General features: G+C 37.2%; 7 protein-coding genes across 8 annotated transcripts; 2 read left to right on the plus strand and 5 right to left on the minus strand.

Moving 5' to 3' along the window:
- Nucleotides 1–407: 407 nt before the first annotated feature.
- On the plus strand, nucleotides 408–4,927 carry LOC128543435 (zinc finger protein 319). The gene is made up of 2 exons (XM_053513859.1): nucleotides 408–760; nucleotides 1,548–4,927. Exon 2 carries the CDS (start codon nucleotides 1,676–1,678, stop codon nucleotides 3,446–3,448), a length of 1,773 nt encoding a protein of 590 aa, XP_053369834.1. The 5' UTR covers nucleotides 408–760; nucleotides 1,548–1,675; the 3' UTR covers nucleotides 3,449–4,927.
- Nucleotides 4,928–5,697: 770 nt separating this feature from the next.
- Nucleotides 5,698–15,195, plus strand: csnk2a2a (casein kinase 2, alpha prime polypeptide a). Its single transcript, XM_053513169.1, has 12 exons — nucleotides 5,698–6,906; nucleotides 7,476–7,587; nucleotides 8,475–8,576; nucleotides 8,675–8,725; nucleotides 8,881–8,940; nucleotides 9,026–9,109; nucleotides 10,417–10,527; nucleotides 10,648–10,749; nucleotides 10,862–10,962; nucleotides 14,404–14,552; nucleotides 14,700–14,790; nucleotides 14,910–15,195. Exons 1-11 carry the CDS (start codon nucleotides 6,797–6,799, stop codon nucleotides 14,771–14,773), a joined length of 1,056 nt encoding a protein of 351 aa, XP_053369144.1. The 5' UTR covers nucleotides 5,698–6,796; the 3' UTR covers nucleotides 14,774–14,790; nucleotides 14,910–15,195.
- A 4,238-nt stretch (nucleotides 15,196–19,433) lies between these two features.
- kiaa0895l lies at nucleotides 19,434–28,782 on the minus strand. Its single transcript, XM_053512421.1, has 7 exons — nucleotides 28,625–28,782; nucleotides 25,568–26,327; nucleotides 23,124–23,267; nucleotides 22,889–23,021; nucleotides 22,393–22,698; nucleotides 21,759–21,856; nucleotides 19,434–21,673 (listed from the first exon to the last, which is right to left on the minus strand). The coding sequence occupies exons 2-7, from the start codon at nucleotides 26,288–26,290 to the stop codon at nucleotides 21,512–21,514; spliced, it is 1,566 nt and encodes a 521-aa protein (XP_053368396.1). The 5' UTR covers nucleotides 26,291–26,327; nucleotides 28,625–28,782; the 3' UTR covers nucleotides 19,434–21,511.
- A 1,548-nt stretch (nucleotides 28,783–30,330) lies between these two features.
- Nucleotides 30,331–38,764, minus strand: nqo1 (NAD(P)H dehydrogenase, quinone 1). Its single transcript, XM_053512698.1, has 6 exons — nucleotides 38,761–38,764; nucleotides 34,316–34,483; nucleotides 31,764–31,894; nucleotides 31,472–31,585; nucleotides 30,768–30,869; nucleotides 30,331–30,685 (listed from the first exon to the last, which is right to left on the minus strand). The coding sequence occupies exons 1-6, from the start codon at nucleotides 38,762–38,764 to the stop codon at nucleotides 30,383–30,385; spliced, it is 822 nt and encodes a 273-aa protein (XP_053368673.1). The 3' UTR covers nucleotides 30,331–30,382.
- Nucleotides 38,765–43,818: 5,054 nt separating this feature from the next.
- Nucleotides 43,819–49,845, minus strand: LOC128542661 (NAD(P)H dehydrogenase [quinone] 1-like). 2 transcript variants are annotated; one of them, XM_053512613.1, is made up of 7 exons: nucleotides 49,609–49,845; nucleotides 48,073–48,165; nucleotides 46,191–46,358; nucleotides 44,942–45,072; nucleotides 44,712–44,825; nucleotides 44,235–44,336; nucleotides 43,819–44,133 (listed from the first exon to the last, which is right to left on the minus strand). In XM_053512613.1, the coding sequence occupies exons 1-7, from the start codon at nucleotides 49,610–49,612 to the stop codon at nucleotides 43,831–43,833; spliced, it is 915 nt and encodes a 304-aa protein (XP_053368588.1). In that variant the 5' UTR covers nucleotides 49,613–49,845; the 3' UTR covers nucleotides 43,819–43,830. The 2 variants fall into 2 exon arrangements, with proteins under 2 accessions (XP_053368588.1, XP_053368589.1); XM_053512614.1 differs by lacking the exon at nucleotides 48,073–48,165 and having other exon boundaries at nucleotides 49,609–49,843.
- Nucleotides 49,846–70,474: 20,629 nt separating this feature from the next.
- On the minus strand, nucleotides 70,475–72,697 carry LOC128543238 (beta-1,3-galactosyltransferase 1-like). The gene is made up of 2 exons (XM_053513604.1): nucleotides 72,449–72,697; nucleotides 70,475–72,165 (listed from the first exon to the last, which is right to left on the minus strand). The coding sequence occupies exons 1-2, from the start codon at nucleotides 72,481–72,483 to the stop codon at nucleotides 71,043–71,045; spliced, it is 1,158 nt and encodes a 385-aa protein (XP_053369579.1). The 5' UTR covers nucleotides 72,484–72,697; the 3' UTR covers nucleotides 70,475–71,042.
- Nucleotides 72,698–74,412: 1,715 nt separating this feature from the next.
- On the minus strand, nucleotides 74,413–82,918 carry kcng4b (potassium voltage-gated channel, subfamily G, member 4b). The gene is made up of 3 exons (XM_053513539.1): nucleotides 82,765–82,918; nucleotides 80,489–81,300; nucleotides 74,413–75,438 (listed from the first exon to the last, which is right to left on the minus strand). Exons 2-3 carry the CDS (start codon nucleotides 81,239–81,241, stop codon nucleotides 74,623–74,625), a joined length of 1,569 nt encoding a protein of 522 aa, XP_053369514.1. The 5' UTR covers nucleotides 81,242–81,300; nucleotides 82,765–82,918; the 3' UTR covers nucleotides 74,413–74,622.
- Nucleotides 82,919–114,961: the final 32,043 nt, after the last annotated feature.

Raw genomic sequence — 114,961 nt, forward strand, 5'->3', positions numbered from 1 at the left:
ATTCATACACATTTACATTTCATATAAACTTTAATAATTCTTTTGATTGTGTAAAGCTGCTTTGCGACAATGACAACTGTTAAAAGCGCTATACAAATGAAATTTAATTAAAAGTTTAGAGCGTGATTTTTTTAAATCTTTTGCCCAAAATGTCATTATATATATATATATATATATATATATATATATATATATAGTAATTATTAGTGTTAGTCTACATTAGTATTAGTATACAAACAAAAGTTTGCATTTTCCCCCAATTTAATACACATTTCTATTCCCATGATTAGAAAGAATCCCAGCACTTGGCACATGACGGTCTACCATCTGGACCATCATGGCCTGTGTTTTAGCAGCTGGATAAGTTGGATAAGCTAGATTTTTTTTTCAGCAAGGTTTGCTAGCCGTCGTGTACAGAAGTGCTACGGCGCTGTACGGTTGTTCTACCACGAAAGAAGAAAAAAAAAAATCCGATATGGAAAGATTAGCGTGTAGTATTTCCGCCGGTTCAGCTGAGATTTTTCCCCCCTGCTTGTTCTTTGAATCCGCCCATATTATTTGGGTGTCAGCCTTGTTCTGGTTGGAGGGAGGGGGGGACTGGTCATAGAGGTCCGATGCGTCACGTTTATCTGGGCCTTGTGGAGCCCCGCCGGCTGCGCGTCGTCCGAATGTGTTTGTTTTGGGTTTTTTCGCAGGACCGGAACCTTTATTTTCCCGCTTCCCTCTCGCGCATTTTGGATCCAGCCGGAAAATAAATAAGGTATCGAATCGGCGCGCGAGGAGAGAGAGAGAGAGAGAGAGAAAAAAGCCGCAGCTTACTCTAAGAACGACATGTTAGGACGGCGTGCCTGGTGTCGGTTTTCCCCTAGCAGCAGCAGCCGCCGCCGCGGTGTAGCCAGCCAGCCTACTGAAGTGCACAGAGCTAGGGATGGGTCTAAGCGCTATGCTGCTCGGATGCCATTGTGCTGAGAGATTTGTTTTTCCCTCCCGTTTATTTCACGCATTTCTAATTTCGTTCCTTTTTTTGTTGTTGCATGCACTATTTATTGTTTGTTAGCCATGCCAGACGGTTAAAGCAAGGACATTAGCCAAGCTGGTGTATAAAAAAAACGAGCTGCTTGCTCCTGGTGTCTAATGCTATCAGCAGCTAGCTAAAGTTGCTAAAAAAAAAAGAAGAAGGAAGAAAAACTAAAAGGCTTCTTTGCATGAAATGCAATTTGTTCGTCTTGTTTGCATTGTTGCTTTATTGCATTTCCTTTTATGTAGTAGCTAAGGATCTTGTGAACACATTTAGGGATTTTTTTTTCCTTCCCCCCTCTAGCTGTTCTAGCAGGCTAGCTATACCAATCAGGGCAGCGTTTAACCCTGCATTTACATGAACTGAACAGTGTGCATTTGGTTTGTGATGTGCATTTTAAAAAAGGACACAGTTTTGTTTATTGAACTCTTTATGCATTTCTATAAAGGCACTTAAATCCTAAAAAGCATCCTTGGAGAATTAAACTGATTTCAAGTAAGCTGATGTTGTTGTTTTTTTTCTCTTGCAGGTATGCTGCTTGGTAATTTCACATGTGGTGTTCATATAATGTGACAAGACTTTTCCTTGGAGTCATAGACAACCTGCCATATTGGAAAATTTTAAATAACCAAGGTCCTGTAACAGCTGAAGCCATACATGTACAGTGGAAGGATGACCGAGGCATGGCAGCAGCAGCATGCAGTGGCCCCTCCTCCTGTTGCACATCCTCTTCTCCAAGGGAGCGAAAACCCCCTCGGTAGTGCCGTGTATGGGATTGTCCTTCCGGCAGACCCCGCTTTACAGCAGTCGCAGCACGGTCAGCACAGCCAACAGCATCCGGTGCCTGCTCAACAGCCGTCCTTGCAAGTCGGGAGCGAGGGCGGGCACAAATGTGGAGCGTGCGGCCATGATATATCTCACCTGGCAAATCCACACGAGCACCAGTGCATGGTGAGCCAGGACCGCTCGTTTCAGTGCACCCAGTGCATGAAGATCTTTAGCCAGGCCACTGATTTGCTGGAGCATCAGTGTGTTCAGGTAGAGCAGAAACCGTTTGTCTGTGGTGTGTGCAAAATGGGATTCTCACTTCTTACGTCTTTGGCGCAACATCACAATGAGCATTCGAATGGCAACAACCCTATGAAGTGCTCTATCTGTGAGAAAACATACAGGCCAGATTCTGCCTCCTCAACCCCCCAGCAGCCATCTACAGGTGAAACCTCCAGCAGTGGAGCAGCAATGGGCTCTTCTTCATCCACTGCTTTTCAAAACTCCGACAGGCCCTACAAGTGTTCGGTGTGCTCGAAAGCTTTCCGACATCTATCTGAGCTCTCTCGGCATGAGAGAGTGCACACGGGCGAGAAACCTTACAAATGCAACACATGTGAAAAGAGCTTTAGCCAGGCGTCTCATCTGGCGCATCACCAGCGCACTCATAGTGCTGACCGCCCTTACAAATGCGCGGTCTGCGATAAGACCTTCAAGCATCGGCAGCACCTTGTGCGCCACATGTATGCCCACTCTGGCGAACACCTGTTCAAGTGTAACTTGTGTGAACTCCACTTCAAGGAATCGTCTGAGCTCCTGCACCACCAGTGCCAGCCCGCAGGGGAACGGCCGTTCCGTTGCACGACGTGTGGAAAGACCTTTAAACGGCCGTCTGACCTCCGGCAGCACGAGCGCACCCACTCCGAAGAAAGACCTTTCCAATGTGAAGAGTGCCAGATGAGTTTTAAGCAGCAGTACGCTCTTGTGCGACACCGCCGCACTCACAAAAACCCAGCAGAGCGTCCTTTCAAGTGCAACCAGTGCGACAAGGGCTTCCTGCAACCGTCCCATCTTCTCTACCACCAGCATGTCCACGGAATCGAGAACCTTTTCAAATGTGCTGCTTGCCAGAAGGGCTTCAGACAGTCTGGGGAGCTGCTCAGGCACAAATGTGGAGAATCCGCCTCAGGCTCCAATGCACCTGAGAAACCGTACAAATGTGATGTATGCGGCAAGGGTTATAAAAAGTCATCCACCCTTCAGCGACACCAGAACTCCCACTGCACAGAAAAACCGCTCAAATGCTCCTTGTGTGGTCGCCGCTTTCAATCGTCATCTGATTTTGTCCAGCATCACTGTGATCCTGCCCGTGAGAAACCAATGAAGTGCTCGGACTGCGAGAGGCGGTTTAAATATTCCTCGGAGCTCCAAAGACATCGCCGTGTCCATACAGGCGAAAAACCTTTTAAGTGCCCAACCTGCGACAAGGGATTCAAGCAGCGAGAGCATCTGGCCAAACATGGCATCGTCCATTCGCGGGAAGCCCAGTTTAAGTGTGTGTGGTGTGGAGAATGCTTTGGGGAGCTGGGGGCGCTTCAGGAGCACACAGTCCAACACACAGCAGAAGGAGGCGGATATCCAGTAGCCCCGTGCATACAGTAGTGGTGCTCCAACAATGTTAGCCTCCCATCTTGTTTAACAAAGCCACGAATATATAGTGCTTATAGGAAAAACTTGCCGGTGTTCTAAATGTGCTATAATTTATTGAGGTTCATTTTAAGACTCACAGCCTGTGATGTAGTTTTCAACTCTCAGTTCCAGTACTTTCCAGCAAGGTCTTTAAGCTGCTTGGGTTTAAAGTACAGGGAAAAAAATGTCCAAAAAGTTTGTAGGATATACGTTCTAGATTTTTTAGATCTTTCTCCAATATTTGAAATTTAAAATACTCTAAAATTCAAATGCAGTGCTGTTGTAAGTGTTTGTGACCAATTGCATTCTTATTATTTTAATATCAACAAGCTTAATTCAGTAAAAACTTTTTTAGGAGTGGTTCCTAACCTGAGAAGTTTGCTGCGGCATGTGACAGACAGTGTTACTTTTTTCCCTCCATCCTGTACAGTATATGTACAACCTCATGCTTTTTACCTGTCATAGTACTTGTATATATTAAGGCAGACTGCTCCGTATAGTTACCCGACTGTATAAACTTCAATGCCTAACCCATGATGTAACAGGGTATGTGTATGCATGAATAATCTTAAATCTCTATGTTAGCATTTTATGTTGTAAACTGTAACTGGTGCTTATTTGTATGTTGTCTTTTAGGCAAAAGAACAAAGTTAGTTCCTTTTGAAGTGATGCAAATGTATGTGACGAGTGTACGTGGTTAATTCAGTTCATCCCTGCAGTATCATGGCTATCCAGACAATTATGAGTAACACTAATACATTTATACAGTTTATAGTTCGGATTAAGTTTCAACAGCCCAGTAACAGCATGTCTGTCACAGCAATTAAAAAAAAAAAACCCACAAACATAAATAAGCTGGTGTTACTCCTCATGGACGCTCTTCAGTACTTTTCAGAAATTTATGTTTTGTAATGATTTAGTACAATTTAGTGTCTATCTCCACCATACTGTAAACTATATGTCAATGATCATTCCTTTTTAAGGACAGTTATTAGTTTCTGACTGTGGATGTAGTAGGATCATTATTATTATTTTTTACCTTTATGAGACTTTTTCTTTTTTTTTCTTTTTATAGATGCCTTTGAAAAGTGTTAGTGATCTCCCACCAACATTAGTTTTCTAATTATCCTAATATTATAAATATATATATTAAAAAAACCTAGGAATTAAAAGCACCTTGGTTATATTAAGCAATGCCACAAATTTTGTTAGATCCAGTTAGACAAAAATTTGCACTCTAATCAGCGTATCAATCAACTGTCCTATGGTGATCATGATTATTGGGACGATGCCGGGGCAGTCGAGCATCCTGTAGAAACATCCTAGGAAACAACACTAATCTATTAAAGGTTTGTTAACGCTAACAAAGTAGTCGTGTTTAATTTTCAGGAACAAACCTATCAAAATTCTTGATTTCAATGTCCATTTCTTGTTACAGTTATAATAGGTTATTAATAAGAAATAGGGATGTAAACGGTTATCCTCAGGTCTAGTACCTGTAAACCATTCTCTAGGTTTTTTTTGCGCATGTCAACATTTTAACATTTTTAAGTGTTTTTAAAGATGATGGAGCGACTGAAATATGTAAATATCTCTCTATATGTAATAATTTGTCCTATCTTTGCACTTGTATGTATTGTGATCTTAGGCTACATGGCATTAACCAATAAATGTTTGCAAATATGTTTATATGTATGTTTTCACTCACTCACTCTTACTCATTGTCTATAAAGCTTTATCCTGGGGCCTGAAGCCTATCCCTAGAGACTTAGGGCACAAGGCAGGGCACACCCTGGAAGAGGTGCCAATCCATCGCAAGGCAAACACTGGCACACATTAGGGGCAGTTTGGGAACGCCTGCATGAAAGGACTGTGGGAGAAAACTGGAGTGCCCGGACGAAACCCACCAAGCATGGTGCAAGACGACAGTGCTGTCTATATGTTTTTTTTTCTTCTAAGTCAGAATTTTCAGTTAGTCCAGCTGTTGCAAAAATTTATTTGTGGTTTTAATATATATTTTTTTCATTTTGAAAAAAGAAATTTTATAATATATATATATATATGTATGTGTGTGTGTACACTGTATATAAAAGTGTATGTATGTAATGTGTATATACGCGCGCGCACGGTCGCCTGGAAGCTTATTGAGCGCTTCCGGTTCTCCAGTCAAATCAGCAGCGTTGGTTAAATACGCAATGGCTCGTTGTCTCCTACGTAAGTACACTAAATATGGTGAGGAATCCAGGGCTTGTGCCCCCTACGCAGTGCACTACGTATCTCCCAGGAAGGTGGATTGGGATTCGGCGTTTGATTCTGCGGTTTGAAACAGAAGGGGTGTGAGTGAGAGCTAGCTAAGCAGTGCAGGGGATCCCTCCACCCCCTTGGCGGAACATTTGGGAAAAAGCTCAAGACGAATATTACTGATATTATTATAAATATACATAAAATTATTTTCCGAAGCCGTGTATTTGATACGTACCTGGCAACCTTCTTGCGTTTTGAAATAACTGATATTTTGGATAAAACCGGTTTGAACTGATATTAGGAGGGTCGCGAGACGTTGTCGTTGACGAATCGAGCTAGCTTGTTAGCTAGCTATCCATCCGTGTGTGTGTGTGTTAGCTTACAGTGGTTATAAACCATGATGTGGACTAAAACCTGTTTAGTTATTTAAAGAAATATCAGTCTAACTGGTGTGTATATTAACGTAAAAAAAATTGTCTTAGCTAGCAATAATAGCTAAGTGCTAGCCAGACTTAACGTTAATTCTACGTTATAGTGACTGAGTAAGGAGCGCAACGCACAGTATAAATGAATACATTGTAATTAACTTATCATCATAGTCAGATAAAAATAATAAGCTATAACCGTTTGTAATTGTTTACATAAAGACAAGTTAGTAACGTTAAATGCGTAGCGAGCCGTGCGCTGAGCTGACTAGCAGGCTTCGCAGTTGACATGTTTGTGCATGTGCGTGTCGTTTAGCGATCCAGCTGTTCATCACGCATCACTAAATCGTAACGTGTTTACGCATCCAGCTATGCGATCTCGGCGAAATGTTTCCTAGCAAGCGTTCTTAAGCTGGCGCTGTGTCAGAAAGTGTGCAGGCTGCTTTCCGGCACACTCGGACACTCCTTATCAGGACCGAACAGGAGGTCATGGTCCCAGCTGCATTGCGGCCCTGTTTCACCGGAGATACCAGGCACACATTGCTACAGTGAACCAGGCTGTACACAGAGCTGCGAGAAGACAAGACCAGCTTTGCGGAGTCGTGTAGGGAGTGCTGTGGTCGGTGGGGTAAAGGCAGACCCGTCATCGCCCATGCCCGCCATGCCTGGTCCGGCGGCCAGCAAAGCGCGGGTGTACGCTGATGTGAACACTCTGAAGAGCAAGGATTACTGGGACTATGAAGCACACGTGCCTAGCTGGAGGTATTTATATAAACTGTTGCTATAAAGGTTTCCCACTCTGTCCTGCATATTCTTGTCTTTCTTACTCCACAGAAACCTCATCAAACAAATCAGCGTAATATTTGCTAAAAAGTAAACATTCAAAACAGGTGTCACTGATCTAAACACAACATAAGGGTTCAGAGTCTTTCTGGAGTTGAATAAATGTATAGGGAAAATCTTTAAATTATGCATGCCAGAGTGTTCTTCAAGAACTGAGGGGTTCTTTAGTTCTGGTCATGCTTTGGTTCACAAAGTAATAGGAACAGGTAGATATGTCAAGCTCTATTTTTTGGATTGTTTTGGAAGCCATAATCATTCTTCAAGTTATTCTGCTTGTAAATAATAACAACTGCAAATAATAATTCATACAAATATATTGGTTCTATGGTTGGAAAGTTCATAATTAATCTAGCTATTATATTTAGCTTTAGTCAATGCTGTGCCTATTTTAGGTTGTAAAAAATGTACCTTCACATTTAGAGGTCTCTGAACATATACAGTATCCAGTATTTATATTCTTATTTTCTTGTATCTCATTTCCATGTCAGCAACCAAGATGATTACCAGTTGGTTCGGAAGCTTGGAAGAGGCAAATATAGCGAAGTGTTCGAAGCCATCAACATCAACAGCAATGACAGGGTGGTGGTGAAAATACTCAAGGTGAGATGTAAAGCTGTGTTTCTTAAAATGGGCTCGAGATTTTCCTTAATCATGTGATGAGATTTCTGTCAACTCTGAGAAATAAAACACTTGCCCTGGGATGTGCTGTTATTACACAACAAGGTTGTGATATGCAGCCCCAAAGCGTGGTCACTGTTACCGCTCATATGTTGATTATTTTCTCATAACAGCATACACTGAAGTTGCTTAATTCTTTTACCCCTCAAGAAGTTGCCAATGCAAAGTTAATTTATTAACAAACAGCATAAATCTATTAGGGTTGCTGAACCTTTGCGAGATGATGGCCTTTTTTATGTAGATCATCCACCCAATGAATCCCAGTGGATGTGTTGTTACTATGGAATCGCTAAGGTGTTAGAATAAGTGCATTAATATTGACATGTGATATTAAGTTAACTCCCAGCCCACACTTTCATAGCTGACCAATTAGAATAGAGTTTTTAACGCTGTTGTGGGATAATTGTTATTGTATAGATATTGAAGGCAGTCTCAGACCCCTGAGATAGCTGCTATTATTAATTATATACTTATTAAAGCTCTAAACACTTCTGGTAGCTTTAATGTTGTTAACAGTTAGTTGTTTGTCTCCTAATTTAAAGCCAAACAACATAAAACAATTTACAGCATTAAGAATGTCAGTTTGATGTAATTGCATGCTCAATTCCAGTTAATGTGAGGACCAAATATTTAAAATAAAAATTCAATAATCCTTTGAAGTATAAAATAAAAAATATTTAAATACTAAATATTTGAGTACCTGTATTTTCTTAAAAAAATTTCAAGGGCTGCTTTAAAAGTAAATAGTAACATGTGCAAGGGATTTCGCTCTTGGCTTTTTTCTCATGCTGGTGCCATCACTTTTGCAGCCTGTCAAGAAGAAGAAGATCAAGCGAGAGATCAAAATCCTGGAAAACTTAAGAGGAGGAACCAACATCATTCGCCTTGTAGACACAGTCAAGGATCCTGTGGTAGGTTTCTGTCACAACGTCTCTTAAGCTTGCTGAGTGTAGTATAGATACATAAAGGTGAATGATTGACTAAATAAAGTTATTTGTACTTATTTCAGTCTAGAACACCAGCTCTTGTCTTTGAGTGCATCAACAACACAGATTTTAAGGTATGATATTTTTTTTAATGTATGTAATGGCTTTTAAAATGTGTAAACTGTGAGCTTCATAAAAGTTTCAATTTAACTCAGTACTAAAAGGAAGTATTTAAAATATACTTCACTGTTTGGTAGACGTAGCTTACATAAAAAATTTTTTTTTACAGGATCTCTACCAGAGATTAACAGATTTTGATATTCGTTTCTACTTGTATGAACTTCTTAAGGTAAGAGTGGCACAATACCTTTAACTTTCCCTATTGCTAGCTCTATACATAATCTTGCTGAATGTAATTTTTGGTTTATTTGCAGGCTCTAGATTACTCTCACAGCATGGGGATCATGCATCGGGATGTAAAGCCTCATAACGTGATGATAGATCACCAAATGAGAAAGGTAACTTGTGCAGTGTATTTTCAATCTTGAAAGTAAATGGCAGTTAGAATGCAGCTTAGTTTACAGAATAGATAATTTTGTATCACAGCCAAGAGGGGAAAAAACATTTTGTAACATGGGATTTGCTGCACTGGTCTTCACTATGCACAGAAAGTTAGTACAGTGAAACCTCAGATTGTGAGTAACACGATTTTTCTCTCTCTCGTGCTGCGGAATTGTGGGAAATTGTCTCCCCTGCCGGCTCTGCGTCTTCTTACTTTAGCTACACACACACACATACACAGCGCCTGCGCGCACAAATGGAAACACTTAACTGTCGGGATTTATTTTTACTTTTTTTTTTAAGGTAAAGTGCAGGTTCATTTGTTTTATTTTTACTTTATATTTAAGTTATTTTATGTATTTATTTTTTGGGGCTGTAGAATGAATAATGTGAGTTTCCATTATTTCTTATAGGAAAATTTGATTTGGTTTATGAGTGTTTTGAAAGACGTACCCACTTCCGGAATGAATTATGCTCATAATCCAAGGTTTCACTGTATTTGGTTTAGGACATAGTCCATGTGTTTGATACCAGCAATTGCTTATTATTACATAACAATAATAATAATAACAATAACATATATTGTGCATGTCTGTCGTATTAGCTAATTAATGTTATTTTGTTTTCCAGCTTGTCAAATGTGATTCTCATTAGTGAAAAGCCAGGCAATAAGGATAAAAAGAGAAAGATCAGACAGACAAACAGAAGCACTTCCTCTTGAATAATATAACCAAATTTTAAAAGAAACCCCTTTTGTTACATTACTAACCAGTTATCCTTGATTCTCCAGCTAAATTAACTACAGAAATATATATAGTATTTCCACAACGAGGACAAATCATCTAATTGCCATTTACTGATCTACTAAATTTCTGACTTAGTTGTTCAGCAAGAGAAAAGCTAAACCTCCACCAGTCCTGAAAGTTTTTTCCCCCTTGTACTTTAATATCAATTGATCTCTTTCATCCTTTTACTTCTCTGTCTCCCTTGATTGGCTGCTAGCTTTTGTCTGTCATTGATACTTATTTCAGCCTTAAAGGTGTGGAGTGATGAAATGAGATGTATTTGAGCCTGATTCAGTGCTGTCTGTTACAGAATTGTCAGGGTGACTCACAACAACCCACGAACAGCAGATTATACAGTATTTTTAGTATTTTATCATCCCTTGACCCAGGAACCTTATTTTTTTTTAGCCCCTCCATTTTAGCAGATGAATCCTACACAGAGTGTAATGTAATGCTCTGTATGTCTGTGTGCGATTTAGTTGCGCCTGATAGACTGGGGCCTTGCCGAGTTCTATCATCCAGCACAGGAATATAATGTAAGGGTGGCATCGAGATCATATAAGGGGCCAGAGCTGCTGGTTGATTATCAGGTATAGAGTAAACACATTACTGAAATTTTTATTTATTGGTATTTATATTATAGAAAATTTTTATTTTTTATTTATAGGTATTATTTATATAAAAATACTTGGTTATTACCTTCTTTGCAGATGTATGATTACAGTTTAGACATGTGGAGCCTGGGCTGCATGCTGGCAAGTATGATTTTTCAAAAAGAGCCCTTTTTCCATGGCCAGGACAATTATGATCAGGTAGGTATAAGAAGGCAAAGCTTACACATAATAGTATCTAAAGCTTCTCAATAGAGATAAGTTATTTAACTGTGTGTGCTTTTAAAAAAATATATTATTATTGCCCCCACAGCTTGTTCGTATTGCGAAGGTCCTCGGGACCGAAGAGCTTTACAGCTACCTTAATAAGTATCACATTGAACTGGACACACGTTTCAAAGACCTGCTTGGACAGTGAGTTCAAGTCCACATTTTTAATGTTGTGTAGGTTTGTATTTAACTTGTATGTACAGTACCAGTCAAAATGCACCTTTTAATTCAGTGTTTTGTGACTTATTTTCTACATTCTACAACAATACTGGATTTTTTTTTTTCAAAACTATGTAATAAAACATATGACATTAGGTAATTAAGTAACAACAACAGTCAGTATTTATTTTACGGTTAGCTGTTCTAGAACAGTTTTTGCAAGACCAGTGTTGTTAAATGCATTTGCAAAACCCATCAAGCACCATGGAGACCATCCCAGGAAAGCACGATCAAAACTTACCTCTGCCGCAGAGTTACCAGTTTAAAAATCACCAATTAACAGCATCTCAAATTATAGCCGTTATGAAGGCTTTTCAGAGCATAAGTAGCAGACACATCTTAATATCAACTGTCTAAAGGAGATTATTGCATATTTTGGATGTCTTCAGCATTTTTCTACAATGTAGTAAAAAGCAGGTAAGATCATTGAACTAGAAGGTGTATCCAAACTATTGACTGGTAGTTTGTCATAATAGCAGAAATTAGTTTTTTATACAAATAGCATATAACTTCACAAAAACGTAACATTTGACCAAAGATAAATGCACAGAATTTTTTTAAATTCTGATTAATGATGAATTTAGATTTTCGTTTGTTTATGCATTTTTTCCAATACTTTTAATAGCAATGCATATATTACAAGGTAATAAACAATAAAAGCAGTTAGTTTATTTCTGAACATTGCTTTTAATTTGGAAATTTTCCCCATTGTTGCTGTCTTATTACATTGTACAGCAACAATGGGGAAAATTTCCAAATTAAAAGCAATGTTCAGAAATAAACTAACTGCTTTTATTGTGTATTACCTTGTAATATATGGTAATACTTTTAATCAATTTTAATTGATTATCACAGTGTAATATTATAATTGTAGCAAACCTCCAAATGCTCAAGGGATTATGTAGAAGGGCTGTAGCATCCATTAAAATTCAATGATTATTAGGGCTGGGCGATTAATCGAAAAGTTACAGAAATTCAGAACCTATAATCGATCAAATTTTCCCAGGTCGATTATTTTGATTACTTTTCCATTAAAAACACTACCGCGTGTGTTGGGTGACCCCGCTCCGTTACGTTATTCCGCCGACATGTCGAGCATGGAAAGCTTAAACACTGAGACAACTGAGCAACAAGAGCAGCTCGTACCAAAGAAAAACACAGTCTCCGTTATTTGGACACATTTTGGCTTCAGTAAGGATAACATTGAACAAAATGAAGTCAGATGTAGACACTGTAGAAAAACAGTTTTGACGCCCAAATGTAACACCACCAATTTGTTTTAACACTGTGACTGTTCGTTTTAGGCAATGTGTGCTTTAATTTCAGTTGTTCAACATTGATCTTCAATAAATAATCATAGTAGATAGTGTGCATTTCCTTTAATTATTTAAAAATCAAGGAAGGCACCCTTCATTCAAAAATCTCTCACTTGTAATATGTGAGCATATTTACTGTACAAAAGTTGTCTGTGAACTATGAGGGCAAAAAAAAGAAAAATCATTCATTAATCGCAATCAAGTTAAAATGTTCAATTAATCGAGATTTTGATTTGAGGCCAAATCACCCAGCCCTAATTATTATACAATTTTCTGGATGTTCGCTGCATTTAAAATGACGAGAAGGTACTTTGGCTGTACTTTGCAATGAGATGAGAAAGCAAGATGAGTATTTACCGGTTTTAAATATAGAGATATAACATCGCATTTCCTGCCTAGTTATTGCTTCACTAATAGTTTTTTTTTTTCCGTTATTACAGGTTTATTGCACCCTACTGTCAGAATAGGCTTGTTTTTTTATGGAGTATTTTGTGTATTTAAAACTATACTGTCAAATAATTTACTATGTTGTATTATTAAAATTTAACCTTGTGCTAGTAGGGAAGCATTAATACTTATCTTGGTAATCATGGTACCAGGCTTATTTAATTTTGCTTGTGAAGGAAGGCTCTGATGCTATGTATGCGACTTCATCCTAATATATATTGTCACACTAATGACAGTATTACAGGATTGAGGATGGCAATCAAGACTTCAAACTGCTTTGTGGAATAGCACACTAAATAGCACACAGGCTCTGTGGGGGGAAAAAACAAAGGGAGGATTTACAGCATTTCCTCTTACACAAGGAATCTGAGAAAACACCTTAAACCTAAAACTCAAAACCAGATCTAACCTCAATCACTAGCAACGAAACCGATTTCTACAGGAAGTGCTAGGTGATTGAACGTCCCAGAGCTTTTTTTGTTCTTAAGAATTTGTCATGACCCCAATTGCTCCCATTCCAAGCTCAACAAATGCCGAAGGTAAGAGCTTTCCTTCCCATTGACGTCACTTCCACTAAAGCTTCAGCTTAATTTCCTTGCCTTCCATATTGAATGGTCATTTCCTACCAAAATTACAAATTGTCTTGCTGAATGTTATGTAACATGGTAACAATCCTACCAAGCCAGTGCAATGATGAGAACTGCTTGGACCAGTTGAATCTGGATATTGCAATGAACACACACAAAAAAACCCACTTTATTAATAGCTATAGAAACATGCTTTTTCGAAGTGAAATAAAACCATCTTTTCATATTCAATAAGTAATGTAGGTTCTGACGTGTTATTAAATGTTCCCCAATTTTGTAACAATTTGAAACTCATTAAAAAAGTTTTATAAGTAATTAAGTATAGCCTATTCTTTATAACTTTTCTCACTTAATAACCAAGCGCACCATTTAAACAATACATTATAAATTAAAATGCAAGAGTTTTACATTTAACTTTAATTTAATTATATATTTTTTATGAGTAACTCTGTTATCCATGATTATTATTTATAAACAGACTCTTATAAATAATTCCCTTTTATCACATGGGATGAAGATGATATTTAATTAGTTTAGAGTGCACCACCCGTAGGATTATAAAAAAATGGCGATGCTTTGCTTCCTCAAATGCCTTGACAGTGAGTGTGCAGGTTGAGTGGCTGGAACAATGTGACTGCGTGCAGATTCTAACGCAGGCTTGCTGGGTTTCTAACATGCACAAGTTTTGACTAATTTGCACTCACTCTGTTTTAAGACGTGCGTAATGAATAGGTTTGAAATTTGAATCGAGATTCATAACTCAATTAATCTTCCTAAATAATTAATACTAAGTTGGTTACTCGTTTTGGTATCACTGAGCACTGTGTGTATGTACTCCTACTACGGCTGAGCAGTGAATATGTACTCATACCTGGTCTGAAAACAAGAAATAGTATTGACGCATCTCTCCTCTTGGATGTTTAATCGCTATAACATTTCATTGATTAATGACACCATTTCTGTATGTGCACTGCATATAGGTAAGGATATTTTGCCCATTTTTCATTTCACTCTAGGCAAACGCGAAAGCGCTGGGAGCACTTTGTGCAGCCAGAGAATCAGCACTTGGTGAGCCCTGAAGCCCTGGATTTGCTAGATAAGCTGCTGCGTTATGACCATCAACAGAGATTGACTGCTCAGGAGGCCATGGAGCACCCCTACTTCTGTGAGTCCAAAAGTACTGTACTACTTGCTTTTTTTTTAAGCATCAGAGCATTCACACCAATGTGAATCTTTTCCTTCACATTTTAATAAAGGCGCTCTTTCATTGCAAGTCTGTGTCTCAGACGCAGTGCCATGTTTATGTGTGCAGATCCTGTGCTGAAAGGACAGCCTCTCTCAAACTCAGATGGCACCCTGGCAATAAGCAGTTCAACTGCGACATGATGAGCTAAAAGTAAAAGGTACAGTTATTTTCAGTCAGCGGTTAAAATCTTGAAGCATGTATATGAATAAATAAATAAACATTTATTTATTTATTTATGTATTAAGTAAATCTTTAATCCTTTTTTTTCTCCTTTAGGAAAACCTTTTTACCTCAGTGTTTGGCAGAGACCCTGCGTTTCAGGTGTAAGCTTCACTCTACTGAAGCAAGAAGTAATTTAGTATCACAAGACATGTACAGAAAACTGAAACACACCGGGCTGGCCGACTCCCTCTCGTTTATTCACTTTGTATTAGTGCTGCTTGCCACAGTTACTTAGATACCAAAAACAGTGGTATTCTGTATGTCCCCTTCTTTCCTCTTTTAAGTTAAAGATCTCTCTTTAAAAACAAAAACAAACAAACAAACAAAAAAAAAAACAAAAGCTAACAAAATACATTACAGAATTATAAGTGATTATATATTGTGGTTGGGAAAGAATGCCTGCTCTTTCCCTGTGACTCTCAGGCTCTACATGACTGCTGTGGGCTCAGGATCCAGGTTGCGTTATGTGCTGGAAAGATTGTCATGGTCAGTTAATTTGCCCTGCTGAAATGAGTGCAAATTCTAAATTATTATTATTATTATTATTATTATTGAGTATGAAGGCTTTTCTGCAATCTGTTGAAAATATGATATATTAAATAAGAGATACTTCTTTTTAACCAGTCTGACATGTGGGTTTCTATTTTTAATATATAACTGCGGGTAAATAATGACAGCTGTGCTTCTATTATGAGACTGGATGGCTTCTGGGACCTAATTTAAGACTAGTCATGTGCTCGATGTAGGCCCTCGATCTAAATTAAGCCCAATTAATCTAAATACACATAGGATCTATTTTAGCCAGATGTTCGACAACTGCAGATGTTTTTTCTTCATCTAAAATTCACCAGAAAACCAACTCCTAATACAAATCAATGCTAATGTTTGCATCCCCCTGATTACAGGTTTTCAACTATGGTTCTGAAATTTTTAATGTTTTCTTGATGTCATTAACAAATCAGCTAATAAAAAGCCTTTTTTTTTTTATTGAAATGAGTGTAAAAGCAAGGAAAACACTAAAATGTCGAGGTCAGGTATCCTTCAGGTTCAGATCAGAAGGAAGAAGATGAAAAAAAAAAAGTCAATTTACAGTATAGAAGGAACAAAAGGTCTTCATTACTTCAATTAATATTTATTGTAATTATGTTTGTCATAGATGGATTATAAAATTAGTTGCAGTTTGCAGACTAGAAGTTATGCCATAATATTTGTGGTTCAGTACCGCCCAAAGCAACAATTTTTAACTACACCATGCCAAATCTATGACATGCTCAAACAGCCCTGATCAAGTGGAAACTAGTTTTTGGAGCATTTAACCATAATTATCATGCTATTTTTAGTAAGGCATAGTAATCAAGCAAACTAAAGAGTTAACTCATTTTGCATTATAATTTTCACTTTATAAAATATTCTTTCCAGGGTTTACAAAGAATGGTGTAAAAAGGGAAAAACATCCAGTATGATGATGATTTCTGATGATGTTGTATGATTATGACTGATTCAAGCTGATAGAAGAGCAACTTTGACTGAAATAACCACTCGTTACAACGCATAACCTTGAGGCGGATGGGCTACAACAGCAGAAGACCCGACCGGGTACCACTCATCTCCACTACAAATAGGAAAAAGAGGCTACAATTTGCACAAGCTCACCAAAATTGGACAATTGAAGACTGGAAATATGTTGCCTGGTCTGATGAGTCTCGACTTCTGTTGAGACATTCAAATGGTGAAGTCAGAATTTGGTGTAAACAGAATGAGAACATGGATCCATCATGCCTTGTTACCACTGTGCAGGCTGGTGGTGGTGGTGTAATGGTGTGGGGGATGTTTTCTTGGCACACTTTAGGCCCCTTAGTGCCAATTGGGCATTGTTTAAATGCCACGGGCTACCTGAGCATTGTTTCTGACCATGTCCATCCCTTTATGACTACCATGTACCCATCCTCTGATGGCTACTTCCAGCAGGATAATGCACCATGTCACAAAGCTCGAATCATTTCGAATTGGTTTCTTGAACATGACAATGAGTTCACTGTACTAAAATGGCTCCCACAGGCACCAGATCTCAACTCAATAGAGCATCTTTGGGATGTGGTGGATCGGGAGCATACCACAAATCTCCATCAGCTGCAAGATGCTATCCTATTAATATGGGCCAACATTTCTAAAGAATGCTTTCAGCATCTCGTTGAATCAATGCCACGTTGAATTAAGGCAGTTCTGAAGGCGAAAGGGGGTCAAACACCGTATTAGTATGGTGTTCCTAATAATCCTTTAGGTGAGTGTATATACTGTATATACACACACTGATATACCTATAATATACATGTCAAGTGGCTTTTATTGTTGGTTCAACCTTATGCAGCTGGTACAGTACTCACGAAAACAAAACACCATTCCCCCCTGGGAACATAAACGCCTAAAACAACATTGAATTACACGAGACAACACAAACTAAAATAGACTACAAGACCAGACTACATAAATGACAGTACAATTATAACCAAAACCAAAGCAGTCAGTGCAGAAAAAAGGCAAAGACAAAGTTTCTATAGCAAATAAAGTGCAAAAAGGTATTGTAGTATGATAAATTAGGTAAATTATAAATGTAACATATTGAATAGCAGAAATAATTCAAATGGTCAATGTTTGGTTTATAATGGTTTATTTATGGTCCGGTAGCAAAACCAAGAATTTTTTTTTGTGTGTGTGTGGGTGATGTCACTAGTACTACATGTCAGACTATATAGGAGTCTAATGGCTTTGGGGGAAAAAAACAGTTACATAGTGTGACCGTTTGGGTACGAGTGCTTTGGTACTTTTTTGGTAGACCTTTGCATTAATGATGCAAACCAGGCAATTTTTTAGCTGTTTGAGTTTGTTTCTGAAGTCCCTCTGTAGAACATGTTGAGAATGGCAGGTGGGACACGGGCTTTTGTCAGCATTTGTAATAAGTAAAGATGCTCCTGAGCTTTCCTAGATCCAGGTAATCACTGAGGAATTTTGGTGCTCTTGATGATCCCCACAGAGAAGCTGTCGTTGTTCAGTGTTGGGAGGTTGTTCTTTTCTCTCCTGAAGTCAACATCCATGTCTTTATTTTTGTCTATGTTCAGAGGAAGTTTGTTGGCCCTGCACCAATCTGTTATGCTGTATGCTGACTCATCGGCCTCATCGTGTGGTGATGAGATCCACCATGTTTGCGTCATAGGCAAACCTGATGTGATTCTACCCGTGCATTGCTGCACAGTTAGGAATCAGCAGAGCGGGCAGCAGCAGAGTGAACACACAGACTGGGGTCCCTGGAGTTTAATATGGTTGAGTCAGGACGTCAAGGATCCAGTTGCAGAGGGAGGTGTTTAGGCTTAGCTTTGCAATTGGTTGCCTGTCCTTTTGTATAGCAGAACTTCCTGCCTAACTTAATATAAAGAAAAAAATTTTGTAAGGTTAGGTATGTTGTTGTTGGTCTTTCGGCTGCTCCCAGCAAGGGGTCGCCACAGCGAAATATCCAGTCCGCACTACAACTTGGCACAGGTTTTACGCCAGATGCCCTTCCTGATGCAATCCTCCCATTTTATCCGGGCTTGGTACTGGCACTGCATCCAGTGGCTGGGGTTTGGGCACTGGCTGGAAATCGAACCCAGGCCTTCCGCATGGCAGTCAAAACACCTACCACTGAGCCACCCTTTGTAGGGTTAAGTATATTAGGCCTTATTTCCGCTAAGTTGTACTTCTTTTATCATCAGCCAAATACACTCCCTGTTTTGGTAATTGGAGTTTATCACAGAAAAGAAATTTTAAATGTTTAAATGTTAAAAATTAGATCTGATAAGTATTACATTTTGTCCTAAAACGTCTCCAGCGCGTTAAAATTCATTTATACCATTTAGCGCTGTTATTTAGGTGATCCCAGTAAAATGTTTAGTTTAGCTTTTCTGATCAATATCTATTGGTGCAGGTGTTTAAGTAAGTAGCTTATTCATAGCTTATTTTAAAGCATTATTAAATCTGCCACATAACTTCATAACGTCGCATTTTCTTATCATTTTGATTTCACTTATGGTGCAGGGCGAATTGTGCCAGGGGCATTTTAACGTATATCACTGGACTCGCAGGTTGGGTGTTTTACACGCTCACCTCGGACTGCTGTGGATGTTTTCTCTAATGACCTGTTTTCTCTCATAGTGACGCTTCACATTACTGCTTTTTATTAGCAGCATTGTTTTATACCTCCCACAGTAAGAATAAGCATACATTAATCTGTCGATTCATCTGTTGATTGACCTTTGTTAAGTGGCGGGTATAGCCACGCCCACCACAAGGAGAAAAAGGCTAAATTGGGGGGGGAAGCGCTAGATGCTGTGACATAATCTGGCACATACCTGCTCATAACGTCGCTTATGCTCAACATTTTGCAACTTTAGGCAAATAATTGAAGTTTCATTGCCAAAGTTTCATTAAATTCTTTTTAGGCAGTTTTGGCGTGATGCTGTGACAAAATCTGGCCAGACAGAGAAAATTTTTTGAGACTGGTTTCAGGTCCTTCACTGTATGAAATGTAAAGATATCATGGAAAGATTGAGTTCTTACCTTTCTTTTATTTATATAGATAACCCTTAAATTAAGTTTTCATTGCTGCCAGTTTAAAGCAATCATAGAATGGGGGTTTGCAAAGTTTTGCACTCAACTGTACAATGCAATAAGCATGAGAACTTGTGCTGTCTTAATATACTTCACTTTCTCCATATTTATTACCATAAAACAGAAACAGCCATGAGTTTAGCGCAGCATTTTAATAAATAATATGAAAATTGCTGATTATTTAAAGACATGAAATGTGCAATATTCATGCAATACAGAAGATGAGTACTACGGATTAAACATGTAATTTTAAGCAATTTACAAACAGATGACCACTACAGATGAGTTCCGAACCCATCTAAGGCACATCCAAATCACTTTGTTGCATCTCATCCTGAGTCCATTACAGGCCCTGTGTGAACATGTGACAGCGGAGGAGCTGCAGGTAGCTGACGTTTGAACAGGATTAAGACACAAATGTCGCATCGGCAACAGACTACACATGCACTCTAAATACAGTCAGGACGTATTCAACCGTAATGAATGCCAGTTTCCTGTCTTGTTATACAATACTAATCAAGTCAATTGCACTTATTTTAAAGCATGTATCTGATGCTGTTTGACGTTTTCCAGTGGTCATGGGTACCCTTTTTAAAACACTAAGGCGTATAATGTCTAGGGATGCATCGACACCGATACTAAAACGAGTACTGGTCAATACCGTGCTCGCTTGCTGGTACTCTTAAAAAAGAAAGAAATGCCAACATCCAATACTGCATAAGACAATGTAATGTAAAGCCTAGCGTAGTCTATTTGTCATACTAAGGAACAGATGTCAGAATGTGACAGCAATCTGGATGTGTTCCATGATGTATGATGGCAATCACAAAAAGGCAGACTGCAAACTGTTCTCTGAAAACATCAAGAGGAGGAACTATATTGTCCTCCGGCAATACAAGTAGCCTGATAAAACATCATATGGCATATAAACAGAATTGTAAATGAGAGCAGGGAAAGTGTGAATCCATTGAGCAAGCGTGCAGAAAAAGTTCTGCAGATGAGACTTCATTTCTGCGAACGCTGAGCATGGAGGCGTGATCAGTTCTGTAAGCAGTGATATGATGCTCTGGGATATACATGCTTCCTTTCATCAGTGTGCACAGGGTCTGGGCACAATTCATGGCACATGACCAGCTTATTTACTGACCAGGCTTGCTGATGCTGCTCTGTGTTTGCACATGGTCCCTATTAAACATACCTTGTAAACACTAACATTTAAAAAATCTAACGCGCACATGATGGCAACCAAGGCAAGCATAGCTATCGTTCATGATGCCTCTAATGTAATTGTGTAACATTAAGTAGCTTACTTGTTTTTGGTATCTGTCTCAGTATGATAAAAAAAATTATTTTATAATAAAAATAAAAGATATCGATGCATCCCTAATGATAACAAATTGAGTTATTTAGAGCAAACAACACAAACATTCAGTTTCCATTATGAATACATGAGGTAAAAATAAAAGAATAAATACTTGCATAAATACAGACAGTGGTTTAAAAAGCTCTAGCGGTGACTAAAACGGCATCACATGAACAACACTAAGATGCAGTGCTTATCATAGAGGTAAAAGAAGTGTGTATACAAATCGGCGAATTGCTACTTGAGTGCTTATCTACATCAAGTCATTGAAATATTATGGAAACTTAACTATAAAAAGTAATGAAGAAACCCTAGATCGTCCACTGACCTCCAATAATTAGGCTACAATATTTAGATCATATTGCAGAGGTTGATATATTATTGGTTTAGAGAAATTGGTAATCTCTGTAACTGTAAACTCTTAGGAAATGTTGGCACTTAAAAGAAAAAAATGTTCAAACTGTAACAATATGAATATGATTAAGTAAATCACTTGAGGTTGTCCTATGTGAATTTTCCCAGAGGCTGATACCATCCAGCCTTAACCTTTTTTTTTTTTTTTTTTTTTCCGCACCTGGGAATGACCGAATGACCAAATGTAACTTGGACACAGAAAAAAAACGTTCCTGTTTAACCGAACTCAAACTCATCCTCACGGAATGAGCTCTTGTAGCTCAGCATCGTTCAGTTCGTTAGTCACGATGATGTGGTCAAGCTGCTGCAGGTAACGTTCTTGGTCTTGCATGAAGTGAGGGATCCTGGTTCTCCGCAGGACAGCAAGATGACGAAGCCTTTCCACGTCTTCGTAGGACACCTACAGGCGAGTTTTTTTTTCAAGTGTTAGTGTTAGACTGATATGAACCGTACAGACAGTATACTGAATTCAAAATCCAGCTGACCTTGCCCAGACAGGCTAGCATCTTGAAATCGATGTTTCTCCTGTGGCGCAAGATCCTAAGAATTCCATCCAGGTAGACTTGATCTTTACTGAAACAGCCTGTAAAACAGCAACACATTACAACTGTAGATTTGAAACGTGTTTTACCACATAGTACATGTTGTCTGGGTTTGTTTTAATTACATGTGGAAATTTCTACAAACGTTAACAGTAAATAGCCACAGAGCAACACCAGCTATTGTTTACATGGACAACATTTTATGGTCAACAGTCTGATTGAAATCATTTTGATTACAGATTCCGACTTACGGTACATGCAATATGCCAAATTAAATGCTAAAAAAAAGATTTGTTTTTTTTAACAACTGAAATAGAAGTTGCTTTTGTATAAGAGGAATAAAACACTTCTGCATGTTCTGTTATTGTAAAAAAAAAAAATCACCTCATATTAAAAAAGGCTAAATGAGCTGCAGTGCAGACGTAATACTGTTTCACTTACAGTAATATCGAATAAAATTAGAGAATTGAATGCCTCTGAATCTGTGAATATTCTTTAAAAAAAACTCGTAATGATTTAACACATTATTTATAATTAGAAAATCCTTTCAGGAAGTCAGCAATCTGTTATACTCTACCTGGTTTCGAGGTGTCCGTTTGTCCCCGTTTGGCACGGAGGCAGTACTCCCAGCGTACAGCAGGGTCCTGCACGAAGCGAGCGATATAGCTGAACAGTTGGCTGAAACTCATGTTGGCCGCATGATACACGGTGTAGTAGAGGAGAGCAGCTCGCCACAAGAAGGGCTGCTTCCGCAACAGCACGCTGTGAATGCTGGCCAGTCCCTCCTCTGTCGGATTGGCTGGCTTCAGTCCAAACTGTTTCCTTCCGACGGCAGTGGCCCACGGCTGCATGCTGTTATTCACGCCGCGTAAGTAATGTGTACCTGAGAGGTGGAATTATAGCAGAACGTCAAGAACATTCTAAAGGTCATCGGAAATTAGACATAAACTAAAGGACGCAAATGACCTACAGTGGCCAGTTAGTGCTGGAATTAATATTTAGGTGCAATATAAATCTATAATTAAAAGTGTGACCTTACACAATTTACTCCGAGTTTACACAATTCATCATACCGATCTCGTGTCTTAGCATTCCTTCCAGCCAGTGCTGCCGTGCTCCAGACAGGTTTATGGTTAGGGTCGGCCTGCAGCTCTCTACCATCATCACAGCCTGAGACAGGAGCTCATCAGACAGAGACACCACCACCTGCAAATATCATACACGGTGACGTCTACTGAGCTGTGCATATAAAAAAAAAAAAAAGTCACGCAGGTATGCGCAGGGACTGTGGAAGACAAAAACACACACCTCGCCCACACAGCCCTCTTTCTGTAAGTACTTGCGCACCGTCGCCCACACTCGACTCTTGGGCAACACGCTTCCTCCGGTGACTTCTTCGAAGTTCTCGTAGGTGCCGAACTTCCTCAGGACACACTCCATGATATTAACTGCCTGGGAAAAAGTAGAAGTTAGACTCAGGGATGGAATGATTTATTTTTATATCAAGGTAAAAGTACAGTATAAAAGTATTAACTAAGTATGACCTGCCTTAATCTTTCTCGAAGGATGCACTGCATAAATATTTACCCCCACTGAACTTAAAAATTAAGTTTTAGTTTATAACACTACCCACTGTCTAAAAGTTTAAGGGCACTGTACTAAAACTATTGTAGGTGGGAATTGCTTGAGTAGAGGTCAGTCAATGTCAAATTATTTAAAAGTTCAAACAATATATCCCATATTAATAAGGGCAGTAAAGGTTTTTATTCCATAACCTTCCCCTCACATATTCATAGTACTATTGGATTTAAAATAAATTGAATTGAGTTCTTAAGCCATAGGCTTAATTTTGAAAATTAGGCTCTAAATCTAATTCATTATATTGAAAGTTGGAGCTACTTTTTGCAGGAAGAATTTTAAGTAGCTTTACAAAGACAGCGTTTTTGTACATAAAGGAATTATGTAGTTCTTGTCTCTAACTGCATTGATACTACAGATGTAGAATACACTTGACCATGAAGATAGCCTTAGACTTGGACGATGCAGACAGATGTTCTCTGATGACCTGTGACTGCAGTCGCTCAAGAATTAAGGACTGGAATTCCCTGAGCCTCCAATAATGAAATTGTATTTCATATTAACATAAACCCCCCTCCTGTTATACTGAACTTCCTGCCTCCTAATACAGTATGCAGATCAATCCATGCTACCTGATATCACCCCAATGACGATAGGTTCGCTGTTGAGTCAGATTCCTTCCTTTAACCATCTCAGTGTGTTTTTCCTCACCACCGTCATATTTGGCTTGCTAACAATCTGATAAGTATAATTTATACATATTTCCATATAGAATAAAGCCTGAATCTTTTAAAAGTACAGTATTTAGACCCTTTTATATATATATATATATATATAGATATACACACTCACCTAAAGAATTATTAGGAACACCATACTAATACAGTGTTTGACTCCCTTTCGCCTTCAGAACTGCCTTAATTCAACATGGCATTGATTCAACAAGGTGCTGAAAGCATTCTCTAGAAATGTTGGCCCATATTGATAGGATAGCATCTTGCAGTTGATGGAGATTTGTGGGATGCACATCCAGGGCTCTTTTGGGTTGAGATCTGGTGACTGTGGGAGCCATTTTAGTACAGTGAACTCATTGTCATGTTCAAGAAAAAGTGTGAGGAAATATGTGTAAATCATAATTATGAGATTGTCAGCAAGCCAACAATGACTGGCGAGGAAAAAACACCCAAAGATGCTTTACACACAGACTAATATTCCAAGGAGTGGAATACTGCGCCAGTGGAGTCAGTAGTGTTGGGCGATATGGAAAAATCATATACTGTATCACGATAACGATATATATCACGATGTACCACCCACAATAAAGTACGTTTTCAGTTATTCTCTTATATCATTGCATAATTTTTTTTGCAACTTTATTTTGAAGTGACATTTAACTGAACAGTCACAAATTAGAAAAATACATTTTAGTTTAGCAATATAAAAGTATCAACTGACAGATGTGGTGGAGGTAGAGCTACAGTAGCCTTCACATTTTTTTATTCACATCATAGTTATTTAAATAGTATTATCAAAATAAACTTTATTAAAAAAAATAAAATTAAAGTGCACAACCATTTCAAGTTTCACGTTTTCACGATAGAAACGATAGAAGAGAAATAGGACGATAGACACTTTTTTATCGTCCCCACGATATATATCCACTATATATCTAGGAGTCAGTGCTTCAAGAGCCACCATGCACAGACAAAAAGGACTGGACTGTTACTCAGTGGGCCAAAGTCCTCTTTTTAGATGACATTAAATTGTGCATTTCATTTGGAAATCAAGATCCCAGAATCAGGAGGAAGAGAGGAGAGGCAAATTGCTTGAGGACCACTGTGTTCTATCAGGTCCAAGGTCCAAACCAGATTCAGATTCCGAACCACAGTCTTTGGTCCCTGATTTCATAAATGAGACTTGGGTGCCCATGATCCTGTCACAAGTTTACTGGTATATAATTAATGTGATAATGTTATATGGTATTAATGTAAACATTATAACAACACAACAAATACTGAATAGGTCCCCCTTTTGCGGTGAAAATTTCTTCATGTTTCTTATGTAGAGAATAGCTAAAGCTTAGTGTGCTAAAATTTGTGTTAATTACATAGCATTACATGGTATTGTTGTCATAATGCTGTCCTATCATTATGATAATTTATATCTTGACATACCTGGGATAGAAAGAGTCCAGATCCTTCTTTATACTTCTCCAAGACACTAACAGGCTCGGGAGCCGCATACTCAAACTGGGGCTCGTACTTATAGTCAGACTGAAAAAAGGTCTGACGCTCTTGTTCGAGATTTATAGGCCTCAGAGCCACGAGTAAGCATGGCCCACGTGGTGCAGAAGGTGTGGGTACTGGTGCAAGCCCCCGGGCAATATGTGGCAGGGATGTAGCTGGCCGCATTCGCCCTCTGGTGGCTTTAGGCTGGACTGTAGAGTTCACAGTACAAGTACTTTCACTCCGACGCATCCAGGCTCCAGGTCCCAAACTGGGGCTTGTGAGGCTTCGTGTAGGGGGAGAGGGTGCACCGTAACGCCATGGAGGCTGCACTACTTTCCTTTCACACTGATTATTTGCTCTAACGCGCTGTGGTTTGATCTCCAGACTAGCTGGCCTTCGAGGTTCTGTCCTCTTCATGGGGAAGTCTGATTTCTCATTTTTTCCACAATTTTCTCCTTCCGCTCCCTGCAACTTCTGTTCCACTGGTGTGCTACAGGGCCCATTGTGGTGCAGCCCGTCTGTCTGGGTAATATGGCTAAAATTTGCTTGGATCGGGACAGGTTTAGGTTTTTCTGTATTGGGCTTAGGTTCTTGAAAATCTTCCTGAGTGGCATCCATGTCCTCCCCATCAGCCCTCTCCACACAGTTCTCACTCAGATCTAGCACCATTGCAACAAGCAATCCTCAATCAGGACACGCTGCACACCTGGACACAAAAGGATCAGGTTGGACTGTTTATTCTATTGACTGTGTCTTGCTTATTTGATAATAATATTAATTTGATATTGATAACAACAACTTTGCACATTTGCAAGCCATTAAAATGAAAGTAAACAGGCCTAGGAAACTGCACCTCCCCCCAGCCTCCCAGCCCCGCCCCCGGTTAATATTGAGGTGTGTGAGGGTGGGTGGGACTTGAATTCCCTGTAGCATTATAAGTATAAGAATGTTATCTTATACTACATTATAGTCCTATAAGTATGTTTTTTTCCTCTCTAGGACCTAATCTAGACCAGAGTGTAGTTAAGTCTAGGCATTGAATAATAGAACAATTTGCTTTTACATTATGATGACATAATTCAATAAATACTTCTTTCATCTGTCTTAATAGGCATTATTACATAAAAATACTTAATCAGTACAGAACTAGCCACTTACACTTTCTGTAAAAAAATAAAGAAATAAATCCAGAAACCCCAATGAATGCAGATTTGTTGTTCAGTAGGAACAAGCTGGTGTTATTCAGCGGCAATCAGCTAAACAAAAAAAAACTATAAAAACTATAGAATTGAATATTTATCTAAATTATTATACAGGAGTTAGTTCCGACTGAGCAGTCTGATTGGATGAGAGGCGTTTGACTAATAGTGATGATGGACGTTAAAACCATTGGGATGTCAAACTGTCACAGAGGACTATCACTTCGTGCTCCAGTCTCAGAAGTACTTTCAGCAAGAAATCACATCTGATAACATATTGTCATCTTAAGACAAAAACACTGACTTCATAACAATTCATTCTATAATGTTCCGAATCGCATCTGAACTGTCCATGTTCTATATTTACAGCTACAAAACTAACAAACTTTTAACACAAGACTGAATTCTAAATCTCTCTTCAACCCCTGATCAAGGGCACTACTTGTTGTGTGGAACAACCTATTGTATACCTTAGTGCCCTATCTTTACATGTAACTCTATATTCGGTTGTTAACCCCAGAACCTGTGAGTTAATGTTGTTGATATTCCAAAGCGGAAAGTGGCAACATAGAGAAAGGGAAACGTATAAATTCTTAAGGACCCTTGGAGTCCCTAAAGCCCATTTTTTTACATTATGGAGGCCCCGTGTGGTCTGCTTGGGATGCGGGTGTTGATAAAAGACGGTTCCACTTGACCATGAAATGGTCCTGGTCTCGGCTGATGCAGACAGCTGTTCCCTGATGACTGCAGACGCTTAATAGTTCAGGACTAAAATTCCAACAAACAGTTTTGTACCTGAGCCTTCAAAAAAAAAAAAAAACATGGACTATGTATTAAGATAGGCATTGGTGGCTTAGTGGTAGGTTTCCTGTTCAGATTCAGTGCCATTACCAAGCCTGGATAAAATGTGAGGGTTGCATCAGGTAGGGTAATAAGTATAAAAACCTGAGCTAAGTTGTGTGCAAATCGGGTAGACCTTTGTGGCGACCCCTCGACGGGTACAGCCGAAAGACTAACAACGACATAAACAACTTAAACACCTTTCCTGTTACACTAAACTTCCAGGCTTCTAACACAAAATATGACTCCAATCAATCCCTTGAGGGTGGGTTCCCTGTTCAGTCTGGCTTCTCTAAGATTCTTCCTTGCCACCATCGCCCTCAGCTTGCTTATCAGGGACAATCTGATTATTTCTGATTTATATTTTTCTGATTCCGTAATTTTCTTTTGATTCTGTAACACTGCTTAAATGATTAACAATGACATTTGTTAAAAGTAAAATAGAATCTTACTGTACTGTAGCAGATAGGGTAAATTAATGAGTGAATCTTGACCAAAGTGTAGGACTGTGGTTTAAAGTTCTGTTATTTCACAATGCTCAAAATCTGTCTCAAAGGAAGTGATGGAATGCATTCAAAGGGACACAAAGTAAAAGATGGAGATGCACAAGCACTGGTGCACAAAAGGCATGCTTTATCAGTAAATGCAGCACACACACACACACACACACACACACAATTAGAAAAATGGGGGGAAAAGAAAATTAAGTACTAAATTTGATTTCAAAGCAGGTAAAAAAAAATTTATAAACCCAATAACCACAAAAGAAATATATATATATACACGGGATAATATCTTAAAATGCATATTAAGTGGTTTGGAGTTAAATAAAAAAAAATCTAATTATAAAGGATAGAGCCAAGAATAAAGACACAGATAAGCCAATATTCCACCATGCAAGCCATGCATGACATAAAACAGGAAAATTCTCTACACACGCATTATTGTGTTGTTTGTGACATACCGCGCAGCGTTTTCTCGATAGGGCCAGTGAATAAAGCTCGGTTAATTCATAGTTTCTAGCCATTGAACAGATATCAACAGCGGCGGCGTAGTTAGACTTCCGGTATGGAGGAAAGAATAACGGGACGGACAGCAGCGCGAGAGCTGTGCTTTAGCGAGCGACAGTGATTGCGTTGGAACAAATGACGCGGTGCGGGCGCAGCTCGGGCACGCGCACGGCGATACGACGTCATGACGCGCTCCTCTCTGCGTGGCGTCGTCAAAGCCACGCCCTCTTTTGTTCCCGTAAAGACGAGATTTGTAGGAGTATCGATTAAAACCGAATGTAGTATCCATTCATTTATTTATATGCTTATTTAAAGATAATACTAAATAAACAGATAATACTAAATAATTAAATTTAATCAAATAATATGATAAAAAATATGAATTATAGCAAATACAGAATGCATATTTTTTATTTTCAGTGTAAAAATTATTAAAGATAATAGATAAAACAATACTACTACTACTACTAATAATAATAAGAAGAGGCAAAAGATAAGAAATATAGTTCCAAGCAACCATGAACGGGCCCAAGAACCTCCACCATCCAAAAGTTTGCCTTTTGAGCACGTTATGACCTCTAAAAAGCCCCGGGATGCTGATGCTTCTCAATTAAGACCTTCAAAAGGGCCCGGATGATATAATAATAATAATCATCATAAGAAGAACAACAGGGAATTCACACATTATGACATCAGCACCATTAAAACATTAGCATCATTAGAGCGATGGCGATGATAATAATAATGATTATTTTTATTTAAGATTCCTTACGATTTAAGGAACAGCCAATACAAAGTGTGTTTTACATAGATTTGTATCCTGTGTATAAAAAACAATTCTGTTCATCAAGTTTAATATTACTATTGCTATATCTTCCACTATACAATTTAAGAAAAATAATCAAATATTAAAATTTAATTGCAAAATAACAAACCATTATAGTGATTTTAAAAATTCGTCAATTATACCTTATGTTACTTTAAGGTTTAAAAAAAATTAGGACACATTTATATAATTGTAATAAGCATTTTTTTCTTTATTTGTACTTGCTTGCGGCATCCTATTGAATAAATTGTATGTTATTGGTTTATATGTTACGCTGCCCATGACACCATTTATACAAATACATTTTTATTCAAAAAAGTTTTTTTTCTAAGTATTTTTGTAGTTTCAAAGTCAAAACTACAGCTTCGCAACTGTGTAGCAATCCGAAAAAGCAATTCTTCATAAAGCCGCTAGGGGGCGACTGAGAGCATAAGTGTACAGTATATATAACTGAAAGGATATGCCTAATATGTATATATAGTCTTAATTGAGTATTTCTTTAATAAAAATAATAAAAGTTGTTTCCTTTTTATGTAGACTTAAATCACCTTAATTATTATACATATTAACACTTAATAAATAGAATTATGCATTTTTGGTCAAAAATTAGTAGTCAAAATTCAGCTCATAGATCATTTATACAGATTAAAACTATGCTAGTGTTTAAGTGTTACAGCAGTATAGATGTAGTCCATACTATTTATAAAAATTAGTGTCGATATATTTGCCAGACAGAAGGTTAGACCAATAATAATTAAATATTTCAAAATTATATCTTCATATTTTAGGGTAATTGTGCACATTATTCATGTCTGTTAATTTAGGACTCAGCTACAAACTACATATCTTAATGGGGTTTGTTTGATCAGTTGGCTCAGGTCGCTCCTTATTTAGACTTGGTCTGGTTGTTTGGAGGAAGCGGTTTTCCCAGATGGTGAGCTGTGGTCAGGCCGTATGGTTTAGAGGCATACTCCTCCTTCACATCCTGCCGGAGTCTGAACCCTGCCTTAAAGTCGAGGTCAAAGAGCTCAGTGGGAGTGAAGGACAGTGGCTTTTCGTCCAGGATTCCTTGCAACCTGCTCTTCCACCCCTCCAACAAGGTCGCTCTTACATCAGCAGGAGTGTGTGCAGGACTCCAGAAGATCTGAGGGGCCAGAACCTGAAAACCGCAGAAGCGCAGAATTCCATTCTGCAAAAAAAAAAAAAAGTTTCTTATTTAGTGGTTCGGAATTTAGGCCTAGTCTAGTGTCAAATTAAAAAACCTACTACACCTGTAGGGGCCACAATAAAACATTGATGTCTCCATTGAGACCGTCTGGCATGTACATGGTCTCCATTCCTCCGGTAGTGAAAGACAACATGGCCTTTTTATTCTATAATGTGAATCAAATATAATTATAAAAGATTTTGCACTAAATATATATAACAAGTTAACAAGTTATATAAACAAGTTAACCTAACTTGACCTAAACATTCACTTTTTAATACATTGATACATACATACAGATATACACTGATTAGCCATGACATTAACACCACCATCAGGTGAACTAAATGACATTTTTTTGAATTGCCTGATGATGTGTCCAAACTTTTGACTGGTATAAATATAATAAAGGTATATTACATAAAAGAAAAACCTAATTGGGCGAAGAAAAAAAATCACAACTAAATCAAACTGGTGAATTTATAGTTTTAATTTTTCTTCTTAAGTAAAAAGGGCAAGATGAAGCAACTGCTTAACTTACTTCACAGTAGTGATATTAAAAAAGTTTAAAACGTTTTTCCCCAGTCCAAGAATGTTATACTATGTTACTATATATAATATTGTTTTTTTCCCCTCACAAGTAATAGCAGTCTGTTAATCTAACCAATCAATTTAACATTGAATATAAAATTTTTAATAATTTAAAGTCATACAAAACTAAAAATAATATTTTATTACAACTTTTGTTTGAGTGTTTGCATTTCAGACCTTAAACATGCCGTAGTCATAGAGGTTCTGGAGCGTGAAGGCAAATCCCTGAGTCAGCACTCGGTCTATCCAGCCTTTCATTATAGCTGGGACGCTGAACCAGTAAAGTGGAAACTGCAGAGACAATTTAAAAACAGTACTCCATTTGTTTCTCTCTCTCTCTCTCTCTTGCTTAAAAAATAAATAAATAAATAAATAAGTAAGTGTGTGTGTGTGTGTGTGTGTGTGTGTGTGAGTGTGTGTGAATAGGACAAATCTATGAGCTTTTAAAAAATGAGATGTATGAAGAGACCTGGAAGATGATGAGGTCGGCCTGTTCGACTTTACGTTGCTCCTCTTTGATGTCATCACTTAGGATGCCTTCATTCCAGGCATGCATGCACTCCTCATTGTAGATAAAGTGTTCAGGGTTCTTCAGCTGACCTGCGATCAAGAAAAGAAAATGGATACAAAGCAGGCTGTAGAGATGCTTCTATTCTAAGAACACTTACAGTAAATGGTAAGGGACAATATTAAAATAAATTTTATTTGTATAGCGCTTTTAACAATTGTCATTGTCACAAAGCAGCTTTACACAATCATAAGAATTATGGAAGATTCTATGAAATGTGAATGTGTATGAATCAGATGAGTAAGCCGAGGACGTGGCAAGGAAAAACTCCCTGAGATGGCAATAGGAAGAAACCTGGAGAGGAACCGGACTCAACAGGGAACCCATCCTCATTTGGGTGATAACGGAAAGAATATAAAAATAAATAAAGAATATCCCACCACCCTTTCCCTTTAATGTACTGTACATCTGTCTAGGACAAGAAAAAGACACCAAGCCATTTTATAAGTAATATTAAACAGATACTATATTAAACTGTCACCAGTGATATCAGTGATGTTGCATCTTGTCTTAATTTTCATTTAGTATGCTCAGGGTAAAAACAAACAAACAAACAAACAAACAAACAAGTAAACAAAACATTACATTTACATTTACATTTACATTTAGGCATTTGGCAGACGCTCTTATCCAGAGCGACTTACAAAAAGTGCTTTAATGTTTACAACATTGGATACATACTTACACTGGGTTAACTAGGTTAATAACTAAGTACCATTAGTCCAACACATCTGAGTTTTTTTTTTTTTTTTTTTTTTTTTTTTTTTGGGGGGGGAGGGGGGTTAGTCCAAGTACTGGAGAAACAGATGCGTCTTGAGTCGTCGTTTAAAGATAGTCAAAGTCTCTGATGTACGGACATCTAGAGGAAGTTCATTCCACCATCTAGGTGCCAGAACAGAAAAGAGCCTGGATGAATGCCGCCCTCGATCCCTGAGAGATGGTGGGATGAGGCGAGCAGTGCTGGAGGATCGGAGGCAACGTGGTGCAGTGCGTGGTGTAATTAGCGCAGAGAGGTAAGTGGGTGCTGGGCCATTTTTGGCTTTGTAGGCAAGCATCAGTGTTTTGAATTTGATGCGGGCAGCTACAGGAAGCCAGTGCAGGGAGCGGAGGAGTGGGGTGGTGTGGGAGAACTTGGGAAGGTTAAAAACGAGTCGTGCTGCTGCATTCTGGATCAGTTGCAGAGGACGAATCGTGGACAGTGGCAGGCCTGCCAGGAGTGAGTTGCAGTAGTCCAGTCTTGAAATAACAAGGGACTGAACAAGCACCTGAGTAGCCTGTGAAGAAAGAAATGGGCGAATTCTTCTGATATTGTAAAGAAGAAATCGACAAGAGCGAGTAAGGTTAGTGATGTGTGGGGAAAATGACAGATGATTGTCCACGGTTACCCCAAGATTGCGGGCGGTGGTTGAGGGAGTGATTTGGTTGTTGTCCATGGATATCACAAGGTCTTGACCTGGAGATGAGTCACAAGGGATAAACAACAGTTCGGTTTTACTGAGATTGAGCTTCAGCTGATGAGCAGCCATCCAAAATGAGATGTCTGCCAGACATGCTGAGATCCGGGTGGAAACCTGAGTGTCAGAGGGAGGAAAGGAGAGGACAAGTTGGGTGTCATCTGCATAACAGTGGTATGAGAATCCATGCGATGATATGACCTTACCAAGAGACCGGGTATAGAGGGAGAACAGAAGAGGACCAAGTACTGAGCCCTGCGGGACACCAGTAGAGAGTCTACGTGGGGCAGATGTAGATCCCCTCCATGTTACCTCATATGACCTATCTTTAAGGTAAGAAGCAAACCATTGCCACGCTGTTCCACAAATTCCAAGGCTTGTAAGAATAGATAATAGAATCTTGTGGTTCACGGTGTCAAATGCAACAAATTACAGAACATCATCATTATTCCCCATATACAGTGTTGGCCATAAGTATTGAGACAATGGTTACATTTAATCTTCTAATGACAATTTCAATAAAAAAAAAGAGATGATTTGTCATTTTCTGCAATAAAATTGCTCTATAACAATCAATATTTATAATAAAGTCCTTCATTCTTTAAAACCTGCTAAATTCAGCTGCTAGAGTCAAAAAGATGTCCGCAGGACTCCTGTGTCACTGGCTCAATGCTTTATTGCTGCCTGAAGATCATGTGCAGGAGATGGTCCCTTAGCTGCTACTGCCTTCTTCACTATTGACCAACAGGGTTTAGGTCTGGAGACGACCCAGGCCATGAAGCTCCAGGAGCTGAACACCATTGTCACATAGCAAGTTTTTCAGTTCATAAGTACAACTCTTCAACCACATTAGACTAGAACTAATGAGTGAAATCAGCCGTTTTGTGCACAGGGAGAACTATAAATCACTGCCTATGTTGTCTTAATACTTTTGGCCCCCACTGTGAGTAAGTTTGATCATTTCTTTAAAACTTTTATTCAAATGAAACGTTTGCTGACCTTTGATATCATCCTCAGTTGCTGCAGCTTTGAATTTCATGGCATAGAGATCCGACACAAGGACCTTACAGCCCTGATCTGTGAAAGCCTTTACAGCTGCATCCTTCACCGCACAGTTGAAAGACTTCGGACTCTGATGTGCGTAAACAATCAGCACCGTCTTATCCGCTACAACAGAAAGAACAGAGAGAGAGAGAGAGACAAGAAATATTAAAAAAATTAAAACATGAACATGAAATATGACGTCTGCTCGTCCATCCAGCTAGCTAGCTGTTGGAGCCATCAGGGCTTCATAAAACTCTGGCAAAGGAATTAAAACGTTTTAATTTAATTTCTTCTCATTAAGGCTTGAGTCAGTCAATTTACAGGGATTTACAGTCAATTAGCTCTAACTAATTTATCATTTATTCATTAATTACAACACTAATTCACAGTGCATCCAAAGTGCATCCAGTGTGTGCCTTTCCAAATCCTCCGATTAACTGAATTTACCAGGTCTCCAATTAAGCTGCAGAAACATCTCAAGGGTGATCAGGGGAAACAGGATGCGCCTGAGCTTAATTTTGAGCTTCATGGCAAAGGCTGTGAATACTTATGTACATGTGCTTTCTTGATTTTTTTTTATTTTTAATAAATTTGCAAAAATCTCAAGTCAACTTTTTTTATGTTGCTTTATGGGATGTTGTGTGTAGAATTCTGCGGGAAAAAAATAATTTAATCCATTTTAGAAGAAGGCTGTGACATAACAAAATGTGGAAAAACTGATGTGCTGTGAATACTTTCCGGATGCACTGTACTGTAAATAGTAGTTAAAATTTGGTGATGTCCTGATACATGAAATTCTGCACTTTGACCTGATTTGGTGACGTCTTCATAGGACAAAAATAAAACAAACAAACTAGCTAAATACATATAGCTTTAAATATGTGCCTTAAGGTTTAAAATTTCAATTGATTAAAACGTTCAACCTCATAAAACTACAATAACTGACATGTGACAATGGTGCAGTGTTTATGTGATACATTCACACTTTGTAGCATTAAAGGTAAAGAGAATCTGTTCATTTCACTCAAACAAATTAACATGCCTAGCTAAACATTAACTCTATGGCCAACTCTGTTGTGGCTCTCAATCAGAATCAGAGTTTTATTCTCTTTTATTACGCTCAAGCAGACAGGCCCAAAGCATGGGACTTGGCATACTGCAATCCAGCTTTGTCCACCATTTAACAGACTCAGGCCAGATGCACGGATATGTCTGTGGTAAGCATTGTAACTAACCAAAACCCGAAAGTATTAAAAAATTATCCACATTTTGGACCTTGGGTTTTAAAAAATAAACATACAAATAAAAAAATTCATTAAAAGTGTCCACAAAGCTCATAAATTAATTACTGTATGTTCTGACTTTAATCAAGGAGTTTGGCACATAAAAATCATCCAGAAGGTACCTGAATTGTTTATAGATTATGAAATATACAATATGTAATAATACACAAAAAGTGCAACATCATGGCTCTCCGGCTGGAGGCTCTCCATGTATAAGGTCATACTGAAAGGACACACTTGTCCATGTTAGACCAAGCAAACGCCCGGTTCTCATTTGCAAAGGGAAATCTAGTGGTGTCTGAATAGCTTCCCTAGACAGTGACCACAACATTTTTTTTTTAGTAAAATCTCACACATAGGTGTGCTTTGAAATTATACTCGATCTTATGTTTTTAGCTATCCTGTATGCATTATAGTAAATAAATGTCACCTTTAACAGCTGAGAATACGGAAACAACCTCATCAATCATTTACTTGGATAATTACTTCAAACTGATTCACCCATAGATTCATAATCAGAATATATTCCGATATAGAGCTCATTCTTTTAGCAAACTGCTGAAATATTCAGTAGATGAAGTACTAAGGAGTGAAGAAGGGTTTTCAAATATGGCACCTGGGCCTCCCATGGGACTATAAATCAGAGGTAGAGATTCGAGCTCTTATAGTTATTTGCCTTATTTGTCGGGTCCCTTAAATTAAAAGCAAACTAACTTAAAAACAAGTGCACATTTAAATAGTACTAACTTGGATCTAATGTGTCCTGTCAGTGTTATGTCAAAGTTAACTTCATTATTAAGGTTATATTATGTAGAAATGTGACCGCTAATCCCAATGAAGTCCTGTTTAGATCCAGAGGACTGAGTGAACACTACACCAGCAGTAAGCGCACTGAACATCTGATTAGTGCCGCATGACCAAACTAACCTTCTTTAGACTCCAAGTCATGTGCTTTCTAAAATTTTATCTGGCAAAAAAAAATAAAAAATGTGGCCCCATTTCTGCAAAATCCCAACATTTCTTATGCATTCCTCCAGTCTGACAGTTGTTTATAAAATTGCTTTCCCAGCATCCTGAGCAGACAATAGCTCAGGATTTAAAGCAAAACATAGGTTTATATTAATGTATCGTTCGTTTATATCATTGATGTGTCTATGACAACCGGGACTTGTATTGTTGATGACACAGGTCATTTATAGGAATCTCAAGTTTTAGCATTTTGAGAAAACCCTGGAGAATTTCAGTTGAGAAAAAAAAAAACGCGCTGCCTACATACTTTTAAAGGTTTACTGCAATCTACAATGCATTTTTTTAAAAAAGCTCTGCAGACCAGCACATTAAATGGACATACACATCTGAATGCAGAGCACAGACTGAATAAAACTGAGAATTAGAACACAAACCGATCCCTAACGTAAGCCACTATCAGTCCTCAACCATTGTTGCTGATCTTGGGTTGAAGTTATGAGCAACATTTCTATCCAGTTGTAGCACTACATTGAAAATGATTATAATCAAGATCTAGAGCAGGATTTGCATGGTTGAGATGTTGTGTTTGCAAAGTATTTTCTTGCTCCATGTGGGTTACAAGGTATTCAAAAACAGATCTCAGTTCTGGCATGCCCGTTTCCCACAAAAGTATCCACATATAAATGTTTTGGCCCTAAAAGTTGCTCAAAAGTTGCTCAGATAAGTCTACTTAAATGTGCCATGACTTAAGGCATGACTCTCTGGTACCCAAAGGCTAAAGGTGACTGGACTGGAACTAGTAAGATAATGATCTTATGACACCAGAGCTTCTGTTGAACTCAGTCCTATTAAAGAAATGTATCTTAGGGCTTTTGAAGTTCACAGTGCAAGTGGACTCAAAATAAGGAGCTCACTTCTCAGTTTTCTTTCTAAATATTTAATAAAACCACCTGTTGCTCATGTCACAACTCCAGCTGATACAGACTGTGTCATTTAAAATAGTTGATCTATGTGCTCCCGGGCTATGTCTGCATCAAAAACATGGGCAGGATGCCATCTTGCTATTGTGTTTAACTAGTACAACACGTTTTTAACATCCAGAAAGTATGTTGCGAAACAGGAATCGCCACCTCTTGGAGTGAAGCAGAATAATATCGGAAAGAAAGAAAAAAAGGGTTTTAGGTTTAAAAATGCGAGTAAACATTTCTGCTGTGCTGCTGTTTAAAATGTTTGTAATTATCATATGCAAAAATGTCAGCATTTACATACAAATCTGTATTTGATTTTTAAATATATCATCACAAACATAGATTAGATGAGGAGCTTGCAGTGCTATGTACAAAAAGCTGTTCTAACCATGCACAAGCCACACCAGATGCTGTCCATTGCTAGAGGGCTACATTCAATTATTATTTTAACTCACACTAGTATGTTCAAAGTCAATCATTTAACTAGACACATCTTTTTTTTTTTGAGACACTCAGGGTTACAATTGTCCCATGTTACAATCATCACAAGTGTCACAAATTTTGGCAAGTACATTCCTCAAACTTCCCTGCCGGGTTTTGGTACATGTCTGTATTATGGGATCACTATATCCTATTTGAATATGCAGATGTTTTACACAATAATGTAAAATCTTATATCTTATATTTGCGTATTGCTTATACCATTCTTTATTTTTATGCATATCTTATTGCAAAGGGAGGTGGATATGTGCCAAGCAACAAGCTCATGTTAATTCTATAAATGGCATTTTGTCTATAATTATTATGCAAATTTTTGCTTAAACAAAAAACAGGCAAGAAGAAAAAAAAATTCATGGAATCTGTGTTACAGACAGAACTTTATTAAAAGACTAAATCAAGCCAAATGCAACAATGTGCTGTATAACCAGGAGTGAGTCCAAAACCAGAAAGCAAATAATAGCATGCAAACAGTCTACTAGAACTGTTTAAAAATTAAAACATTGGACAAGTATAATTGCAAATGCAATGTTTTTAGTGTCATTTTAGATATGTTGCCATTGCAACATAATTAGAAAACTTTTTAAATTACTTGTTTGTGCTTTCCTTAAATAAATCCCCAGTATGTGCATTAATATTGATAATAATAATAATAATAATAATTGTTAGTAATCCTGCTCACCCATTGTTGATGCTGTTGGTTAGGAGGTGTGCACTGTAGAGCAGACCTAGTCGGTTAGAGGATTGTCCTGAAATGATGTGGGAAGATTATATAAGCTTAAATTTGAGCAGGACTTGCGTGAGAAGCGCTGTTGCGCAATCAGCGTACAGCAACTCTGGAGAGGTGGAGCGCGCGACTTTCGCCACGTGAACTGACACCACGCACGCGAGTCAAACCAGTAAGTGCAGATTGATATAGCTGTAGATTAAATCATTCGGGAAACAAATCCGATGTTTCTTAATGTTCTGACTTTAGACGTTGCTCACAAGCATTGAACTCTACTTAAACAAACGTGACTGGACTCTCATTGGTCAGTAGATGATCACGCGACATCAGATTTCCCGTTTGTATTCACATCACATTGCGTTCTCAGTGCAAGTGGACCTAAAAAATGAAGTGAGCTCACTTTCTCAGTTCTGTCTCTGGATGTTTTAGGAGACTATCTGACATAAAAAATTTGATGTTTTATATCTTTTTAAGCTCTCCGTACATGCATGGAAAAGCAAATATGGAATTTTTGTAACCCAAATTGATGTATACCATAGGTCCAGGTGCGACTCTAATAAGTTTTTAAAGACATGAATGCATGCATTATAAAGGTGCTATGCATTGAAACAACATATACAGTGGGAAATAGAAATATATATAAATAATCACCCCCTTTAAAATAGTTTTTGTTTTATCTGTCTTTACCCAATGCAACTTTTATCATACAAGTGAAATATATAACACAAACAAAATGATTAAAAATAAAAAACAATTGAAAAGGGATTACCCGCTTGTGTCAGTATTATGTTGAAACACCTTTTGATTTAATTACGTTCCTTTGATCTATTGGGATATGCCTCTACTACATCTAGACTTTGCTATATTTGCCCACCTCTTCTTTACAGAACTGCTCAAGTTGAGTTTAATGTGATGGTGACTGTTTCTGGAATGCAATCCTCAAATCATTCCACAGATTTTTATTTTTATTTTTTCAGGTGTGGTCTCTGACTAGGCCATGAAAGGGCACCTTTTTCTCCTGTAACCACTAACTTTACAAAGTTGGAGGCATCAGTTTGTCTTTTCATACTGTATAATTATAATTATAGCTTAAAACTAATTCGGCAAGTTTTGCCAAGGAGTGTCCTGCACAGGGCCCTGACCTCAACCCCCACTAATTATGCCAAGCAACACACCAAAAGCAAATGAATAGACTTTCCTGAAGACATTATAACAGCAAGAAGACAAAATATTTAATTAACTAAAATATTTAATTAAATGTTCAACAAGTGCATGTGATTGGGCAAGTGTCCACATACTTTTGGCCATCTAGCGTACCTTTTTGGCACTCCAAATATTCATATTGGTATTCTGAGTTAATTAGCTGTAGTAACCCCAGTGACTCGACACAAAATATGCTGAGTCATTGTACTAGACCAAGCGGAATGCTAAACCCCAGAAATGGGACAATGTGCTGAAGGTAAATATCTCATATCACATAAGGCTTTGAACAGAGACAGACCAAAATGCAGATTGTTGGCACCGTGAAAAAACAAGAAGTAAATATCTTGCATAATTATAGTATAGCAACAACAACGAAAAACTTAATAATCATTTGCCTTTTCTTTTTTAGTCATAAAGCTTCTATCAGTAAGTGTGTGTGTGTGTGTGTGTTCAACGGAAGTTGATGCACTAATTGTTTTGTGGCTGCAGAGAGTCAGGTGTCTGAGCTAGGGCAGTTACACACATGTGCAAGGTGTTGGGATTTAATTTCCTGATGCACTGATAGAATTACAAGCCCAATGTGAACAGTAACATGTGCAATATACTACACCATCCTGGACTGTCTATATAGTTCACATTGACTTAAAAAAAAATAATAAATAAATAAAAAATTTTAAACATTTGTGATAATTTTTGCCAGCATAATATTTTATGTTTTTAGGTATTAAATAAAGGTTATTACACACTCACACACCACACTTTACCACCATAGTCATTAATGAAACAATAGCTATTTGTTGTGTATTTAATATTTGCTCTTGTATCTCTATGGTGTACAGATTTCACCTTAATGCAGAAGATCTTAACAATACCTGAACTCAAACATATACAAACTAAATTCTGGAGTTTTCTACTTATACAAATTGTTCCCCCCTTAACCATTGCATGAAAACCTCAGAGCCATGCAGAAGCCATATGCTTTTTTTTTATATTCTGCATACTTAGGATCCTTTCATGACACACCACTGCTAGTAGCTGATGAACTTAAATGTTCAGCTGATTAAAACTTAACCTTGTTTTCCAGGCTGTTGCATAACAGACACATTTTTTTTTTTTTAGTAGAGCATTCATTTACCTGGGACATATCCTACAACAATTGGTGCATGGTAGATTATACCCTGACTGGTCTTATGCACATTCTGCAGTAACACACTATAATTCACCTACAGTATGGGCTGTTTTTTTGTTCCTACTGGAGAGGAATCCAGAGCATCAAAATAAAATGCCAATTTTCGGAGGTGTTCAAAACTCCATATAGAGGGTAACCAGAGCTCAGGATTGATGTTGCAGGAGGTAATGTCAAGCGCTTCAGCATTTCATTGTCCAGGGTTCAGTCCTGAGCTCTGGTTACCATACAGATGGGAAATAGAGCTCAGGGTTGAACTTAGGACAATTAAAGGGTAACTGACAAACTCCAAGCATTGATTATGCAAGAATGGGCTTCCATCAGTTAGACATTGATTGACAGCATGCCAGGGTGAATTGCAGAGGTCTTAAAAAAGAAGGGTCAACACTGCAAATATTTACTCCCTGCCCAAACTTCATGTAATTGTCAGTAAAAGCCTTTGACACTTACAGTGTGAAATGCTTTTAATTTTATATATATTTAGTATACGGTAGTACAATCCAACAAAAAGATCTAAAAACGCTTGTCAAACTTTTGGCCTTGGCTGTACATACACAGCCACATGTATTTATGTACAGTATGTATGTGCACATGTACTGTACATGTGTAGGTATGTGTCAGGGTACACACATGTATCCAGGGTACACACTGAAAAGTGTGTAAGAAATTAAAAGTCATCAGTAAAAATTCTGCCTGTGTTTTACTCTTCATTTTAGAAATCCCACTGTGCATTACAAAATGTTGTCAAAAATGTTTTTTCAACTTAGAACATGTTTTAGGAACATTAAGCAATGACATTTATGCTACATTTACATTTAAGCATTTGGCTGACTTACAAAATGCTTTGTGGATTCATCATTAGATGGATCATTACATTGGGTTACTAAGTACTGTCAGTTAAACACTGTTGGGAAGTTATTTATTTTTATTTTTTTAATTAGCCCTGGTACTGAAGAAACAGATATGTCTTAATAAGTCATTTAAAGACTCAGCTGTACGGACATCTAGAGGAAGTTCATTCCACCACTTGAGTGCCAAAGCAGAAAAGAGTCTAGAACGATGGACAGCAAGACAGACCTGCCAGGAGTGAGTGCAGTAGTCCAGTCTTGAACCAGTTGCAATGTTGCACAAAATGCTTAGAAGCTGCAGGGCCAGGGAATGTGCCTAAGTACACCTTTTCATACCCTTCATACTAAACACACTTTCAATACATTCCACTGCTAATTGCTCTTGAACATTTGACCTGATACTAAAATTGGGTTGTGTAATCAGAGATGGAAGGTTGCTGAGTACAGCACATTACTTTGTTACTGCACTTACAGTAAGTCCAGTTTTTTGTATATATGTCCTGTACTTGAGTAGTTGTATTAGTGGCTAATTTTAATTTGACTCAACTGCACCCTACAACAAATATATGTACTTTCTAACTTCAATACATTTCTGCATGGCATTGCATTTCATAACAGCAATGGTCAACAGCATTTGAAGCAGTAATATCGCCACCTGCTGACTGTTACAGGGAACTACTCAGCCACTTACTGTAGCAGGTGTTTGAAATCAGAAGCAGAGATGATTTCAAACAGCACTTTTACAGTCTGGCAGTGAGGGAACTATACAAGCTCAGAACTTCCATACTTTTCCTGAAGTAGAAATGCAATTGGAGGTTTTTAATTTTTACATGAATAATATTTCACCTTAAGTATGGTTACTTTACTTTTACTCACTGTAGAATTTGTGCATGTCGCCCACCACTGTGTATAACAGTTAACTTTTATATTGTGACATTAATTTAGCTGAAGCTTATCTGGGAACACAAGGCACATGACCCTGGATAGGACGCCAACTAAACACCTACAGTCAAGTTTTAAAAGGTGAAAGAAAACCAGAGCATCATGTGCAATTTCGGGGGTCGTGCAAAACATATGGTAACTATGAAGCGCTGACATTACCCACTTCAACACTAAATTGCCTGGATTACATAGTTTAAATGTGCATATCTTTACCTTCACTAACCTTACACACAGAGGTTTATTCATTCAGAGCTGTCAAACCTTATCTGCATAAACCAAACCTGTTTTATTCCACCTGTTTAAACACATAATATTTGCCTTCTATAGCTATCAGGAATAGATTCTCTATGGGTTAGTGTGCAATCTTGAACTGTGGATTATTTAGTGAAGCCAAGCAGAAGCCAAATCTGATAGGGTTTGTTTGTCAGTTAACTGTTAAAAAGTCTGTTTGTATGTGGTTTGTAGATGTTAATGGGGTTTAAAAAGTGGACACATATTGAGAAAAAGATGCTTTAAAAAAAAAAAAAAAAAAAAAAAACTGGTTCATTTTAATGTTAAATAAACACAAATGTGGGTATTTCAAATATTTTTTTTACTATACATAATGCTAATATGCAGAACATCTGCGAAGTGTTACGTTACAGAAGCATAGTTGTAGTCCATACTATTTGTAGAAACGTATTGATATATTTGCATTAGACATATAAGGTTGAACTTTGATTAGTTCCCAATAAACAGGAAAATCAAAATGATATTTTGGGTTAATTGTGTGTATCCTTTAAATTTGCTGATTTATGACATGGCTACAAACTACACATCTTCATACACGTTTGATCAGGTGGCTCTTCATTCAGACTTGGTCTGGTTGTTTGGTGGAAGTGGTTTTCCCAGATGGTGAGCTGTGGTCAGGCCGTATGGTTTAGAGGCATACTCTTCCTTCACATCCTTCCGGAGTCTGAACCCTGCCTGGAAGCTGAGATCAAAAAGCTCAGTGGGTGCGAAGGATAGCGGCTTTTCGTTCATGATCCCTTGCAACCTGCTCTTCCACCCCTCCAACAAGGTCGCTCTCACATCAGCAGGAGTGTGTGCAGGACTCCAGAAGATCTGAGGGGCCAGAACCTGAAAACCGCAGAAGCGTAGAATTCCATTCTGCAAAAAAAATATATGATGTTTCTTATTTAGTGGTTATGTTACAAAAAAAATTCAGAATTTAGGCCTACTCTAGTGTCAAATTAAAAAACCTACTACACCTGTAGGGGCCACAGTAAAACATTGATGTCTCCATTAAGACCGTCTGGCAGGTACATTGTGTCAGTTCCTCCAGTAGTGAATGACAACATGGCCTTTTTATTCTAAAATATAAGTCAAACATGACAAAAAATAATTTTGAGCGGAATATGCAAAATACATGAAGCGCAACAATAGTTTTATACTATAGTTTCTAGTGTCATATATAAATTATAATTAATACCTAGAGCAAAAAATAAAACAAAAAGGGAAAAAAAAAATTCACACTAATATTTCATTGGACCACTTTTTACTTTAATTACAGCCATGGCATAGTTCTGATAAACTTATGCAATGTCACATTTATTTCATTCCACAGTCACAGTAATTTCCCTCTGGTTATCTTGTATGATAAGACCGCTGCATAATACTTTCTCCAGCACATCCCAAATTCAATAGGGAGCAGGTCAGGACTCCGTGTGATTGTATGCAATTCAGACCTTGAACATGCCATTGTCGTACAGGTTCTCTATAGTGTAGGCAAATCCGGAAGTAAGCACCCTGTCCATCCAGCCTTTCATTATAGCGGGGATGCTGAACCAGTAAACTGGAAACTGAAATAACAATTCAAAAACAATATTTTTTTGTCTCACATTCCTTATATATCAAGGTAAATGCCATGAGCATGCCATGAAGAGGACAAAACTATGAGAGAGGCATAAGAAGAGACCTGGAAGATGATGAGATCAGCCTGCTCCACTTTACGCTGCTCCTCTTTGATATCATCAGTCAGTCTTCCCTCCTTCCAGGCAAGCGTAGTCTCCCTATTGTAGGAGAAGTGTTCAGGGTTCTCCAGCTTACCTTCAACCAAGTCAATGAAACATTTATCACATCAGTGATCAACTACTGTATAGTAAAGTATAACAAAGACTATTTTTGTCCAGTTTGTGTTTTGACCTACATCCAGAGTTACTTTTAATTAATTCGCAAAGACAAAACTGCATAGGAAAGTTAATCATAGTTACTTATCTGAAATGAGCTCATCATCTGATGATGATCATCATCCTCTTTTACAACATATGCATTAATCAACCAAATGTATTCATATAAATTATATGGCTTTCAGCTAAATGGTAATTTTAATTATTTTCATGGCCAGACTGCATGTATAAGATATTATAATATCCTCACACTAGTGTTGGCAAAATGGAATTATCATATCCTATGTTTGGCCAAAAGTGAGTTTAGTCATTTCTCTTAGACATTTATGAAGGTATTTAAGTCAAACCAGGACTTTTGTGCATAATCACAAGACTTGTGGATACTTATAAGAGTAAAAACTGCCTTTACTTCTCTATCGAATCCCCTGCTACAATAATGCATTATACATTTATTTCACTAGTGCTTAGATACCATCAACGTAGAAAGTTTTCTCAGTACCCAGTGAGAAAACTCGGGGTCTTCACATCAGCTTGGCTGCTTCATATCTGAAACGCTGGCTTCCCAGGAACTCCTTTAAATGGTCCAAGTATGTAAAAATGGCTTGGAACAAGGTCAGGGCTGTACGGGGGAAGTGGCAATAACTCTCAGCCGAGTTCCTGTGCAAGTGGTGTTGGTGAATAATTGTATATACATTTCTAACACACAGATGCATCTCATTCGCAAGTTGGTAACAAGTTATTCATCGATTTTCAAGGCTCAGGCATTCTACTCATGAAATTTACACTGGAACGAATGCAGTGGGCTTCTAACCACTTAAAGGGATCATCATTCATGGATGTACGGCCTAACGTTTGTACCATTTAGATGTTTTACTGTGGCTAAGAATCTCATCACTGTACTGTGCTTAAAGTCATCTGTAAATTTTCATCAGTTTAAAACCTTCATTCATAAGAAATTTCATCACAAGGCCCGGTTTGACTTGAATGCCCCTCGCACAAACACTAAAGAACCTTTATTAAAGTTGAATGTTTGCTCACCTTTGATATCATCCGCAGTTGCTACAGCTTTAAATTTCATGCTATAGAGATCAGACACAGTGACCTTACAGCCCTGATCGGTCAGAGCCTTCACAGCTGTATCCTTCACCGCACAGTTAAATGACTTCGGACTTTGATGTGCGTAAACAATCAGCACCCTCTTATTGGCTACAACACAAAGAACACACACACAGAAAGAGAGACCAGAAAATATTTTCAGCAAAACACGAATCAGGTTTTCTGGGGCTCTGTGTGTTTGCAGCTATACATGAAAAAGCACCACATTCATTCTCTCCACACCTGTGTTTACAGTCTTTGCCGTTTTTCTTTAGTAAAGATTAATCAGATGAACATCTAAGTGTTGAAAATATGCACACTATCAAACTACAAAATGCATACTGTACAGTTCTGCCATATTTTGTCATTTCAGTCATCAATGATTTTCTCATTGAAACTAAGGTACAGTAGAATAATAATGATCATAAACCAAACTTGGTAGTATACATTATACTGTAAATTATAAACTAATTTGTAAAAAAATAAATAAATTTAATTAGTTAAAAAAAATTTTTAATGTATTTTTCTTTAAAATATTGCTCTATGAAAACTAACTCTCGGAATACGCATTTTTTCTATTCTTGCACATACATTGTGCATGTTTACTGCATATACATTATCGAATATCATTACTGCATCATTAATCAGCATTTATTTTGGGTGTGTACCACTTGTGCTGCCAAGCTGTCAATATTGCTTTTGCACTTGACCATGTGATCATGTGGGTATCGTTTGTAATTACTGTACATGTGTGGCAGCTGCACTCATAGCTCATTTTAGGATTCCTCAAAACATCAAAACACTAACAAAAGGAACATGTGCATTAAGGAAACCCAATTTGCAGGTTTATTTACTTTATATATATTTTTTTAAACAAAATGTTCAAAACAAAATCAGTGTATGGGTTATTTATTCTTCTTTATGGTATTGAAAGCTATGTTTTTAAATTAATAGCAGTACATACACTCAATGTACATCTAGCAAACTGGGTGAACCGGTGTAGCAGGAAATGTCTTTGTGGAGTGTCACTTTATTTGTGGCATGTTCTTTATTAGGGTAAAACTGAAATGACAGGGAATTGGTCGGTATGTGATGAGGATGTGAACTTGATACAGAGTTAAAGTTCAGCTAAATCAAAAGCACAGGGTAAATGGTTAGTACGTGATGAAGATGTAACTGCAATAAAGGAGGAAAAAGTTAATCAGTAGCATATTGGTTGAGTAAGGGGAGTGTGATAAAGGGGCTGTTGGGTTAATGGGGAGGCATTGACACTACACTTTCTCCTTAAGGTTCTATATCACTTCTAACTATACCTAGGCAACCTGAAAAATAGTCAGCAGTTATTTATATAAATATAATAAAGAGTACAAATTGTGTTTACTATACTGTAGTTTGAAGCAATATAAAGAGACATGCAAAAATAGCCACCCATGGCCTGTGTCTCAAACATATGCACCAAAATGTGTGGCTATTACTATGACTTAAATTTTTTTTTTCTCATTTTCAGATTGGAACAAACCCCATCTTTAAGCATGCCTGGAAGGAAAAATTTCTGATTTTCAAACAAACTGATTGTTGGTCCATCTGGAGTTGGACTGTCCCAGAGACAAACAACTAAGAATCTTGAAATAGCCATGTCTACCATTAATATAATTCTATTAAACCCACCATGCATGGGGGAAAACATGCAAATGTCATGCACACAAACCACAAAGGTGATTTGAACCCCAAACCCTGGAGGAAAGGGGTGACAAAACTAAGCCTTTGTGCCGCCTGACAGAATTATTAAACAAAAGAAAGGGTAAAACATCAACAGAGTCACGACCTGATCGACCTGGGCCTTCTGAAAGATGTCTTCTTGCTGTTCGAACACCTGTCAGGTATAACCCTCGTAGCTGTGTTGCTGCTCTTAAAGTGGCTAAAGGAGAGTTAACAAATTATAAATTATGTATTAATAGCTAAACCATCTTTGTCTTTAAAAGCCATGTAAATAAACGCAGCCACACTCTTCCTTCCATGTACTGTAGATAACCGCGGCCACACTTTTCCTTCTTTTACCATACGTAAATAAACTCTCCCTCCAAAATTAAAACAATGCAATAAAACTCACAGAAGAATAAATATTACATGAATTAATATTCTGGCAATGCTTTCTTAATTGTCATGTTAAATAATGATTAAAATACAAAATGTTAAACTAGTGGGCATCACTGTAATAAACAAAAAAACTAAAGTGTACAGTTTTTATCAAATCTTTGCCCTTTTTGTGTAAACATAAAATAAGACACGTAAGGACTGTGAAGGTATAATACTGTATACAGTACAGTTTATGATGTAGGTATATAAAAACGTTACATTTTGGTTTGAAATTTCAAGAAAAATAAATGGTAGAAAGGTAATGCTGAATCTTATTCAAATTTATGAAGTTTGTAAAAATCATGTGATCTTTCCAACTCTTTCAAATCTGCTGTCATGTGTGAACTTGACATTGATTCTAAAATGTACCGTATTCTGTCTCTTTTTTGCAGAATCAGTTACTGTTTGCTTTCTTTTTAGCTTTGTGTCAGCCATGTTTTTTCTACAAACAAATTTTAACTAAATAAATGTTTTATTCAAAGTTTCAGCCATTAAGGTGATCATAATTTATTGTGATTTGTTAATATAAAACATATTAAATGCATATTTGCATTAAATAATTGGATGGAACTGAGTGGACATAAAGAAACATGTACTGTATAGTGCTTTAAATTTCTTTTTGTGATTGTCTAATTCCTATGCCAGTTCCCCTAGTCTACTTTCCCTCTCAAATTTCTCCCTTTCATTGTGTTAATCTTTCCTTTCTTTCTTTGTTGTCCCTTCTCCTGCTCATTCCTTATCTGGAAATACTTCTCATGGTTCATTACCCTCTAGATTCCAAAGATTTCCATAAAACATGTAAACGGCTCATGCAACAAACATGTAGAACTTAAAAAGCATTTTCTGTGAATAAACGAAAGAACCCTAAACACTCCATTGAGTGTGTAAGTGCTTCTCTGCCCTGGTTGGCAAGTAAGCGTATATGGAGACTGGGAGGACAAACCAAGCCATTCTTTCCTTAGGGTTAAAATAAACAAATTTCTCCACTGGACAAAAAGTTTTGGAGAGCTCAGAGGCTCAGGCTCTCTCTCTCCCTCTCTCTCTCTCACACACACACACACACAACAAAAAATTTAAATTTACCTCTAAACATGACTAAAAATACTTTAAGCAAAATTGATCAGCATGCAAAATGTTTAAAAAAACAACAACAACAATCAAGTAATAGAAACAAAGTCAGAAAAAAAAAACACTGTAATCTGAAAAAGTTGCGAACAGATCTCACCCATTGTTGTTACTGGTTACTGAAACGTCCTAGGAGGTTAGAGAACTGCACTGAGAAATGATCTGGGAAAAGTAGTAGAGTAGAGTAGCTCGTGCGAGGAATGCTGTGTTTAAAGAGTCGACGTGTATTAACAATGGATGGGTGGATCAGTCGCGTGCGTTTCCATACGTTCTGATCGCCATAGGAGGTTAAGCACTGCACTACGGCTTTTTACTGTGTTTATATTAACCCGGAGAGCCGGAAACGCAACATTGATTAATGACTGTTAAAAAAAAAAAACCAGCCCGTATATGGATATCGTGTCGGTGTGTGTCGGCGGGGGAAGGGCTCAGGCAGATTTCTGATGTGTCATGTAGCACAAACGTTTTATTATTTTAACCACTTTTATTCAAATGTGTACCGCTACCGTAATATGCAAATTACGTCACAACAACTCACAAAAACGTCTATAATATAATTTTTTCATAGTCATAGAAGCATCTGAAAACCAACATATAAACACGAAAATAAACATTTGGATAAACATTTCACCGAGCAATGATCCCGCTCATAAAAACCACACAATGTACAGTGAGAAAGTGAAAAAGCAACTTGTAATAGGTGGATTAAAATGAGAAAATAATATTTTACCATCATTTTTCATTGTTCCATATGATTATTTTGTGAGGTGAGAAGAGAAGAATTTGCTGGTAAAATTTGGATAAAATTATTGGTAATTTAGAATAATTACTTTTTAAATCATAGGGGAGGATGCTTTTCATGTTAATATTTTGAATGAATAACTATAATGAATTACACTGCAAGACAGCTTTAAATCCAGTTAACTCCAAAAGTATTGATAGTGTTAGAGAAGTCTAAAAAAGCCTGAGAGCACATCCTTTTTTTTTTTTTTTTTTAAAGTTTGTTGTCTGTTTTATCAAACAAATTTCAACCTTATTGAAAGCCTTATTGATTTCTTCAACAAATTTGTCATTAACAAATAAAGGAGATGGAGGTGTAAACAAAGTGTGAAAGTCAATCCGCTTTATATATATATGAGGCCTTTGCCAACCATCCTCAGATCCCTTTGAAGCCAGGAGTTGTCAATAATTTTGGAAGTATTGATCTTTCCTAGGAAAATAAAGTTTTGTTTAGTTACAACATTTTTTGGTTATGGGGATAGCCAAATATTTAACTATAAAATCATGGGGTGGCAATAAGTAACATTTCAGATCATTCAATTTAAGACAAGAAGCATTAAAAAAAGAAACGATTAGAGACCTTTAGAGACCACGAGCCAACTAAGTTTTGTCATGTAAAAATAAGACAGTATCATCTGCTAGCTGAGCAATCTTAATGACTCTTTTAAAAATAAATATGCCTTTTAGTTCTGGGTCATGTGCGATACTAAATGCTAAAACTTCAGTAACCAGCAAATATAAAAACAGCAAGAATGTACAGCATTGGAGGAAGCACAAAGTAGTAAATACAATAAATAGCAGGAATTTCACCCTTGATAAGAATACTGAAAAGACATATTAAAAATTTTCCCGAACCATAGTCAGGCCGGAGAAGAATAAAACTGTACCAAATGCAGGGTAAGGTGTAATTAACTACAAAATGTGAACAAGAGATTATTATTGGCAGTCAGGTTTTATTTGATATCTGAAAAACTAAGTTATTTCCCCATCAATTAAGACAAAAGAGCTTAGAAATGAAGGATACTTTCTCGTCCTAATATCTTCCTTTCTTAATTAAAGACCACAGTTATTTTTTTAGGAGATAAGGGCTCCATGATGCACAGGTTATTTTCAAGTAAGAACCTAAATTTCCTGGCAGCGATCAAAACTGCATTGCAGTTGCATCCTAGAGCAAAGAGAATGATGATGGCTCCATTCTTTCAAGTTTCTTTGGTTCTGAGATGATTTGTCTTGTCAGCTCCAGTATGTACTGTAGGGTGGTATTAGAGTTTGTAATTGTATTTTTTAAATAATATTTATATTATAAGTGTTTATATAATTTTAATCTGTAAATAAATTTTAATCCGTGTTTGTTTTTGACAAAAATTTAATTTTAAAAGGTCTGTCAATTTAATACCTTTTTTTGATAGTTTTTGCTCAGTCATGTTTATATAGTTGGTTAAAATAAAATGAAAGTTATTTTAACATATTGCTGAGGTTTATATTTATATTATTTATAAAAATGTTTATTTTTAATATTTTTATTATATTTCAATTCTGACCGTACCATCTGAATGCATCTTTATACATACATGGACACTATGGACAACTCCACGCACATCTACACTACATGTTTACGTTTACATTCTGGACCATTGCACAAAGACACTTTAATAACCTTGGCACAAAGTCACTTTTTCTATGCATATTTGCACACCATTATATTTCTATTTGTACAGTACATTTCTATTTTCAGTTTCTATTTTTAGTTCTATTTTTCCTTTTTTTATTTTATTTATTTAATTTTTTTATTAAAATTTTCTATCGTATTTCTTTTATTCCTATTTATTACTATTATAAGCTTTAATTCTCTTTTTAAGGTCACTGGCGGTCATATAAGCATTTCACTACATTTCGTACTGTGTATGACTGTGTATGTGACAAATAAAATTTGAATTTTTGAATTTGAATGTTGCAGCAGAAATTGAGACTTAACGGACACATTATTTCCCCAATGTTTTATTGTCCAATTTAGGTGATCCCATGCAAATTGTAGTCTCAGTTTCCTGTTCTTCTGCAGCTGTAACTTATCTGCTTTAAGGTTCTGCATGCTGTGTGTTCAAAGATGCTCTTGGGCATATCTGGGGCTGTAACAGGATGTTAACTGAGTTGCTGTTGTTTTTCTGTCAGCTCAAAACAGTTTGGTCATTCTCATCTGACTTCTGGCATCGACAAGACATTTTTACCAAGTGATCTGCAGATCACATACTGAATGTTTTCTTTTTTTTTTTTTTTTCAAACCATTCTCTGTAAACCCTGTAAATGCTTGTTGGTAAAAATCCCAGTAGATCAGCAGATCGTCTTAATGATGTCTACATGCCTAAATACATTGGGTTGTTGCCATGTGATTGGCTGATTAGATAGTTTGGTGGGGTTTTTTCTCCGGTTTTCTCCCACAGTCAAAAAACATGCAGATTAGGCCAATTGGCGTTCCCAAATTGCCTGTAGTGTGTGAGTGAGTGCATGTGTGTGTGCCTTGCGATGGATTGGCACCCTGTCCAGGGTGTACCTCGTCTTGTGCCCTAAGCCTCCTGGGATAGACTCCAGACCTCCCGCAACCCTGAATACAGGATAGAGTGGTGTAGACGGTGAGTGAGTGTATTTTCGCAAAGGTGGTACAGTGGTGTAGTGGTTAGCACTGTCACAGGCCCAAATTGCCCGTAGTGAGTGAATGAGCATATGAGCATACGCCTATGTGTTTGGCCTGCCGTGGATTGCCACCCCATCCAGAATGTACCCTGCTTTGTGCCCCAAGCCTCCTTGGATAGGTTCCTGGCCTCCTGCAAACCTGCAGGATAAAGTGGTATCTCACAGATAAGTGAGTGAGAGAGTTCTGCAATTCCAAGATTCCAATTTGAAAGATTGAAGGGTTCTAAATATTTCTGTGAAGATTCTCAGTCTCCCCAGTGAGGTTATCTGGAAGTTGAGTCATGTCAGCTGGACTTCTTCCTAGTTCAGTTAAAATGTTTCACCACTCATTCAAATAGCTTCTTCGGTCAAAGGTTAATTGGAAAGTTCCTCATATTTAAGTCCTCCAAAGTCAAAGGTTGTGTCGAAGACCCCCACCTCTTTTGAGGGAATGATTTTCTACTTGCACATAGATAGCTTTATTTGTGTGATAAAATCAAAGTGAAAAGAAATCTTAAAGAGGTAAAATAAAAAGAGTAATAAATGAAGAAAAGCATTAAACTGAAAGGGTTTTCCTTCCTACAAGATTCACTAATTACCTCTAGGTTAAAAAGCAAACACATTGCCACACTCGAAGGACTGAAATCAAAAGGCGAGGCAGGCATAAGTTAAGAGACACACACCCTATGGCAAACCAAAACAAACAAATCCAGATAAGCAAATGAGGACAAACTAAAGGCGTAAATCCTCTGACTACTAGCTACAAACAAGTAACAATATTATTAAAAGGGCTGGATCTGTCCTGGGCATTAAGCTGGACTCTGTTGATGTTGTGGCAAGGAGGAGTATTCTGTCCAAAAAATACACACAATCTTGAACAATCCTTCTCACCCGCTACACAGTGTTCTCTCCGACCAAAGGAGCAATTTCAGCCAGAGACTGATCATGACCAGGTGTTCTACAGAGCGCCACGGGAGATCTTTTCTCCCAATGGCCATTAAACTATATAACTCATCTCTGTAACGCTTTCACTAAGGGATAGGGACTGTCAGTAGTTAATGCTCAATAATACTTTCGGTCACTACTGTTCCCACAACTCAGGATAAGTTCCAAGTCCAAGTGCAATATCTTATCAGTACATTTGTGCCATATTATTTTCTATTCACTTATACAACATTTTAAGTGCAATATCAGTATACAAATTATATTTTTAGTGCAATATGTAAAAAGTGTGCTATATTTAATTCTATTTTTTATTTTTATTTTAATCAATGCAACTGTATGACCAAGACAAAGCAATTTTTCTCTGGGATTAATAAAGTTCTTTAAATCTTTGAATGTGAGTGCAGTTCCCACTAATTGCTGTGAGGCAGCTCTCTGTCTCCCTCTTGTGGCGGCCTGTTCCTTAAACTGGTAATACACTTGCTGTTATTTCTGTCAAGGAGATTCTGTCAAATCTTCAATTAAGGAGACCTTAATTCAGTCAATAGACAGAGATTAATTAAACATGGAAGATAATGTGACTGGATAGTGCATATCCAAGCTGCCTTTTACCATAGAGCTCTTTTAGGACTCACAAAGGTAATACAGGCATGGAATGTACAGTATATAGATTCCAATGAGAAGGAGTCAAATTGTTGTATAATTTTAGTACTGTGATAAAACCTACTTTAAGAAAAACTTATTATTAAATTGTATTACAAAAATACTATTTCAGTAAAATAAATACCTATTGTGTCAATCAAGTTTAAATACCGAACAAAATGTCCAGTAAAGCCCTGTTTTGCATTTGTTTGCCTTGGTTAAAGAATTTTAACAAAAATAATAATAATAATTTTGTTACTTGTTTAAATTTAATTTTTTTTTTACTTTTAGTATAGTAAGCTCTACACATCCCATGTGTCTTTGTGGTTTTGGCTTGACCATCAGTAATATACTGAATTATTTTAGTATTGCTGATTAGTTCTGCATGAACTAATCAGGATCTTAAGATCTTGTGATGGCCACCTCTATGATCTCAGCTTTGTTCACTGCACACAAACTGAAGGTAACCAATCAGCTGGACAATCAGTCATCCTTTTACTCTCACATGGCTAAACTGAAATGCTTATTCAGGTTCTCCTTTAAAAATCAGAAGGATACGGTTTCTACCCATTTAGGCCCCTCAGATGATTGTTTAAGCTATTGTCAGTCCGAGACTGTACAGTACTACTGCAACTCACTTCTGTTCACAATTCAACCTCTAAAACAGATTCAGAATTGAGCTGCACAACTTGTTTTTAATCTTCCAAATTTTTTAGATGACTGCTAGACTTGCAGAGACCTGTGCAGAAACATGTCTGAGGGAGGAAAGGAGAGAATGAGTTCAGTGTTATGTTTGAGCATAACAGTGGTATGAAAACTCATGTGACGATATCCACATGAAAAAAAAAAAGTATGGTAAATATATTAAACCCTAGGACTAGTCTACTTGAAGTAGTACTTATAGTACTTATTTTGTACTATGTTTATTTAGGTTGTACTGTAATTAAATTATACAAAAAGTGACTTTTATGTGCTAAAGTGGAACATTTTCAAGTATACTTGGTACAATTAAAGTATATGTCTGTTTATGTACTAACTAAAATACCAGACAGAATGACTAATAAAATTAAATCATTAATCAACTAATGCATCATGTTAGTATACTTTTTATATCTGACTGTACAATTTTTTTTTGTTTATTTGCAATGTACTATAGTAGATTTTAATATATTTGTAATAAAATAAAATGTATTTTTTTTGTCTTCATCAACTGGGGATGACCTCACGTGCGTAGCCCCAGAGAAAGAAAATCACATGGAGTGAGATCTCTTGCTGTGCAAAATGCGGTAGTACACCATGGGGTGGTGCTCCAGTTAAACTACAAGTCCTATAGACATTAAATATTGCCTAGTTAATTTTCACCCGCTCTGTATTTATTTAGTGTTTACAGTAAATGCCACAGTTTGCTACAGCATGTAGTAAATGACCTCATTAAATACCAACATTTACTACAGATTACTACAGTAAACTACAGTATAGACTAATAATTGCTATAGGAATCCATATTCTTTTTTCCTTTGAAACACTAAATGATATACTGCGACTCATATCGGGAGGAATCTGCTCTTATTCTGGTTGCCTCACAAACTTGCTAATATGTTGCCCTCATACGTGTAACCCAGATTTCTTGATGTGTAAGGTTACATACTGTACACTAACAGATTTCTGTGCCAACTTGCCATGCCAGCTGGCTGCAAATTGTGCTGACAGGTGCAGACTCGGCACGATTTTGAAACCTATACAATATTGTGTCAATACAACATAAATGTAGTGTGGCCTCAGCCTAAGGCTGAAGTTAAGGTCATTGTTTTAGGACGCCATAAATACTCAATACGCCACTGATACCAGCACATGATTCGTGCATGCTACACATAAATATTGTATAGATGAATATTGTTTTTGTTTTCTGTGTGATTTCCAGGCAGCAACATAATGACATTTATCTATCTATCCATATTCTGCTTATTTCATGTACACAAAATTATATGACACTATATAGGGATGAGGCGGCATGGTGGGGTAATGGCTAGCACTGTGGCCTCACACTTCCAGGGTCGAGGGTTTGATTCCTCCCTCTGTATGTATAAAGTTCTTTTTGTGCTTGCTGAATTTGGCAAAAAGTCAGGCTAATTGGCATTCCCAAATTGCTTGTTGTGTGTGCCCTATGTAATTCAAGTCAGCTCGTCTGGTAGGCACACATTACATTACTGTACATTTACAATATGGCATTTCGTAGACACCTTTATCCAGAGTGACTTACATTTTTATCTCATTATACATCTGAGCAGTTCAGGGTTAAGGGCTTTACTCAAAGGCTCAACAGTAATAACTTTGTGGTTGTTGGGTTCGAACCTGTGCCCTTCCGAACGATTGGCCTTAACCACTGAGCAAACAAATTTTCAATATACTATATTTTGCCATGGAATACAATTATTCTGTGGTCTCTGTACGATTATTTCGGTTTTGACTACCTGGCAACACTGGTGTTAACATAAAATTCAGCAGTGAACCTGGAAAACTGAGAAACGAAACTGAACATCTCAGCAGCGACACTGAAAACATTTTATTTCGTACTTAATATCATTCATTTTTTTGCAATTATCTTTATTTATTTCTTAGTTTATTTATTTTTTTGTTTAATTTGCACTTTCTGCTAGATTTTGAAGTGTGGCTGTTGGGATTTGTGATTATTCAGCACCAGGAGCATTGTAGCCTTAGCCAGGTGCAAAGGACTGACTCTTTCACCACTAGGTGGCAGACAAAATCCACATTCTGCATGACAAAAGCTACATTCCATATTACTAGCCTATATAATACAAAGGAGTCTTAATTAAATTAAATTACTGTGTCTTATTAATTTGATGTTGTCCTTGATAATTATAATAAATAATGTATAAGTCCTTTTTTAAGCTCTATTTTTTCAATTTCTGATTTCTTTTTGTCATTTCATTTTCTAGTGAAGTGAAGAACCCAGCTCCGTTCCATTCCAAAGTACCTTCACAGGGTGCTCCCTCCTCCCTCCTCCAAATGTTAGAGGCAACTTCCCTCGACATAATACCATTCGGAACACAATTCTATAATACATCCGACATTGTTATAACAATATCTCACAAGCTAAGGATAAACCAACCTTTAAAAAATTACGGACGCAATATATTGTCCCCATCAGAGGGACAATCCATGTTAGATGTTTTGGAGATTAAAGTCAGAGAGGCCAGATTGAGGTGGTTTGGACATGTTTAGAGGAGAGATTGTGAATATATCGGTAGAAGGTGCTGAGGTTGGAACTGCCAGGCAGGAGGTCTAGAGGAAGACCAAAGAGGAGATTTATGGATGCAGTGAGAGAGGACATAAAGTTAGTTGGTGTGAGAGAAGGGGATGCAGAGGATAGGGTTAGATGGAGGCAGATGATTCGCTGTGGCGACCCCTGAAAGGAAACAGCCGAAAGACAGAGAAGAGACAATATATTGCTTTTCTAGTGGCTCCTAAAGCAAGGGAAACCCACTGCAAAATATTTAATAATAATATTATAATAACTAATGTGTGCCTTGTTTTGATTCATATTTACAAAAACTTATTAATTGCTTTTATAAATGCATTTTGTTTTAATTTAGTTTAATTAAAAAATTCACTTCCTCCGTGTATTACCATGGTAAATTAAGCACCTCAGATATCTGTCTCTGCTGCTGTGGAAATTTCACACTACGGACATTAAATACTGAATATTTATTGAAACAAAAACTGATACTATTATAAAACATTTGCTAGTGAAACGTGTATAACTTGTAAATAAATTAGCGATTATTAATACTAAATGATTAAAGATGTACAGGGATTTATTTATTTGTTTTTAAAGATTACTAGCCTATGTAATACTAAGGACTTTTTGATTCAATTACAATTTAAATAGGTGTGTCCTTTTAATATGATGTCGTCCTTGGTAATAATGATAATAAATATAACATTTTTAAAATTCAAGCTCCATTTTTTTTTCACACTCCAGCGAGACGCAATGACTTATGGGAAAATTTTCATTCCCTTTTCCGTGGAAGTGAAGACCCCGTGTTCCCTTTGAACTGAACATTTTCGCTCCCTGCGGTTTGGAGTCACACTCAACATGGCTAAACGCCTTGTGCAGTTTACTTCACAGGGTACTTCAGGCCTATCGGGACGCACCTTTAAAAAGACATTTGACCTGCAGGTGTCATTTTACTTGCGGAACAAAAGGCATTAAAGTGGTTAGACCGTGTTGATCTAAAAGGTCCAGAACTAAGGCAAACACACATTTATTCACTGCCTTCCATCTATAATGCAATGTGCTGTGCTTAATGTTTGTTTAAATACTGCTGTGACTATACTGATGTTTGTACTTCTGAATATAGCTGTTTGTTGGTAAACGTAGCTACTATGGAAACTATAAAATATTATGAGAAACAATTTTTTTTTTTTGTGGGGAAGAGTGACACTAAATTTGACCTTACTGTACACAAAACTCTTTTATTTGATCTCTTACCGTCAAGATTATATGGTTGTGGCTTAAAGCCATGCTTTCTTTGTGGAAACAAAGTAAAAAGTAAATGAAGTGGGTATCAACGTCACTGCTTAAATATTTAAACACATTAATCCTTCACCCAGCCGTGGCCTTGTTTTTGATTAACTAGTTTATTTGGTCATCATAAATAGTTAAGGCAACAAGACACAGACATCCTCATAAAATTTGTTGACTAATTTTATTGTTTCATGGAAGCTTAATCTTTACACACACTCGTGTATACAGTATATGTATAATCCCAGGAAGTCCTTCTCCTAAAGAGGATAGTTTAACTATTCCACTAAAATTAACCAACCATACCATAAAACCCACCGACAAGAGAAGTGAATAAAATGTATTATGTTGTTATAGTGGCACCTGCCATGGCGTAGGTATTATAAGGCAGAATGTGAACAGTCTGTTCTGTTTGGTCATGTGTTGGAAGTAGAACAAATTGAGAAAGCATAAGGATCTGAGAATCTTTGATAATGAACCAGTTGTAATGGCTAGATGACTAGGTCAGAGTATCCCTAAACTTGGTCTTGCCTAAAACTTTTAACTTTTAATTATTGTATTCTTATTTCATATTCTTATTTAGAATACTTTGTTTTTCTTTATTTTTTTTAGGTCATGAGCATTTGTTAAAACATTTGACTGAATATCCCACTGTGTATGATGACAAATAGAAATTTAAATTTAAATAGGGTATTGTCTGACCCATGCAGGCCCAAACCTTGCAACATAAAAGACTTTCAGGATCAGCTGCTAATGCTTTCATGCTAGGTGCCAAAGTATGCCTTTAGATGTTTTATGGAGTCCATGGCTAAACAGGTCAAAGCTGTTTTTCAGCACAAGTGTGACATAAACAACCTTAGGCATGTGGCTTTAATGTTATGGCCAATTGGAGTAAATATCCTGCAGCTCATGGGTTTGATTCCCGCATGGTCTGTGTGTTCTCCCACGCTTGGTTGGTTTCCTCTGGGTTCTCTGATTTCCTCCCACAGTCCAAAGACATGCAGATTACGCTAGTTAGCAGTCCCAAATTGCTCGTAGTGTGTGAATATGTGTGTAAATGTGTGTTTGTTAATATGCATGTGAATGTTGACCAGAGATCCTACCATGGTCATACAAACTTGAAATAAATAAAATGGTCACCATTGGCCTCCACATTTGGACTACAGAAGTTCTTGGATAGATGGATGGTCTAAATATATCTTGATAGAATGCTCTTAAAACACATTCCAAATAGGTTAAAACAACTAAAACACCAAGAATAAGCAGGAATTCTTCCAGTCAAGGTCTCTATTTTCATTTCAAAAGAAAAGCTCCATCCTGTGTAGTCCAGGATTATACTTAATCCACAGAGTGGAAACTATTTAAAGATGATTCGGTTAAAAATAAAGTTGTTCCCACAGAAACTATGATTGAATTCCCTTGTAGTCAATAATAACTGAACATCCCTTCCGTGCACTGACAATTTTCCCCTTTCCCAGTATCCTATACAAGTACCTGTCAGTGTAGCTCCTACTAATTACTGAGAGTCAGCTCTCTGTCTCCCTCTGGTGGCGGCCTGTTGCTTAGACTGGTTATATGTATGCTGTAATCTCTTTAGATTTTAAATTGCACCCCTCCCCCCACCCCCCCAAAAAACATGCAAGTTACAATTTATAATGTTTTTTATGTATAGGATCTCAAATTATTATTATTATCTAAGATATTGATTTATAAAAAGCATCTTTACGGAATCAAACAAATGATGCAGTTATGACTTTGAAAAGTGTGAGAAAAAATTTATAAATCATAATTTTCCATTTGCCCCTAATGAGGAAGCTGAGGGCAATTGTGGCAAAAAGAGATGAGAATAGGAAGAAACATTGAAAGGAACCAGACTTAAAGGCAACCCCTCCTCATTTTGGTGATATTGGATAGCAGGAATTGATTTGCACTCATGTTGTGTTGAGGAGGCTGGAAAATCAGTATAACGGCAAGGGTGTTTAAGTTAATCAGAAGTCCACTTTCGTTATTGGAGGCTCAGGTACAAAACTGTTTGTGGGAATTTCAGTCCTGAACTATCGAGCGAATGCAGTCACATCAGGTCAAGATCAGGTTTCTTAATTAGTGGTTTAATAGCTGATAATGTAAAAGATTTAGGAACCCAGCCATTGCTGAATGAAGCTGCTTCTACAAGATCTAGTACACTATTTGATGATTTTGCCGAAGAGATAAGTGAAATTAGTCCAATCTTTTGAAGGATAGAAAAATGTTGATCTGATGCAGTTAGATTATTACCGGAATCAGTGTTTATTAACACTGCTTATTTTTTCATTTAAAAGATACATTCCTCACTGCTACATGTTATGAATAAGTAGGTTTCTGTGATGGTCTTATTAGTAGTTAATTTTGCCACAGTATTAAAGAAAGAAGCTAGTATAATTTTTGTTATCTTTTATAAGAGTGGTAAGAAACACTAAGTGCTTTTTCTCTTCTTCTAAGTTCTTTTCTTCCAAGCTGTTTGAAATACTACCAATTTATTACGACGCCATTTATGCTTCAAGTGGTCTGTTTTAAGTGGTCTTGTTCAATTTAATCCATTTTTCTGTTGGACACAGTATATTAAACTCAATAGGTCTCAATTCAGTTAATACATAAATTAATTGAACATGAAAGATAATGTGGCTAGATAGTGCATATTCAAGCTGTCTTACAATGCAACCCATCTTGGACCAAGGTAATCCAGGAATAAAATGCACAGTGGAACCATATATTGTGAGTAACTTGGTCTGTGAGCATTTTGCAAGATGAGCAAATGTTTTAAATACATTTTTTACTTAATAAACAAGCGAGAAATTTGATATACAAGTAGTATGGAGGCACTTCGTCTGTCGAGCGTCACGTGATGTGATGTAATCATAAATGAGCCAATGGTTCTTCTCTCACACATTGCTGCAAGATCATGGGTAATCGTCTCCCATGCTCAGTCTAAGTGCGGGTGCGTCACTCATATAGTCAACATCCGTGCGTTGTGTACCGTTTATTTTAACATTGTGACCAAATGTGCGCGTAAAGCAAAAGCAAGTGTCATTACAGAGGTTGCTTTTTAAAGATCCTGAGTCTCTCTTTGTCAGAAAGAAGTGATGCCGTTACTGTGTGTGTGCGTGCTGTGTAAGATGGGAGGGGGAAGGGGGACAGGAGTTGTCCTATACACCAGTGGCGGCTGCTAGCTTTTGAAACAGGGGAAGCTCATATTAGGCCTTCATCAAAAAAATTCATTATGTTATTTGTACGTAAATTCTGCCCTCCATTCCTTTTGCAAAAAATGGTCTTTGACCCTGTCATACCAATTGGCCATCTTTTCCAGGGACTTAACCAGTTTCCTCTCCATGGTGCACTGATGTAGCACCAATTATTGCCACTAACGACAACAGCTTGTGTAGCTGAGGCATTGCACTAACTCCATGTCTTTTAAAAACACCAAGAAATCACACAGCTTACCCCTGCTCCCCTGTAAGTCATGATTGGAATATAGTACTTGAAGTTCAGATCTCAGTCTCCCTGAGTCAAAGCAATGGCCATAACTGTTCATGACACATTCAAATGCCTCCTCTGGAAACACTTGACTCATTTCATCAAATTTCCCTGAATTGACTAATTCTAAGAAGCTCATGCTTTCCAAATTCAAAAAATGCTGAGAAATCTGCTCCATAAGATTGTCAATGATGGCCATGTACAAATTTCTGTAGCAGTCCTGGGGATCCTGTAATTGTGACAGACGGCGCTTTCTAATAGGTTCAACTCGAGCGTCTGATGTGAGATTTGCTGCTTTTAAATAAACTGCTTGATAAGCCTCCTCTGACCTTTTCTCCTTGACAAAAGCAAGGAGAGACCCAATTCTGTTTTTGCAGTAAATACTGTAACATCCATAGCCCTTTGCTGGACAAAATCAAAGACAACATCTGTCTCAGAGAATATTGTTCATATGTGTACAACATTAACACAAAGTAAAAATCCTCCAGTTTCATTATGAAGCCTTTGGCAGCATCTAATGTGTCATCATCCATGCTCTCATCCTGGGTAATCTTGTCAAAAGTCTGCAGGAGGCCATCATAATTGTTTGCCACAGTGCTCACTATCCGTAATGTGAAATTCCATCGAGTAGGAGTGTTTCTGGGCAGTTTTGAAGACCCTGCAGACTCAAAAAAAGACATCCTTTTTGTGGACTTTGAAAAAAATGTGGTAAACCCAGAGAGAGATGCAAAAAATATATTTTACTCAGGCAAGCATTTACCACCCTGGGACAACACCAGGTTCAGTCTGTGTGCATAGCAATGCACAAACACTGCACTAGGGGCTATTACTTTAACTTTGGCCTGTAGGCCATTAAAAGATCAAGCAAAGACAGCAGCCCCATTATAGGTTTGTGCCACAAGTTTTTCTCTAAAACTGTAGCCCTGCATGTTCTCCTTTAAAACTTCAAACACAGACTGAGCATCTTGACCCCCTAACACATTCAAAAATCCAATTAAGCACTCTTGAATTTTACCTGAACTATCCCTATATCTAACAATGACAGACTGTTGGGCATGGCAAGATATGTCAGTTGCTTCATTCACCTGCCATGCAAAAAAAGGAGCAGGCTGAATTTCACCTTTTCTATGATCAAAAACAGTGGCTGTGAGAGCAGAGATCACGTCATTTTGGATTGAGTGGGACATCCCAGAAAACACAGCTGATGACTGAAATTGTGTGACCAAGACAGAGTCATATTTAGCTAATGTTTCTGTAAATTCCCTGTAATTCCCCTTATTTGCTGATTCACTACTCTCATCATGACCCCTGAATGCTAGCACCTGACGGCCAAGCAAGCCCACGTTTGACCAAACACATCCTATTTCCTGAGAAGGTTTTGTCAAGAGGCATGGCCAACAGTACATTTTCTTTGTCACAGCACTTCCAGTCAGCCAGTTCACCTTGTCATACCAGGAGAGCTGAAAAGACCTGTTATTTTTTCCTGGTTTTTGCACCAGATCAATCTTGGGCATTGGTCAGCCCTGCCGTTTAATTCTCTCCTCATAAGCAAGACTACTAAATGGTTTTGCCAAAAGCAGGTTAACAATATTAGCATCGTCTGCGTCTGCCATTATGCACAGCTGAGTTTCCCTGGAAGTGACGATTTTAAGCCATTTATCCAATTACAGTACCGTCCAACTTTTCTGCAGTGAAAAAAGTTTCTCTGTGCTTGCCCATAGAGCTCCAGTAAAGCTGGGCTTCAGGAGGGTTTAACGCATTGTGCTGCACAGAAATGTATGACTAGAAAATCAATCGCGTCAAACAATCTACAATAAATACCTGATTCTGAACGAGCTAGTCATAAAGTTAACCGTGTTCTAACGCACTTTTATTAAAACCAATATAAATATGACAGTGCATATACTGTATGAGCATTTATTTTCTGATATAGTAGAGGAAGCGAAGCTTCCCTTGTAGTCTTAGAGCCGCTGCCACTGCTAAACACATACTAATGGAAACCATGCTCTGTCAGGATTCTTTTCAAAGGTTAAGATCAGATTAATTTGTTTTATTTTTACTTAAATTTTGTATTAATTATTTTTATAAGAATATTTTTGGACTATGGAACGAATCATAAGAGTTTCCATTATTTTTCATGGGGGAATTTGCTTTGATATACAAACCGGATTCCAAAAAAGTTGGGACACTATACAAATCGTGAATAAAAACTGAATGCAATGATGTGGAGGTGCCAACTTCTAATATTTTATTCAGAATAGAACATAAATCACGGAACAAAAGTTTAAACTGAGAAAATGTATCATTTTAAGGGAAAAATATGTTGATTCAAAATTTCATGGTGTCAACAAATCCCAAAAAAGTTGGGACAAGGCCATTTTCACCACTGTGTGGCATCTCCTCTTTTTCTTACAACACTCAACAGACGTCTGGGAACTGAGGAGACCAGTTTCTCAAGTTTAAAAATAGGAATGCTCTCCCATTCTTGTCTAATACAGGCCTCTAACTGTTCAATCGTCTTGGGACTTCTTTGTCGCACCTTCCTCTTTATGATGCGCCAAATGTTCTCTATAGGTGAAAGATCTGGACTGCATACTGGCTATTTCAGTACCCGCATCCTTCTCCTACGCAGCCATAATGTTGTGATTGATGCAGAATGTGGTCTGGCATTATCTTGTTGAAAAATGCAGGGTCTTCCCCGAAAGAAAAGACGTCTGGATGGGAGCATATGTTGTCTGCATTAATGGTGCCTTTCCAGACATGCAAGCTGCCCGTGCCACACGCACTCACGCAACCATCAGAGATGCAGGCTTCTGAACTGAGCGTTGATAACAACTTGGGTTGTCCTTGTCCTCTTTGGTCCGAATGACATGGCGTCCCAGATTTCCAAAAAGAACTTCGAATCGTGACTCGTCTGACCACAGAACAGTCTTCCATTTTGCCACACACCATTTTAAATGATCCCTGGCCCAGTGAAAACGCCTGAGCTTGTGGATCTTGCTTAGAAATGGCTTTTTCTTTGCACTGTAGAGTTTCAGCTGGCAACGGCGGATGGCACTGTGGATTGTGTTCACTGACAATGGTTTCTGGAAGTATTCCTGAGCCCATTCTGTGATTTCCTTTACAGTAGCATTCCTGTTTATGGTGCAGTGTCGTTTAAGGGCCCGGAGATCACAGGCATCCAGTATGGTTTTACGCCCTTGACCCTTACGCACAGAGATTGTCCCAGATTCTCTGAATCTTTGGATGATGTTATGCACAGTTGATGATGATAACTGCAAAGTCTTTGCAATTTTTCGCTGGGTAACCCCTTTCTGCACAACATTGTGGGAATTGGTGATCCTCTACCCATCTTGGCTTCTGAGAGACACTGCCACTCTAAGAAGCTCTTTTTATACCCAATCATGTTGCCAATTGACCTAATTAGTGTTAATTGGTCTTCCAGCTTCTCGTTATGCTCAAATTTACTTTTTCCAGCCTCTTATTGCTACTTGTCCCAACTTTTTTGGGATTTGTTGACACCATGAAATTTTGAATCAACATATTTTTCCCTTAAAATGATACATTTTCTCAGTTTAAACTTTTGTTCCGTGATTTATGTTCATGTTCAATGTTTTATCATTGCATTCTTTTTTCATTCACGATTTGTATAGTGTCCCAACTTTTTTGGAATCCGGTTTGTACAAGTGTTTTCATTTCCAATCATGCTTACAGGAAGAATTATGCTTGCAATTCATGGTTTAATGTATATAGATTTTCTGGAGAATTAGCCAAATTGTGTAATTTTATTAGTGATAAATCTTACTTTAAGAAGAAAGAAATATTATTTGTGTCAACCAAGCTTATACCAAGCTAAATTTCCAGCCAACTCCTTATCAGATTCTGATTCTGTGCCATGTGTTGAGTAACGCAAAAGTTTAAACTTTTATTATAGTCAGCTTTACAGTTTACACATAAAGGCCTTTGTGTGTTTTGCCTGACCATCAGTAACATACTAAAATATTTTATTATTGCTGATTAGTTCTGAAAATTATGAAAGTTCTGCAAATAGTTTTGCTGAAATACTGTTCAAATTTATATTTTATTTGATCTTTTACTGCTAAGATTTTATGGATGTGGTTTAAAGCCATGCTTCTTAGTGCAAACAAAGTAAAAAGTAAATGAAAGTGTGTACAGTCACACAACGTCACTGCTTAAACACATTAATCCTTCACCTAGCTAAAAAGCCATGGCCTTGTCTTTGAAAAAATAGTTGATTTCATTCAAAAGATTAAATCAACAGGTCACAGGGATGATTAATGTTTACCCACCAACACTTGTGTATGCAATGCTGGGAAAAAGCCAGGTGCCATATTTATCACACTTAAATGATTGAGATCATCAAACAAATTTCAGTATTACGCAAAGATGACCTGAGTAAATACAAAATGCAGTTTTTAAATAGTGATTTTCATTTACAGTATTAAAGGTAAAAAGCTGTCCAAACCTCTCCGGCCCTTTGTGGGAAAAAAAAAAATTACCCCCTGAATCTGAGAAAGCATAATGAGATCTATATACTAAAACACCAGGAATTCCTTCTGGTCAAGGTCTCTAATTTAATTTCAAAAGGAAAGCTCCATTCATAATGCTGTGTAGTCCAGGAGTATACTATAAATCCACGTACTGGAAACTAGACTAAGATGATTCGGTCCAAATTATGCAAGAAATTATGATTTAATTTCCTGGTAGTCAGTTAAGAAATCCCTTCGCAATAACACCTTTCGCCTTCACCAGTATCCCATTTGCCATCCCATCACTTTATCTTGGTAAACCGAACAGGACAGACAAGAAGGATGAACAGAAGGAAAATAAAAAAATGTATAAATGGAGAAAAGCATTGAATTAAAAGCATTTATTAATTCATGAATTAAAGACAATGTCTAGTTTAAAAAGAAACATATTGTCATGATTGAAATCAAAAGGTGAGGTAGGAGGCTTGACACACATTCTTTGGCAAACCAAAGCAAACAATCCCAGATAAGTGAGTGAGACTACGTACAAAGGACAAACTAAGGGCATAAACTTAACTCCTTTCAGTACTTGCTTCAGAAAACTAATCAAAAAACAAATCCCCAAGAAAAAGAAAGCAAAGAGAGAAAATAGTTTGAAAAGGTGAGGCCAAAGCGGAAAGGCCAGATAGCAGCGCTGGATTGCTAAATATCAATACTGCCATAGACTTGCCATCTCAGCTTAAACTGAGGCTGACTAGAGACAGATCTCTATCGCTCTCTCTATGAAGGCAGCCTGTCCCTTAGACTGGTCAACTGTTATCTCTGTAGGTCTTAATAACAAAATCCATGCCATTTAGTAAAAAAATTATACACATTCAGGAAAATAAAACTTTTATCATTTTTAAAATGTATTATTTATTTTTTATTTAATGATATACATTCTATATTTATATATTATTATATTATTATAAGAATATGATGATAATTACATATGATAATATAATTAATATGGCCTATCTTATCTTGCACTTACTAAGTAATCCAGGCTTAGAATATACACAGATTTCCAGTTGAGTGAGTTAAATTGTGATGTAATTTTATTACAGTCGTACTTTGGCATAAGAATTTGATCCGATCTGGAGGCAAGCTCTTAAGGCGAAATTTTGCAATGCGAAACACATTTTCCCATAAATAATGTAAACGCAAAGAATCTATTTCAGCCACCCAAAATATGACCAATATTACCCATTTCCAATGCTATAATTATATTTTTGCATATAAAAATATATATCAAAACATTTACTAAATACATGTTAATGAAGCAAAATATGAAATAAATAGAAATTATTATGCGAGGGTCTATTGTACTGTGATAAATCTTACTTTAATAATAAATTACTGTTAAAACCTATTTTTAAAAAAATTATTTCAGGGACAGTTTGTTAACCAAACTTAGATTCCTTACAAAATATTAGTAAACCTCTAATTAGACTCTAATCTCTTGTGTTAGAATAAAGAATTTTAACCTGCACAATTTACAAGTGACCCACATGGGCACCATGACAGAGCAGCTTAAAAGACAGTAGTAGAGTCGTTTTGGCATGTGGCCCCCACAAATATGAGCGACAGCTAAAGTCTGTGGTTAGCTACAGACAAAAATACATTATTCTGGGGGTACTGTATGATTATTTGGTTTTATACATCTGGCAACACTGGTACAAACATAAAATTCAACAGCAAACCTGGAAAACTCAGAAACGAAACTGAACATCCTAGCAGTGACACTGAGGAAAAACTGTAAGAACTGCAAAACAGTAAGAATTCTTTTGCATTTAATGTCAGTTTTTTGTTTTGGAATTATTTTATTCACTTTTAGTTAATTTATTTTATTTTAATTCATTCATTTTTGTTTAACTCTATTTTGGCACAAACCTCATTCCATACTTTCCACTAGATTTGTTTGTAGCTGTGGGGATTTGTGATCATTCAGCCCTAGGAGCATTTTAGTACAGCCACTGGGGTCAGGTGCAGGGGACTGACTCTTTCACCACTAGGTGGCAGACAAAATCAATACTAGTCTTCATAGCAAAAAAACAAAACAAAACAAAAAAAACAAGTTGACCTAAAAGGTCATTGACACAACACAACACACCTTCATTTACTACCATCTAAACTCCAATGTGTTGTGCTTAATGTTTATATAGTTATTGTAATGATTTGTGCATAGTATATTGTCTGATTGTTTGTACTTCTGAACATTTAAACATTAATCCTTCACCCAGGGCTTCATTAAATTTTGGCCTTGTCTTTTATTAGCTAGTCGATTTTGTAATTATGAATGATAAAAGCTTAATCTTTACTCACTACATACTTCTGTAATCGTCATACAACATACTGTAAATAAAAGAATAAACAACACAGAAACAGCTGTTCAATGAAGAAACTTTAATGACTTGGAAAACAGTCATCGTTTCAGAAACACTTTCATCGCCTAGTAATTATTCCAAATTTTTCTTTTTATTTCTGACCCTAAATGACCTCAAAAGTAACAATAGAAAAGCATCATACACTTCAGTTCTGTGTCAAGGTAAATAAAACCAATAAAAAAAAAAAAAAAACAAGGAGAGCTTTTGCGACAACCTTCAGTTTGCATGAACGCTCAAAGAATTTTTGCTTAGTAAAATGCTCATGCAAATTAAAGCACAAATAAAACTTTATTTGTTCTTATCCAGGTGTTTTTTTTAACACAGATAATCTCAAAATGGAAGAGGTAAAAAAAAGACGTGTTCATAGATGTAAAAATAAGGAGAGGTAAAACACTACAAAACGTATTGCACTGTACAAGCATTTTGTAAAAAAAAAAGAAAAAAAAGAAAAAATTAATATAAACTCTGGCTAATGTGCAACCTTTGTATGTCCCATTCCCTTTTTTAGTGTAACAAAATTGCTGATTACAAGGCAAACTGAATATCTTAGCTCTCTCACCACTAAATCAAGTAGTCTGAAGCTGTTACCAGCCATTTAGGTGCTAAAAATCTCTTTTGCTTACATTTGGTATTTTTCAGCAATGTAGTGGGTTAATAAATACATATAATTAAACAAAGCAGTTTTTATTTTACAGTTCATGCAAGTCCACCACGATTCACTACATCTTCATGCGAAGAGAGTAGAAATTCCTACTTGTGCTATATTTATTTCTTAGGTATAAATTATTTTGGTGGCTCTCAATGTAGTGACTTCATTTTTATACAAAATATACATTTGAATAGTACAATAAAATCCTGAGGTTTCAATTAATTTGTTTTAAGCACTTTGCATAGTACTCACAAAGTACCTGAGCGTTTATCCGTAATTTTAAGAATAATAATAATAAAATACCATGACTACAGAGAGGTGACAAATTGAAGGAAAAAAGCAGCTAAGCTGTGTAGCTAGAACTTTTTTTCTACAAAGTTCTTCTAATATTTCTCCTTCTTTCTTCAAACATTTCTACCCCGATGGGAGTGGTCTATCCCAAAGTGACTCACATGCTATGCTGTCATACGAAACAGCCTTTATAATTACTTACTTACTAGAACCTACCTGAACACCTATAGGAGATTTTGGGGCAGGGTGTTAGCTTTCTCGAGTGCCATCACCAAAACACTTAGTGATCAAATATCGTTTCATAACATTATTATGGATTCTTTAATTTGTCACCAGTCTGCCTATAAATTGGAAAAAAGTTTCACATATATAAAAAACAATCAAATACCTTCTCAGGTGTCCTCAAGTATTGTCAGGTAATGGCTCTATTCCAGTTTTACAGCTTTATTATGCAATTTCTTGCACAAAACAAAGTTTTGTTGCTTGTATATACAGTACTTCAGATTGAAGTGAATGTTCAGCAAACCTCGACTTCCACAATCCATCTCAATTTGTCCATACAAATCGATAAATTAATGAACTCATCCAAAGTTAACAAGGTGGTTCTGGTCTCTTAAGGTCTTTCCAAAAGTTAACTTGATCCTGTATTCTGTGTGTGGTTGTAGCAATGAGTTTTGAGTAGCGACACCGGTTGTAAGAAACAGGGAAGACATTAAAGAGGCTCTGATCAGCCTGAATGGTGAAAGATATTCTGAGATACCGCATGCATAGTCCTAAAAACACATCTTCAATATAGACGGGTTGGGTATGCTTTGCCCCTTCAATCAGCTTGTTTGGAAGGTCCAGGGACAGCACGTAGCCCAACCCCAGTGCGTAAGGTGGATAAAAGTCTTCAGGAAACACATCTTTTGGCAGATACCATTTAGAGCTGGGGTCTCGGAGAACGATAGCCCCACTAGCTACAAGTCCTGTCATATAGTTCTCCCTTGGTGCCTGAAGGAGCATGTTTATTAAACTGTTCACATTGAGGAACATATCAGAGTCAATCTTCATGGCATAAGCGGCATTTTGGCAGTAAGTTGCCAGCCATTCCATAATCACCATAGTCTTGATAGTAAGATTTTTATAACTATCCAGGAAATCACTTTGAATGATGTCATGGTGTTCCTCACTCTCCTGCAAGATCTTCTGCTGCATCTCCTCTCTCCCTTCATGTCCAGGCTGACCAAGCAGAAAGAAAAGGCTCACCACTTTGTCCATAACCATCTTCTCTGATCCCCAGGTGGTGCGGACGGCATCCCGAGCTTCCCTGTTGTGTGGTGCCACAGGTACCATCAAGACTAAGAAGGGCATTTCATTCGGACACCTCTCTGATTCGTTTAAAATGAAATGATATCTACAGGGATATGCCACAAGGTATGGAGTTTCAGGTGGACATTTTTCACCTTGTATCCCAGAAGGTGAGACAGATAAAGCACTTCCTGAAGTGAAGGCAGATGTCCATTCAAGAACGGATGTGCTGGTGGTTGTATTTGAATCTGCTCTTGTGGTAAATGTCAGGTTGTTTATCATTTGAATTTTCTCCAACCAAATTTTTGACACTTCTGTTATGTCCACATAATAGAAGAGCAACACAGCAGAGCCAACAAGTATGAGGAAGCCAGCACGGAGACGAGAACAGCGACATTGAAATAATGTCTCCGGGATTTCTAGGCTAAAAAATTAAATAGATTATAATGATGGTTTTATTTTTAGCTTTAACAAAATCACTTCAGATTTATTAGTTAGTAACTATGAAAATCATAAATTTGCTACGGTATTAGATCACAGGTAAAGCAGTAAATGTAACTTTTTCTCTCCTTTTCAATAGAAGTGCTACTTGCATGGTAGCAAACACTCCATGTTATCTTTTTTAATTGCTCAAACACAGGTGTGCACAGAAAGAATTGCAGATCGATCAGTGTTATGCGAAGCCAGGTGGAATATAATTACTTTACCTTTTTTCTCCATTTCTGCTGGTGCTCTCCACCATCTTTCTGTTGTTGCTATCAAGTCAGTTTGCTCCCTGTCATCTGGTACACCTGGGCTTCCTCACGTGAGTGAAAGCTTTTGTACTACGACAGAAAGCACCACACAAAAACTACCAGCTTCCTAAATTTGGCCACACCCTGTTGCATGCCTTCCTGGTTTCACAGTGCAGGGATAAAGAGGGGGTGGTAGGGAGGACTATAATTTATTTTGTTAATCCCAAAGTAAAAAATCTGCCCAAAAAAAAAAAATAATTTCATGCCTGACAAAATGCAGTCCGTTTAATGCAGGTGAAATTGTGCTATAGATGGGTTGTCGCAGGTGTCAGATGTGGGAGGTGCATGTTTCCAAGACGTCATTTGCACATTGTTACCACAGTGCTTAGTGCTATCTCTAATGGCTTCCAAAGGGCATAGTCATGGTGTTTTAAAGAGAAGGAGTCTTTACAAGATCCTTGTTTTCAAGAGCTAACTCTGATTACCAAATCTGGTCTCTGAAAGCATGAACAGATGTAAGGGATTGGTTAGGTCCTTTTTTTTCTTTCTTCCTGATCAAATTACATTGCCACCTGTTAAAAGCTGTGAGCTACTGTAAAGACAATAGGATTGTTGGATTACAACACTGTAGCTCTTGTATATGCTAACATACTGTAGATGCAATGCAGTGGCTCAAGTCCTGGATGTCAGTTTATGGCCATTATTGTGCCGTTGTAAGCTGAGACTACACACTGACGAGAGAACAAAAGATGGAATATCTGAGAGGTGTGACATGTGGCAGCCCATTTCACAGTGAAGCTTGCACTATACAATGTTTAGACTTGCCCAACCTCGGGCTGAACAAGAAACTATTCATTTACAGTTCTATTTGCTAAAGTTTCAGCATTCAAATACTTGAAGAGCTGTGAAGAAAATAAAAAAGTACTACAACATTTTTTTTTTACTTCAAATGAAAAGGTGTAATTAAATAGTCCTCTAATAATTCCCACAAGGAGACCGTGTAGCTGTGTCTATTTTATAATTGTACAAAACACAGCTTTTACAAGCACATAGCACCAACGAATCTACATTCTTCCATGTAACTGCTGATACAGATTACTGTTGTTAAATATACTTTGTTGAGGCTTCATCTCAGATTACTTTATTTCGAGGTTGTATCTGATACTGTAGTGTGACCCAAAGGCATGTAATTTGAATCTCTCTCCTTCTTTGCTGACTTTATATCATTTATTGATTTTTTTCCTTCCTCATTGTTTCATTGCTCAATGTTTAATCAATGTCTCAAACTTGGACTTCACTATTTCTTCAATAAAACTGTGATGTGGTAGAGTGAAGTAACACATAAACTGAAGAAGAATCCCCTTTATTAGGTAATATTTGTTAAGCACAGGAATTAACTTTGGCGTAATGAAAAGTCCTTAAGCAAGTATTGTGCAAAAGCAATGCTTAATAAAAAGTGTAATAAGATAAGCTATAACACACCCAACAGAAGAATGCATGAACAATGGATCACAATACGTCAATACAAAAAGCTTTGAGATTTGATTTAAATTATGATAATTATATGGTATGTGATAGTCATTTATATATAAAAGGCGGGATATGTTTAGAAATAAACAGGAATTGTATTCAGAACATGAGACTGAGTGACACAGTGAGCAGGTTTGAAAAAAATATTTTGTGACTGATAAAAATCTGTGATATTCATTCCCAGGTTACAATTCAGGTTAATTCAGCTGAGGAAGATTATGTCTGTGATAAACAAAAAGCAGAATGCATGTCGAATCCCGAGTTGCAGTGGCTGTGTTACTGTTCCCATTGTATTAACTGTCACTAAAACTGTTACTGTAGTTCTTTTTGAAAAGTGCAGTTTGAATATCTAAGACATATTAAACACTCTATAAGAAGATAAACACATTATTACCAGTAGTATGTAGTAAAGCATTTCTGTCATGGATTTTGCTATTAACATACAAGAATTTAAGTTAAACAGAAGTCATGATATGCAGATAAGGCCAAACAAAAATTAAAGACACACTTAAAGCCAAAGCTCCTAACCAATGTCTCCATTCTTTAGTGTGAAAAGAACCATCCACCCACAATAAGTTCAACTGCAACCCATACAGTATGTTTACCACTTCTGGCATCTATGACATATCCGAGCAAGCTGTGGCTGCTAAAACAGGTATTTTAGTCCCATCCCTATCCTCACCCTCATGGATTTTGTTGGAATATTCTTGAGTCCAACAGTAGGAGTTTCTGTCTATGCAGACCTCCTCCGCGGCTAATAAGGCCACTCTCTCATCTTTGTAAATCATTTCATGTTCCTGTTTCAGCTCGCGGTAGCAGCGTGAAAACACATGGAAAATTGAGGTAGCTGGAAAGGCCATGATGAGGATGCCACTCAGGATCCCGCTGAAGGCAATAACCTGACCAGGAATGGTACGTGGAACCATATCGCCGTAGCCCACTGTTGTCATGGAGATGATGGCCCACCAATAGCAGGCAGGGATGCTGCTAAAGCCGTGGCGTTCACTCTCAGCTAAGTGTATGAGAGGGGAAAACAACGTGACAGCCACGCACACAAAAAGTAGCAGAAGTCCGAAATCATGCATGCTCCTTTGCACTGTCAGGCCGAGAGTCTGCAAACCCAGTGAGTGCCTCGCCAGCCGCATGACGTACAGGATGCGCAGGGCACGCAAGAGCCTTAGAATCAGGCCCAGCTTATCCAAATATCCTGCACCAACATTCGAACGATCCCCCGGCCTCAGATCTCTCTCATCCACCACTAGGGAGATGTAGTAAGGCAGAATGGCCACAGCATCAATGATGTTCAGTGGCCCACGTGCAAACTCTAGCTTGCTACGGGCCTGCAGGAAGCGTAGCGTAAGCTCAAGTGTAAACCAGGCCACACACGCGGTCTCCACGATGAATATCTGTTGACACTTCGGGGAACATTCACCCTGTGTGTAAAGAATGTTAAGCTCACCTGTAATGTGTGGTTACTACAAACAAGCATTTTGACAATTCTCTGTATTATTATTATTTATGGAGGGGGGGGGGGGGGCATTAAACATTCAAGAGGAACTGGTATTTTTGTGGATGTTTTATGAAGCATTCAGTGTAAACACAGTACTGTCCAAAAGTCTTAGGCACATGCATAAGTAGATGCTGTAGAGCAAGGATTTCTTTTAAGAGAAAAGAACACTAGAAAGCCCAGTACGCAGAGATTAATGAAACAAGTCAGTATTGGATGTGACAATGCTTTTGAGAACGCTTTGGTGTTGGGTACATTTTGTGCCATTTCATAAGAAAATTAGCTATAAAGTTTTCGTGAGGATCCTGCAGAACCACTTACAGTTCTTCTGAGTACTTTGACTGTTGCACTGGCTTATTTAAAAAAATCATTTAAAATCCAGCATCTTTCTTTTTGTCTTGTTTTTTTTTTTTTAAGTGCTCACTTATATAATATGCGGCATATAAATACTTTTCTTTTACTTTTAATTTTGTTCGGGAATACTGATGTTTAAAAAAATGGTTTTGTACTGATTCAATAATAAATGTTGCACAGTACTGTATAATTATTTTAATTTAATTTGTGTACTGACTTTTTTAACAAGAGAGATTTATGCACAAGGCAGCTTTAAATAATCTACACAAAAATGAAGATTAAGATCTCTAATTAGCAAACCAAAGGAGACACTGTAAGAAGGAAAGATACAGACCTAATATAACGGTAAAAAACACCAGACAACAAAGGGGTCATATCTAGATTCATGTGGGATATGGGATAAAAATGGCACATAATGGGAGCATCACAAAGTCCTATGTTTTTTAGAGCTCTATGATCCTCTGTTCTATGTTGTTTGTTGTGTTTTGTTCACAATGTCTATAAAGCACTTAATAAAAACCTGAAAAACATGTTCCCCAGCTCTCTATTTGTTTAATACAATTAAACAAGAGATCTCTAAAATCGCCTAATAACCATTATCGTAGTTTTGTTGTATTTAAAATGTTTGAAGCGTTATTCCAATAAAATAAACTAGATAATATTTAAGAAATATTTTATCTTGAAATTTGTCACATTTGTCACAGACAGAATAAGATGGTTAATGTGTGTTAACAGAAAAATGAACTATGGAACAGAGGATTCTGGGAACACAGGACACTGGGCTTCTTAGGGCCCTGGGAACATAGGTATGCTTTAGACCTGAGAAAGATCTTAGAAATATGCCTTAGTTTTTAACACCTTAAGATATTAAAGCAGCTAGAATAATGTTTACAGTATTGCTGTGCTAGGAGCAGCTTTGATACTGTATGACTTTTTATCATCTCTTTGTCTGTCCTTAGGAACACTTACCGTTAAAAATAAATATGTTATCTTTAAGCACATGGCAAATATTCACATATTTTAAATGTTAGGAATTTAAGAGTTAGAAATTAGATTTTAGTTAGATTTTTTTTTGGGACCAAGCACCAATCCCCAATCACAGAATGTAAAATGGGCCTCTACCGATACTGATTACTGATCACTCATCACGAGTGTATTGTATATACAGTGGTGTGAAAAACTATTTGCCCCCTTCCTGATTTCTTATTCTTTTGCATGTTTGTCACACTTAAATGTTTCTGATCATCAAACACATTTAACTATTAGTCAAAGATAACACAAGTAAACACAAAATGCAGTTTTTAAATGATGGTTTTTATTATTTAGGGAGAAAAAAAATCCAAACTTACATGGCCCTGTGTGAAAAAGTAATTGCCCCCTGAACCTAATAACTGATTGGGCCACCCTTAGCAGCAATAACTGCAATCAAGTGTTTGCGATAACTTGCAACGAGTCTTTTACAGAGCTCTGGAGGAATTTTGGCCCACTCATCTTTGCAGAATTGTTGTAATTCAGCTTTATTTGAGAGTTTTCTAGCATGAACCGCCTTTTTAAGGTCATGCCACAACATCTCAATAGGATTCAGGTCAGGACTTTGACTAGGCCACTCCAAGGTCTTCATTTTGTTTTTCTTCAGCCATTCAGAGGTGGATTTGCTGGTGTGTTTTGGGTCATTGTCCTGCTGCAGCACCCAAGATCGCTTCAGCTTGAGTTGACGAACAGATGGCTGGACATTCTCCTTCAGGATTTTTTGGTAGACAGTAGAATTCATGGTTCCATCTATCACAGCAAGCCATCCAGGTCCTGAAGCAGCAAAACAACCCCAGACCATCACACTACCACCCCCATATTTTACTGTTGGTATGATGTTCTTTTTCTGAAATGCTGTGTTACTTTTACGCCAGATGTAACGGGACACGCACCTTCCAAAAAGTTCAACTTTTGTCTCCTCGGTCCACAAGGTATTTTCCCAAAAGTCTTGGCAATCATTGAGATGTTTTTTAGCAAAATTGAGACGAGCCTTGATGTTCTTTTTGCTTAAGTGGTTTGCGCCTTGGAAATCTGCCATGCAGGCCGTTTTTGCCCAGTCTCTTTCTTTTGGTGGAGTCGTGAACACTGACCTTAATTGAGGCAAGTGAGGCCTGCAGTTCTTTAGATGTTGTCCTGGGGTCTTTTGTGGCCTCTCGGATGAGTTGTCTCTGCGCTCTTGGGGTAATTTTGGTCGGCTGGCCACTCCTGGAAAGGTTCACCACTGTTCCATGTTTTTGCCATTTGTGGATGATGGCTCTCACTGTGGTTCGCTGGAGTCCCAAGGCTTTGGAAATGGCTTTATAACCTTTACCAGCCTGATAGATCTCAATTACTTTTGTTCTCATTTTTTTCTGAATTTCTTTGGATCTTGGCATAATGTCTAGCTTTTGAGGTTCTTTTGGTCTACTTCTCTGTGTCAGGTAGCTCCTATTTAAGTGATTTTTTGATTGAAACAGGTGTGGCAGTAATCAGGCCTGGGGGTGACTACAGAAATTGAACTTTTAACTGTGATAAACCACAGTTAAGTTATTTTTTAACAAGGGGGGGCAATTACTTTTTCACACAGGGCCATGTAGATTTGGAGTTTTTTTTCTCCCTTAATAACATAATCTTCATTTAAAAACTGCATTTTGTGTTCAATTATGTTATCTTTGACTAATAGTTAACGGTTTTTGATGAGCAGAAACATTTAAGTGTGACAAACATGCAAAAGAATAAGAAATCAGGAAGGGGGCAAATAGTTTTTCACACCACTGTAACTATCCTAAACAGCAGTTCACAAATATACAGTGATTAAGATCTGAGAAAGTATTATAAATGTAAAATGCTTGTTTGTTTGAAGGCAATATATGCAAAATATTTCCTTCTGTTATTATTTCATGTTGATTATAAAGAAACTAAAACAATTAGATTAGCCTATGCTCGATTAAGAACAAAAAACTTTAACTAGCATCAAGCGCCTCTGACACACGCTGGAATGTTATCGAAAATGTGACTGTCCCACTCCACTTAATCATTAAAATGGGCAGCACATGGAACAAGGTGGTGTCAGTGTAATAAATTTAAATGTAAACTCTGCAGCTAACATTGTAAAATAAGCATAGACATCAGTCACTTTGTGATGTGTGCTAAATATTCGCCCACTTTCAACCCACCTGCATGGAACGGTAAACCCAGGCTGCCTCGGCCAGATCTGGGAACCGCTCTTTATATATTTCTTCATTATTATTTTGTGATGATAGTTTTAACTTTATTAATCTCTGAAGAGTAAGTCTCAAGCTTTTTGAGTGCTTCTTCTATAGGTGGTTTAGCTGTTTCCTTCGCAGATAACCTTTTATACTTAACTTATTCACGGTGCTGTTTTTAGGTGTCAAACAAGGTTTGTTGTGGTAAAGCTTTTGGAAAATGTTCCTTATGTGGTTCTGCTTTTGAAAAAACCTTTGCATACTGTACATTTTTTTATATTGGCAGTAATGAACCCAGACTGGTAATGACTGCCGATATTATTTTCGACCCGTGTATTTTGCATCATCACTATAATATAATTCTATGTGATCAGTTAGTTAAGAGACTTTTTTCCTGTAAAAATTAAGTAATCAATAGCCAATTCTGATCGCTGATCCTGATCTGTCGGAGCACCCCCGTCTTGTCCTACACTACTGAGTTTTATGTCAGCAGGATTTTTGTTGTTTTCTCTGTAAAGGGAAACCTGTTGGAACTCGTCTGGAGCAATCACGCACAGACACGCACACACAAACATAAATACTGTACATATACACACACATGCACACACACAAAAACATGCTGTTTTTGACAGAGATTAAACCTTCTGTTGTCTACAAATAAAAGTTGTGCACAGTCTGATGCATGATCTGATACATACATTCATTAGACTGCAACTGATTTATGTGCCTCTGATTAAAAAAAAGACATATTTTCTGCCTTTAACCACACACTTCATGAAAAGAAAAATAGTATATTGTATATTATATTCAGAATATGAATATATTATTATCATAATAATATCATAATGCAAAGCAATAAATTTAGTATAAATTTTACACAAATTTTTCTTTTTCTGAAGTGTGTATATATTTTTTGTATAATATATACAGTATAATATATAATAAATGAGTATAATATATATGTATATATATAAGTTAACTTTTTGTTTTATTAAGTTTGTTAGTTAGCTACTCAGTTTGCTAATTAAATTTGCTAGCTATTTCCATTGTGTAAATTATCTTGGTAAATAGCTAAACCTGTAAAAATTGCTAGCAAGTAAGTAAATATGCCTTAGAATTAATTACAATTATTTACATGAGTGTTAGTAAACCTTTGAAGCTCTAAACCCTAAATTCTAGCTTTGTCTGAGTTACCAGTTACCATTTTTCTTAGAAGTAATCTCTTAGCAAACTAGCTAGTCAGATCTTTTTCTTTTTTTTCTTGGACACTTGAGTACTTTCTTAATGTAAATATATTCTAAATTCCCCAAACAGATCTTTTTTTTTATTTTTAATTTTTTTACCCTTTATACTTTTATTAGACAATCACCCTATAATGGCAAAAATGTGAGGTATTAATGCACCTACTCTGCTCTCCTCCTCTCTGAGCTCAGGCATGCTGCTGATGCACAAGCTGACCACAGTCACAACAATCATGGCCACTGACATACAGGCAAAGCACTTTCCCAGCCAGCCAGAATGTGGGTTGTCCACCACTTCCCTGAGGCGGCTCAAGGCGCTACGAACCCCTTCCTCACTCTCTTGCCTTGGTTGTTTCATCAGCCTCTTCTGCCTTCTAGCTTCCTCTTTCCGCTTCTTCTCAGCCACCTCCTCCACCCGAGTGATCATTGTACGGCGGCAGCAGCGCTCCATCCCAGTGGGTTCGATGCCCCAGTAAGCAAGCTCATCCGAGAGAAAAACGGCACATGCCTGCCTCAGCAGTCTAAGTTTGCCTGCTGCCAAAAAGTTGAGGATGACACGAAAGGCTGTGGCACTGCGATCAAAAAAAAACTCATGGCTCACCTCGTCATAGTCATCGCAAAGCTGGGCGATGTCTTCAGGACTGCTGCAGTGACGTAGCTGGCCCAAACGGGAGAGTGGGAAGTCATCCAGTGTGCTCCAGGCAAACGTGTAACGATCCCCGCCAACATTGACGAGGGCCAGTTTGCTGTGGTCCACATTTGCGAGTGCAGAGGGGTCACGGAGTAGCTGGGCTCGCTGGAAGTAAACTCCCTTAATGGTTTCTGTCTCAGGGATCTCAGTAAAAAAATGGTCAAAGCTGCTGTCATCTGTGCTGGTGGAGAGATTGCTGAAGTCATTTGCATTGCTAATGATCGGCATGATGGCATCAGGCCATACAGGCGCAGGGGCTGCAGTAGAAGCTGTGCTTTTGGTTTATACTGTTTACAAGAGAGGAGTAACAAAAAAAAAAAAAAAAACACAGTTAATGAGAATCATACATTTAAGTCCATTGCTGTAAATGTATTTCCAAGAATGTTTCTCAGGACAGGAAATTTTTTTAATATTGGTCTTTAAAAAACCACTAGAGACTATTTGCCTGATTCTTGCCCTAATTTATACAAGATACCAACTTTCACACATTTTCACACAGCATGACAATTCCTGGGGCCAACAGCTGGAGGAGGTTAATAGATAACTTATTAATATGAAACTTTCTGAAAGAACATTTACTGGCTACTTTTGCATACATTATATACACTCTTTATTATAAAACAGCTTTATACCTGCTTATTCATGCAATGATTCATCAATCACGTAAGCAACAAAAATAAACAAAAACAATAACCTGTGAGTGGAAGTTCTGAAGAATCTGAGGCTACAGATCAGTGAAACCAAACAGTTAAAGAACACATGACATTTTTCTAAGGTTTTCTTAAGGTTTGACAGAGGTCGCATTCTGAGATGGTTTTATGCTCACCACATGTGTGAAGAATGTTCAAATTAGTTACTGTAGACTTCATGTCAAATTGAACCTGTGTGGCTATTTGTCTCTGATCACATGATGAGTTCCCATCAACAGAACTTCTGCTTGCTGGATATTTGTTTTTGTTTTTTTGCCACCATTTTGTGTAAACTCTAAAAACTGTTATGCATGAAAATCCCAGGAGATCATCAATTTGTGATACACAGATTTAAACCAGTGCATCTGGTGCCAACATCCAAGCATTACCAAAATAACATTTGTCCTATTCTAATATCAGATATTAAAACTGACTAAAGATATTAATCTGTGTTTGCATGATTGAACCTGCAATACTGCCCCATGATTGGGCGAATGAATGATTTGATGCATGAATGAGCAGTTTTACATGTGCTCCTTATAAAGAGAGTATTTAAAGTATGCAAAACACACAAACAAAAATAAAGGGGCTTTGGGAATCAGAGCAATATTGTATAAAGGTCCTGTCTGTGGGTCTGTGCATGCGGTAGTGTGTCTGCTATTTAGTGTGGACACAAAAAGCTTTGATATAAAAACATTTCCAAATGGATCCATAATAGTGTTGGCAAGGCACCAGAGAGAGAGAGAGAGAGAGAGTGAGAGAGAGACTTCAGTAACTAGCAGCAGTAATCTTTGGGGATAGTTTTTCCATCACCACAGCAAACACATAAGTAATGCTTGGAAGGGTTTGCACAACTTGAAGCTGTATATAGCAAAGACTATTATCATTTTAATCCCATATTTGTTTATTTTCCTGCACTTTCTTTAGTTTTAACTCATTTCACATATCAGCATTCTGCACACGAGTCCAATATGTTTATTCAAATATCTCCACAGCTCTTCCTCCCCCATTCCATCCCTCTCCAATAAGCCTCAAAATACAGCTGCACTCGTTGGCACTTACCTTATGTACTTATATGGTGCGCTTTGCTCCCAAAAACATCTCTCCTCAGCCTGAGCGCATCATCACTCTCTTACCACAACGGATAACAAAAAGATTTCGGATCTCCATCACTCGGAACATCCCGTACTCTTGCTATGCATACTTTCCTGGCTGCTTGTAGGTACAGTGAACGTCCCGTCGTAGTTAAATTGCGTGTGATGAAGCGTGTCCGCGCGCGCTGCTGTGCAGCATCTCCGGTGTGTCCGTGCGCCACGGCGCGTGCTGAGATATGATGTTTTTGTTTACGAAGCAAGGAGTAACACACCAATCCCATCAGCCTCATCGGGAAGGACTCGGTAAACCCGCGGGAAAAAAATATATATACACATTCTCTTTATCTCTTCGGTGCATGTGAGGGCGCGTGTGGTGTGCTAGATTAAAATGATTATAAAACAGCAAACTTTGTCTTATAATATAGTCAAGTATTATTGTTAATGCATGCATTAACATTAGCAGTGATATCTGGAATAAAATAACACCTCATCATCTTAATAAAATTCTAAGCTACTACAAGCCACTAGAATTATTTTTGACTTGGCATGGATTCCATACAGTAAGTCTGTGGATAAGTACACTCATTAGCCATAATATTATGACCACCTGTCTAATATTGAGTAGGTCCTCCCCTTTGCCACCAAAACAGTAATGCTCTGAGTGTTTTGACACCTTTCTACTGGAACCGGCATTAACTTAAGTTTGAGCTACACTAGCTCTCCTATTGATTCGAACCATTCGAACGAGCCAGCCTGCACTCTCCATGTGCATCATTAAGCCTTGGTCATCCATGACCCTGTCACCAGTTTACTGGTTTTCCTTCCTTGGATCACTTTTGGTATGTCATGACCACTGCACACCAGGAACATCCCACAAGACCTGCACTTTCGAAGTTGCTCTGACCCAGTTGTCTAGCCATTACAATTTGGTCCTTCTCACAGTAGCTACACTTTCTGGAAGTAGGTGGGATATAACAGGCAGCAAGTGGACCTTTTTTACTTGAGGTTGATGTGTTTGAAGCAGGAAAAATGGGCAAGCAAAAGGATTTAAGTGACATTGACAAGGGCAAAATTGTGATGGCTAGAGGACTGGGTCAAAGCAACTCCAAAACTGCAGCTTTTGTGGAATGTTCCTAGTCTAAAGTTGTCAGAACCTACCAAAAGTAATCCAAGGGAGGAAAACCAGTGAACTGGCGACAGAATCATGGGTGGCCAAGGCTCACATGGGGAGTGAAAGCTGGCCCGTGTCGTCTGATCCAATGAGAAAGTTCTAGCGTAGATTAAATTGATGAAAAGGTTAATGCTGGTTGTGATAGAAAGGTGTTAGAACACAATGTGCATTACTGTTATGCTGACAAAAGGGGTGGACCTACTCAATAGGCAGGTGATCATAATGTTATGGCTGATCGGCATATAATTCCCTCTGCTGGTATTTAAATTATAGAGAGTGATGGAGAGTGCTGTCTAGTGCACTGTTCTAAAGTCTCTTAAAGGTGTGCTACAGCATTGAGATTTGTGACTGCAAAGGTCATAGCATATGCTTTCCATAATTTCCATGCTTATCTAATTCATTCACTGAGCTCTCATGCTAAAATCAAGAACAAAATGACCAAGTCCATCAGGATATAAATGTTTCCTCATAGGATCAAGGCTGTCAGTCAAACAATCTTTTGTACAGGGCCTTGAAAAGCCAATGCAGCATAAACTGCTGACATAAAGTCAACGCTGGCAAAGACAGAAAGGTATCAGAACACACAACACATCATGGCCTGCCATGCGAAAGGCTTAGTAGGCAAAGAACCTTAAAATTCACCAGATCCCAATCTAGTAGAGCACTCATCATGGAGGCCCCACTCTGCAAACTGCAGCACCTAAAGGATCTGCTGCTAATACCCTGGTGCCAGACACCACAACAAACCCCCACAGGTCCTGTAGAGCCATACAGTACATGCCCAGACAGCACACATGGAGGTTAAACCCTAACTTTATTTTTAAAGTTAGGTTTAGTTTTAAAGTTATGGCTGATTGGTGTAAATTACAGTTGCCTCATGTGACAGGAAAAAAAAGCTGAGTAAGGGAAAAAAATTACTTTATAATTCGATGCCACTGAGGTGCCTTGAGGAGACATTGACAATCTTTACAGTTTGCACCGTGTCACTGATGTCAGGTCAAAACTGGCACAAAGTCTCTATGAAAATGTCATATGCCAACTCAAATATAAAAATTGTCAACATGCACAACAGAAGTCAAATTTCACAAGAACTGATTCAGTAAAAGTTGCTAAAATCTAATAACATTCATGAAAGTTTATCTTATATTTTTAAATACAGAACCAGAATTGATATACAGAATTAATAATTAATTAAGTGGGATGGTGATTAATGGTTATGGTATAATTTATCTTTGACCCTGAACAGGATAAGTGGTATAGACATTATTTGTGTAATTCCTTGCTTATTTTTTTGACCTGTCAAGTTAATTGATCAAAACAGATGTTAAAATATCCATCTATCATCTATACTCCCTATTCTTTGTAGGGCCATGTGGGGCCTGTAACACAAAGCATAGTATACCTGGATAGGGTGATATCCCATTTCAGGGAACAAACACACATGGTCACACACCCACAATCACGCACTACAAGTCATTTGGAAATAACCATTAACCTGCATGAAGAAACCCAACCAGCATTAAATACTAAGCCACCATGCTGCCGGATTTTAAAAATTTGTTGAATATACAGTACTTTTTTCTAATTTGGCTAAAAATTTGTTTCAGGGAATAAGTGTAATCTCATTAAGACAAATGATAATATGCAACAAGGTGACATCAGAACCCTTTGCTGTATATATGATATTTGGAGTTCATCCAGTTGTACAGTATGCTAATGGCTGGAATATATATGGGAATGCACTTTGCCTGGGAACGAAAGTCAAGGGCCCGATTTCCGATTATATAAATAGCAAGCACTTCGAACGAACCAGTAATGTTGGTTGTCCCTAAAGTCTTCATACATAGGGAAATTTATCCAGTTAAGCAATTACATAATTAAAACAGATGGATTAACACAAGTTCCTCATAGATTAAATAAATTGTAATCAAGTAGAGGACAGTTTCTCAACCTTGGTTCTGGAGTAACACCTGTCCTGTACAGCACATGTTACACCCAATTTAGAAGAGGCACTTTATTATATTCTCAGTTAATTAGGTGTAGTGTGAGTTAATTTTCCCATATATACTATACAGAGACATTTGTGAAACACATATACACTGCATCTAAAAAAATAGGATATCATAAAAAAGTAAATTTTCTTTCGGAATTTAATTTAAAAAGTGTAATTCTTGTATTTCTTTCTGATTATTCTCATTAATAACTGGTTTTCGTAAGGTTACTGTACACAGCTGTTTAGTCCCAATCCCTTGAGTTCTCTTTAGTTGAGTGCATTATACTGTATATGTGGCAATGCTTATATTGTATGTGTGGACATGCTTCACTATTAAATATAGCTGTAAGTTTCTACTGTTGTTTTTATATGTGGTTTTACCAAACATTTAAGTGATCTCCGATCATGATCTTTCAGTGTCTTTCTTCCGACCATATTGCTTCAGCAAAGGTCAAGTTTTTAATGTTGTTTTTACAGTCTTTCCTTAGTTGTTTTCTTTGCTTGATACAGGGCAATAGACGCAACAGAGTAACATTTCAGTCTGGTTTTCGCCCCTCCATAGTACTGAAACTGCACTTGTAAAGGTAGTGAACGATCTACTGCTTTCTGGTGATTCTGGTTCCTTGTCTATCCTGCTGCTACTTGATCTCAGCTCTGCCCTCGACATTGTCTCCCATGATTTGCTTATTTCTCGTCTTTCTGGTAATGTTTTTTTTTGGTTTTCCTCTCTATCTCTCAGATAGACAATTTTATATTTCTGTTAAGGATTTTTGATCGCCCACTGTAGCACTGTCCCCCTGAAGCGAGGTGTTCCCCAGGGATCTGTTCTTGGCCCACTGTTATTCAAAATTTACATAATCCCACTCGGTCTGATCCTTAAACGCCATGGTCTTAACTATCACTTTTATCCCGACGACATTCGACTTTACTTTATCTGTACACCTACTCTGTCTGCCCAAATTGACAAAATCTCTGCTTGCGTGAAGGACATCAGAGATTGGCCTAACTTAAACTTTCTGAAACTTAACATGGACAAAACTGAAATAATTTTCATCGGAACCCCAGCACTCACCAGCAACATTTCCACCAATTTCACCTGTGAGATTGCTGGCTCTCACATCAAAACATCCACTTCTGTAAAAAATTTTGGAGTAATCTTTGACTCCACACTCTCCTTTCAGCCTCACATTAAATCTGTCACTAAATCTGCATTCTTTCATTTACGCCGCATTACCCAACTGCGTCCCTTCATCAGTACCAAAGATGCTGAAACTCTCATCCATGCATTCGTCTCATCACGCATTGATTTCTGTAATGCCCTTTTAATTGGTGTACCTGCCAGCTCCATCTCCAAATTACAATATATTCAAAACTCTGCGGCTAGAATACTCACTCACACCAAACGCTCTGCTCATATAACCCCAATCTTGTATGATCTCCACTGGCTCCCAGTTGTCTACCGTATCAAATTCAAAATTCTTCTCCTTGTTTTCAAATCTATAAATGGCTTAGCTCCCACTTATCTTTTTAATCTACTTGCCCCCTACATTCCGACTCGTTCACTACGTTCCTCTGATTCTGATTCTTTTTTAATGGGCGGCAGATCATTCAGTGTTATTGCTCCCAAACTTTGGAACTCTCTACCACACTCTTTCCGTTCTGTTAACAACATCTCCATATTTAAATTTTTACTCAAAACTCACTTGTTTTCCAAATGTTACACCTGAATCCACCTGTCCTCTGCATGTTTTTTTTTTTCCTGTTTGTTGACTGTTTTTCTACTCATTTTAAAGTGTCCTTGAGCTCTGGAAAGGCGCTAAATAAATAAAAAAAATTATTATTATTATTATTATTATTATTATTATTATTATTATTAATAATAATAACATCTTTACCATGATCACATTTTGATAATTACAGCTTACAGTCCATAAAGATAAAAAAAAAAATCAAAATTAAAATGTTTAAACAGTATAAATACTGTGTATTTCTCAGTATATTTATTCAGGAAGGCTGCTGACTTGAAATTTTGCATTTCATTTGGAAACGAAGGTATCAGTGACTGGAGGAGGGGAGGAGAGGCACAGAATCCTACACACAACACTAAGTCATCTGGACACTGTAAAGGGAAATTATGTTAAAATGCTGTTTGTTAACTATACTGTACTTCAGCTTTTATTACTATAATTCTCTCCACACTCACCAACAACCTGCATGACCTGGGACACAGCCCACTTCTGTGTCAGTGGATCTTCAACTTCCTGACTGGCAGACCACAGGCAGTATGGTTGGTCAGACAAGTTTTTGCCTCCCTCACCCTCAGCACTACCATTTCCACAACAATTGTCAAGTTTGCATATTATACTATCGTGGTGGGTCATGTCGTGATCACTGACAAGAATATGGAGGCCCACATGGAGAAAGATTAAAAACCTGAAAACTGGTGGCAGAGCAACAATCTCCTCCTAAAAGTAGGCAAGGCAAAAGAATTGAACATGGACTTTTAGCACAAAGCAGGAGAGATGCTACCAGGTGGCTGTCATAAAAAGGCCCCAGTGGAGAGTGGACAGTTTCCGGTACCTCCGTGTTCACATAACGCAGGATCTGTCATGGTCCTGTTACATCAGGTGCTAAAGAAATGTTACTCCTGCACCATAGAGAGCATCCTGATGGAAACCATCACAAACTGGTTTGGGAACAGCACCATACAGGACACCCTTAACAAAGGACTAAACTGATCGGATCATCTTTTGTTTTTTTTACACAATACACACACACACCCTACATTCCTGCTTAGAAAACTGTGTTGTAATGTAGCACATTACTCACTACTTTGCACAATCACACAGTGCTCATACAGTACTTTACACATTTCTTGTTCTTGTTTACACACTGCTCATTAACACATAAAATGAGTACTAACTTGCACTTTGTGATATGGATAATCACACTGCTGTTGAGACATATCATTTAATTTCATACTGCTGCCATATACTTATACTTCTATATTTCTAAAACATCAAAGTTTACAATTTCTTTCTTGATCTGTACATACTGTGTAATTTATATATTTCTATTTTTAATTGTATTTTATTTTGTAACTTATTAATTTCCAGCCTAATTTTTTATTATTTTTTTTATTGAAATGATATATTCTATTGATTTTCATGTGCTGTAAACCATAATCATCAAAGTTAAAACATAAAAGCCTTGGAATATTTCACCTCAAATTAAACCTTACTCCTATTAAACCTTTTTTGTTTATACTTTTTTTGAACAATATAATTTTTGTTATATTACTCCAAACAACTTTAATGCATAAAAACATATTTGTTGTTCCATTACTTATTTCTAAGCCTAATTTTCTTTCCTCTGCCTTCTCTGCCTCTCAGGTTACATGAATTGGAACAACCTGCCTGGACCATATCAAGTAACTCCAACACATGAGAATGTTGAGATGTAAGGGACGAGTTCCAGGAGCATCAGTTTTCTTGTCTTCTTAATCCTTCTCAAATGTCCTAATGCAGGGCTTTGTTGTATGAAAACAATCTGTGAGTGCTCATACTGACATAAAGACTTTTTAGGCAATGAAACTTTTTAGGCAGCTTTTTATTTATTTTTTATTTGTATAAGATAAAGTTTATACTAACTATGAACCTTATTACATTTAAAATCACGTTTACAGCATTGAGGAAACACACGTGTCCAGATTGACTTATTTAAGTGCTTTGAAGTGTCCATCGATAAATATATGCTTACACTAGTTCACCAGGTCACTGACTAGAAGTGCCATCAGTTAAACACATTTTTTTTTTTAGGGGGTTAACCCAAATACCTAAGAGACAGATAGGTCTTTAGACGTTGTTTAAAGATATCCAGTGACTCAGCAGCACAGACATCTACTGTAAAAGAGGTTTATTCCACCATGTACGTGCCAGAACAGAAAACAGTCTAGGTAGGTACATGTTTTCCTCCATCTTTGAGATTCCATAGAAATCCTCAGCTGACAAGCTGTTCAAGTTTTTTTTATTTAAAAGCTTAAATCTTATTTAAGTGATTGTTATTAGTTTGACTATTCTACAGTACCTGTACTATAGAAAAGTGTAGTGTTCTTGTTTTTTTTTTTTTTTTTTTTTTTTTTACAAATATAATACTAAATATCCTATAAACTTCTGCATACTACTATATGACTACTGTACTATACTAAATCGTATCCTAGAGAAGGTTGTAGCACAGAAGCTATGTTCATATAAACATATGTATCAGTCAGGATTTAGGCCTCACCATAGCACAGAGACAACACTGGTTAAATTACTTCTTACTGGCCACTGATCAGGATTGTGTCTATTTGCTTGTATTAATTGACGTAAGTGCAGCTTTTGACATCATTGGTCATAGTATTCTCCTTAATAAATTAGAAGATTTTGTAGGACCTAAGGTAACGACTCTTGGTCAGGTCTTATTTACATAAATACTATCAGTTTGTAGAATTAGAGTTTAGGTTTTGGCCCACTGCTTTTTTTTCTCTATGTGCTTCCACTACGCAACATAATTTATAAGCAGCATATACATTTCCACTGTTACTCTGATGACACACAGTTATATTCCCCAGCAAAGCCAGAAAAAAAAAAAAAAAAACGCTTAATAAAGTTAAGAAATGTGCACTTTCTTCTGCTTAATCCTGATAAGACAGAAGTACTTGTACTAGGCACAAGTAATGTTCCAGACCCAGACACAGTCTCAGTGTTATCTAGTCTGAAAACCTATTTATTTATTTAAACATTTTTTGTCTTTGTCATGGACGCAGAGAATTACAGTATATATAATAGTGAACTGGTATGTTCGGATGCTATCTTCCCCCATGCTTATTGATCACTCAGGTTTGGTCACGGTGGAGTGACTAGTTGCTTTACTTCCCAGTAAGTCCTCATGTGTGTGCTTCCTTCTGATTCCACCTTTTAGATATGCTGTTATAGTTAGTCCTGCCAGTGTCCCTGCTTACACTCATGATGCACACGGAGCCCCTGAGCTCCCAGTAATTGTTACAGTACCTCCTCTGGACCTGTCTAATTCATCCTGGTGCCCCACTTTTGGTTAAAGATCTCATCATATGGAGGCCCATCATGTCTACTTGGGATGCATGTAGTGACTGAGGATGGGTCTGGGCTGAAATTCCCACAAACACTTTACCTAAGCCTCCAGTAATGAAAGTGGACTCCGTCTTAACTTAAACACCTCTCCTGTTATACAGAACCTCCAGCCTCCTAACACACAGTATGACTGCAGATTAGTCCTGCTATCCATGATATCACCCAAATGAGGATGGGTTCCCTGTTGAGTCTGGTTCCTCTCAGTGGCTCTTTATATTGTCATCTCAGGAAGTTTTTCCTGGATGTCGTCACCCTCTGCTTGCTCACCAGGAACAATCTGACTCTTATGATTTATACATATTTCCTCACATTTTTCAAACTCATGATTTTGTAAAGCTGCTTCGCAACAATGACCATTGTTAAAAGCGCTATATAAATAAAACTGCATCGAATTACAGACAAATCTTTGTCAGCATACCTTGGTCGTACCAAGATATTAATTGGGTTATTGTTGCTTTTTTAGCAACTCAAACTAGTCTGGCACCTCTTCTCTGACTGCTGGCATGAAAAAGGCATTTTCCCCCTGAGAACTTCTGTTAAGCGTAAAGATGGCTGTGTGTGAAAATCATAGTAGATCAGCACTTTCGGAAATACTCAGACCAGCCCGTCTGGCACCAACAACCATTCCACATTTAAAGCAACTTATATCATCTTTATTTCATATTCTAAAGCTCGGTTTGAACTTCAGTAGATTGTCTTGACCATGTCTAAATGCCCAAATGCATTGAGTTTCCGCTATTTAATTGGCTTATTGGATACAGTTTTTGTATTAATGCAGTTAAATAGGTGTCCCTAATGAGTGCAAATACCATCAATTGATAATACACATAATTTAATAATTACTTGTGTTTACAGTTCTTGTTCTAGATAATTTAGCTTTTGTCAAGAAATAAAGGCTTACATTATGTGCCAATAGAAGAGGAAATTTCAAATTAAAGTAAAATACATGTATAAATTAGTTTAATAATCTTAGATTTGGTTTGATGTAGTCTTATATTGAAAATTGTCAATGACTTTGACCACATTTAAGCTATTTTCAGTTGCTAAGATGTAATTGTTTGCAGGTAAATCAGTACACTATTGCTGTCTTTACTGTTGGTTTAGTAAGGTAAGATATTTAACATGGGTACCACAGACACCAGGCGAGGTCTCATAGATAAATAGATATACTTTATTGATCCAGTGAGGGAAATGATAGTGTTACAGCAGCAGCATTATACACATTCAGCAATAAAGGGAGGGGGAGGGGAAGAAAAAAGAAAAAAGTGCAAACTGGCATTTCAAAATAAGAAAAAGAGATAAAATGTGCAAATTGTCAGTGTATGCATGTGCTCGTAAAAGTGATTGAAAAAGAAATGAAATGTGCAAATTGTCAGTGTATGTACGTGTGCGCAAAGTGAAATTGAATATTGTCATTATTGTCATCTGTTACATAGAGTTTAAGTCTTTGAACAGTGTAATGGCAAATGGTAAAAATGATTTCCTAAACTGTTCTTTGTGACAGCGAAGCTGTATGGTCTTTTAGAGAATGAACTCCGCTGTCTCTGTATTAGATCATGTAGTGGGTGGGATGGATTTTCCATGAGTGACAGAAGTTTGTTCGGTGATCTGTTGTCCCTCACTGTCTCCAACCTGTCAAGTTTGTGTTGAATTATTTGTTTAGCCTTGTGGATGATTTTTTTTTATCTGGACTGCATCCCTGGCACTGATGCTGCTCCCCCAGCAGACCACAGCACTATAAAGGGCACTAGCCACAAAGACTGATAAAACATTTCTAGCATCCTGCTGCATACCTTGAAGGATCTGATCTTCCTCTGGAAATAAAGTCTGCTCGACCCCTCCTTATACACAGCGTAAGTGTTGGTCCTCCAGTCCAATATGCTGTTTAAGTGAACACTCAAGTACTTGTAGTTGTCCACAACCCCATCTCCTCACCCATGATAGTAACAGGTTTAATCATAGTTTTACACTTCCTAAAGTCCACTTCTTGTTTTTTATGATGTTTGATGGTTTCTATTGCACCACTTCACAAAGCTGTCCAAAAGTCCTCTATACTCTGACTCCTGTCCATCCTTGATACACCCAACCACTGCAGAGTCATTATAAAAATTCTGCAGGTGTACAGAGTGAACAGAAATGGAGAAAGAACAGTCCCCTGAGGTACTCCTGTGTTACTGACCACCACATCAGACAGGGAATTCCCCAACCTTACAAACTGGGGCTTATCTACAGTAACAGATAGTCAGCTATCAAGGACACAATGGGTATGCTGACACCCATCCTGAGCAGTTTCTCACTCAGTAGAAATGGTTGTATTGTATTAAAGGCACGGGAGAAATAAAAAACTGTGATTCTTACTGTAACGTTACATCCATCCAATAGGTATATGACTGCATCATCCACTCCAACATGAGGCTGGTGAGAAAACTAGTGGGAAAATTATTAAAATAGTAATAGTTGGAAAAAAGGAATAGAGTTTATAAAGAGTGAAAGTAGAAAAAAGTAGAAAAAGTAGTGAGGGTGTACATGTGTGGGTTTGGAGACAATGGCGGAGTGGGCAGCGTCTTTTGCATGTTCCTTAAAGTGGCCCCTCGCGCTGTTTAGGCCAACCGGCCCCTCCTAACTCTTCTTGGGTGCAGCCGCAGACAGATATATATTGTGACATCTGGCGACTGGGCGGCTCTCCCGGCTGGGAAGGGGGGCCTTATGTTAAGTGCAGCTACCTTTTTTCTCTTCGTCAGCACTGTCGTGAAAGCTGGCTCTTGGCGTAGGTAAAGTTCTGCAGATGCTTGTGCAGTCTTTTCCATGGCTGTCCTTCAGACAGTGATCAAACTGCAATATTCAAGCCTTGTTTTTAAAGTTCTGTAGGCTGCCTACTTAGTGGGCACCAGGAGTAAGTGAAGAGCGAGAAAACATTTAGGCACATCCCCATCACTGGGGCACGCCATGACAATGTGCTTTTTGAAACACAGCTATCACTAAATGTGTGCACTAATTAACAAAGATTTTGCACTCCCAGAAATACAACAATAATAATAAGGATGCCTTGAAACTACTATGTGTGTGTGCCCTGCAATGAATTGGCACCCTGTCCAGGGTGCGTCCCGCCTCATGCTCTAAGTATCTTTGGACAGGCTCCAGGCCCTCATGACTCCGTATACAGGATTAAGCAGTATAGACAATGAATCATTGAAAAATACTTAAAGCAGCATCTGAACATCTAAACTGTTTTAAGGAATTTGTTTGAAAAACAACTCAAATAGATATTTTAGTTTGTACGTGCCTATGACCTTCACTCACTTTCTTACTCATCGTCTGTACCGCTTTATCCTGTATTCAGGCCTATGACATTTTTTAAGTTTTATTTCCTTTTCAGTGCACTGACAATTACAGGTAGTTACTAAGGATGATTTCTGTCTGTAAATGCATCAATGTTACTGCATTTTTCACATTCGTAATTCGTAATAAATAACGAATAATGAATGTCTTTCTTCATCCAGTTCTTCATATCTTACCACTTGCCCCTGCATGAAAGTTGCACAACAAGTTTTCATCCTGTTGGCTCTCTATACCCCATTCAATGCATTGCTTACATTAGAGAATCCTCAAAACTTGGAACTGGATTCAAGACAAACTATTAATAAATGAAAGAAACATAACACTATGTGTATTTCATTGTTTTTCATTGAGTGTCATATTGCATTTCGCATCATGTACCCTATTTCACTCTTAAAATCAATATAATCCTATTCCTATTATCATGAAACAGTATCACCTGAACAAAAAAGTGCTTCAAATCCCAGACAGTTCTTTGGAAACTCAGACAAGGCAGTGGACAAGGCGAATTAACACTTGGGTGGCCTATGTGGAAAGGAATGAATGAACCTTCTGTTGGAATGTTAATAATATTAGTATTAAGTGAATAAAAGCAATAGTGAGGATTAGCACGTCTCTAGAATTTCAAATTTTTTTATTGTTTATAATATGACACTCTAGATGACTTTTTACTGTGTGCACACAAATGCAGAATCAGGTACGGTCAAGGTTCTTCTCTGGTCATTTGCCAGGCCCTTGCCAGGTTACATGTGAAAAGTCTCGATCCATAGGCAAAAATGAGAATAAGAGAATAAATTACAGCACAGCAAAAAAATTATATTCTTTTGAAAGCCATTTTTTGACTAAAAGAAAAGGAAAAACAACTGTGGATGCAGAATTTTGGGCAAGTCTCTAGTGACAAAATATGCAATATCTTATTATATGCAAATAAAGATCTCTTTTATCTGAGAATATATCCTAATTTTGTAAAACAAATAAATTCATTGTGTTTTTATTGAAACTATATGAAAGAAACATACAGTACACACACACACACACACAGGCAGCAAAACACAAAGTATAACAGATAATTATTATCGTTATTCACGTCTGTGCGTGAACTACATGCTTTATCATGCACTGTCTTGTTTTTTTATTTTTCACCTCATGATTCATGGCAAGTTTCACATGCATCAACTTGCTGTTTTAATCTACACTGAAATGTAAAATGGTGCACAACGTAATTGTCTTTATTAAAAACAAATGAAAGCATTTTTGTAATGACACAATTAAAATGGTAAACAGTAAAATTAAAGCAAATACACCAGTCCTCTGAGTGAAATTATGGAGTTATATACAGATAGCACATATGCAATAAACAGAGCATTTGTTTAATGTCCTCTTTCTTTGACCTCCTGAAAATCATCCATTGAGCATAAATATTGTTGCTTTAAAAATAGCGTAACCTGTTAATCTGCTTTGTTGTTTTAGACAGATTCTTAGGTGTTTTGCTTACTGCCCCTGCCCTTGGGTATAAATAGTAGGCACTAACAGATACCAAATCCAAAGTTAAATCCATAATTAAATGGACTACATTCACAGATCCAAAAATAATCTAGTTGACATAAGTTTCTTTTTTCTTTAATAAAAAAAATAATTATTAATGCTTATATAGTTTTAATTTTATTTTATAAACAAGCTCCTCTTAGCATAAAAATATTTTTTTTTACAGTAGAACTATCCATTCCCACCCTAGTAAAAAAAAAAAAAGGATGCTCACCATACTAAATCCTAGCATGCCAAAGCACAAAAGCACAATTTTAAGTGTATTAAGTATACTTTTGTGTGCTAAAGTAAAACAACTTTAAGTATACTTAGTACACCTAAAGTATATGGCTGTGTGTGTACTAACATACATACCTGAATATGTATATTAATTAAATGTAAGTATATATTTAATGTATTATAAGTACATTACAGCTATTTTTACTGTATTACAAATACCTGATTAATATACTACGAGTATATTCTTATTGCAGCAGTAGCATGCTGTTATACTTCTGGTCAATTACAAATACTAAAAAAGTACACTTTGTGGGTAATACAAATATACTTTATTGTATCATACAGTACACACAACCTTTTATACTACAGTATTGCAAATGTATTAACAGTACACTAAAAGTGTTTAGGATAATTTACAAATGCTAAATGCATTTTCTACACTATAACATGTTTTTGAAACACATTACATCAGTTATTATGAGGCAGATTTTATTCATGAGTTCAACAGATTTAATTTGCAACCCACTTCCATCAGCTATAAAGTAAGTTTTTCATTTGTTGTTTGTTTTTTCCCCCAACTTTTTATTTTACACCTCCAGCCCTCCACACTAATACTCTAATATATCATACTCTTAGCATGGAGCAGATACCTGATGATGAGTTAAAACTGGAAAAAACACACCCAATGAGTATGCAAAGCTCTTTAAGCCGACATTCCAGTTTTGTCTTAAACTATTTGCATTCTCTAAAAAAATCCCCAAGCGAATTCTATCAATGTTCTGTTATCAGATAAATCTATTGTGTTTATTTTTACTTTCAGACGCCCTAACTTTACATGGAAAGGGTGTGTCTTTGTGGCATTTGTACCTCAGTGGTAAAAGAGAAGATTGGACTGTATTAAGTATCACAAGTTATTTGTGGATTGATGTTTTTTGTAACGCAATAACCCAAGAATGTACTACTCCAAATTCCCTCTAGAAAATGTTCACAACAAAATAATATTGGATGTTAACATACACGGTGGTGTAGTGGTTAGCACTGTCGTCTTGCACCTCCAGGGTCCAGGTTCGATTCCCAGCCAGACTCGATTCCCATCTCTGTGTGCAAGGAGTTTGCATATTCTCCCTGTGCATGGTGGGTTTCCTCTGGGTACTCCAGTTTCCTCCCACAGTCCAAAGATTAGGTTAGGCTAATTGGCAATCCCAAATTGCCTGTAATGTGTAAGTGAGTGTGTGTATGCCCTGCGATGGATTGGCACCCTGTCCAGGGTGTACCCTGCCTCATTCCCTAAGACTCCTGGTATAGTGCATGGCAGATTTCCAAGGCGCAAACCACTTTTAAGCAAAAAGAACATTAAGGCTCGTCTCAATTTTTATAAAAAAACATCTCAATGATTGCCAAGACTTTTGAGAAAATACCTTGCGTGCGTGTCCCGTTACATCTGGCGTAAAAGTAACACAGCATTTCAGAAAAAGAACATCATACCAACAGTAAAATATGGTGGTGGTAGTGTGATGGTCTGGGGTTGTTTTGCTGCTTCAGGACCTGGCTCTGACAGGATCTGACTTGCTGTGATAGATGGAACCATGAATTCTACTGTCTACCAAAAAATCCTGAAGGAGAATGTCCGGCCATCTGTTCGTCAACTCAAGCTGAAGCGATCTTGAGTGCTGCAGCAGGACAATGACCCAAAACACACCAGCAAATCCACCTCTGAATGGCTAAAGAAAAACAAAATGAAGACTTTGGAGTGGCCTAGTCAAAGTCCTGACCTGAATCCTATTGAGATGTTGTGGCATGACCTTAAAAAGGCGGTTTATGCTAGAAAACCCTCAAATAAAGCTGAATTACAACAATTCTGCAAAGATGAGTGGACCAAAATTCCTCCAGAGCGCTGTAAAAGACTCGTTGCAAGTTATCGCAAACGCTTGATTGCAGTTATTGCTGCTAAGGGTGGCCCAACCAGTTATTAGGTTCAGGGGGCAATTACTTTTTCAGACAGGGCCATGTAGGTTTGGATTTTTTTTCTCCCTAAATAATAAAAACCATCATTTAAAAACTACATTTTGTGTTTACTTGTGTTATCTTTGACTATTAGTTAAATGTGTTTGATGATCAGGAACATTTTGTGTGACAAACATGCAAAAGAATAAGAAATCAGGAAGGGGGCAAATAGTTTTTCACACCACTGTATTTGTTAACCTATTCTTAAAAATTATGGTGATGGTGAGACAATGTGACCCAAATCAACTGTCATGCTCATCTGACTTTTTCATGCCTTAAATATGAGGTTTCTGCTGTCAAAGCCAAACCATAGAAGTTATTCAGAAGTTATTCAGAAGGTATTAATGGAGTTCGATTCACCTGAACTATCAAGAAAAGACAAAAGCTTGAACCCAAATTAAAACTGCGAGGAAAGTTCATATTCATGAAGTTATTTTTCTTGGCTCATTATTTGTCGGGAAAATGTATAGTTCTGGGGCTCTGGTTTTACTGTCAATCAACTCTTTGTTAATATTTCAGATGCTATTTAATGGTTGTGATTTCTGTGCTGCTCTACATACAGTATGTGTTATTTCTGTTTTATTTGGCAGTATGTGATACTGGGGAATAACCATGGCATTGTCACATAGCACATTTAAGGTGCACTTGTTCAGTCCATTTCTTGTTTAGAGATACACATTAACTACAGATAGCTAGAAAAATTATGCTTTTTCTACCTTATAATGCAAAATATTTTAGATGTAAAATCAAATTTTATAATGCTAACTTGGCACGTTTAAAGTATGGGCACCTGTTACTCACCATTATTTAAAATTTTTGTCATTTATTGTATTATATTTTAAATGCATATTTACATAAAATGTATTATTGCAATTTTGTTCAATTTAATTTAATTTATAATTATTAAAACGTAATTGACAGAAGAATATTTTTTAAAAAGTATTGGAATCAACTGTTTAGAATAAATTGATAAATTGTTGTTGAGATTAAACAATCAAGTTAAATTTACTTTATTGAATCATATTTCTACGACTTTGTATGAACACAAAGTTCTTTGGCTGCCAAATAGTTTGTGCTGTTTAAATGCAGTTCAGTTGCAGCCAAAGCACATTTTCTGCTTCTAGAAACAAACTGATTCTCTGTAGAAAAGTTTCTATCATTCATGGTATTATTTGCAAAAATCTTTTATAGAAAAGTTATTATAAAAAAGTAAATTACTGGTAAATTAGGGAGTAAAACATGCTAATTACTGATTTCACATAGTTATATTGTCAGCTACATTGTTAGTTATCATAGCATTTTTATAGCTCAGGACACTCTCCATGCTATTTCATTTCATGCCATTTAGTTTCTAAATCAGTGTTAAAGCATGGTAATTCAATTCAATTCAATTCAATTTTATTTGTATAGCGCTTTTAGCAATTTTCATTGCCGCAAAGCAGCTTTACATAGTCAAAAGAATTATTTAGGTTTGTATGAAATGTAAATTTGTATGAATCAAAATGGTCAGTTTGTCCCTGGTGAGCAAGCCGAGGGCGACAGTGGCAAGGAAAAACTCCCTGAGATGGTAATAGGAAGAAACCTTGAGAGGAACCAGACTCAACAGGGAACCCATCCTCATTTGGGTGAAACAGAAAGCAGTAAATGATCTGCATTTATACAGTGTGTAGGGTGGGAGGCAGTTCAGCTATAATAGCTGATGTTAATTAATGTTAATATGGAGTCCAGGTAGTTATTGAAGACCCAGGTAGACTTGTAAGAAGTTCCAGTCATGAACTATCGAACTGTCAAGTCCCCAGAGAAACAGTTGCCAACACCAGTCAAGGCCAGAACCATTTTCTAGGTAGAGAGAATCATTCCCAGACACCAGACGCATCCCAGAGAGACACACGGGGCATTCATGTGACGAGATCTTTAGCCAAAAGCGGGGCACCAGGATGGGTCAGACAGGTCCGGAGGGCAGAGGGAGTCTGGATCACTGGCAGCTCAGGAACGACATGTGTAGCTCGACAGAGAGAGAGAGAAAGAGTAAAAGGGGGGGACAGGAGGAGAGAGGAAAAAGAAAGAGGGGGGGAAAGAGAAGAAGAGGAGAGATGGCAGTTAGGTATGGTCACAGTCACACAGTGTATAATGTGAATGTATATTAACTGTAGAGTGCAAGCAGAGACAGTACGTGCTTGGTGTTAACAACAGTGAAAAAGTAACAAGATAAAAAATAACAGACCCCGAATCTGATGAGTAAGGGAGTTCCACTTGCAGGTGTCATTCAGCCCTTGAATGTATTACGTATTTATAAAGAGATAAAGAGATATAAATGAACAAGGGAAGCTGTGCTGACAAACATGGGGCATTTGGTTAAATAAAAATAAGTTACAAAGATTTAGAAATCATTAAACATGATCACATGACTGCTGTATTTGTTGTTAAACTGGGTTGTCTAACCCAGAATAGTATTGTCATTCTTTTAATAAAACTCTTGTTGAACATTTCCGTGATGGCACAATAATGCTTCTGAGCCCTTTTTAGACAAAGCTTTTTATGGTTTTAATGTTGAGGAATTACAGTAACATCTTTAGATAATTTTACATTTTACTCTAATTTTAACCTGTAGCCTGGATAAATGACACTCCTCATTCTGTCGTACTGTATGTGAATGCACAGGTGAAAGAAATAGTTCTATTTGTCTTTTGAAATTGTGTAGTGAGTAATTATTAGAGAATTGTAAAAGCTGAAAAGACTCAATATTTTTTATACTGTTGTTCTAAATCCCCAGCAACTTGAATAATTGGATATATGTTTGAATGGATGCAAACCTTTTATTTTTATTTTTTTGTGGACAGGGTTAAGAATGTTCTAAAAGCTTTAAACCAGTTTGAACCTGTTTTTTACGCTCCTTTTTAAACTTCAAACTTTTAAACATATCATTCACCCTGTCCCATCTATGCTGTCTTTTCCCTTTTTTTTTTATTAGATTTTTAATAGGTCTCAGGTGATGTGATCACAGTGCCATGGAAGACTGCACAAAACAAATTTCAAAAAGTATTTTATATTGATAGGAGTACAAGGCCTAGATGATAATGGCTTCATTTGTCATTTTTCTATTAATATTTTTCTTATTTATTGTGTACTATTGTGTATAGTCTTAATCAATCTTTAAAAAAACCTAACCTGGATACCCCTGCATACTTACAGTAACTTTAGACCTATTACTGAAATGCCTTCAAATTTCCTTTAAACATTCTAGAGAAAGTAGTTTCTGTATAGCTGCAGTCTTATTTAGATATGTATTGTGTTTCAGTCTGGTTTTAAAGCTCTCCAGAGCACCATATTTGCATGTCTTAAATGTTTTAATGGTCTTTTATTAACTATGAAGTTAGAAATTTTACCATTCCTTTGCTTTTGGATTAGCTGTAAACAATTCTACCAACATTTATCACCTGCAACACAACGTGGGACTGACCTAGACTGGTTCAGGTCATACATGACAGATAGAATTTTTTTTTTTCAGCTTGGTTTTGTATCCTCCTCAGTGCCTCTTACAGTCTATAAAAAGAACTGGACAAACTCTCTGTGACATCATCCCAAGTTTTTCTGAAGATCTGTTTCGAAGCCCAGCTTTGGTTGTTGCCATGTTGGCAGGAAATCTAAACCTAAACCTGATTCTACAGTACCTAAACCCTGATTAATCCATAGATGGGCAAAAGGGCATAGTAAATAGCATCAGGGTGCTGGTTGGACCCGCCTACTTAACCCAGTTACAAAAATGGGAAAAAGGCTTACTGTGGCATACTTTCACTTAAAAAAAAAAATAGCAGTCTTAGCCGAAGAATATTAATGTTGAATACCTTTTAGATATCAAGAAGCATACTAATGGATGATAATGTATAAGAGACTCTAGCTCTATTTAATGTCATGGAGGTAAGTCAAAAATTCTTTCAGCAATGGTGTAAATTTTAGGGTTGTGGATGGTGTATGCAACTGTTGCACTATTCCTTGGGCCTTATAGGACGTAGTGCGCAATATTCTATAGCAGAAATTAAAGAAAAAGTAACAAAAAAGTACATGCAGTGATGTGGTTATCAGGTGTCATTTTGGCAATTTTGTTTCTTGTCAGTGGTCAGTGGCTTGTGTTGTTAAAATGTTTTAGATTTTGTTTCAGATAAACACACAATTTAAGCTTATTATACTGTAAGTATGTCTCTACAATTAAGACCTACACTCTGCAGATAAGCTGTGTGTGTTTGGGCAGCAGTGCAAGAAGCTTATAGACATCTGTGCCAAAGGTGGACCACATTTTTCCGGTTAAACAAAGGGCATTCCTGGGTATATATATTATTATATATATATTTGTCTGCCATGTAAGAAATCATAAAACACAATGAGGGGGTTGTTTCATGGGCATAGAGGCATGGGAAAGTTCACATCATATTATTAAATCTTATAGTAATCTACATATATTTTTAAGCAATACACTTATATTACTTTGGCTATTAATCTGCATAATATTAATCTCTTCAGGAATGACAGAGTTCATCTGGTTAATGAATCAAATCACATTTATTTGCAAGTTATAAACATTTTGGTAGTATCTGTTTTATAATGTATCAGTTTTTGTCTCAATTTATAATCAGTAGAATGCATATCACTCGGCACGCTGATCACTGCTTGGTTCATCTTATTCTAACCTACAAGCCAAACAGTTAATAAATGGACCACTGAGGCAAAGCAAGAATTACAAGACTGCTTTGACTGCACTAGTTGTAAGTCTTTTTGAAGCTGCAACTGACAATCTGGATGAACTGACATCTTACATCAGTTTTTGTGAAGATGTGTGTGCCAGCCAAAACCTTCTGCGCATTAAAAGATACTGTATAACAATCCATGGTTTACAACCAGACTAAAACGACTTCTTCAGGCCAAGGATGATGCCTACAGAAGTGGAGACAGAGCCTATATAAGTAGGAACTAACTAAAAGGGGATCAGAGTGGCCAGAAGAAGTTGTACTGAAAAGCTGTAAAGCAGGTTTTCAGCTAAAGATACTGCATCAGTGTGGAAAACATTACAAACTACAAGAGCCCACAACCCCATGCCGAGGCAAGCAAAACTTGGCTGATAACCTCTATACCTTCTACTGCGGGTTTGAAGACCTTTTGTAGACCTCTCACTCACCGCAGCCCACCAACCGCCTCAATCAAACCTTGAGTAACCCCCCCCCCCATCAACTCTAGCGAGTGTGAAAAAGCTCTTATAATTTTTGTGCTCTGTTCTTAATCCTATACCTACACGTTTTTTCAAACTGATAATACCAAAATTACTTGAGTCCTTTTTAAAAATAGTCAGATCTTCATTAAGCAATGGCTATATTCCCAAATCTTTTAAACTAGCCGTTATTAATCCCCTAAATAAGAAACCTGACCTTGACCTCTGTCCGCTGTCCAGCTGTAGGCTAAAACCATAAAAGGGGCCAAACCTTCCCTTGATCTCCAAGATCCTAAATGTTTTTATTTCTATGTTGATACTGTATAAAGTATTCTTATGTCTACATATAAATAATATTCATGAAATGTATCCATCAGGTTTTAGGCCTCATCATCTCATGATTGCAAAAACAGCACTGGTTAAAGTGGTAAATGACTTACTACTGGCCTCTGATCAGAGTTGTGTCTAATTAACTTTAGTTTAACTTCTAAGACCACTGATCATATATTACTATTTTCCTTGATAGATTATCAACTTTGTTAGATTGATAGATTATCGACTTGAGGGAATGTCTCTCTGCTAGCTCAGGTCTTATATCACTGGTCATTATCAGGTTGTAGATGTAAATTGTGACTGTACTACTTGTACTAAAGATTAGTGTTTTGTGTTTTTTTTTGGGCAACCATTTAAATACTAAGATCTATTTCCATTCTAGCCGTTCTATTCTACAGTAAAACCTCGGATTGCGAGTAACACGGTTTGCAAGTGTTCCGCAAGACGAGCAAAGATTTTTAATAAATTTTGACTTGAAAAACGAGCAAGTCTTGATTTACAAGTACCGAGTATCATGTATCACGCACATGCTTCTAGTTTGACGCCGAGTTTTAGACGGTTTTTCTCTCTTTTGCACTGCGGAATTGTGGTTAATCGCCCCCCCCCTGCTGGGTCTTGGTGCGCGTCTCTTTCTGGTATAATCAACATCTGTGCATGCATTTTCTCTCTGTCGTCAAGTGTGTGGGTGCGCGTAATTTGACACTGTGCCAGTTCACACAATCTCTCTCTTCTGCCTTTAGTCAGAGAGAGAGAGAGAGGGAGAGAGAGAGAGAGAGAGCAGCAGGCAGGCGCTGTGTGTGTGTGTGTGTGTGTTTGTGAACTGGCACGGTGTCAAATTACGTGCGCGCACACACATGACGACAGGCCCAAACACTCACACACACACGCCTGCGTGCATAAACGAAAACACTTATCTGTCGTGGTTTATTTTTACTTTTTTTTTTTTAAGGTAAAGTGCAGGAGCTTTACTTTTACTTTATATATTGTATTAATTATTTTCATATATTTATTTTTTTTTGGGCTGTGGAACAAATAATTTGAGTTTCCATTATTTCTTATGGGGAAATTAAATTTGTTTTACAAGTGTTTTGGAATACGAGACCCCTCCTGCAATGAATTATGCTCGTAATCCAAGGTTCCACTGTGTTTGAAATACTACAGATTTATAAAGGTTTTTTTTTTTAATGTTGAGGATTTAACATCTTCGGATTTAACCCTCTTTACTTGCCTTCATTTTTTGCTGTCCCTTTTTAAAATCTTGCATTCTAAACCTAATTAGCAGAAAATTGTAAAAGGTGAAAAGACTAATAAATGGTACCAAATTTTGTGTTCTTTTCAGCACTATTGCTGACGTACTAAGTCACCTGCAACCTGCATGTCTGGGTGTGGACAGGGTTAAGAATGTTAGAGATCATATATCACCATGCCAGTGAGACTTGTGCTGCAGCTTTTAACCAGGTTAAGCCTGTTTCTCATTCCTTTTTAAAGAAAACTATTAAACATATGAACACTTAACCCTGTCCCATCTATACATTTATAAATAGGACTTAAATGAAGAAAGCATTTGCATTAAAAAGACAAGTGAATTCTCTCCTGTTCTATTTTGATGACAAATGCCAGTCCATACCACTCGACTCTGCAATATGTAAATGCCCTTGATTTGGCTGAGACAGAGCATGACTGGTGCAGAGAGAAGATGGAAAGCTTAACATATTTCTTTTAATAATTCAAGAATTTCTACAGACAGACAGAATAATTTTTGTTTGCTCGGGTAAAATTACAAAAACCTTCACAACAACTTTTTTTCATGCAAGCAGGCTTGGAAGAAGAAAATTGGGATTGAGTTCCATTGAGATATTAGAAAGCATAATGAGGCACAATTGGGGCTTAAATGGAGACAGTATTTACAAAAAAAAACCAAACAAACAAGAAGTCAATTGTAATGGTTCATGGTCATAGAATGTATAAAAGAGATAGACAGCTCTATTTTATAAGAATTAAAGGTAATTAAAATCTTTTAACAATGGTGTAACTTCTTGGGTTGTACATGGTGTATGCAACTGTTACACTAATGAGTAGGTTTATTATAATCTGTTTTAGAATATTTTATAGCCAAAAATAAACGCGGTGTTGTGGTTGGTAATTGTAATTTTGGTGACAAAATTGTCGTGTAAGCAAGTCAGCGTGCTGTTTTGTTAAAAAAAACATTATGATTTGTTTTGATATGTGCAAATTCAACCTTATCATAACTAAGCAGTCAAGATTTTCTCACAGCGTGACCTACATTATACAGATAAGCTTAGAAGAAATGAGAACGCTATGAGAAATTTTGATTAGATTTAGATAAGGGAGGAAGTGCAAGAAGCTTATAGAAATGGCTACCATGATGAACGTAAAAACATTTTAACTATTTAACTATAATTATATATAAAACTATATGCTTAGTAGAATATTGCTCATTACAATCATCGGTCAATTATCTTCATCTATCATAAGATTTTATGACTTCATATCACTCAACGTGGCAAAACTTTGAAAGGGTGATATTTTGGTAGAATATCCATGGCTTTCTTTTAGATCTGGAACATTATGAGCCGACAGAAGATTTCAAGCCATCATCACAAACGAAGCCGGCAATAAGATGATTGTGATCTGTAAGACTGATCTGCATAACTGTCAAGCTGATCGATCAGAGCAGAGCTTTACAAGAGTGATGCATTCTAATCGGCTGGTGGATCCCTGTGATGTGGACTGAGCAGAATGATCAACCATCTTAAGTAAAATTCCAAACTGCTTAATTTGAAGGGAATGATGAAGGGTGGAGGCAGCAAGAAAGAAAAAAAAAGGATGGTTCATTTCTAATCAAGAAGGGGACATTCCCATCAATAACTGCTTCTCACTGAAATGCAAAAACAAGAAGCACATGAGACCTGGCATAAATTTCATGAACCAGCCATTATTAGAAATTATGACATAATATTACTATTATTCAATACTAATAATAATTTGTAGTAATTATAATTACAAATTATTACAAATACAAATTATGTAATCATTTGTAATTATTATTAATTAATTTGTAATTATTATTAATCTGCATAATGGTTATTTGTTAGGAATGTCAGCATCTATACTGAAAATTAAATCAAATTCATTTACAGTCCAAGTTTGATAAACTTCTGTATGACTCAAATGAAAATACTGATTATATACAGTATAATCAATATTTTATTTAGGTAGTGTTAGCAACAGACATCCAATGTGCTTACATGAGAAGTGTAACGCTTGTAGAAAGTGATGACCTGTATGCATTTGTGACATTGCAGCAGGGTGTTCCGGGAAGAGGAATTTTGTACATAAAATTTCCTTCAACCGAAATCTCTGCACCTAGTACACTGTGGAATGGAACACAGCATGACTGATACTCCAACATAGGAAGGCAGAGCATGCTTTGAAGACTCAAAACATAAAGTCAATATCATACAGACACATGTTGACTCCCACACCTCAAAACTTGAATAAAAAATATGTTATAAATCACACAAATCATCCAGATCAAACAACAATCGTAAGAATATTCCCTAGAAAATACTAATATATTACAAGTAGTATTTTGGACACTGGTGCATTATCTGGTTTAGAATGTTTCAGATTTTGTCCTTCATACTGTCAATAACACAAGAACAGCAGACACAAATTGGTATAATCATAGTCCTGAATAAATCAGGTAAGATTATAATGCACTCCCCCTCTATTGCAGAGAAATCTGTGTAATTTTTTTAAAAATCACATTAACAAGTGTAGGATATTGGTGCTATAATGATGCACCATTTATCCGTAAAGTACATTATGTTACAGAAATGTAATAAAAAGTCACAACTAAGTATATACAGCAATGCATTTTGCAGTTGTATTTTCATGAAAAAATGTCTTTGTGTGTATGTCAAAGAGACAGGTTGGTAAATGCTGCTGAAGGTTTGTTTGACAATGAAACCCACTTGACTTGATATACAACATAGTTCCATGTCAACATGTCACCAAAATTGATTTACTTGATAAGAAAACAGGAGAGAATTCAATTAGGTTTTACTTGTCTTTTTTAATCCAAATGCTTTCTTCATTTTAGCCCTAATTATGTCTCATGTCTCTGTTCTTGATATCGGTTTGTTTGGTTGGAAAAGATGAGAAATTATAATGGTGCTAGATTAGTTACTAGATTAATCTACTTGTTTTCCTGTTAAAAGGCCACTGAGCGCTGGCTTCAAAAGTGAGTCAATCTCCACAGACTTCCATGTTAAAATACTCTATTTTTAGAAAAAATTAGAACAGAAACAAAAATGTTAACATCCTGGAACAGAAAGTCTTCATAGCTAGATTTCCTATTCATGATAACTGTATGGGGGTAAAAGATTTTTTTTACTCATTATCATCAGTATAAACTATATTAAGTCATAAATTTACACATACTGTAATTAGGGTGTCGCAGATTTAAGTGACACTCACTTTTGTGTTACAGATGATAAATGGGGAAGGAATGATCTTTAGCAATAAAAGTACTGATCCATAAACAAAATAATAGTGAATCTACAGTATAGTTCACTGACTTACTTATCTTCTATACCGCTTTATCCTGTATTTAGGGTCACAGAGACCTGGAGCCTATCCCAGGAGGCTTTGGGCATGAGGCAGGGTACACCCAGGACAGGGTGCCAATTCATCGCAGGGCACACGCACACACACACACATCCAGAACAGACACTCAGGCAATTTGGGAACACCAACTATTTTCTTATGTTTAAAGGACCATGACTTGTCCCATCTACAGTATGTTGCCCTTTCTTTATTCTTACAGAAAGATTTTAGATTTTAAATAGTATTTTGGTCACTTGCAGCACGGTGGTGTAGTGGTTCCCACCATCACCTTGCACCTCCAGGGACCAGGTTCGATTCCCGTCTCTGTGTGCATGGAGTTTGCATGTTCTTCCTGTGCTTGGTGGGTTTCAATGGTGCAAACTATGATGAAAAAGGTTTTTCTTAAAAAGGACAGGGGAAACAGGCTCAAACTGGTTAAAAGTTGCAGAGCAAGTGTCACTGATGGGACAAGTTCTAACATTCCTAACCCTGTTCACATCCAGACATTCAGTTTGCTTGAGATTTAAAACAGCAGTAACAGGGCTGAAGGAACACACAATTTGGTACATTTAATATACATATTACTGAGAAAATATTTTTCAGTAAAAAGAGCTTTCAGTAATTGTGATTAGGTTTAGAGTGCAAGGTTTTTAAGAGAGCAACAGGATATAAGGTCAAATAAAGTTATACCAAGATGTTAATTCCTTAACATGAAAACAAAGAAAAACTGAATCTATAGTATTTCAAACAGCATAGAAGGAGAGTGTCATGAGCTATAGAACAGCGTTACAGTCCTGACAGATCAATTGATCTTTTCTCCATATAGAATGTAACAAAACTTCATCATAGATTTTTATTTATTGTTGTAAAAAATTTACTACTGTAGAAATAAGATATAATAAGAATAAATATTCAGAGCGCTGCACACTAATCACAAACTTAAAAGCTCCATTAATACCTTTTGAATAACCTCTAAGGTGTAGTACAATAGCGAAGCATTAAGAGATATCTCATATTTAAGGCATGGACTGTCCAGTCCAAGGACCACCACATTTCCATGTATACATCCACTATGTGACTTGATCTTACTATAAAGAGGTGCTGGGTTCAGTCATTGTTATGAGATGAAAAATAAATTTAAGGATATGTTCAGTTTTACTTTTTAACATGCAGCTTTTTCTGAATCATGATGCAACACACAGGTACTGTATGTACTAGTGATGGGTCGTTCAGGAATGATTCGTTCTTTCCTATTAAATCTTTAACATGACTCAGATGAACGAGTACTCTCGGAGAGTGATTTGTTAATTTTCCACTGAGCGCGCATGCGCAAAGCATCGCAAAACCTCCGTATGCTATATACAGGAAACAGAAATGAGTAGTTATCTTTGAGTCTTTTGTCACGTGACTCACATAGACGCCATGCGGTGCAAAAGATTTAAAAGAACGAACAACTCAGACTGGAAGATATGATGTTGAGCTATTCATTCTGTTTATTATAATATGTCCTTAGCTGCATTGTAATATATTTATCACTGGAACTATAGCCAAAATTTGTGTATGTAGACGTATTGGGGGTATTTTTTTATTAAAAACGCAACATTTTAATTTATTTCTGATCAAAACAACAAAAATGACTCATGGACGAAATGACTCAAAAAAAGATTAGCTCATTTTGATGAACGAGATTTAAAGAACCGAGTCACTAAAATGATTTAAAATTTATAGCAATACAAAGTTCTTATAACGTAGGATACATTTTACTGTTTGAATAAACACATTTGTTTTTTAAATGTGGGAAAAGTACACTTACAGTACTTACAGTATGCGCACAACAAACACTTACCCTAAGTACATGTAGAGTCAATTTATGACATATGTTCGCATATACAGATAACAAGATTATAACTGATTTAATATATAATTTGATTTTTTTTAATTGTTTTATATTTTTAACAACACTATATATAACATTTATATACATTACATTTATAATTATAACATTTTAAAAAATATAAAATAATGAGAAGCTTCTCTTTAGGCCTCGCATTTTTTTTTTAACCACCAAAAGTCTTTATTTAATCCAACGTTGTGCAGTTAGAGGGTGAACCCAGTAGCCCAGTTTTTTTTTTTCTTTCCCTACGAGAATGTATAAAACAAGAAGATTAATGTCTAATATAGCAAAATGTCCATATTAAAAGGAGGCACCTCAAATAAAACGACAAGGGCTTTCACATCCAGTTCCCGACACTGCCTCCACAGATTAACACACAAACTACAATTTGCCCTGAAGCTAAACCTGTCCACTGGATAAATACTTGTGCATTGCTTTTAATAAATCTACCAAAAGATGTGGGTTTTGTTTCAGTACTATTACTACCATTCTACTGTAAATCCCCACCAACCCTCATGTCAGGATGCGGACAGGGTTAAGCATGTTATATCACCACATAGACACTTGTTCTGCAACTTTTAACCACGTTTGAGTCTGTTTCCCATCCCATTTTAAAAGAAATCATTAGCATATGAAAACTTTTCCCTGTCCCATCTATGCTATATACTTACATTTAGACTTAAAATGTAAAAACTTAAAATTCCCCCTGAAAACCACATTGCTGTATGTACTTTTAATTTAATTTCTGCTACAGAATATTTCGAACTGTTTTGTAATAAACCAAAGCATTAGTCTAACAATTGCATACATTCGTGGCATTTAAGTTAAAGAGCTTGCTTACGAGCCCCACAGTGGTGATAATGAGAACAACAAATGACTTATTGGCTTTTTAATGAAAAATGTGTTCTCCATTTTAGCCTCAAACGTGTCACTGTTATTATGCTTCTAGGAACACCATTGTACATAAGGGTAATATAGCACCTTCATAAATGTCTGATCCTTTACACCAGACAAACCAACACTATCAGATATCAATCAAAAGCATAATAACAGAGACGCTATTAGGGCTAAAATGGTGACAATCATCAAAGGTTGAGTGTTGGAGTGTGGACAAGTCCATTTACTGATTAACCACGGTTTAGGTGGAGTCAGGTTTAGGCAGATCTTTTGTCAAGATGGCAACAGCCAAATAAATATTTAAAACTGCAGATTCAGAGCTTTAAAATCAGACTGGAACACAGTGTGAATAGCATGTATATATTTAAGACTGCAGCTCTACAGAAACAAATTTACTCTAGAGGTTTTGAAAAAAAAATGGAAATAATTCAAAATCAGTTCTTAAGTTAGATAAGAAAGAGAGATTCTGCAGGCTTAAAAGTGCTGAAACAACACGAGTGGGCCAAGGTACTATTTCAAAGCTTCTGAGCGTAATAGGTTTAAAACCTGTCTTTAAAAACAGAGGGAAGATAGCATAGAGAGGACAGGATAAAGTGTTCATAAGCCTATAGTTTTCTTTAAAAATGAATGGGTAACAGACTCAAAATAGTTAAAAGTTGCAGAGCATGTGTCACTGATGGGACAATATAAGAACTCTAACATTCTTAACCCTGTCCACATCCAGACATGCAGACTCAGTTTTCCAGTCTTTTTATTAGTATGTTATGATCGACAGTGTCAAACGCAGCACTAAGATCTAGCAGTACCAGCACTGATATTTTGCCAGAGTCAGAATTTAAATGAATATCATGTATTATCTTTATGAGTGCTGTCTCTGTACTGTGATGCGCTCGGAAACCAGATTGAAAACTGTCTAGGTATTCATTTAAGTTTAAGTGCTTGTTCACCTGATGAAAAACAACTTTTTCAATAATCTTGCCTGTAAAAGGAAGATTTGATATTGGTCTGTAGTTATTTAGTATGGAATTATCCAGATTATTCTTTTTCAGAAGTGGCTTAACAACTGCAGTTTTCAGAGAGTTTGGAAAAGTCCCAGAAAGAAGTGAGGTGTTTACCACTTCCAATAGACCTGTTTTCAAACAGTTTAACACATTTTTGAGAAAAGATCTGGGAAGTGTGTCAAGGTCGCTGGTTGTCAATTTAAGGTGCTGTACTGTTTTTTTCAAGATTTTGCTATCAATTGCTTAAAAGACAGACATAGTACAGTAACTGTTTTTTGAGGTTGTGTTTGATTTTTTCTGATCTCTGCACAGGTTGATGTGTTAATAGCCCTCCTAATATTACTGATTTTCTCAGAGAAAAAGTAAGCAAACTTATTGCATTTGCTGACAGAGAGCATTTCAACGGGGATCTGACTTGGTGGGTTTGTCAGTCTCTCAACAGTAGCAAAAAAGAGTGCGAGTGTTGTTTATGTTGTTGTTTATAATGTTTGAGAAGAAGGTCTGTCTAGCTGTGGCTAGTTTTACATTGGAAGCACGAAGGCTGTCTTTATAGATGCTATAGTGAATTTCAAGTTTTGTCTTCCGCCACATACGTTCAGCTTTTCGACATTGTCTTTTCACAGTCTTGAACTGCTGTTGATTTTCTTCATGGTGATTTCTGTCTGCCCTCCTTTCGGATCTTTTCCGGAGCAATATCATCAATAACATTCTTAACTTTTGAGTTAAAGGAACCAAGGAGAAGATCAACAGAGTCCGCAGAAATGCTTGGTGTTAATTATATAGCCTTCATAAATAGTGAATATTAAAATCCCCTGCTTTCGCAAAACAGTAAAACTCTGGGAAAATCATTGACAGCAGTTCTGTAAACTCTTCAATAAAGTCTGGAGAATAGTTTGAAGGTCTGTAAATAATGATAAACAGAATGCGTGGGGCACCTTTCAGCAAAATACCTAGATATTCAAAAGACAAGTACTGACCAAATGACACTTGTTTGCATTGATAGACATCTTTGAATAGAGCAGCTACACCTCTGCCTCTCTTAACAGTTTTGCAGTCATGAAAGTAAAGTTAGGAGGGGCTGTTTCATTTAGGACTGTTGCACTGCAGCTATCGACTAACCAAGTTTCATTAAAAAACATAAAATCCAATTTGTTTGTGGTGATCAAATCATTGATTAAAAAAGATTAATTTTTTTAACGAGCGAATATTTAAAAATGCTAACTTGATGGCAATACTTTTTGTTCCCACAGTATTCTTAGTTTGATGCATAGTAGGTTAGAGATTAGATGGGTCGGCTGTACGGTTTATAAAGGCCTTGGGCTTTCATCATGTGATAAAACAGAGATAGAGAAAGCTACAGGCACACTGGGTTCCCGCTTGTTCTGTAAACATTTGTGATGTTACTGCTATCGTAGAGGGGAACCGACACACATCACTGAGAGCTGCTATCTGTTTGTTTTATTTCACCTAGACCAGATGGAGGGGCGGGGGGGTGGGATGGGGGATGTTGAGCCTTGGTGCTGTGGCAGCAGTCGGAGAGCTCTCACAGGCGGAGGAGGACGAGCTGGGCCACAGGCCTTGGTGGTTTTGTAGCCCGCTGTTTTTTAGTTGCCATCTGGGGGCTTGCAGGAAAAGAGAGGGGAAGTTTGGTCCCAGTATGCACCAGTTCCTCCTTTTTCTGTGAGAAGCTTAGAAGTGGAGATGCTGGAGAGAGGGATAATGTGTCTGGTGAGATGGGCTCTGGCTCTGGTGTTTCCGATAGCTGTAGTATAATGTCCTGAATTCCCTGGCTGTTTCCCAGAAGGTTATCTTGAAGCTGTTGTAATATGTCACAGTCTGTCTGTGGTAAGCTCTGTGGGGAGGACTGAGCTGGGATGTCCATGAGCAGTAGTTGTTTTGGCTGTGTGGTGTTAACAGTGTCCTTGTGGGATTCTTTACCCACATGATGACTCGATGTTGAAGGATGATGAAGGGAGAAATAGATATTTTCCTTTAGCACACTAGCACCGAGTTTGTTTGGGTGGAGACCATCCAGTTTGAACAGTTGTCTATGGCCCCAGAAAAGATTGAAGTTGTCCATGAAGTTGACTCCTTTTGAACTGCAGGTTCTTTGTAGCCACGTGTTCAGCCCAAGCAGCCATGAGAACATGTTAGGTCCCCTTGCTGGGAGTGGTCCGCTGATGAACGACTGAACTTTAAGTCTTTAAAGTGTCAAAGAGTTTACTGAAATCCTTCTTTAGGAGTTCTGACTTCTTTCTAAATGTAATTTTTCCCCACATGGATAATGATTCGATTTGCAGTCTTGTGCTTCGTCAGAATGTCGTAATCCAAGGTTCCACTGTACATCCTTAATTATGAGGCAGATTTTATTGATGAGTTCAACAGATTTCATTTGCACAAGGTTACAAAAAATAAACAGTACTTTAGTTTATTTGTGTTTAACAAAACATCAGGGATCCGTTTTTCGTACGTTGCTAACTCAGTTAGCTGGATTTGATTGTTGTGGATTTTTCCTGATCTTGAATTGTTTCATTCTTCGATGCGCATCTCGCATTTGCTGTCATAGCAACATGTCCGTTAGCTTAAACCGGCTAGGAAGCAAGTTTATTTCATGTAAACAGAATTTAGGCTGTACTCCTAGCGGGTTATAATTGGTTGAAATGGCGAGGTCACATCTGATTGGTTAAAGAGCACGACTGACACGGACTGACATAAGAAAAGAAAAGTATCTTGCATTTAATGTATATATATATGCCCCCCTGCCATGGATTGCCCCCCCCCCCCCATAAT

This window comes from Clarias gariepinus, chromosome 15 (genome assembly GCF_024256425.1).
Source record: "Clarias gariepinus isolate MV-2021 ecotype Netherlands chromosome 15, CGAR_prim_01v2, whole genome shotgun sequence".
Classification (NCBI taxonomy): Eukaryota; Metazoa; Chordata; class Actinopteri; order Siluriformes; family Clariidae; genus Clarias; species Clarias gariepinus.

Bases quoted from the DNA above. Each gene is read 5' to 3' on its own strand.
- LOC128543435 (XM_053513859.1), top strand. From the start codon at position 1,676: ATGTACAGTGGAAGGATGACCGAGGCATGGCAGCAGCAGCATGCAGTG.
- csnk2a2a (XM_053513169.1), top strand. From the start codon at position 6,797: ATGCCCGCCATGCCTGGTCCGGCGGCCAGCAAAGCGCGGGTGTACGCT. The intron at 8,941-9,025 runs GTAAGAGTGGCA...GTTTATTTGCAG, and splicing joins ACTTGTATGAACTTCTTAAG to GCTCTAGATTACTCTCACAG. The intron at 9,110-10,416 runs GTAACTTGTGCA...TGTGCGATTTAG, and splicing joins TAGATCACCAAATGAGAAAG to TTGCGCCTGATAGACTGGGG.
- kiaa0895l (XM_053512421.1), bottom strand. From the start codon at position 26,290: ATGGTGCTAGATCTGAGTGAGAACTGTGTGGAGAGGGCTGATGGGGAG. The intron at 23,268-25,567 runs GTATGTCAAGAT...ACTTTTTCCCAG, and splicing joins CTGGACTCTTTCTATCCCAG to GCAGTTAATATCATGGAGTG. The intron at 21,674-21,758 runs GTCAGCTGGATT...ACTCGCCTGTAG, and splicing joins TGCTAGCCTGTCTGGGCAAG to GTGTCCTACGAAGACGTGGA.
- nqo1 (XM_053512698.1), bottom strand. The intron at 31,895-34,315 runs GTCAGCAAACGT...TCTTGATCGCAG, and splicing joins AACTGAGGATGATATCAAAG to GTCAGCTGAAGAACCCTGAA. The intron at 30,686-30,767 runs GTGTAGTAGGTT...TTTTTTTTGCAG, and splicing joins TTTTATTGTGGCCCCTACAG to AATGGAATTCTGCGCTTCTG.
- LOC128542661 (XM_053512613.1), bottom strand. The intron at 46,359-48,072 runs GTCGTGACTCTG...TTTGTGTTGTAG, and splicing joins AGAAGGCCCAGGTCGATCAG to CCAATAAGAGGGTGCTGATT. The intron at 44,337-44,711 runs GTCTGAATTGCA...CTTATATTTTAG, and splicing joins ACGACAATGGCATGTTCAAG to AATAAAAAGGCCATGTTGTC.
- LOC128543238 (XM_053513604.1), bottom strand. From the start codon at position 72,483: ATGGTGGAGAGCACCAGCAGAAATGGAGAAAAAAG. The intron at 72,166-72,448 runs GTAAAGTAATTA...TTAATTTTTTAG, and splicing joins AGCAGAAATGGAGAAAAAAG to CCTAGAAATCCCGGAGACAT.
- kcng4b (XM_053513539.1), bottom strand. From the start codon at position 81,241: ATGCCGATCATTAGCAATGCAAATGACTTCAGCAATCTCTCCACCAGC. The intron at 75,439-80,488 runs GTAGGTGCATTA...CTTTACACACAG, and splicing joins TCAGAGAGGAGGAGAGCAGA to GGTGAATGTTCCCCGAAGTG.